Source organism: Oryza sativa, chromosome 3 (genome assembly GCF_034140825.1).
Source record: "Oryza sativa Japonica Group chromosome 3, ASM3414082v1".
Lineage (NCBI taxonomy): Eukaryota > Viridiplantae > Streptophyta > Magnoliopsida > Poales > Poaceae > Oryza > Oryza sativa.
The window spans coordinates 1,252,886-1,384,072 of record NC_089037.1 but is presented as its reverse complement, the minus strand read 5'-3'; the positions used below and the strand labels follow the sequence as shown (position 1 = coordinate 1,384,072).

The following is a 131,187-nucleotide window of genomic DNA, read 5'->3' as shown; positions in this document are numbered from 1 at the left end:
AAAAAGTCAAATCTTAGGTTTCCGTGCCAACGTTTGACTGTCCGTCTTATATGAAATATTTTTATAATTAGTGTTTTCATTGTTGTTAGATGATAAAACATGTTTAATACTTTATGCGTCACTTATTTTTATAATTTTTTCAAATAAAACGGACGGTCAAATGTTGGACATGGAAACCAGGGTTTGTCTTTTTTGGGACGGAGGGAGTACTATACTCTCTCCGTAAAAAAAATCAACCTAAAACCATGTCCAGATATATCGTTATAGGAGAAGTCACATCAATCAACCTATAACCGTGTCTAGATGCATTGTTATAGGAGAAGACACATCTCTTTCTATGTTGATTTTTTTAAAACGGATATAGTATATCCTTAACAAAACAGAGTTGGTGATACTATACGAGAATGAGACAGGGGACAATATATCCATGTCCATCAGGTCATGTACACTAGTACGTGACCATGCGTTCGATCGGAACCAGCCTCACGTTACAAAAGCTCTCACAGGGTACGTACATAGGAGTAGTACGTACAAGAGCGATGTGAGATGTCCGTGTCGGCACCGACATCGATATGAAGAACACACAGCGCTAACAGTGAATCGATCCATCACCGTACAGCGTTATTCCAGGCAAGATCGCAACGCAATTGCTGTTCTCCCGTGCAGAATTAAGAGGAGCCACATAGTTCAACGACCGTGGGGCACGCACGCACGCACAAACTTATTAACATTGTCTCGATCTCTGCCGGTGCGCACGCATATGCAACCATCGATCTCTAACACTGTCGAAACAAGATTTCGGCAATAGTAAAAGGGGTGGCTATCAAGCTAGGAAAGCGGATGGGTTTGGAGACGAAGAATTTTATACAGGTTCAGGCCTTCTTATTCAAGAAGTAATACCCTACTCCTATCCGGGGATTATTCTGCCGAGTGTGTTATTGATTGTATAAACTGGAAAAAAGAATCGTGCCCCGAGAGGCACACGGACCCTCCTTATATAGGGGAAGGAATCCGCTTTACAAAGTACAGTCCATATCCTAACGGAATATGGGATTATAGATAAAATACAATCGTAACCGACTAGGATCCCGGATATTTCCTTGACATATAAGTTTAGAATCTAACCCAAGTCCTCATAGAGATATTCTATCTATATTTGGTACTATATATTCGACTAAATTATAACTGTCATGTAGATATGGGGTATCCATAATCTCCACAGTAGCCCCCGAGACCTTCGCAGTTGACAATAATAGCCTTCTCGAAACAAAAAACAGTAATCCGAGTGCTTCAATTCAACTTGCTCCAGCTTGCCGAGTGCTAAAATCAAAGACTGCGAAGGGCGAAAATAAAACATGGTGCATCGAGTAGATGCACCTAATTAGGTGTAGCCCCCGACTATGTGTTTAGTTGAAAAACTAAACATATAATAAAGAACCGAGTGGTTTTATAGCGAAGCACGCATGGTACTTAGTAAGATACCCAGCCGACTGCTTCTCAACTTGAATATATCAAGGACAAAAAATACAAGAAGGACCGAGTGATAAACACTCAAAAGGTCCAAAAATAGACATATTTGATAGGAATCCGAGTAAGAAACTCTTAAAATGATCCACCAAACATGATAAAAAAATCATGGTAATTAATGAGTCTAATAGCCTAGGCTGTGACCCTTACCATAACCAAAATAAGCATATAACATGCTAAAAGAATGACTATTAATAAACCAGTCATCTCAAATCAACCCAAACAGCTTTTGCAGCCTAATGAAGCTTACAAAAACGGTATAACACCTTTCTGTCGGGCACCTTTTGTTTGCATCGTGTTAATTCTAAAGAATTATCAAACCACATTAAAAAAGATTTTAACAACATTGGGCCACATCATTGTGAGCACAAATTGCCAAAGCAAAAAGTCCCTAAGTCCCTAAGGATCACAACGGGACACGTTGGAAATAAAATTGGGCTGAAGTACTGTGCAGGCCCAGGCCTGTTAGCACTCCCGATACCCTAATATCACCGAAGTGAAAAACGTCTCTTCGTCTTCCCCGCCGAGACTCTCGCCATTTTCCCCATTTCCTGCTACAGTACAAACTGCGCCGGCCAAACTAGGGTTCATCAAACCACTGGGTCTAGTACCAGAGGATACCGCCCTGGGTGGACCACTCGGTTGGGATGATCCGAGCGGTCGAACTTAATTGCTATCTCTGACCACCGAAGGTATTGGGGCGTGTTGGGCTGAACCGCATTGATCTCCCGTTCTGTTAGCTTCTGCTTTCTCTTAGATTCATAAGCCAGGGGTCCGTCGAAGATGTGATTGAGTTCTTTGCGATGATCTTAAAAACCAGTCGGGGCATCGTCTTCATCATCTTTCTTCTTTGATGTGCCTTGATCTCCGTCTGAGGGCTTACGCGCGTTCTTGACATATTGCTCCGCAAACTGTTTGTAGACGAAGCAATCTTTGGCCACGTGGTTGGAGTTGGGATGATGCGGACATTGGGAGTTCATTATCTTGTCGAAGGTGTTGACGCGGGAACGTTGTCGGGAAGACGGAGAGGTTGTCGCCACAAGTTCTTCGGGCTTACGCTTGCGATCCTTGTGGTTGTTACTTCCACTCCCTCCTGTGGTCGGCGTATCCTTCTTTGGCTTCCAAGTGGTGCCCGACTGCTTGGACGCCGTGATAGCATCTTCGGCTTTGGCATACTCATTGGCTTTTTCAAACATCTGCTTGACCGTCTTGGGAGGTTTGCATCCAAACTTGCCGACTAGGTCCTCGTGGCGAATGCCTTTAGTAAAGGCGGCAATGATGACGTCGTCCGTGATGTCGGAGATCTTGTTGCATTGCTCAGAGAAGCGTCGAATGTAATCTTGATGAGACTCTCTAGACTTCTGAATGATGTTGTAGAGATCGAAGTGTGTACCAGGCCGTTCAAAAGTGCCTTGGAAGTTGGCGATGAAGTGGTCGCGTAGCTCTGCCCATGATCCGATCGTGCCGCGTGGTAGCCCGTGGAGCCATGACCGGGCGGAATCCGTTAGGGCCATAGGTAGATAATTCGCCATGGCTTTGTTGTCTCCTCCTGCTGCGCGGATTGCGAGACCATAGACGGTGAGCCAAGACTCGGGGTTGGTGGTGCCGTCATATTTCTCGATTCCAGTTGGCTTAAAGCCGGCTGGCCAATCCACTCGACGCAGATCGCTTGTGAAGGCAGCAACTCCGTCCACATCGTCGTCGTAGCGATCCGGTGAATGATGGCCTCTTGCTGCACGGCGCTGGTTGATGGTGTCGCGAAGATCGATGGGGCGCCTTCGATGTGGGGAGTGTGGTCGTTCAACTCGACGCTCCCTATATCGTTCGGGAGGCGAACAAACAGACCGTTCATCATGTCCCTTGCTCCTGTGACTAGATCCGGCGCCGGCAATGCTGAGGCTTGGCTGGTGATAGTCTTGAGATCGAAGATTAGGGACTCGGCTACCAGTCGGGGTGCGGGTGCTTGCAGAGTTGGCTGGAACCGAGGCAGCGATCATGGTCTTCGTCTGGTTCAAGATGTTGACAACATGATCAGCTTGGTTGAGTGCGTCTTCCTTGGGGAGGGTGTCGAGGAGAGTGATTGCTGCAACCGCGTTCTGCTGGGGGGGTGCGAAAGACCGTTGTTCCATCGACGTCTTGTTGCCCAATGAGCTCTCTCGCTCGCCGCCCAGATTCCAAGGCGCGTTGCCGTCGATCTTCAGCCTCCTTTGCAATCCGTTCGCGATCTTGTTGCTCACGCTGTAGTCGTTCTCGCTCCTATTGCTGTCGCTCTTCCTCCAGTCGGCGACGTTCAGCTTCTTGCCGTTCGCGATCTTGGTTCGCTTCTCGGGCTCGACGCTATTCCTCCGTTTCGTTGTCAGCCATGAATACGCCGAAGAAGAGGGGCGTGTAGTTGTCCTCATAGCCGTCATCGAAGTTGTCGGGGTCGCCGTGGTCGTAGTGGTAGCCGAAGTCGTCGTAGTCGAGGATCTCGGTTGGTCGAGAACTGACGCCGGGGGAGTTGAGGTAGCCATCCAATTCTTCAACAACATTGGGCCACATCATTGTGAGCACAAATTGCCAAAGCAAAAAGTGCCTAAGTCTCTAAGGATCACAACGGGCCACGTCGGAAATAAAATTAGGCTGAAGTACTGTGCAGGCCCAGGCCTGTTAGCACTCCCGATACCCTAATATCACCGAAGTGAAAAACGTCTCTTCGTCTTCCCCACCGAAACTCTCGCCATTTTCCCCATTTCCTGCTACAGTACAAACTGCGCCGGCCAAACTAGGGTTTATCAATCCGCTCCAATCCATCCTCAAAAAGTTCACGGAATTTCTCCCCGCGTCCACCGCTCCGATTCCCCATCCCTTTCCAGCCGTATCTCGGACCAAATCAAACCATCCAGTCCACATTCATGGCGGAAAAAAGAGAAAGCTTCGAGAGTCAGTGGGCGCCCTCTGATGTGACGGAAGATAATCTGAAGGAGATGTTGGCGCACGGCGTTCTTCTAGCAAAGGAGATCATCGGGTGGCGACCGGCATTCGGCGAAGCATTCCCGACCCCTGATACGCATGAAATCGTGGTATTTGCTCATTTCTTCTATGGCGGTTTCTCCCTTCCAACCTCAAGATTTTTTCGGGGAATTTTGAATTTCTACGGAATCAGCCTGCATCATCTGAATCCAAACTCCATAGTGCATATTGCCAATTTTATTCACGTCTGCGAAGCTTTTCTGGGCATTAGGCCTCATTTTGCCTTGTTCCGCCGTATCTTCTTCCTTAAGCCTCAGCCAAACAAGAGCAAACCATGTGTTGTCGGAGGGGCTGGTTTCCAACTCAGGGGAACCTTAAGCCAAAAATACTTCTCTATGCCCTTCAAAACCTCAAACAAAGGCTGGCATGTGAATTGGTTTTATTGTCAAAACCCTGAGCCTGCTCTCCCCGAATACTCCTGTCTTCCTCCAGTTTATCAGGATACTTGGAACTCATTGCCAACGGGAGATGAAGCTGCGCAAGCAGTGGAACTGATGGAGAGGATGATAAAGCTAAAAGAACAAGGCCTTCAAGGAGAACAGATCACCCGGCACTTTATCAAGTGTCGGTTAGCCCCAATCAAAGAGAGGTCCCGCACAGCTTTTGAGTTTGACGGCAAACATGATCCAAATCGTGAAGATCCAGACTCTCTTAACTTTAAGGTTATGAAAGAAAGGATATATAAGATCTTCTCAAATGCTATTGTTGCCAGCTATTCACACTTGTTGCCAGTCTTACCGTTCAATGCATTCAATCCTCCTCCACCGGTATGTATTCAAACGTCCAACCTTCCTCAAAAACATGATTTCATCTCTCGTTAAATTGCTTGACATTTATGCTCAGAAATTCGCATTGATGAAGTCAAATCCTCCAATTTCCCAGCACCAATCACCTCGCCGCCAATCTGGTCAGGGAAGCGGAGGACCAAGAATTCGGTCTGAAACTCAACTAAGTGCTTCTGATCCAATCGGCCAGCCAGATTCTCGCAAGAGGAAGCTGGTTCTAAGTGACGACGAAGGCGACACTGCTAGAAAGCTCAGAGACCGAGAGGCAACCAAGAAACTGCTGAAGCAGGTTACTCCAAGGAAAAAAAACATCCAGTCGTCCTGTGCCAAAGATCAGGAAGTCTTCTAGGTACAACTCATATAACGATCTCCCTTGCATTGATGCACACCCAGTGAGGAAATAATACTGATAATCAAACTTGCAGGAAACCATCTGATATAGATCCTTCTGGAAAAGATTCTGAGCCGACCAGCAGGGAAACGAACTTAAAAGGAACCGAGCCAACTGCCGAGGATCAGCTGAGTGACAACCAGCCAGCAACCGATAATGTAGAGTCTGGTGATCAACCCCCGACCGGAAATGAGTCGGCCGAAGCTGGAGCCGGAATTAATCAGGAGCCCCCGACTGAAAACCAGTCGGACACCAAGCCAAGCCAAGAGATTCCAGAAGTTGGAGCTCAAGCAGATAGTCCTCGCGGTCAAGATGCCAGCCACGACCGAAGGTCTGGATCTCCTTCAAAGGCATCTGAGTCCACTCGTCCTCATCCAGAAATTATCACGGGTAAGCACTTTGTCTGAAACCACGTTGATCTAACTGACTTTATTTGATTGTTTGATCGTTATCCATGGATACATTAGGACCAATGATTGGTGATGAAGAAGAGATCCTCCGGATACAAGCAGCTGAGGATTCGCGCCCTCCCATTCTGGTCAAGTGGTGGGATGACAACATGCAGCCTCAAGGAATCGTAATAAATAAGCAAAAAGAAGATGAAGAGGTATGCTTGCTGAAAAAGGCACTCAGCCAAGCCACCCGCATTGTAAATGTAGGCTCTTTGACGCCTGATCTCAACCGTCTCGTTTGCCATTTAGTCCAGGTGCTAATTAAACTGTCTTGCAGAGGATTCATCTTAGGAACGAAGCTAAAACGGCAACCTTAGAGAGGTTAGTCCCTCATCTCGGGACCCTCGAAGCCACCAGGAATCATCTGCACGAAACAAAAGAGCTTGCCAAGAAGAATGAACATGATCTGAGGGATCGGATTGCTGAGCTCCAGAAATCCAATTTTGAACTGAGCGGCTCATCAAAAGGTACACACAAACTCTGCCCAACTAACTTATGTTATTATCTTTGTAATCTTGATTAACTAGAGTCAATGTAGTGCAAACTGCCAAGATATCTCAACTGGAGAAGCAGATTCAAACTCTGGAAAATGGTAAGGCAGAACTGGCAAGACAGAGGGACTCAGCTTTAAAGGAGGTTGAAGGTACCAATAATCAATACCTTAAAAGCCATTATCTTCTATATGCTGATTCGTTAATGTGAATCTGTTGATGCAGACCGCAAGATCAAGTCCCAGGCACAGTTTGATGTCTTAGTTGACAAGATCAATAGGCTTGAAGGGGCCAGGGATAAAGTCGCTAATGCCGCTACTCCACTCATCCAAGCCATGTTCTTCAATAACGCCGGTCCGAGTACACTTGATGCTGCCGAAATATTTGACAAGCTGAGAGTCACTCCGGATACTTACTTCAAGAATATCAAAGAAGCTGGAAGTATGGGAGCAAGTCTGGCGTTGGCGATGACCAAATCCCTTTATCCAAGAGTGGACATTGATGCCATTGATGGCTTTGCAGACGGGACGAGCGAAGAAGTTGCTCTTGACCTCATCAATGATGCGCAAAAAGCAGCTGACAAGATTGCTGCCGACGTGGTTGAGAGATTTCAAGATGTCGACCTTCGGCCGACTGGGTCTGATAATTCTGATGATGAAAAAACTGATATTGATTGATATAACAATGATTTTGATGATTAATGATGATGGAGGCTCAATTTGTACAATACTGATGAATTTATGCTATGCTTGGAGTTCCATACTTAGCTTCTGATTTCTTAAAAGCCTTTGTCAAGCCTTATTGAGCCTAAAACCCGCAAAAGCTATTAAAAACCTTCAGTCCTCATTGACTAAGCCGAAAGACCAAACAGGGCAATGATAAATCAAGTAAGCAAATTGAATTGATAAAAATCATACTCCATTATTATCATAGTAGCCCCCCGACTGAAAACTTCAAGGAAAAACTTGAAGTTAGCAGTCGGAGAGGAAAGATACAAACGAAATGCCTAAGCATAAAATCGACGAAGGTGTTCAATATTCCAAGAATTGTTGATGAGAGTATCATCTTCGCGCTTGAGTCGATAAGAACCTGGCCGAGTGACTTCAGCAATTATGAACGGTCCTTCCCATAAGGGAGATAATTTATGCCGATCCTGTGTGGTTTGAATTTTCCTCAGAACCAGGTCGCCGACTAAAAAGACTCGTGATCGAACATTCCGATTATGATAACGGCGCAACCCTTGCAAATACCGAGTCGGCTGGATTAAAGCTGCTTCACGGGCTTCTTCTAGTCTATTGATGTCGTCAACTCGGCCCTCTTCATAGCGCTCCTCGTTGAAGTTCTGAAATCGTAGTGATTCAAATTCCACTTCACATGGAAACATAGCTTCTGCACCATAAACCAAAAAGAACGGCGACTGTCCGGTAGCCCGACTGAGAGTAGTGCGTAAAGACCAAAGTACGGATGGCAGCTGATCGACCCACTTGCCAGCATAGGGACGTAGTCGGTCGAAAACTTGTGCTTTTATCCCTTGAAGTACCATGCCATTGGTGCGCTCAACTTGTCCATTACTCATGGGGTGTGCCACGGAGGCATAACAAATTTTAATGCCAAAGTCTTCACAAAAGTCTTTAAATGCTCCGCCAGTGAATTGAGTGCCATTATCAGTGATGATCCGATTAGGTACCCCAAACCGATGCACAATGTCGATGAAAAAATTTCTAGCTTTATCTGCTGTGATCGTGATGACCGGTTTAGCCTCAATCCACTTGGAGAATTTGTCGATAGCCACAAAGAGATGCGTGTAACCGCCGACTGCCCTTTTAAATGGGCCGACCATGTCAAGCCCCCAGACCGCAAACTGCTAGGACAACGGGATGGTTTGCAACTCTTGGGCTGGCAGATGAATTTGTCTGGCAAAAAATTGACAACCTTCGCATGTCCGCACAATCTTGTCACCATCAGACACAGCTGTAGGCCAAAAAAACCCTACCGGTAAGCTTTGCCGACAATAGTCCGTGCAGCAGCATGATTACCACAAATACCAGAATGTATATCCTTCAACAATTGTCTCCCTTCTTCCAAAGACACGCAACGCTGCAGTATTCCTGATGGACTTTTCTTGTACAACTCAGTCTTATGAATAATGTAAAGTCTGCTACGAATGGAAATCCGCTCGGCTTCATTTTTGTCTTGAGGGAGTTCTTGCTTGGTCAAAAATTTTATGAGAGGTTCTCTCCAGTCGGTTTCGATCATGCTTACGCCTTGAGTATCCATGGCTTCAATTATTTCTTTTCTGGGTATGGTTGGTTCGTAAACATCAGAAGGGGCTGCCTCCCGCTTTGAACCAAAATTGGCCAGTCTGTCGGCTGCCTCATTGTTATGTCAGAGGACATGGGTGAGCTCAAGTCCATCGAATTTATCTTCCAATTTGCGTACCTCTTGTCGATAAGCAGTCATATTATCATCTAAACAGGACCACTCTTTCATGACTTGATTAACAACCAACTGAGAGTCTCCACGGACGATTAATCGGCGAATGCCTAGAGAGATGGCAATCCTTAATCCGTGGAGTAGCGCCTCGTATTCCGCCACGTTATGGGACGCAGAAAAATGTATCCACAATACGTAGCTCAATCTTTCTCCAGTCGGGGAGATTAAAACTACCCCAGCTCCAGTGCCTGTAAGCCTCTTCGACCCATCAAAATGCATAGTCCAATATTCCATATTTTCCTCTGGCATATCTTCTTGGCACTCGGTCCACTCGGCAAGGAAATCAGCTAAAGCTTATGACTTGATCGAAGTTTGTGGCTTGAACGATATATCCAAAGACATCAATTCTAAGGCCCACTTCGCAATCCGTCCATTTGCTTCGCGGTTATGAAGTATATCCCCGAGTGGAAACGATGTGACCACCGTGGCCGAGTGACTTTGAAAGTAGTGAGATAATTTCCTGACGGTAATTAAGACACCATATAATAACTTTTGAACTTGAGGATATCTTGTTTTGGAGTCGGCTAAAACCTCGCTAACGAAATAAATTGGTCGTTGGACTTTTTGAACATGGCCTTCCTCTTCACGCTCGACAACCAGGACCGTGCTCACAACCTGGGAGGTCGCCGACACATATAACAGTAGCGGCTCTTGCGGATGTGGCGAGGCCAAAACAGGTGGAGTGGTGATAAGTTTCTTGAAGTCTTCAAAGGCTTTTTGTGCTTCGGGTCCCCACTGGAAATTGTCAGTCTTCTTCAGCAGCTTGAAAAAGGGCATCCCCCGCTCGCCGAGTCGTGAGACGAACCGGCTGAGCGCCGCCATGCAACCAGTCAGCTTTTGAACATCTTTTTGGGAGCTTGGCGGTTTCATGTTGAGGATAGCGTTGATTTTCTCCGGGTTGGCTTGTATGCCTCTTTGAGATATCATAAATCCGAGCAACTTCCCTGACGGTACTCCGAAGATGCACTTTTCAGGGTTTAGTTTCATCCTGAAAGCACAAATGCTTGCAAAAGTTTCTTCTAAATCCGTGATCAGGTTATCCTTCTGCTTGGTCTTGACGACTACATCATCAACATAAGCTTCAACATTGCGACCTATCTGAGTTGAAAAACATCTTTGAATCATGCGTTGATAAGTTGCTCCTGCGTTCTTCAATCCAAAGAGCATGGTGATGTAGCAGTAGGTCCCAAAGGGCGTAATAAAGGAGGTCTTCAAGCAGTCGGATTCTCTTAGTCGGATCTGATGATATCCCGAGTAGCAGTCCAAGAAACTGAGTAACTCGTAGCCGGTTGTTGAGTCAACCACCTGGTCAATGCGAGGTAACCCAAAAGGGTCTTTAGGGCAAGACTTGTTGAGGTCGGTGTAATCGACACACATGCGCCATTGCCCCGTCTTTTTCCGAACCAGGACTGGGTTAGCCAGCCAGTCGGGATGAAGGACCTCCTTGATGAAGCCCGCTGCCAACAGCTTGGTTAATTCCTCCTTGATCGCATCCTTCCTGTCCTGTGCAAAACGGCGGAGTCGTTGCTTGATGGGTTTGGCGTCTTCCTTAACATGTAAAGAGTGCTCAATCACCTCTCTAGGAATACCCGGCTTATCGGATGGTTTCCATGCAAAAATATCTTTATTATTTTGAAGAAAGGTGATGAGCGCGCTTTCCTATTTACAATCTAACTCGGCGCCTATTACAGCAGTTTTGGTAGGATTGGAGGGATCTAGTGAAATCTTCTTAGTCTTGTCGTCGCCTTCTTCGGTCTTTGACAGCTTGGTCGGAGGCACCTCTCCTTCGCTTGCCGTGGTGGCAGCCAGTCGGATCTCTTCGCGAGCGAGAGTGATCTCGTGGGTTTGGGTCATCTCGCAACTTTCTTTGTCACATGTGACGGCTTGCTTGATGTCGCTCCGTAGTGATATGACCCTTCGAGGACCAGGCATCTTCATCATCATGTAGGTGTAGTGTGGGACGGCCATGAATTTGGCCAGAACCGGTCGTCCGAGTATAGCATGGTATGCTGTCTCGAAATCAGCAACTTCGAAACAAACGTTTTCTGTGCGAAAATTCTCCTGAGTGCCGAAGGTAACTGGAAGAGTGATCTAGCCGAGTGGCGTAGCTGACAATCCTGGGATAACACCATGGAAGAGTGCATTACTCGGCTTTAATTCCGTGCGAGGAATCTGCATATCGTCCAGGGTCTTAGCGAAAAGGATGTTGAGTGCACTGCCACCATCGATGAGAGTCCGTCGGAGCTTGACATTGCGAACCACTGGGTCTAGTACCAGAGGGTACCGCCCCGGGTGGACCACTCGGTCGGGATGATCCGAGCGGTCGAACTTAATTGCTATCTCTGACCACCGAAGGTATTGGGGCGTGTTAGGCTGAACCGCATTGATCTCCCGTTCTGTTAGCTTCTTGTAGCGCCCGTTCCGTCGTGGCGCCTAGCGGGAAAATTAACTCTTAAAAACCCTAATTGCGAAATTTGTTTCCTTGCTTGTTGTCTAGTGCCCGTGCCATCTCATGATCTCAATCCCCGATCTATCGTCGAGTTCAAATCCGAATCCAAATCCTTCCAAATCGAATCCCTCCGCAAAGTTTAGTTTGCCTCCCCCGGGGTTCGATGGGCCGAATTCCGCTCGGCCCATCTCTCTCTCCCTCTCTCTCTCTCTCCCTCTCTCTCTCTCCCCCCGGCGCGCTCCCCCCCCCCCCGCTCAGCCTCGCCCGCACGCTGCTCGCGCGTGCGAGAGTCGCCCCGAGCGCCTCTCTCCCTCCGCTCCGCTCCATCCCGCACGCGCGCCGCGCGCGCGTGTGCGCGTGTGCCGCCGCGCCGAGCGCCCCCTCGCTCTCCGTCTCCCCATCCCTCGCTACCGCTCCCCGCGTGCAGTTGCTCGCGCGCGCCCGCGTGGATGCCGCCCGGTCCCGCCAGCCCGCGCCTGTCGCCCGAGCCGCGCCGTTCAAACCACCGCGCCTCCCGTTGTTTTCCCGCGCGCGCGTGCCGAGTGGCCGACCGCCCGGTCGCCGCCGTCGTCAGCGCCTGCCCGCGCCTGTCGCCAGTGTCGCCGCTCCGCTCCAAACCGCCCCGCCGTCATCGCCGTCGTCATCGCCCGGCCCCCGCCACTCCGCGCGCAAGCCGCCAAGGGACGGAGGCCGAGCCCTCCTTTCCCCCTGGCGCGTCGCCCCCGCTCCCTCCTCCTTTTCCCGATCCGGCAAAGGGGCAAGCCCCCTTTCTCCCCCTCCTTTTTCCCTTTTCCTCCCGCCGGCGTCATCCCCCCTGTCACCAATTTGGCCGCTAGCCGGAGCGCCAGCTCGCGCCTTGACCGCGCAAGTCGGTTCTCAAACCGACATTGCCGTCCCCTTTAAACCCCCCCGGCCTCCCCTTACCCCTCCTCTTCCATTCGTCTCCGCGCCGTTGCCGCCGCCCCGTGCTCTGTCTCGCCTCCGCCGTCCTCCGCCGAGCGCCGGGAGAGCCGGTGCATTCGAGGACGCGGAAGGGGACTTCGGCCGCGCCCTCTCCTTCCCCTTCCCCGGCCCGAGGCCGGAGAGATTACTCCCGCGCCGTCGGCCTCTCGTCACAGCGCCCCTCCTCTTCCCGGTGATGTCTCTCTCTGTTCTCCCTCCTCGCTCCGTCTCCTCTCCCTAGCTTTCGGTAGTAGCTCGAGTAGACCCCCCGTAGCTAGCCGGCGCCGCCCCAACCGTCGCCTTCGCTCGCCGTGTGCTCGCCGCCGTCGCCGCCCGAGCTCCGTAGCACCCGCTCGTCGCCGGCCTCGCTCGGCGTAGTTCCGCCCAATCCGACGCTAGCGTCGAGTTCCCGAAGCCGCGTAGATGCTCTCACCGACGGGAATCGACCCCTCGTAGCCTCGTCGCCGTTTCCCTCTTCTCCCGCCGCCGGTTGCCGCCGCCGTAATCCGCCGCCGTCGAGCAACCTCCGGCGAATCCGAGCCGTTGGCTCGCCTCCCCCTGTCGCGAACAACCGCCCGGTGTGCTCGCTTTTGCCCGTATCACCGTGGTTCGCTCCGCCGCTCGCCGCCGCCGCCCGCCGTCCATTCGTGGCCGGGTCGTCGTCTACCTTCCGCCGGCCTGCGTGGCAGCCACGTAGGCGCCACGTCGGCGCCAGCTCAGCCTAGACCGGGTCGAGCCGACCCCGGTCGGTCCCTCCCCGTGCGCGCGTTCCACCGCGAGCCGTGAGGCTGCGCGTGGGCCCGTCGCATCCGCGTCCACCGCAAACCGCGCGCGTACACCGCGTTCCTCCCCGCCCGCGCGCGTGCGCCGCGTGCTCCCTCCGCACGGTGAGCCGAGCCGCTAACAAGCGGGTCCCACCCGGGACCGCGCGTGGTGAGCCCGGTCCACCGGTCTCTCTCTCCTCTCCCCCCCCCCCACGCGCGCGCGCGCTTGGGCCGTCTTGGGCCGGCCGGCCTGTTAAGCTCGGCCGAGCCGCCCCAAATCTTTTGGGCCGCGCCCTAGCCGCCCGAGAAAAGTCTATATTCCCTCCCTCCCTTCTTTCTTTTTCTTTTTCCAAAAAAAAAGGATTTAATTTAATCCTTTTTCCTTTAGACCAAAATCCAATAATCTTAGAAATTCAATATCTTCCCAACCGTAACTCCGTTTGATTCCGTTCAAATTCCAAAATTCATCAAATCTCGAGATCTATCTAGTGGCACGCTTAGAGGTCATTAATAGGGCTTTATTTTCGCTGTTTGTTGAGTTGCCCCGTTTCGCATGTAGTTTCGGAGCCCGAAGACCCGCAGTGCGAGGATTTCGAGGATCAAGCTCCAGATCTCGAGCAAGGCAAGCCACCTTTGAACATCTTGAGCCTATATTTGAAATTTAAGTATGTTGCTTGCAAAATATTATGCATTGATAGGATCACACTTAATCTGTTGTCCCGTCTGCGAAGCAGATTGGCGGACTTACCTAAATTGTCACATTTGATCCTTCCATTGTTAATTGCTATGCCATGTCCCCTTGTAACCACCCAGTTGCGCCTTGATACTCGTGCACTCTGTGCGAGTATCGACGGTCGCCTTCAAACTTAAAATCTGAGTAACAACTTGGGTAAAACTGGAGTTTTACAAAAGACTCGGAAAACCCGACACTTGGGTCGGTGCTTGCGAACTAAATGAATTTCCAAAACCGCGGACCGGGGAACGTACCGGGTGTACGGTTTCCCGCTCTCGCACTTAAGGACCGATTCCTTGGAATTTCATCCAAACATAAGACAAGTACGACCACATGGGTGGAATGGAACACCCCTGGCTGAGTAACTAGCTTATCAGGGGAGCCTTGATGCCGAGAGACATGTGGATTCGCCGGGGTGGTGTCGGGGAGGACCCCTGGGCTTCCTGGCACAGTATGGTCTGGGACCTAACCTGTTGTTGGTCTGGGACCCCTCTCGTCGGCATATGGTAAACCTGCATCGGCTTTCGAAATGCCTTGTCATGAAAGCTTGGAGGTCTCCCGACGTGGCTGATCCCCACGGGCTGGGTGACCCGGGTTAGTAATGTCGTGTGGGTAAAATGTACCCCCTCTGCAGAGGTCATTAAACTGTTCGAACAGCCGTGCCCACGGTCATGGGCGGATGTGAGGTGATTCCTAGCGTAGTTTTGTTTGACTACTGCTTGTGAAATTGCTGTTGTGAAACTGGGTTCGATGTTTGGAAAACCTACAGCTGATGGGATCAGCTAGGCCCGGGTGGCAGTTTAAAAGTTGTTGGCCCGGGTGGCCGTTTGAAAAGAGTTGGCCCGGGTGGCCGTTCAAAAAGCTTTTGGCCGGGTGCCAACCTTGTTTCAAGATCTAAAGACTGACACATTGCACATACTCCGACCGGACGAGACGCACTGTCTCATCCGTGTCGTTTGAGAAGCACTCACTTAGTTGCTTTTAGAAAAGAGTTCCAAATAAAATCAATTGCAAAAAAAAAAAACAACAGCCTTTCCTTGAAGCCTGCATTAAACACTTATTTCCCCTGGCTTGCTGAGTACTCCCGTACTCACCCTTGCTCTATATAAATATTTCCCCCCCCCCCAGTTGCTGAAGAAGATGAAGCGGATCCTGCTGATAAGGAGTTCTTCCAGGAGCAAGCCGGCTACGATGAGTTTTAGGGTTTCAGCCTAGTTCCCAAGTCGCGCCTGTGATTGTTTGGTCCAAGTCCTGGCTTCCGCTTTCCTTTTGTAATGCAGTTGTGAGCTCGGGATCTGTCCGCAGCCCAACATGACTGTACTTCTACTCTATAATGAAGAGACTTCTGTTGCTGTGATATTCTGTCTCCCTGTGATACCAGCACTGTTTCCTGGGACTGGTATCGATTAACAGGTTAATTTGGAGCGTCACGGGTTAGTTCCGGTCGGGACTAATTCGGGGCGTGACACTTCTGCTTTCTCTTAGATTCATAAGCCAGGGGTCCGCTGAAGATGTGATTGAGTTCTTTGCGATGATCTTGAAAACCAGTCGGGGCATCGTCTTCATCATCTTTCTTCTTTGATGTGCCTTGATCTCCGTCCGAGGGCTTACGCGCATTCTTGACATATTGCTCCGCAAACGCACGCATATGCAACCATCGATCTCTAACACTGTCGAAACAAGATTTCAGCAATAGTAAAAGGGGGTGGCTATCAAGTTAGGAAAGCGGATGGGTTTGGAGACGAAGAATTTTATACAGGTTCAGGCCTTCTTATTCAAGAAGTAATACCCTACTCCTGTCCGGGGATTATTCCGCCGAGTGTGTTATTGATTGTATAAACTGGAAAAAAGAATCGTGCCCCGAGAGGCACACGGACCCTCCTTATATAGGGGAAGGAATCCGCTTTACAAAGTACAGTCCATATCCTAACGGAATATGGGATTATAGATAAAATACAATCGTAACCGACTAAGATCCCGGATATTTCCTTGACATACAAGTTTAGAATCTAACCCAAGTCCTCATAGAGATATTCTACCAAGTCCTCATAGAGATATTCTATTTATATTTGGTACCATATATCCGACTAAATTATAACTGTCATGTAGATATAGGGTATCCATAATCTCCACAAACACGAACGTCTTGACCCAAACCCTAAAAATCGATGCACAATTGCACGAAGTCTTGGCAAGCTAGCTTGGTGCATGTACCGATCGAGATAAGACGTCGCCCTCGTCGGAGAGGCCGCGGCGAGGAGATGTATACAGGGGTGGGCCAATTGGATTGGAACGGGGGATGGATCTGTCTCGCACGACGTATGTGCCGCGCCGGGGAACACGCTCCTTTTCGTGCTACAATCTCACCATCTCCTTCGACCACTTCTTCAGTCTTTTCATCTTGTGGACGATGCACACACGCTGTCCATGCATGCACCCGTCTTCCTGCAGCCTCACAATTAACCGTCTGCTTCGGCCACAAGTAGTGTATCCATGTCGGTAATTGTCAGCTGGATTTCGTCGCGTTTCTGCAGGTCGTCGATCTCACACAATCTATGCGTGTATAGCTTGCTTTCTGCCGACGGCTATATACAGCATGCGTGCTTTTGTTAGACTCGATCACTTTGTGGATGCGGAGCATTGTAATTCCAAGCCATCAGCCCATCATTATCATCGTTCGCGCCGGAAAGAACTTCAGATGCCTATGCTTTTTTCAAGCTGCCTCTGTATATCCTCACTGGTAATACGGCTGATACTAGCTGCTAGTGCTGTTTTTTTCCCCTTTCTGCGAGGGTTAACTTAACTACAGGGTAGTCCCCTCTTGTATTTAACTATGTTACCTTTGATTCCGAATTCCCCTTTTTTCCCCCGAAAGACACCTTTGGTTCTGAAATCTGATAACATGTTAGTATTTGACGTTCCATGAAAGAGCGTCTTACACTCTTACGTTAAATTGGTTAATCCTTTTTCTCCATCCAATGATGGACTGCCTACTTCAATTTAGCTCTTTTAAATTTAGACGATCTTTGTTAGTACGAGTGGAATTTCATTTTTGAGTTTGCTTGCCCTGTACCTGTTTCTCTATCCAACCTTGACATCTTGTTGGGCCTAGTACTATGGTATTGGGCCGGTAAACCAAGTCCATTTATTCACAAGGTGTGTACGCTACCCAAGAGTCCAGAAATCCAGCAGATCCTTTTCACATTGTGCATCTTCCATTTTTCCTAATACATTTGACAATTATTAGTAGTAGCCCAGACACAAACTTGTGGTTTCCGTTCAACCGGCCCCTCTAGTGGAAAAGGCTGACTGGGACTTCTAGAAGCTGTATGCAAATCAAAGTCTTCTTTACCCCTTTGGTCAAGGGTCTAGATTGCCAAGCTTATTGGCCGTTTAGAAGACTTGCTAGCATCGATTCAATTGGGCAGTGCTACTTTTAAATTATCATCAGGTGCGTCATTGATCATTGGTCTGAATTTTCTACGGTTAGCAGAATTTTTTTTCCATCAGTTAGGTGAAACATGGAAGAAATCTTCAGCGTCTTTCATATGGAGCTACCTGATAAATTTCGATATATTTGTGTTTGATTTGACCACGGTTAATGACCATTCACATGATCATGTGAGGACCTTGCGAATTCAGAGAATTATACAAAGCAGTTCCTTGTAGTAACTTTTTTTTTTGTCACCGTATATTAGTATTGTATAGTTTTATAATTTTGATGAGATCCGGTGCTGGTCAATTTTTATAGATTTATGAATAGCAAAACGCTGGTCTGAGGACTGAGGTAGGACTGATTGTATTAGGATATCTTCATCTTCCAAACGAAGATACGCTGTTACTCTGTTTAAGCAATAGAGTTTGGAGATGGCTCAAAAATGCTTCAGATAGGAGTACTTTTTTAAAAAATTAAGATAATTAGTACTTATTTTAAACAGAAAACAGTTAAGATTGAGACGCGTTCTTCTGAAACGGACTCAACTCAAACGTGCCACTCTCACAGGGGAGAGATATCGACCTGATAGCCAGATGATTCGAATTGATCCAATCATGTGCATCGTCACCGATGCGCACCTGTGGAAATTCACACGACGAAACCACCCCCTCCGTCTCACAGCTCACAAATGGGAAACCCACCAAAAATGACAAGCATGCATCTGCCGAACGGCTCATCCTATTTTTGCATTGACTGCAGGAGGCCGAAGCACAAATGTTTCGTATTTACATCTTCTTTACACTATTTTTCACTTGAGGTACAGTGAACGGTCGTGTTGTACACATCTACTTGAACCAAAAATTGAGACCGGAGGAACGAACCCTGCAGGGCCCTGCCATGCCGTGGCATTCAGTTTGTGTCCGACTGCAACGGCCAGGCAGCGAGTGTCATACGGCGAACTGCTGCTTCAGGGACTTGGGCGTTTGGCCTCCCTTTAGCCTTACCTGCATGATCCAGCAAAGAGTTCATTAGCAAGATGCTATTGGAAACTGTTTTATTTCCGGCAACTAATACAATTCAATGCAGTTCTTTTGTGGGTAAATAATCGTTAGAAACTTCAAGATAATAGTTGGGGTTTCTCCCTGTTCAATACTGTGACAGTTAAAATTTGACAGGGTCGTGTAGATTCCCTGGCCATGAATATCACGCTAGAAACTGTCACGGATGTGAGGGATAGTGACAGGGTAAACAATTGCAGTTGTGATGTCAATTGAGCTCATTGTACACGGATGGCTGCATTTTCCAGATATTTCTAGAGAACTGTCCTGATCGGTCCACTAGGCTGTGACATCCAACGCATGGAAAATATGCTCAGGCCATTATGTTAGACTAATCTTCTTCATGCGGGTTTTCCTTCAAATTCTAATCGGTTTGGAGTGATTTGACAGTCTATTTTTTAATGATAAATGTGAAAAAAACTGAACCAGTACTAAATCGCTAATTAACAGCATTCCAGAGCAACAGTTACCAGTTAAACCGTGGGAACAATTCAGCTAGTAAACCATTACTGCAGTAATTACTCGTAGCTATCTGAAATTTCAGGTGGAGGTAAGAAGTTTGGTGGGGCTAGTTTGTGCGTGAGGAATCAGGAATCTCCAATGCAGAAATCGCGAGGACCTCCTTCGCACAGTTGCTCACAGGTACTCCGTCCAAAAAAAAAAAGATAAACGCTGGTTTCCGTATCCAATAATTGATAGTCAGTCTTATTTGAAAAAATTATGAAAAAAATTAAAAAAATAAGTCACGCATAAAGTATTAATTATGTTTTATCATCTAACAATAATAAAAATACTAATTATAAAAAAAATTTATATAAGACGGACAGTCAAACGTTGGCACGGAAACCCAAGGTTTGTCTTTTTTTTTTTCTTTTGGACGAAGGGAGTACACGGCTTGGTCGGCAAGGGCTAAAGCAGATTCCATGGCGCTATTTGACTATGTCGACGCGTTACCTATATCACATTTGGCCGAAAGCGTTTGCGCAAATGGGCAATACAGGATACACCCGGCAAGCGTATTGTTCTACAGAATCTCTCTAAAACACGGATTGGAATCTGGAAAGCTTGCATATTTTGGGTTTAATATGTTTCCAATCCACACTACAAGCTACAGCTAGGCGGAATCGTTTGTTTCTCTGTTTTGTGCGGGCGTGACATGGACTCGGTAAAAGAAACAATTGATACGATACGAGCAAAGAAAGGGAATCGATCACTTACAGCTTCGACGTCGATTCTGTAGACGAGCAGGCGGCGTCGCTCGCGGCAGCTGGCGCGGTAGGCCATGGCGATGTGCGCGGCGGCGAGCGCGAGCGACATGAGGAACATGGCCTCCACGGCGACGAGCTGGCCCTTGCCCTGCAGCCCCAGCACGGCCCTGTCGGGCGCCGCGCCGAACACCACGGCCGCCTTGGCGACGACGTAGCACACCGAGCCGACGCTGCACGCCACGGCCACCCACAGGTAGGCCGCGCCTCCCCCGCACGCCGTGTACGCGCCTGCACAACAACGCCCACCAAGTGCTCGTCAGCCAAACCACCATGACGACATGAGATCGATGAACACGCAGAAAAAAAGATTAAGGGGATCGCATCGAATCGCACATACGCTTGATACCGATTGCGTGGTGGGGTTACTCACAGAGGATGAGGAGGGAGCGCGCGGCGGAGACGGCGGGGAGGTCGACGAGCGATGACCGGAAGTGGAAGCCCCTGGCCTGGTCGATGAGCGAGGTGGGGTGGTTCGCGGCGCGGTGGAAGTTGGAGAGGAGCGCGGGCGGGAGTAGCAGGTCGAGGACGACGATGAGCAGCGGCGGCGCGCAGACGAGCAGCAGCGAGGCGAGCATGGAGACGAGGAAGAACACCGTCTTGGCCCACCGCCACGGCCGCGCCCACAGCCGCTCGTTGTGCACCAGCGGCAGCTGCAGCTTCGTCTTCTCCACCATGATCACCAACGTCGAGCGACCAATTCACCTACTAGCAGATATAGCCGCACTAGCAAGATCGATCGATCGAACCCGCTTTCTTCCAGTGGTTTACCGGTTTCGGTAGGGTTGCGGGATTGATGGGGGGGGAGTGGATTCGGTCGGAGGCGGCGAGCTTTTTAAGCGGAGGCGATCGAAGAACGCGAGACGGAAACGGGGGTTTTGGTGCGCCGCAGGGTCAGAGATGAATAGCGAATACCAGGAAGAAGAAGATGACGACGACGACGGGTAGTAAAGGGAGGAAGGAACAAGATTTGACCGGCCAGGTGGGCCCACGCGAGTACCCGACCCCACGGCCACGGGCTCACCTGGTGGGCCCCGTGGCTGCCCTTAGTCGCCACGCCTGCGCTGCGTCAGCATCTGCGTGGGCTTCGTTGAGAACCTTCCCCCGCGCTTGCGGCTTGCGTATTTCTCAACGAGTTTTCATCGCGGTTTCAGGTGTACGAAACTAGAGAATTATGGCGATTGTAGCAGTACATGAACACGTAGATAAATTCAGGGGAGAAAAAGAAACCGGTGGATGGAAATTCCTGGGAACACTTTGTGCTGCCGTGTAGTACGAATTACGGCGGCTATGCCTTTCAGGACTAGTTAACAAAATCTTTTATTACTAACAACTGCCATGCAGGGCCGGCCCTGGCCCTATGCAGCCGAGGCGACCGCCGGAGCCCATGATGGTGGAGGGGCCAACACCTAATACTAGTAGTCTAGTACCTCATCCGATGTTGAGATCAATGTTTTTTTATTCAGAATTAAATGTGTGATTCTTCGATGTTTGCGCCTGAGATTCTTAAGTTCGTTATGGATGCAGATTGCTATCCAAATGTTTTAGTTGCCTATCGAAATCTATTAACTGTACCTATGACGGTAGCTTCAGCTGAAAGAAGTTTCTCAAACTTGAAGTTTTGAAGAACTATTTGAGATTAACTATGTCAAAAAAAGGTTAAATGGCTTGGCTATGTGCTCAATTGAGAAGGATATCTTGAACACTATTGATTTTAATACCGTTATTGATGATTTTGCATCAAGAAATGCCCGAAGAAGTATCTTTTCATGGGAGCAACGGATATGATGGGGTTTTGTTCTTCATTAAGTTAATGAATAATGATATTAGTTCCAAGTTACAAATATATTGTTATTTTTATTTCTTCATAATTACCAGACATGTTAAATTTAATATATGGTGTATTTGTTATCGTTTTGCAAGTAAAATTATTATCTCTATATCATAAAATTTTATATATATAGTTTAGAGGGCCCATCGCGATGAGTTCGCTTAGGGCCCTCAGAATCATAGGACCGGCTGCCATGAGTTGTTCATTGCTTATTCATGAGCCAAATGGAGCGACGTACTACTTCTAGAAGGAAGTGCAATTTGTCAGCGCGATCCCTGTTATCCACCTGTCTCTCGTTTGCAACGTTTATCAGAAAACCGATCGTGTAATGACCAAACGGAAAAAAACGACAGGCTGATAGCAGTACACACGACTAAAAAAACCCGTGCTTTTGGACACAACACATGGCAGCCATGTGACTCAAAACGCGATCGGGGCAGTTCAAAACATCCCAGGTTGAAAACCACATGGCCGCGATCGATTTCGACGCACACCACCACCGGTACTCCCCCTCTCCACATGCCGTGATTTCCGCTACAATTTCGCAGCGGCGCCAACGTCCCGATCCCTTGTGGTGGAGTTGGGAAGCCGCGGGGCGGCGCGCGCATGCGGTAACCGTTAACGGCCGCCCTCGTGATAGCCACGAGTCCAAAGGCCTAAAAAAAAAACTCGGTCCTCCATGGCTAGCCGCCCTGCAGATCGTCGTGGATTATTAAGCGACCGGCCGTCCCGTTCCCCCACATTTTTTACGAGGATTCTCACGGGTTTTGAGTGCTGGGACCTGACCCCTTGGAGAGTCTTGGACGGCTTGTCTGGCTGAGTTGAGTATAGCTGCTGACCAGATCAACACTTCCAAGGCGAGCTTTCTGCCAGGTAGCAGCACTGCTGCCTGCGTCTGAAACTCTGAATTGTTTGGCCCGGGAGCATCTCGGTTAATTGCAATATCAGGGTATTCTTCTCGAATTAACCGTGGGTTTGTTTGTTGCGTGTGCCCTCTGCGTGTTTCTGGCATTCTGGTTTCAGAAATCAGAACGATGGATTTCGATCAGTTGACGACTGAATATTTAAGAGAATCTTGGTGACGGAATCACGAGCAACTGTTGCTTGTTTGACAAAACGCCAAGAAGCTTCTGATGGTGATCTGATCATGTTTCTTGTTTGACAAACCATGGAGAAGTTTCCGCTGATGATCACAACGGGAGTTTTTTTCGTTCTCTCTCCTTCGTTGTTGGTTTGAGTTTGACCGGGAGCTGTCGTTTACTCGTTTAGGGCCTTTCAGTAATCAGAACCTACCCCACTACTAGTATTGCTGGTCTTTCCTTCACGCATTACTTTTCCTCCGGTCAAAATTTGGACTCTATGCAAATATATTCACGTGCAAGAGCTGGAGCTTCTAGGTTGAGCTAATTGCAACACTCGCTGTTAATTGTACAACCTGCTGTTGTTTGTGAGTTCATCATATCTTTGAGCACGGGACAACTGCAAATAGGTGTCAATTGTGGATTGTATGGATGCCACGCTGTCTATAATAAATGCTGCAAACTCTGAACCCAGCTGTTGTAAATTCGTAGAGTACCACTACATACAAACCGGCCGTTCCACGTGCCAATGATGCACTCAAGTTTGTTTTTATATAAGCAAGTTGAAAATACAGGATAGGCTAGCTAAATGCTCAAAAAAAAAAGAAGAGAGGGTTTTTATTTTTACAGGGTAGGCCAGATATTTGCTTTGTATGAGTCCAATTGGAGGGTGATTAGAGGATAAGACAATCCCACGTCACCCCAACTTAAATTCTAAAACCAGTGCGCCTTGTGTCACATCTTTATCTCTTTGCCTTTTGACTTCTCCTGATCTCCTCATCGTCACGGGCTAATCCACTTACCACTCAAATCTCCGGCATGAGTTAACCAGAAGACTCCTTTTCCGTGTAAAGCAGGGCCTTTAATTGTAGCCCTTGAAAGATTGTGATTAGGATTAATCCGAATCTAGCTTCTTATCGTTAATCCCCTTTCTCCTGACAGCACCTCTGTTGCTTGCCTACCCCCAACCAATTCTCACGTGTGCCCCAAACCGAATTAACGGCCAGCAGCTGGTTTGTTCATCACCACTGCAAGCTATTGAGCACATGATCCTGTCAAGCCAAAGATGGCAGCAACATATCAATTTGTGTTATGCATTTGAATTGTCGAGTACACATCTCTCCGATCACGTGTGATTAATTAGATATGACACCAGAAAGACGTACTGTATCCTGCAAGCAAATCATAATATCATATTGTACAGATTTGAATGACGGGATCAGCCATGGGAAAAAAGTTGGCAACAATTCCAAATTATTGCGGTGCGAGCAGCGACGTCACTGCTTTGATATTTCGCGGCATGCAGTGAGTAGAGGCGGAGCTCGGCCGTTTCAGGTGATGAGGTCACATGCCGATGCCGCCATGGCCGCCCGTACGATTTCCTCCCTCGCGTGAGCTCAGCTCGATCATACGACAGCGACCATGGCCGCCATATGGCCGTGTATTTCCCCATCGTTTCTTCCATAGTTCGCACATTCCGTTCGTATGACTACAGTACTGTTATGTACCGCCTTCGATCAGAGTCGATCTCCTTACGAATTGATCTGCCGTATCCCCTATTCCCCTGCGAATCGTCCATACAACGTGCTTGACTATCCGTTCGATCTCTTATGTACGGTCGAGATCGAGAATCCACCTTTGCATCGGAGGCCCCCCTTTTTTATTGCACCATCAAGTATATCCTGGGCTGGATTAAACTCTACATTGCTAGCACTCTGGTGGCTAGGGTTTCCTATTTAGGGGGTGTTTAGATCCAGGGTGTAAAGTTTTGGCGTGTCACATCAGGTATTATATATGGTGTTGCATAAGGTGTTCGGACACTGTAAAAAAACTAATTACAGAATCCGTCGGTAAACCGCGAGACGAATTTATTAAGCCTAATTAATCCATCATTAACACATGTTTACTGTAGCACCATATTATTAAATCATGGAGCAATTAGGCTTAAAAGATTCGTCTTGCAAATCAGTCGTAATATGTGCAATTAGTTATTTTTTAAGCATATATTTAATACTTCTTAAAGTGTTAAACGTTCGATGTGACATGGTGAAAAAAATTTGGGGTGAGAGCTAAACAGGACCTAATGGAGGAAGCACACCATGATCAATTTAAATATGTAAAATAAAACATTTTTATAAATATTTTAATAAAAATAAAATAAAAAAGTTCCTCGTCTTTCCATCCTGTAAGATAAGCCTGGCCCAGGAAATAAAGGATAATCAATTTAAATCCTCACTGGACTGGATCGTGCCTTGTGCTCAGTTTAACAGGACCATCAAATGTTCAGTCCGATGTCAGGAGACGAAGGGAAAGCGGAGGCACATTTGTGGAGTATAGGAAGAAGTTCACTCTGACTCCCTTAACTAATGGCTAAATCTGATTCGCATTCTTAAACCACAATTCCTGATACACTCTCGGCGGTTTCACTGACGTGGCTCCTACGTGACAGTGTCGATCTGTCTTAGTCCCACGTAGCGTTTATGTGGCACTAGAATTAAAAACATATACGTGGGACCCATTTATCATTCACACAAAAAAAACATTTGTGGGACCCACTGATATGTGGGCCCACATCCTTTCTTCCTCATCCCTCTCTCCCTTCTCTCTTTCTCTTTTCTCTTCCCTTTCTCTTTCCTTTTGGCTGGAGCAGCGGCGGTGACAGGCAAGTGAGGGTCGAAGCGGTGAAGGGGAGCCCACAACGGTGATCACGAAGGAAGCGGTAGAGACATGGTCGACGAGGTCGATGCCGACGCCATCTCTCCCCGCTCTTATCCCCCTATGCTCCGTCACATGAAGGGCCTCTCGATGGACGAGTGACAGGGGTGGCGCCGTGGTGGGCAACAACAAGATGAGGGAGAGGGTCGGAGGGGAGATCTCCAGCTCCCCGATGACTTCGCAACCAGGCTGCGCCAACCTTGTCGTGTCATCGCCACCCATGGACTCCATCGTAGGGTAAAGTAGAAGGCATGGACTCCGCCGAGGGAATCAAATTACACTGGTTTTAATAGTTGGGGGGTGGTCGAGATATTCGGTATTATGGTTTAGGGATACAAAACAGATTCGATTGCTAGTTAAGGAAGTTAAAGTGGACTTATTCCGTGGTATATATGTTGCTTGTCGCTACCATTGGTAGACCTTGACGAGGATAGGGTTCTTAGTGAGCGGGGGTGGTGTCGTTGCAGAGGATGGAGAAATGCGTCCGAGGGACCAGCCACCGTCACTGCCAATGCCGTAGGAGAGTAGGGGTGGGGAGGATGAGGAGGGAGAGATAAGAATGGAGACATGTGAGACCCACTTTTGTTTTGTCACGTAAACAGCTAGTCAGCACGAGTAAACCGGGTCAACTTGCCACGTCAGCGAAACCACCCATCAACAGCGCGAGTGAAGGATCTAATTTAATCGGGTTTGCAAGCTGAAAGTTTAATATTTCTGGCATTACGGATAGGGTTTGTAAATTAAACTCAGCGTAAAGGTGAGGGTTGCCATGTGGACTTATTCCGCCTTACGACATACCAACAGCATGGAACCCATCAAGGCCCACTACCATCTAGCCCAGCTGATAGACTATGAGGCCCAGTCTTACATTCCACGTTTTGTCACTTTTGGATCGTTGGGTCGCTCGTCGTGTTCCGTAAACCCCACCCCGTCTCCGCAGATCCGCTCTAGCTGCACGCCTGCACCTTGCTGGCTTGGCGAGTGGCGACGAACCAAATGGACTCGCATCGTTGTCGCCGGGGCCGGTCACCCGCCGTCTGTGCAAGCCGTCGTCGTTCGTGCCGTCCATTACCTCGGTCGATCACGTCCAAAACACTCTACAACCAAGGGAAAAAAAAGAAAAGAAAATTGGGGAAAAACTTTGGACGACTCCGCCTCGTTGACCGGCGGGCCATGGCCATCAGTTAACGAGGCCGCACAAATCGGACCCGATCCAACGGCCGAAACCCCACCGAAACACCGTCGTTTTCCTCCCCTCTTTTCCCCTCCTCCCCCGCGCCCCAAAAAGAGAGAGAGAGAAGGATAGTGGCTTGGTGCAAGTGCGCTCCCCCCCCCCCCCCCCCCCACATCTCCCGCAGAGTCCACGGCCGATCCATCCCCTCGTGCAGGCCGCCGGCGGCGGGGAGGAGGAGGAGGAGGCGATGGCGTCGTCGCAGGCCAACCTCGACAAGATGCAGCTCCGCCAGAGCTACCGCAACCTCTGGCACTCCGATCTCACCAGCACCATCCAGGCCGACTTCCCATGTATGTCAACTTTTCTTTTTCCCCCCTCTCTGCGAATGCTAATACTGCGCCTTCCCATGGCGAGATTTCGTTCTGATGGGTTCTCCCTGTCGTTGTTGCTGCTGCTGATGCAGATTGCTGCCTCGCGCTCTGGTGGTAAGCGATCCTCGTCGATCTCCCCGGCTCCATTTTTTTTTACCCCGACCTGATATATTCGACGCCCCCCTTTTCTTCTAGATCTGGGCGAATCTGTCTTTTTATTTCTGAATTAAACTAGGGTTTAAGGAATTCTAAGTCTGATGAGCATAAGGACAATGTGTGATTCCGCATTGAGTTGTTCAATCACTCGCAGCCGTGGAGATTGCCTAGATTCTTAATGCCTGTTTATTATGCGCTTGTTTGCATTCTTAAATTTGATCGGATTTTAGGTGCGAGGAATACATTGCGACATTAAGGGACGCGTTGCACCTTTGTCAGTTCCTTTTATTCTTTATTACTGAAAGGACCGCGGAATTTAGATTGGCCTCAGGAATCAGATCCAGGATGACACATTACTGTTTCATGTAATATATTTTGTTCAACATTACGCTTCAAAGTTCTCATAATGGCAAAAGTAAAACGGTTCCTGGATAGGAACTAAACTGAAGTTTGTCGTTTTAAAGACAGCTCCATTAGCTTCAAGCATCAGCAGCGTCAATGAGCAGTCACCGCATAGGTTCTTTGATTTTCATGCAATGCTTTCCTGATTTCCCTAGTCACCTCCTCGACCAGCATTACTTTCCTCTGCAGCCGCAAGGCAAAGGCATTTTGTCTCTATCGCAATGACCCATATGGGGTAATACGGGATATTCGATAAGATACTATCAGCGTGATGGATCCACAAAGCCCATTCAGTACCTGCAGGCCCTAAAAGAAAGATATCTTTTGAATCCACATTGGTGCCAGTGTTTGTACATTCCATAAGAATTGCAATAAAATGCGTTGAGAGCATATATGGTAGTCCTTTCATTTGTCTAGTTCTATTTCTTGTTTAAGTTCCCGCCCTCAAGCTCATTCTGGACCATGTCACCTTATCATCAATAGCTATCCACAAAAAAGATTTTAGTCTTCTGGGTACTCTGCTTTTCCACAGGCATTGCATTTAAACGGAGTCGTGTTTCATTAATCTGTACAATGATATTCTGTGGTGTCTTTGAGTAGGCAGAATTAGCATTTAGAAATGTTAATTTTTTACCCAGTATTTGATCTTTTACATTCCCCCCTTTCTGTTCAGTGGACCATGTGTGTCATACATGCTTCGCAAAAGGGCTCTGTATAATGACATGTCAAGGTGGGGTTTCTTCTATTTTCTTCTACTTGCTATGGTTAGATACGAACATTGTGTTAGACCTCCCTGAATCCATTCCCCTGCACCTCTGTCTTGTAGATATGTCTGCTGTGCTGGGTACATGCCATGCAGTGGGAAGTGTGGTGAAAGCCGATGCCCAGAGTTCTGTCTTGCTACTGAGGTACAAGATCCATTCCCTTTTTTGCTGATAACCTTTTGATGACTGATTAGGCTGAATTTATAGGCAGCATGTCACATGTAACAGTTCTCATGTGGCTATGAGTATTGATGGTTTTTATATTTCTTTTCTTTGCTATCTGGCTTTGTAATCAGCCTGTAAAGACTGTTCCATTTCCGGTAATATGATTATTTATTTATTTATTTATTTTTTTTTTTGGGGGGGGGGGGAAAGTGGTGGCCACCCCTTGCTAAAGAAAAGGAGTATTGATGGTTCCTTCTGTAATATTTGATTACCTATATTTTCTACTGATTTCTGGATTTCACATATTTGTTGTGCTCAAAAAGCATGCTTTTCATGGTATTTCTGATAGTCTGAAATACAGTTCAGTATGACAATATTTTTTCTGTTCTTCTTTTTTCAATGAAAGAGCACCAGGGTCAATGATTCTGGGGTAAGGATAATTTGGCTGTATTTTGTTGTTATCTTGTTTGATCAATCGTATATATCTCAGATTAGAACGGGAACATGTAATGCTTGTCTTGAATGGAGTAATCTCCAATACTGTCACTATTCCTTTAATTATGCTATTTTTGTGCTTACCTTAGAACTAACTAGTACTTTATTTTTCAGGTGTTTCTGTGCTTTGGTAATTCAGTTGCTTCAACCCGCTTCTTGCTCCAAGATGAATTCAACATACAGACAACTAAATGCGATAACTGCATCATTGTACTGTCACTGTCCTCTTGTTGTTTGTTTTACTAACTTTTAGGTATAATTCCTATGTTCCCTTTCTATGAGACTATAACACTGCAGAAGATCACTCTTTTCCTGTAGGGCTTCATGTTCTGCCTCCAACAAATTGCTTGTATCTTCTCTATAGTTGCCGCTATTGTTGGTAGTGAAGAGCTTTCAGAGGCTTCCCAAATCCTTTCCTGCTTGTCTGATATGGTCTACTGCTCGTAAGCTCTCATAACTCTGTTATTTTCTCTTCTCCATAGTTAAGTCCCCCAATGTTGATAATCTTGTGACCTGTGCACCATTTTTTTTTTGCAGGGTTTGCGCCTGTATGCAGGTAAACATACATAATATCTTTGGTGATTATTTACTCACTCTTCTTAACCTTTGCGTATCCATCTTATCCACTGAAATGCATGTGCAGACCCAACACAAAATTGAAATGGACAAGAGAGATGGGAAGTTCGGCCCACAGCCCATGGCAGTGCCTCCAATGCAGCAAATGTCGCGCATCGATCAGCCTATTCCACCTCCTGTTGGGTACACACCACAACAGCCAGCATACGGTCAGCCTTATGGTGGCTATCCTCCTGCTCCGCCTGCTCAAGGTTATCCACCAGCTGCTTACCCTCCGGCAGGTTACCCCCAGGGTGGTGCATACCCTCCCCCTGGCTCTTATCCCCCACCTGGTTCCTACCCGCCTCAGGGCTCCTACCCTCCTCCACAAGGTTACTACGGCAAGTAAAGGAAATGCAGAAATTGGAGATATGTCTTTGTGACGAAATCGGTATATTGTGAACAATGTAAACATTAGGGTGGTTGTAGTGTTATTATAGGTGATGTCGATATATTAATCGATCTGTGACTGGTCTGGGTGGTAAACTGCAAACATAATTTGGATTCCTCCGGGTGTGGTATACTGTGAACCCGTTTCGTAGAAATTATCAGCTCCCCGTGTTGATCATTCTTGAATACGTTCTTCTCTGAATAAAGGATCGCCATGAAATGTCAACTTAGATTTGGAACTTTTTATCAGAATTTGGTGATAACATTGCCTGTGTAGATTGTTGCTTGTCTACAACGAACAATCAACAACTGGAGCTTGTATGTGACCCGTGTTATGTCTGAATCTCTGAATATTACGTCTGAGAGCAACACAGATTGACGCATCAGATACTTTTTTTTTTTCACCAGAACTTTGAATTTACGATCAGTATATGTTTGGTTGCTTTATAGATTTTGGACATGAGTAGCTGGATAGCAACCTCTATATGGATTATGGGTGCTGTTTTTCGCTGCCAATCTTCAGGGAACCAACGTGCAGCGTCTTCCGAGACAGTGAGGTCTCAACGGAGTTGTCCGTTCTGGTTGAGACGTAGCTAGCCGTGCACTAGCTCCAGCCTTAATTGATTGGAATATTTGACAATCAGCACAGCGATTATCTGGAAGATGTTAAGCCACATACTAATGAGGAAGACGATGCAAAACTATCACTAACCACACACTAAAAAACAGAAACGTGAATATATATATGGTTGGTCTTGTGTCCCTGCTGGCTTGCTGGAAGGGCTCTCGCATATACGCCGGAAATTTTCGGGATTATCATGAGAGGCTAGTGCCAGCCTTAATTTGTCTTGTGGTGTTGGTTAGGCCTAATTGTCCAATTAATCACCAATAGTCCAACTCCAGTTTGGCATACCTGCTACTACTTGATACAAGGCCCACAAATATAGATAGAGATTCCGTTCCATCCATAAACGCAGTTGAATTAATGCTGGATTGCAATGGCGTGCGCTTTTTGATTATTTGACTAGCAGAAGGTTATAGAATGGTCAATGTATATGCACAGCAAATGAATTAGTCTTGGGGTTATGTATGCATGCAGGTACACCCACGACAACAAAATTAAAAACTATACCAACAAGAAGAATTTGCTTGAGCATATCTGCTCAAAAATTACAACGCATATGCCAGTGGTCAGACTAGTATGTATGTCATGAATTTGTCACCTCTGACTAATTAATAACTAGATATACAATTTAAGATGATCTTATTACTTATGAGTCACCATGTCTTCTTTTGATTTGATTAGCGAGTACGTCAGGTATACATTTTTTTCTGCCCTTTACCTGTATTACATATAGAAAAAAGAAGTTTGTGTTATAATTCAGTTGTTAATTACTGAAACATCAACATTGTATTACTGTGGATAAAATACTTGGATAACGGTTTGTTTACCTTTTACGCTTTGATTTAAGGGTTGATGTCTGTGAGTTGTTGTGCCAGTTACGCTTTCTCTGATTGATGAACCAGTTGTTGATTTGCTTGAGCTGCAGGCCAGTCTCTTCAACAAGCTTTGCCTTATCATCCTCCTGTACCAAGAAAATATATATGCCACTCAACCAACTGTATTATATCCATGCAATTCTTCGTGCATATCTGATTAGCTAATTAATAAATATTATTGCTTCTTGCTATATTATATATAAATATTAATTGTAAAGTTAGCACATCAAGATATATTGATCAACAAGTTGGAGAACAGCTAAGAAGGGCTATCTCGACTAGTAGCTAGTTAGTTGCACTCTTGCAAGCATGCTTGATAGGTACAATGTACTCACCGTGGGGTATGGCCACTTGGAGTGTTGCTGCCACCATTGCTTGAGTATGGTGGTGGTGTCCCCAGGCAACTTTCCTGCCCTCCTCTTCCTCAATATTTCTTCTCTCACATCCTCAATCCTTGACTTGAAGCCCTGTAACGAATTTAATAATTTAATCAGAGATAAGATTGCAAAAGTACGTATCACCCTCTAGTTAATTACATAATCCAATATAATTAATTTAGGAACTGATTGAAGAACTAGCAATAGCATGCATGCATCCAGAAGTAGCTAGTCTTAGTCAGTTATTGTCAGTCACATATATAGCTGAGGCGCCGCATCAAACATGACACCAATTAATATGATATGCAATGATCTAGGCTCAGTCTTCAGTCAAAGTATTCTATGACACAGTACAAGGAACTTAAGAAGGAGATTTTCATGCTAGTAACTAGCTCATTTAAGCTGATCATGCACTGTTTTTGCCCTAAAAAGCAGCTAGCTAGCAGCAGTAGTACTATTTTAGCTAGCTCGGCATGATCCTTGCATGAACAGTCTCTTATCAATGTTTAAGCATGTTAAATGAACACGCTTAAACATTGATAAGATATATGCATGCATGAGTTGAAGAGACGAATGTAGGTGCATGCAAGACGTAAGAAGAAATTAATAACAATGCATGCATGTACCTGCTTGAGCTCAATCTTGAGCTCTTGCCTGACCCGCTCCATGAGGGATCGCTCGGAGTCGGTGGGCATGAGCGGGCCGAAGCCCATGAGGTCGTGCCCGTCCGAGCCCATATCCATCGGGCCCTCCAGCATCGGCGCCGTCTCATCCTCGTCCTCCGACATGGTCGCCCCTGTCCCTTCCTCCAAAGTTGCACCTGATGATCAATTGCATATGCATCCAGGTAAGTGTAAATCAACTACTGTAGTTAATTAATTGATGATCACATCTCTTGTAACTGTCCTATTTCTTTAATTTATTTGATTAGTTATTCCTATATCTAATAACATGAAAAATTAAAGATTAGCTTGAAGCAAGTATAATAACATGAAAAAGAAGAGCTAGTAGCTAGCAAAGTTTGTCGGTTATATTCAATCTAGATTGTGCTACACAGTGAGTTAGAGCTAATTAGCTAGGGCATGCATGCAGTACGGAGGCATGCATGAGGGCTTTGTCGACGTCGGCGATCGATCGAGCTGCATGAACTGGAACGTGTGAGATCGAGCAGAGATAGACAGTTGTACGAGCTATGCGCATGGCCACTTGAAACAGCTTGAAAGCTACCCAATCGAAAAGATGTCTCTGATTTGGAGTTTTGCATATGCAGCTCTCGCCAGCTGCATTGCCTGCATGAAACAGCTCGCAGGAACTACTAGCTAGCTACCAGTGTACTTTGAACTGCCTAGCTAGATAAGTTAGCATATTATAGCTCCAATTCGATCTTCGTCTTTATTTCTTCTTCTTCTTCTTCTTCTTCTTCTTCTTATTATTATTATTATTATTATTATTATTATTATTATTATTATTATTATTATTATTATTATTATTATTATTATTATTATTATTATTATTATTATTATTATTATTATTATTATTATTATTATTATTATTATTATTATTATTATTATTATTATTATTATTATTATAGTTTTTTTAAAGTAGCATGGCTTTGATGTTATGCTCTAAAGCAACCAAAACCAACTGAAGCGCGCGCGCGCACACACACCAAAATAAAAAATAAAAATAAAAATTCAACCTATAAAGAACCTTAGAATCCAGGTCAAAAGAGTGGACTAGTAATTTAACAACTTCCCAGTGTCCTAATTTACAGGTGAAATGTAATTTTTCTCTACCTACAATTGAAGTTTACGTATGTATGCGCATGCTAAGTTTTCAACATCTATTTCGCCAATCATCATGGGTGTTTTTCTTCAGTTACATTACATCAACCCTGATGCTTTTTGAATATGCAATGACTACTATAGTTGAATCCCAATCGATGCATCATGATTATGACGATGCCCCTCATGATAAGAGGACGATCGCCAAGAGCTCGATCGGCCGGTCATATCATGTCATGTGACACACCTTCCACTTTCCATGGTCGTGTGTGATATATATTATTCGACAGAAGCGAAGCACCTGAATCATTTAATTAGCTAGTCGATTAGACGAGAGGCATGGACTTTCAACTCCGAGCCAGGATTAGCATGGAACCTAGATGACTTTCATGTAACCTAGATTCTGTTTGAGGGAGCTTTTGATAGTCGTAGCTTCTTTTATATAACCTTTTTTTTCAAACAGTTTAAATTTTCATCTAGATTCTAAGAAATTATAGTTATTGAATTTAAAAAATGAACTAGAAGTTTAAAGTTAGAAAACCTATTTTTTTCCATATTCTCACCAATTGAGTGATTGACTACTAACTAGCTATGCTTCCTAAAATCTCAAAGCTCTCCAAATAAGGCTTAGGTAGCTGTTACACTACCTACTAGCTTTTCAATATCCTCTCAGCGATTTCTCGCTAGCTAGCAACCAACCAACCAATCGGCCATGACCGAATGGCAGCGCTTGATCTGCGCCGGAGATGGCTAAATGCATTTTATAAGTTCATGGATTGTTTTCTTAGATAACAGATTAATATCCAGCCTCTACACTAATAAGGATGTATATATCCAACCCATGGTTCTCTTAGCAAAGGATAGTTTCATTAGATTTATGCCAAATAGTTGGTTCAAATTTTGTTGTTGGAATTTTTTTTATTTCAACTGATCATAAACCTCCAATTGAGACTTTGTGAGAAAAGAAGAAAAATAGCTAGCTAGTCACCTCATATCAGTATATATATGAACTGATTAAGTTAATTTTACCAAGGGTATCACGTCTAACTACGTACACATATATATATATATAGGCCTTAGAAACCTTGACTATGCTATTCTCTGTTAATAACACAAAATGATTATAAAAAAAAATTGGTGCCCTTGTTTTTGAACTGGAAGGATTTTATGCTAAAAAGGAATATCTGAAATTGTTTTCGTGACATCTACCGTTGGGCTTCTGGGCTTTCCCTAGTATACGGGCTGCCATCTATGTGGGCCTTGGTAATTCCGTGTTATTTATCATTCCATTGATTCGAGTATAAACATCAGCAATAAAGTCGCTGTTAGGTACGTGTGTTAGAGTTTTCATATTTAACTAATCTCCTCTGAATACACCTGTAGAAACCGGAACCTTAGAAGTCAAGGCATGCAAATCTGTTGAGAGGGAATCAAGAGACCATATATATGTTTGAACAAGACGCTGCAACTAATATATCACTGCAAGAGCTAGCGGCAACGAACTAAAAAAAAACAATTTCACCATCTAATCTAACTAACGAGAAGAGCAAAAAGGTGAACAAAAATCATAAAGACGACACCATGGAAATCGAAAAAAAAATACAGAAAAGAAGGCGGCGAGAAGGAGAGGGAAAGTAATGAAATATGTAATATATAGTGGAAAATATGTAATGCATGTATGATACTGTAGTAGTTAATTACCGGTTAGGTCCTGCAAGGATTGCTCGATCTCGCGGCACGCCATGACGGCCTCCACGGCGTGCACCCGGACGTGCTGCTGCAGCTGCTCCCTGAACGAGCACAGCAGCATCATGTACTGCGCCTGCATCGATCATTTCAGTATGCATATATACAGTTAGCTTGGCTGGATAGCTTCTAGTTAATCATGTAGCTAGTGCGTACGGTATGATACTTGCATGTAATGTATGCATGCATGCACAAATGCAAAGATTAAATTCAACCTAGTGAAATTAATCAAGCATGGCGCATCGAACTCAGGAAGAAATTAAATAGATGCGTACGAGGAAGGAGTCGAGCTCCTGCTTGTCGTGGGGGGAGAGGAAGGGGCGGTGGTGCGCGGCGTAGGAGTGGAGGAGGCCGCTGGACTGCGCGAGCTGCGCGTCGATCAGCGGGAGGTGGTCGATGGGCGTCGCCACGCGCAGGCAGCCCACGTGCGCCGCCACCAGCTGCTCGCACAGCGGGTGCACCGCGATCTCCCCCTTGAGCAGCTGCCGCTCCTCCGCCTCCGCCGCCGCCGCCGCCGCCGCAGCCGCCGCAGCAGCCGCCGCCGTCGCCGACGACGACGAGCACTCCCCGCCTCCTCCGCCGCCGGTGAACGACCCCACGCCCATCTCCATGCCTCCGTGATCACCGCCTTGCATACACAACACGATACGCGTATACACCGATCGATCGAACTCGCCGCGCGCGCGCGCACCAAGAGCGAGCGAGCTTGTTGGGCTCGATCGGTTGGTGCGCGTGCTCGCTCGCGCGGGTGACCGTGGCCGTTGGGTACACGTATGTATAGCTGTAGCTAGAGCTCTCGCTAGCTAGCTCTAATGGCCAGCGAGAAGGCGCGCGGAGAGGGATTTAATGGGGAGTTGGTTAGCAAGGACACAAAGGAGATGGTGAGGGGTCTTTTCGAGGGTTCCTAAGGTGGGAGGTAACTGGAAAAGAAAGCACCCAAGAACCTTCAATTCAATTCCCTTCCCCCTACCTTAGCTCGGTGAAACTGGAGCTTGGATGCTAAAGCATGGAGAAGAATATATTAATCCAGCACGATGAGAGAGAAGGTGTGTCCACGAGAGGATAGAGCTGGGAAAAAGCTAGCTCGCTCGCTCTAACTTAACTCTTCCGATTTCATAATTCTTAATGTTTTGAACAAGATTAGGATTAAATATTTAGAAGTGCGATTATCAGTAACTTTAAAAATATTAAAAATAAAGACACTAAGAGAACATATATAATTTTGTCTAACAAAATATTAATAATAAAAGCAAAAAATATATTTATTTATTATATACAATATAGATAAAAGAAATTAATCAAAGATGTATTTTGGAGATCATGTCATTGGAACCGAAACAGTAGGTTGTAATAAGCTAGCTAGGATAGGTGGAAGAAGAAGGTGGACGAGGAGGGTGAGGTGGTTTTGGAATCTAATTAAGCATGTCCAAACCTAAGAAAAGGTGCCTACCGAATTGCACTATATGCATGCTGTGCTCCAAAGGCGGTAGAATCGATCGTACATAGGAGCTTTCATCTTAGCTTTTGCATGGATCATTCTTTCCTTTCTTTCTTTCTTTTTTCAATATTTTAGATCAAACTTAACAACAGTCGGTTTGAAGCTGATTGAGAAACGAGAATCGCATGCACGAATTATATATATGTGTATGTTGCTGTCGTTAACAATTCCTCATGTTTCGGTCAGCGATGGTTCAGGATTATACATATTACATACCATATATATAGTATCTGGAGTTCAATTAATTGTTGAATACAACCGATGAAGTGTCAATGATCATGTACAGGAATAGGCCGGGGAGTTTGTTCTTCCTGTAAACTAACCTAGATAGCTAACCTAATCCTGGCTTAGCTTGTTGTTCTCCTTGTAATTTGGTGCGTGAATAATTAGGAGTTGGTTTCAAGAAAGGAAATACCTTTGGTGGTGTTTGGGAGTTTCGGTTGCCTCTACCAACTTTGCGGTTGGCGTCGGGAATGGGCTTCTGCTGGCTAGCTAGCTTAGCTGCTCCTGCTTCTGCTGCTGTTGGTCGTCGTCTCCATTATTGGCTTTCCCCTGCTATAGCTGCAGGGTGAGTGCATGCTTTGTTAGTATTAGTAGTACGTAATCAATCAGCGTATTAGTAGGGAGATCAACGCCTTTAATCGATCGTACGTACTGCTCAGCAGTATAATAATGGTATTGGTTAGGCATACTTTTGACAGCTGTTGTATATATAATCGCCCATGGTATGACGGGCCCGTCTTCTGTAGCCTTGTCTTTATCATATCTTAACAAAAGGATAATGACATGCATGCTGCCTGCTGTTTAGGGTTACTGCAACTTTAATATATTCGCTATGTTTTATTTTCTCTTATGAGGACGCGTAGTCATACTGAATCATATATATATATACTAATTAACTTAGTTTGTTTGGGCAAAAATAAACATGAATAGTACTACGAATATATCATACGATTGCTGGTTTGTTTGGGAATTAAGCGTCCAGCAACGACTCTTATTGGTCAGAGATCGATCAACTCTAGCTTAGGCTGCACTGCACTACATGATCATGCTCAAGAGATCATCAGTTAATTAATTAATCCGTACCGTACATACACCTCTCAGAACAGCATTAACGTAGATCATGCTACCTAGCTTGTCCATTATGTTTCAAGTTAGATTGCCTCTCTCCAGCCATTAACTAGCTAGCTAGCTTCATTCAGTCGTACGTACTCCCATCGCGTATCAGCTGCAGCCGGCCTGCAGGCGTATCAGATCAAGAGATGCTTGCATTGTCAGCAGTAGCAGCTGGTAGTAGTTGTTATAGTTGTTCGCTCTGGTAGTCTCTTGTGCCTCTTGATTTGCCAACTGCCGTCTTCCATTAATTAATCCTGAAGAAAATTTTCCAAATTAATTCCACGTTTGGTCTTTGTACTCCCTATCAGTGGTGATTTCCTCGAGTTTAACAATGAAAAAAAATAGCATTGTATACAACCTGCCAATTTAAGAGAAACTATTTTAATCCATCGAGAGGATGTTCTCTCGTTGTTTGATATCACTTAAATAGTTATTAAATTTTTTTTTAAAAATAAGAAGATATATTAATAGCATGTGATATATCACAGGCCATAAACGTGCAAGTTCAAATTCATCTTATACATCTCGCAACGAAAAAACAAATTAAACTATAAGTAGTTAACGTATATTCATAATCAAATTTGGTTTTTTTACAAGATATAGAAGTTGAATATGAACTTGCATGTTTGTGGAGTGATATATTATATGCAAATAATGAGAGAACATCCCCATGAGGGATCAAACCCAATTTAATTCTAAATCGAGGGGTGGGTGGAAGCTAATCAGATTTTTATCAAGCTTTCTTCGAAAACAAAATCATGATTTACTTTTTTTTTACTATTTTGTTTCATAACGAGCTGAGGCAGGGTGAAAACACCTTCCATACAAAATTAAATATTTTTAATTTTAAAAGAAAAAAATAGATCAATCAGAGCAAGTTTGAACCGAGCCACCGAGCCAGCTAAATGATGTAAGGTAAGTACATTAACATTAGTAGTTCGCAGCTGAGAGCAAGTACGATAACAGAATATTAAGCCAGCTATAAACATAGTTTAAAGAGATAAAAAAAAGAGAGAATAGCAGCGGGCTATAGAATCTGTAGTCAGCTGTAGCACGAACTTCAAAACGTAGCGTGTGTATAATAGGTGGGACTAAATATTAATAGTATAGTAAGCAATTATTGTATGAATTTATTATTATATTGGCTCTAGATGATTTGGAGTTAGTAGTTGACTAGAGATGTTAATAAGTTACCATGGGCTAGGCGCGGTTAATTAATCACGGCAGCGGCGGCCGGACGGCGGAGCCGGCAGGGGTAGCTTTGCAGCCTGATCATGCATGCAGGTCAGTCAAAGACTCGGATTTGATCGGGTTTGTACGTGTACTTTTGGTCACCCTTGACGATGATTATGCCCACACGTTTTGCACAAGATTACTATAGATCGCTGGTTGTTGGGCATGTTGGTATATTAATGCTTAAGAGCAGTACCAACTACTAGTTCTAAACTATATATAGTCAATTTCATAGTTAATTAATATATTTATATTATACTTACCTATAAATATATACTCTACTCCACTAGTAATATTTGGTCCTACCTGTGTCTTTGTGCTGTAGTTCGCTGCTTTTCTCTTTCATTATTTATTTTTTCGATATGTGTTTATAGCTAGCTTATAGTTTGCTATTGTACCTGCTCTTAGCCCTGATGGCCTCCTTGCCCCGCCCGTCCAATTAACGAACCTCTCCCTTGCCGGTCTCTACCTCTCTGACTAAATCCATGCATATATGACTCCATTTCTTTTGCTTGCATCGGTTATTATTAACTCTTTTTCCTTACCAATTCGTGCACAAAATCGATCTTTTTAATGAGAAGCAGAGGAAGAAGTAGTACTTAATAGCTAGCAGCAACACAACCACCTTGTCCACTTTTAAGTTTTCTTTAGTGGACAGACATGACAAATGAACAAAACACATGTGCCTTTCTAAGCAGCTTTTAGCTATATAATACATTTCTTTATTTAAGATTGGTGTAACAAGATATATAGAGCCATAAAATTAATTCATCCTCTTTCGTTATTTCCCATTAAAAACTGTGGGCTCAGGGAGCAGGAGATTAGCTCGACCGGCCTGGATTAGCGACTTGAGTTTGTTACTTAACTACCAGTATCCCGATTCGTATCCTAATATCTTATAGTGGTGTGATCCTACCAAATCGAAACGATATCGATCCCATATAGTATTTTAATTTTGATAGTATCTCGATCTTACTATTCATTACTATACGATCATACGAAATCTTACGTGGTTTTCCAATTTTACAATCCCTACGATAATATAAAATAATATTTAAAATAACATGGTTTAAAAATAATGCAAATAAATATGTTCAAATTTAATCAGTTAAATATATCAAAACCAACGTGGTTTCTCTTGATAAGTGTCTATATTTGCATGACATACATCATTACTATATTTTTTTATATAGAATGGCTATATAGAATTAATATAAATATTAATTAAACTTAAAAAAATCTCATGGTATCCCAATACTACGATATGATTCTATGATACGATATTACTTTAAGCAAAACAATACTAACTATTATCCCGATCCTAACAACAGTTTGTAGTGTCCATCTTCTTTAGCCAAGTTTTGCCAAAAATCAAATGGAATAGGTAGCAGAATCTTGGACTAAGTCCGGGAAACAAAAGCACGCAGATGCAGTCCGGTCCCAGCCGACGTACTCTACCAGTAGTAGCATACAGGAAAAGGCACCGTACGTCTTTGGAAAGTGCTACAGGAAAGGAGCGTATCGCTGGCACGACTGTACAAAACTACATACTACTGCGTACTACGTAGTACTCGTATCCACAAGATGCAGAGACGGAGTAATGATAATCATGGATATGATATGTTATTGAGATGCAGGATTATTAGATTGGGGGAGAGAGAAGTGGTGGGATATCGTACAGGGCCCAAGTCGCGGAAGCGGATCGGGAAAGTACAAAATATTCCGTCGGCTGGGGGGGACGCGCGCGACACGGTGGGGGAGTGGGGGCGGTGGGAGAAGGGCCGCGCAGCCGCCGCGCCGGTGGTTGGGCGAGCTGCCCGCGTGCGCGACCCAGCGCGAGCCTGCTGCTGCTGGTCCACGCACGCACGGCACGACCGCGCGATACGGAGAGAAGGCATTGCTTCCGCCGTTGCGGTCGGCCGCGCGGCACGGCAACGCACGATACGAACGATACGGCGCGAGACCACGAGACGAGGCGGGAATGGGATTACGCGGAACGCCGCGCGGGGCTTGGCTGCTTGGGGAGTTGGATCCGCGACAGCGACGCGGCGCCCACGGCCTACGGCCTAGCTGTCGCGCGGGCTTAAACCTGTCGGTGCGCTGCTCTCCCACACGCGCCTCTCTCCACGCCCGCTGCCGCCTGCCCGCAATGCAAATCTTGCCGTTGCACGCGGACCAGTTTTTCAACACACTGATTATGTACTACTCCTTCCATTGTTCCGTCATGGGAACCATAAATAGTGCTCGTATTTTCGACTAAAAACCGATCAATAACTGTGAAATTTTTTAGGTTCTCATGCGGGATGAATGGCCTGTTTGAGAAGCTTAAGATTATAAGAAGCAACGGGTTGGAGATAGCTTTTGAAAATTTAAAAATGCTAGGTTTATTAGTTTCTAGCTTTTCATTTTTTTTATTATACAACTGCAACTTCTCAAAAATCAAAATGGACTGTTTGGAGGAGCTTCTGATTTTAGGAAAAGCTGCTGAAGCTAGAAGCTCTCTCAAACAGGGGCTGAAAGTAGATTCCGAGCGAAATTTTGAATGTTTTTCGAGAATTCAAATTTAAAACAGTAAATTTGATCGAAACCGTCGTTGCGCTCAATCGGGGAGGTGCTATACTGTAGGGAATAGAGTAGTGCATCTTGCTTTGGCTGTAGAGAGACTGCCACGAGTAACAGAGGGGAGCACGTACAAGACATTCTCGACCCCGGCTGACTATTATTTATTCTACGATGAGTCCTGTATACTTCTGGGACGTACATGCTGATAGCTACACCAAGCTTTTCCCTGTATTTTCCAGGCCGAGTCACTGTCGACGAGCAATCGAATCTTGCGGGGAAACGTTCGCGTCCACGTCGCTCCGTCGTACGAAATGCAATCCTCCCGTGCGGGGGCCTCCCCTCCCTCGTTGCAAAATACATATCCACTCTGATTGGCCCCAACGGTGATGCTTCTTGATAAGAGTTACTCCTAGCTTCTGCTTCAGGCCGGACAGTTTTGCTTCTTTCTGGCTCATAAGCTCATCGTTTGTTTCCAATTTCACTAGTAGCTCTGCATTGTGATAAGCCATTTCGGCAGATTTCAACAGTATGGAGTATGTGCTTTTAGTTAATAAAATGCTGAACTGATTAGTTAGTGCTGGTGCTAACATTTGAGGCAGACAAATGGCACAAAACGGTGGCCGCAACAGATTAGTTAGTGTGTACGCTTCTACACACTCCAAAGGAGTCAGAAAGGCACCAAAAGAGAGGACAAGACACGAGGGAAAGAAGAAGAGAAAAAAAAACAAGAATAAAGCAGTAGACTTTGGTTGCATGGGAAAATTTGTGTGCAAGACGAAAGGAGCATTACAGGCTTCTTTTAATACAGTCTTCCAGATTTGGATAGTAGGACCTGAAGCTTTACGGAAAGCAAAGTTTTTAAAGCGAAAGCTCAAAGGAAAAAAATAAAAACTCCTAGCAGGGAAGAGACGGCCGGAGAGGGATGTGACACGAAGTATTTCTTGGTGTGCTGAAATTTCACCTCCATTTGGTAGAACAACTGTTTTGATGTAGTACAACAAGGTTACTTCCAAGTTCATCAATCGTAGTTTTTGGATATAAAAAACGAGCCATGACATTCAGAGATCGATCGCTTTACTTGCTTTGACAATTACACCATCCAATGGACTTCCACACACCTGATGAAAACTTCACTGAAAACGATCATTTGCTAGACAAAAGGGTATCCAGCACTGTACCATGTTTTGCAACAGTTAATCTGACTTTGTTTCATCTGTATAAAAATTGGCACCATCTGTATGGAAGCGTATGCTTGTTAGAGTAGAGGAGGGTATTTTGATTGGGAGGAGAGGATCGAGCACCAAAAATGGTGGAGAAATAATAATTTCGGTTGGTGAGAGAGGCGTCGGTTGGAGAGGGCGTAGAAGGGTCCCAATCGGTTGGTTGGTCCACCTACAGGCATTATCTATCCCATTTTTCTTTCTTTCTTTCTCTAATCTTCTTCTCTTGTCTCTTTGATCATCTTCTTGCCGGGCTTTCACGCTACTTCTTCTGGGCCTCAACTCGACCATGCATTGTCCCATCGGCCCAGAGAAGAAAAAAAAAAACTGCATTCGTTTCTGCGTCTTCTTGCTCTTCGCCTGAAACTGTCTGCCCGTTCATGGCGATTGCCTGCAGCATCATTGCAGTTGCAGCCTCCTGTGTTAGTTCGACGTACGACAAGACGATTCGTGCCCTGGTTGTTGCTTGCGTCTTCGTCTCTAAAAGAAGAAGAAGTTGCGATATCACACATGCTAATTTCGATGATATGATCGCTTCGCGCACTGTTTGCTGAAAAACGTGTTTTTCTAGCTTTCTTTCTTTCGGTCACATATGCAGATATGATGGGCTTGCCACTGTTTGCTGAAAAACATGTTTCATGGAGAAGGAATCACGATAGGCTGCTTATCTTTCTAAGATAAGAGGTCACACGTTCGATGGAGGACCACTTCGACAAGAGAGGGTTGCAGTTAAAATGAAAAGGAAAGGAACAAGGTCCCTGTCGCCAAGGGCAAATTACACGGTTTCTGAACAATCGCGCACATCTTGAACATGCATGATTGTTCACATTAACCACTTCTCTGAGTGAGACCATCCGAAAAGGAAAAAAAAATATATTCATGTTAATGCACTGCAAGTACATAAGGATCCCATAACCTTATTTATTTTTCTAGTTCTAAGATTATTGGCTGTGTCCAACGGCAGAAACCGGAGATACCGAAGATGTGATACATTTTCAATTATCCAAAAAAAAAAAAGTAAGTACATAAGAAGCTCTTGGACGTTTCATGGAGCAAGAGAGACTGAGAGAGTAGGCCTACAATACAATAGAATACAAGGAGAAAAGGGAGAGAAATCAAAGAGTAGTTGGTGATTGAAACTTGCTGGAGTGGTTCTCTGTTGGCCCAATCCAACGCACCTTCAAAAGGTGGCGGAATATAGTTAGTTGTATACTGTGTTCCAACTTGCAAGTACATTTTGCTAACCTCAGATATGGGTGTTCATCAGGACCTACTAGCAGCTAATCAGATAATCCCATCTTCGTTATGCCTTTCCAAGAGGCTGTACTGCCCTGATTACGACATTGAACCAGAACCAATTAGACTCCAACGAATCACAATATGGAGAGGATAATGATTGCATCGAGCTACTTCAGGTGCCCTGTTCTGTAATTCGGTTGATTTACAACTAACTGATTAGCTTCTATAGTTCTAGTAACTAGTCCTAGTGAATTTGCACGCATCTGCTTTTCAGGCATGAATAGCCTATGTGGCTATGTCAATGCAAGGGAGACAAGTTTTGTGTCGTTTCTTTAGGGCCGAGTTTAGATCCAAAATTTTTATTCAAACTTACAACTTTTTCATCACATCAAAACTTTTCTACACACACAAACTTTCAACTTTTCCGTCACATCATTCCAATTTCAATCAAACTTCCAATTTTGACATGAACTAAACATACCCTAGATATGGTATGACTGAAGTCTGAACTCCAGGATTGAATAGCCTCTGTCAATATAAAGGAGACAAGTTTTATCTTGTCTGTGTGTTTTTTAAATATAAGTATGACTGAAGTCTGAACTTAACTTCAGGATACGTTTTCAGCAAGCCTCAACATTATGTCTGTAATGAATGATGGAGAGTTGGAAACTAATTGCGATAGGATCATCATAAGCGAGTTGACATAGTCCACAAAAGAGAAGTGGAGCCCATACATACGAATGAATTACGTCAACCTGAAGCATGGCACCAGTGGAATAAACAGTATAGCAATGAAGCTCCATGACGATAACTCAACTCAATACATTGGCGTCATAAATCTTGCATGAACAGTTGACATAGATCAGTACAAAGTTGCCGCGTTGGCATAGACGCATAGTAGCAAGACTGGCTCGATTCTGAGCCTAGTCTACCAGAACTATCAGAGAAGTGCAACAGTGCAAGAAACAACACCAGCTGGAATAGGACATTGCACCAGAAATTCTCCAGCTTCCTTAGCATATTCCAACTTGGATGCAATGAGCATCATGAGTTGGCCAATGTTGTTAAGCCCTAGCATGGTATACATAAGAGCTCCAGCTCCAAGTTGACTCAGCAAAAACAAAAACAGGAGGCCGTGAACTTATCAATGGTACATTGCGGATGGTCAGTGTTTGCCATCTTCGCTCCTACAAAGCCAATGAATAAATATATACAGCATTCAGCAAATGAGCCACTCCGAGGTCTGCGAGCCAGTTTCACCATTCTGCATCCTACTATCTCTAAAATTTGGCTAGGTTTGATGGTTCATGAACTGGTGATGCAAGTGGTACAAATGGAATGATATTGATGATCATCAACACTCTGCTGCAGTAGTGTTATGACTTATGAGCCAAGTGTTATTAGATTACCACATCTCAGTGTCACCGGATGTAGCTCCTAACAAATGATGTGGCCCCGATGCTACTTAGGCTGTCAGAACTCTGTAATTGAAGGACCAATTATTATTTAGAAGCTATATATGAAAGTGAAATTTCATTCAAATTGAAATAAGGACCAATTATACTATTTTTAAAAAAGGTACCTGGGACTTGGGAGATGGAAACACGTTCCAAAACCGAAGCGTTTCATCACCAGCGCCAGTTACTATAGTCTGTTGACATAAAATGTCAAAAACACAGCTATGCCAAAATATTCTAGATACAATAAACAGAATTCAGTAGATTCAAAGACTCAAGAGATAACTTCACCTGTCCATCTGGGGAGATGGCTAAATATAATACCCTATATGTATGGCCTGTCAATGTGGCGAGCTACAAAGGAGAAATCGAGCACAATTAATACAAGAAAAAGGTAAAGCGTACTGAGTTAAGAATAAGCTTGCAAGCATACCTTTGACATTGTTGGGTATCGCCAAACAATTATCTGATTTTGAGAATATCCATGAGTGCTAACAAGCTCATTAACATTCTTTGACCATACAAGATTACAGACCTATTCAAGATTCACTCAGCGTCCTCAGTACATACCAAAAAACAATATGCTTAACTCTACAGTCTTAATGACATGGCATTTCTGTGAAGGTTTCAGATATGAAAACAAGAAATAGAACTTCACTATTGAAAATAGAGCTCAGCCTACATTTCTTACTTTTCGGAACTGACATGACTAAAGAAATGTTCAATTTTTTAAGTGCGTCCAAAGATTGAGAGTTATCATGCTTATTTCACATACCATATACCACGGTATTTAATATGGTACTATAAATAGAATAAACAAGAGTTCATTAAAGTTCAGAACTATAAACATGGGCTGCACAATCACTAAAGAAATTAGATGTGTAGCAAAATACCTGACTGCCTGTGTCGACGCAATTTAAGTGCATATTCGTGGTGGTATTCCAAAATCGTATGCATCTATCTGCAGTTCCTCCACCAGATGCAAGCAGCCCATGAAGATGAGGTGACCACGCAATAGCTTTGACAGCTGCTGTATGCTCAGTATACTTCAGTACCGGGTGCGCCGAGTGTTGATTCCATACATAAAGCTGGAAAAGAGACATTGATATGGACATAAGAAATTGCAACCTTGAATTCCATGTAATACCAATGATCCAATCAAGAAACAATTCATGGATGCATTCTTACTCTGTTGTCATTACCACCAGATGCAAGCTGACGGTTATCATAAGACCACTTGAGCCCACAGACCTGAAAGGTGTTTGGAAACAGAATATGCATATTATAAGAATATATCAAAAGGGAGCACAATAGGATAATCCAAGAATCTGACATGTCGGAAAATTCATAATGATGTATAAAATAGATCACCTCCGATTTATGCCCAGCAAGTCTACTAATATAATCATCCTGGGCACGGATATCATGGTGAAGGATGCTCTTGTCACGACTGCCTGACGAAAGCAATGATGAATTCCATGCAAGAGCACCTACTCGCATCCGATGGCTTTCCATGGTTCTTATTCTCTTACAACGAGTGGCATCCCATACCTAAATAAGATAAAATCCAAGGTGACAGTCAGACACCAAATTGAAATTGTAGCATTGCATACCAATTTCAGAGCTCAACAGGATTAATCGATAATCATCAAATACTACAGCACATTTGTAAACAGAGATTACAATGGACCAAATTCATTCTTTGGAGTAAAAATGAAAGTCATTCAGTTTAGTCATAAAACTCTACTGCGTCTATCATATATTATTTGTGCGAAAAATTAGGTCCACTGTTAATAGTATTGCAATTTTTCTGATCTTTCCATAAGTGAGTTGTATACTTCTCAATGTTTCCATTGACACTCTAGATAAAGATTAAGCTAAGGCATCGTTCCAAATTTTGGTGGATCATGACTATGTTATCTGATCATTTCAGAAAGGGGCATACGTCTAACCTGAACTTTGCCTTGGTTTGTCCCTACAGCAAGGTGAGTGCCACGCTGTGCCCAACCCACTGAACAGACATTGTCATCCACCCCCAAATCACATAGCTTGGTGACCTGCACAGCAATAAACTTCTTTACAAACCCTCTTCAAGTACCCAAACAAGAATGCGCATGGATGGCCGCAGTTGGCTCACCTTGCTGCTGCATGCATTCCATAAGTAGACACAATTCCCCAATCCAACTGCAAGGATATTATGCGAAGACCAATCCACAAGGTTCAGGTAGAAGTCATCCTGCAATGCGGGAGCATCCAGCACCTAAGAGCAACAGAAGGAAAATTCATGTGAGATTTTGAGTAATAAGCTTTCATATCAGTCTCTTTATGCATGACAAATAACACAGGATTCTTGGTACAGAGCAGATGAATAATAAAGACCATGTTTTTCTCAATTCAAAGAAACATCAATCAAGAAACAGACCATATCAATTGAAAGAAACTATGAAATCGAAGGCGAACACTTCTCACCTTATAAGGTGACCTAGGGATCTTCCTGGGGCCAGTGCCCCTCGTCGTGAACACCCCGGGGAAGAGCACGCCCTCGTCGTCCCCGTCGGAGAAAAGGGCGCGCTTAGCATTCCGGGGCACCTCCGCCTTGAACCTGAATATGTTGCCGGTGGCGGGTGAGCCCACGGGCGACGCCCCGGCGGAGGAGGAGGAGGAGCACGCGGACGCCGACGACGCCACCCGGTCGGGCGTGGTGGGGCCGAAGAGCGCGGCGCGGAGGAGCGCGCAGTAGGGCGACGAGGCCGGGGTAGATCCGGAGGGGGGCGGCGCGCCGGGGGAGGCGGCGGCGGCGGCGGCGTCGTGGTGGGACGGCGACGGGGCGAGGTCGAAGAGCGCGAGGTTGGATCCGGCGCGGCTGGGGATGAAGCGGTCGCTGTAGACCGTCCGCGAGGCCGGCGTGGGCGCGGAGGAGGACGGGGAGGGGTGCGGCGCCGCGGAGGAGACGCGGGAGGACGGCGCGGCGGCGAGGCGCGACGACGGGGTGGACGCCGGGGTGGGCGGCTTGGAGGACGCGGAGTTCTCCATCGGCGACCGCGGCGGCGGCGGCGGCAGGTGGTGGTGGTGGTGATCCATGGGTGGGGGCGAGAGATTTGGGGATCGGGAGTTGGAGGGGAGGAGAGGAGAGGAAGGTGGGTGATGCAGTTGCTGTCGTTCGCGCCCCCGCGCTTTCTCTCTCTCTATCCCTTCGCGGGCTTTTTTTTTCTCTCTCTCTCTTTTGCCTATTTTACTGCCTTTTTTTACTCGACTTTTTGCTTCGTCTTGTTGGTGTTGCCGCTCTTTTTTTGTTCGCTTCTTCCGGTTTGGGCCATATACATACATAAATAAATAAATAAATAAATGAGTAAATTGTCATTTGGTCCACCTTTTATTATCTAAATTTTATTTTGGACCACCTTTAAATCTATCTTTTCAATTTGGACCGGGTAAATTTACCATTGTTGCGGTTTAGACTACCGTGACAACTTTTCTCGTCATATTTAACTTCTCTTTCAGCAAACATATGAACCATATATAGAGGAGATCGACTGTATACTAGAGCTGATGTGTTTAAGGTTGTTGATTGTATGAGAAAAAAATCATTCGTGGTGGTCCAAATCGCAACAATGGTAAATTTATCCAATCCAAAGTGAAAAGATACGTTTAAGGATAGTCCAAAGTGAAATATAGATAATAAAATATGGCCCAAAGCGTAATTCACTCTAAATGAGTAAATGCTCACGCTCAGCCGCTCAGGATGATGTAAACCGAAACCGATCCCGTCTTTTAGTACTAATCCGACGCTAAGCATATACATGTCTCTCTCGAATCTCGATCAGGTTGTGTTTAGGACACCACCTGTGACGTGTGTGATCAACATAAAATCGATGTTATATGAATTTGATATGTTTTTTTCTTCAAACATTTCAAGTGAAGGAAATAATGTACTGGACTACCTCGCAAAAGCAAATTAGACGGCAGATCCTTGGACCAGCACGGCTGATTTTATGTCATCGTTTGGGGGAAAAAAAAACTTACTACTCCAGATGGTGTTTAAAGTGTACGACGATGTGTATCGTAATAGTCGCCCAGTGACAGGGATCGCGGCATCCAGCTACGACGATGCTGCCAGCAACAGCAGAAGATACCTTCAAGATTTTCTTTCTCGCTCGGGCCGTCCGAAGCCGGCCAAATTGTGAAGATTAACATGATAGAGCTGGAAAACGAACAAGCAACGACATGGTTGCTGCACGCTGCAAGTCTCAGGATTGATTGCCGTGGATGGCGATGGAGAGGGGAGGACAGGTTCAAATCATTTTAAGATACATGTGTTAACGTGTGAGGCAATATATAGAAGAGTAAGATTCATGTACCAGTGATTGTAATGGTGAAATTATCTCAAATCGAGCATCTAGCGGGGGAGTTAAAATCGGGCGCCCCCACGCCGTGCCTCCCGCGCGCGCCGCCCCCGCCACGTGTCCTGCACCGCTCCCGCTATGTGTCCCCACCACGCACGCCGTTGCAACAAATCACCTACATATTACGGAAACCCCCTATTAAGGGAATTTGTTTCATTTTTTGTTCCACTAAAATGTTTCACCTAATGTACTCATAATATTTCACTATGTATGAATCAAATGTTGCAGTGAGTTGAAATATTCTTTTGCAATAAATCACCAGTATACTATGTAAACTCTCTGCTAAGGAAATCCATTTCATTTTTTTTCCACAAAAAAGTTTCACCTAGTGTACTCATAATGTTTTACTATGTATAGATCAAATGTTACAGTGAATTGAAATATTTTGTCGCTATTTGCTGAAACATTGTTTTTATATAGGGTGAAACAACGCTCGATTTTTTAGAAATCGTTGTTTCATACGTTGTATCAAAATGTTTAATGAGGTGATTTAGTTGTGTTACAGCTTTTTAAAAGACTGAAATATTTTCGATCTATTTAGTTAAACATATTCGATCTACTTGATGAAACAGAGCCTGATTAAAAAAAAAATCGGACACCCGATTTATAGGCGCCTCGTTGTAATGTTAGTGCTCGGGGAGGGCACGAGTCCGACCTGGATTAGTGTGGCTGGACGTGGACGCGATGCTGCTTGAGAACCTGGGCCCAAACCGATGCTCTTATCTCAATCCTACTATTATAAGGAGCACCTCGTTTTAATTTGAGCTGGTCGATTCCTTCCCGTGCTGAAATGATCGAGAAAAGGACGTTCCCGATCCGTGTCCTCCCAGCTTGTCGAGTTCATCGTTTCCATTCGGGACAGAGAGAGAAAACTCGAATCATCATCCAGCGGTTAGCCAGCTATCTCCGAGAAATGAACAAATGGCAATCAATCAATCATGCTCCTCCAGCAAGCCGTTCCACGGATGCCAATTGCACACCTGACAGGCAAGCTACGTACGTACAGGAAAACGACGTTCCTTTGCGTAATCTGATCAATATCCAGGAACAGATCACACACAGATCTCCGATTTTAATCTGATCAGGCGCGTTTCAGCTGTTCAGATTGGGCCAAAGCTCAGTTGCAACTATCAACTAGTGGTAGGAGCAAGTAGTAGTTGGGTTAACCAAACACAGGAGAATCATTCCAGTTAATTAGAAGCACCAAGCACGGCACAAAGCCAACAGGGTCTGAAATCTGAACTTCACAACCGGGCAATGTCTCCTCCATTGCAAGAACACAGGGCCCCGCAGCGGCCAGAAAATCAGAGACATGTTCTTGTCATAATGAGATATCACGGGCATCTTATTTACTGACCACATGTTCTTGCCAGGACGGGAAGTGAATGAATGCGTCGACAAACAAGACCTGAAACAAACAAAATCCTTGTCCATGTAGTGATGAGCTCAGCGACTGCCTTTTTTCTATATCATGAGATGGACAGTATTATGAGCATAGTTACCCCTCCCAGGGCACCACAAAAGATGCATAAAACCAACCAGAAAACATCAGGCAGTGGACAGCAGACAGCATCAAGCATTGACAGCAGGCGTGCGTGCCTCAGGGAGACGTTAAAATGCATTGGAGAAGGCATTCCCTGCAAACAAGTACTGTGAAAAGCATATACTCTAGTTAAAGAACGTCTATTCAGATGGGATATAATACTCTAAAAGATTAGGTTTAGTTCTGAGCTCAACAATTACTAACTTTAGGCCCTCGACATCAAACTCAATGAGACAACATTCCAACATCAGTCGCCACTGCTATGACCAGATAGTTATATTTGACAGAGATTTCTGAGAAGTGTTTATAAGGTCGATATTAAGTAGCACCAAGTATTTGTCACACGGTGAATTACATTCTACATAGAGATTGATGCAAGAAACAACACTTTCAGTAGAAACTTAATACGGATATATAACCGTAACAAAACTGAGGGAGCAAAAGCATAACACTGAGGCTCGCTCATGCTCAAAGTTTACTATCTAGTAGCCTTCAGCCCCTGTTACTGACAGCATATGATATCTTGATAGGTCGGCCGCGCAGTTCAGATTGATTCATTCCTACAGCCTTCTCAAGCGACTCGTCGTCCTCAAAATCAACATGACAAAAACCACGAGAATCACCTGTTCTCTTGTTGATAGCAAACCTTATCGATGAAATCTTCAGTGACTTGAAGAAGTCCCTTAAGTCTGTTTCTGTAACATCCCATTTGAGATTGCCAACATATGCTGACAGACACCCATCAGCCTTCTTAGGATCAGTTTGGAACTCCACAGTCCTTTTCCTCTTCGAGCCAGCAGCCAACCTGCATCTTTCAACTCTCATAAACCTGTTGCCACTGTAAACACAATGCATATATCAGTATAGAGCAAATGCTCCATGGCGTGCTTCCATGAGTTGAAGAGAAATAGCCACTCCTCATCCTTACATTTTGAATCCGTCAAGCTCAAGAGACTTCATTACCACCTCGTTTGACTGAAATGGCACAGTAGAACAAAATCAGTCTATCAAATCAAACTAAAAGTAACCAACTTTGGCAAGTATGTTCCATGACAAATGAAAATTACAAATATAGTATGAAAAGGAATTCCACTGTTAAAAATTTTATTTCTTTATCAGCTTTCCATCGATCCAACAAAGTCATGACATACAGTATTGTTCCATGCACAGACATCCAAGGATTGTAGTATAAGATTAGGAATACAACTATACAAGGCTTTTAATATGATACATACACCAGTAGAACGACATTTCTCAATACCAGTGAAACGACAATCAGAGCAATGTAACAATAATCGGATAGGTGCAGACCATAAGACTATAACAGCAACTTCCTCTGTAGCAACTAGCAAGTCATAACACCAAGTTGATTCAGAATTTCAGGTAGAGGATGAAGCGGCCATGGCTGCAAATGAGCATTCGGCCAACCATTTGTTACCTCCAAAGTCCAGGACAACTTAAGACAAATAGTAGTACAATCATACGGATGCTGAAATTATTTGGTGCAACATCAAGATGGAAATAAAATGGAGCATAATAGAAGTGTTAATTCGACAGTTACCTCGAAGGAGACGAACGCGAGGCCGCGGAAGTTGCCGGAGTCCGGGAAGCGAGAGAGCTGGAGCGACCGGAGGGGACCGAACCGCTCGAAGAGCTCCCGGATCTCCGCCTCGGTGGTGGTGTACGGCAGGCCGCTGGCCACCACCTTGCCGGTTTCATAGATCCCCGCCTCCTCCTCCTCCTCCGCCGCCGCCGCCGCTGCGGGCGCTGGGACAGGCTCCGGCTCTGGCTCAGGCTCCGGCTCAACCGCCGGGCGATCGCCGGCGTCGATGATAGGCTGGCCCCACTTGTCCTTCCTGGGCTTCTTCCTCTTCTTGCTGTTCCCGGTGCTGGGTTTGGTTCGCGGAGTCTGCTCCTCAGCTGCCATGGCCGCCGCCTAAACCCTAATCCTTCCTCCCGGCTTTGCCTACGCGCCGCCGCCGTGGGTTATGCGGCAACACCAGCAGAACAGCACGGCAGAAGATCAGGACCGTCTATCCACTTGGGACATGGCCACCATAACAAATGTGTTGCAATTGCCTTTTTTTTTTAAAGAAAAAGAAACATAGTATAAACACGAACGCTAATGACCTACACGCATTTAAGAAAATCTTACTCTATAAAACTGAACAATCTTATTATAAAACTCTTTACGATAAAGTTTTCAACCGCTTGATTTAACTGGATGAGAGTCGTAAACAATTTAGATTTTTTAGAGTTCAGTAAGAAAATTTGTGTATAGCCTTTTCCTCTATTTTTTTGAGCGGACAATCGTCCCATTCTACTTAAATCCTTGTGCAAAGAAAAATCAAACGTATAGTCAATGTATACACAAAATTAGTGTATATGCTGCATAATAAATATTACATCCGTCCCGCAATATAGCAACCAAGATCGGATGGGATGAAGTGTATATGCTGCATAATAAATACTACATCCGTCCTAGAATATAGCAACCAAGAATCGGATGAGACGTATCCAGATTCGTAGTATTAAGATACGTCCCATCCAATTTTAGATTGCTATATTCTGGGACGAAGAGAGTAAGAGTAAACGGCAGCTCTTTACAAAACATAAACCTTGCTATTGTGCAAGGCACTAGCAGTACCAAACTAAAGATATCATCATTGTGCTGAATCATCTGGTAATTGTACAAGTCACTGGTCTGATCACAATTTCACATCGTAATTGACTAGGAACAAAAGATTAGCTTCCCAGCTTTGTAGTTGTACAAGGTAATTATGCGTCGTCCGTAGTTGAAGTCCATCGTTATTGTCTGAAAACCCAGCGCTAGTACGTATCGGTAACTTAACGCTATTGCTGCCAGAGATATACCGGCGATAGCATAACTGCCAGAGAATGTTCAGGTTACAGAAAATCCCAGCAGAGCAAGTCAATATTAAGGTTAGAGAAATTCTGAGCAAAGCAGGTGCACTGTGTACTTACGCCTCCGACGTTTACATTATTTTCACCTCTGTATAGCCGACAGATCCGGATCAAAACAGAAAAAAATGCAGAAAATATGGAAGTTGCCACATCTTTTTGCAAACTAATATGTTTCGTCGAATTTAATCTGGGTTTTCATATAGACTAGCACAGAAATAGCAATACTCTTGAGATTGCCTGCCAAACCAATGTTTGACATTATCCCATAAAGCAAGCACTCAAACGGTTGAAAAATCACAGTTAAGAAAACCGTTTACATCCAAGACGGATCTCACAAGACATTAGTCCACAACGATGATAATACTTCTCAAACTCCGAAAGCACCCTTTTTCCAGGTCATATTTTGGTCTAATCCATATTTGCAGAGGCACTCATTTTAGATCTAGCAAGAACTAAGCGAATGTGCAGCATGGGTCCCTATGCCAATATTCTCAGACAATCGGAGGATACTGCTTGGCCTGCAGCCGAACACGCCTCTTGTATTCCGTAGGATCCTGCAAACCCAAAGAGCACATTAAAACTACAAAGCTTGAATATCTTAGCATTATTGATTTATAGTAAAAATTAGCAGAACCCTGATTGGTCACTTTTTACTGATGGCTAACCTGGATAAAAAGATGGTAACCATCGGTCTGAGCAGGATCAGCAGGATTAGGCTGATCAAGCAAGTCCTGGATTCCAACAAGAATTTGCTTGACGGTAATAGCAGGTCTCCAACCCTGAAAGCAGAAAATCAGAACAGTTATAAATGATATCTAAATTGGGATTGCTAAAAACCTAATAAATGCTTGTAAAGCTTACGCTGTCTTCATTAAGAATTGAAAGGCAGACTGTCCCTGAAGGATAGACATTTGGGTGGAAGAAACCCTGTGGGAACTTGCACTTGGGAGGTTTGCTAGGGTAATCCTCACTGAAATGAAGAGTGAGAGGAAAGTATCCACCTTCCCAATCAGTCTGCCAAAAGAGAGAGAGAGAGAGAGAGAGAGAGAGATGTGCATTAGTTATAGGCTTCTAGCTGCAATGCCTTTTTACAAACACTTCTCTACATGAACAGAGAAGCAATATAAGAATGTAGTTTTGTAAAGTATGACAAGCTTGAGAAAGTAACATATAAGCTGACCATGTGCAAGAATTCAAAGCATAACATCAATCAACACGTTAGAAATATAGAAGACTGATGAAGTAAAAGCAAACAATTTTGTTTGTTAACAGAAAAAATAAGTCTTTTCAGGAAAAAAATATATATTACTGTGTTACACCACCAAGGACATGTTTCAAAGGATTCTGAGTATTAAAAAAAGCTGTAACACGTAAATATGGACATGTTTCAAAGTCTTAATTTATATTTGCTTCAGATAGAAGGAACATTAATATATCCTAAATCACACCAAAGCACCTACAAATGGCAGGACAGCCTAGGTTGCCAGGAACTTACTGGGTTTCATATATTTTCTAAAACACTAAGATAATGTTACCAGACAGTGGTAATACATGTAAAGATATGAAAATCTCTGGATGGTGATGTTTTGTAAGAGATCGTGTTAGCTTGAATAATGTGAAACTTGGCTCACATCACAACTAATGTGCAGAGCAAGGCCTGAGGGTGTGCTAACAAGTTCAAAATGTTATTACCCCTGCCCTTTTATGTGATGTTTTAGGATTTTGATTTTGTTCTTCAGTAGATGATGTTTTAGATTTTTTAGGCAACATTTTTCCAATATCACCGGTCACCGCTACCCTAAAAAGGGGAGCTATAAGGCCAAACTTTGGATTAATTCAAGAGAGCGTTTGGTGTATCTAATTGAAATCTAAGGAAGCCATAATATTTTGATCGGAGATTCGCATGGCCTAGCGTTCGCTCACATCCACTCGTGGCAAACTGGTGCTTGCACTAATCAATGCCAATGCACTCTTGTGGGTCATTGGATTAGAATGCATGAACATTTATTATTATCATTATTTATGGAGCATGAGCTATTAGTAATACTAATGAAGGGGCAATTTTTTTCTATTTTCCTCAGCAGTTAAACTGTGCTGTTCTCTGTGCCCAACATTAAAGCGTCATCCTTTAGTGTACGGAGGTAGTACTACGCATGCCACTTTTAAAAGGCTAGATAAATGTCAGCAATTCCTGCTCAAATGCTCTCTAGTTTGTTCAAACTTCTTCTAGACCAAACTGAGCCAACAAGAAATCGAGCTATTCTATCTCAAGGACTCCTAACTTGGTCAAACTCCTGAAGGAGAGACTGCACATGGTCCCTCATGCACGCACATGACACACGCAATCACTATTCCTCTTTGTTGTCTTTTGTCAAAGCTGAATCTGACCATAAAAGAGAACCCGCAACAAATATGAAATAGTGTTAATCCAGACCTACTGAGTAGTATTATCTTTTTCATGACATTCTACTCGCTTATTTGGCCTAGTAAATGATAAGAACTTGCAGAAGCCCACGTGTATAATTCAACCGAATTTATGTGTGCACTTGATTTTAATGCCCAGTCCATCTTTTTATATATCATTCGGGGCAATACTCCCTTCATCCTATGGTAGTTGCTGTCTTGCTGAAATGAAGACTGGTTTCACCCTTTGATATATCATTTGAGGCAATACTCCCTTCTACCTACGGTTTGCAGTAGTTGCTGAAATGAAGACTGGTTTTAAAGCATGTAAGCACATCATGCAAAAGCTTGGTGACTGACAGTGAACCAGAACTCAACTTCGATCTATGGTGAAAACAGTTTGGCTAGCCCAAAAAAAAGACAGTCTTTTCGCGGCACAAAAGCACCACACCTCAAACCCAGGCCATGGCAACAAATGTACTACAGCACAATCCCTAATTCCGATCTCCCAAAACAAGAGGGAGATGGCACTGAAATAATCTCCGCCTGAAGAGATCCATCTGATAACACAGTGGATAGCTAACGGGATAACCATCGAAACCATCCTGGTTCAGAATCGGACGAGAACCAGAGAGGCCTCTCGAATTTCAAGTTGTACTCTTACTATTAAATTCAGTGTAGCATTCAGGGCGATGCTTACCCCTTGCTTGCCGGGGATTGTGCAGTGCCAGATCATGAGGTTGACCGTCCCGTCGGCCAACGTCTCCGGCTTGGCGACGAAACCCTACGGAACCAAATCAGAACACAGATCAGGGGGATCAAGCCCCGCGGCGCGACATGTAAAAGGGATTAAAAAAAAAAAGAGGGGAGGCGTTGAGATCGAGAGGCACCGACGTGTGGGTGGTTCTTCCGCCACGCCTTCCGCTCCTCCGCGAGGCGGCCGCGCGCGATTCCCCCCGACATGGCTGCGGCGGCGGCGGCGGCGTCTCCTCCTTCCTCCGGCGGTGGGGGTTTGGGTGGGGTGGGGTGGCGCAAGTCAAGAAGAGGGAGGGCCGGTCGCTCACTTTAACTCCGCCTTGCGGGCCCACCTGTCAGCCACCGTGGGCCCCACGACGTGCCATCACACTGCGGGGTGGGGACCGCAAAAGGCTCGGGGTCGGGGGGGTCGCTCCCTTCCTTCGCGGGTAAGGTTGGGCGCGCCGGGCCCACTCGGCAGTGACACAGCGAGCTGCTTTTAGTGGTGGTAGTAGTAGCGGAATTGTTTTTTTTCTTTCGTCGTTTGGGGCATCTGATTCGTAGCGTGAGCCGTCGTCCGATGGGCGGTCGCTGTCGCGCGGGTCAACGTTGGAGTAGTGTGGTACAGCTGGATGGATGACCCGACCGAAAGGGGCCAAAGGGGGCCGGGCCAGAATCCGGTTCGCCTTCCGCGTCCTTTTCTAGGCTTGCAAATGGCCCGGGAATGGAATGGGATGCTCCTCCTCGATCAACTTCAACTTTGGTCTGGCCCAGAAAGCGATCCAAAGGCCCAGCAAAATCTGGTGGGTTAGAAAAAGGCCGTGTTGGGTGGGCTGCGCTGCACAGTGGCTGCCGTACCAGCAGCTCTGCACCATAGTACAATTGCGTCTCCTCCTATTGGCTGATTGGTGGTGACCAATCAGAACTCTTCTGCCTCTGCCTCTCTGGGCTGGCATTGATGACGCTGTTTATGAATGCGCTCGATGTTCTCTCTTTCTGGCTATAAACTGCAGGACACAGTTTTGTTCTGATCCAGTAACATCTCTGCTCCTTGGCATTGATGTACTACAGTGGAGTATATATGTGTATACTTCTACCGACTGGCCATGAATAGCTGGAGAGACCCTGAAAGGAAATGGAGAGGTATCCTTTAAACGCACCACCTGCCCCGGTTTCTGGAGTACTCCCACGCTCCAAGGACTGTCACTGTTATTGGACCATTCACTTAAAGTGCTCTCCCCTTTGGCTCTTCCACACAGCTATCAAAACCTACGAGACCAGCTAGGAGGAGTCTAGGAGTATGCTCCACCTTTAGACCGCAGTTGATTCAAAGAAAATTTATAAGAATTTTAGAGCACCTTCGAATCGCAAGAATGGAAAAATAGAGAAATAGAAAAAACGCAGGATTCTGACAAGAATGCAAGTGTAAAATAGAGTAATAGAAAATACAGAAAAAAACACAGGAATGACCGTTTGATTAGACCACAGGAAAAACACGAGAATCAAATGAGAGAAATAGACTCAAAGGAATTTTTCCAAGAGGTTAGACCTCTTGCTAATTTTTCTCCAAAATCTATATAGGATTGTCCATTTCATAGGAATTTTAAAGGATTGTATAGGATTCAATCCTTTGTTTCAAAGACTTTCATAAAAAAAATTCCATAGGATTGAAACCCTTCAAATTTCCTACACTTTTCCTACAAATCAAAGGGACCTTAGAGGATTTTGTTCCTATAGGAATTCTTCCTATATAGACCTTTGAATTAAAAGAATGAATCCTATGGAATCCTACGAAATTCTTACGTAATGCCTAATACCATGCAAGTTTTGGAGGAAATCTAACATGAGATTCTACCTCGTGGAAACTTTCCTTTGAATCGTTATCTCTCCTCTATTCCTGTGTTTTTCCTGCGGTCCAATCAAACGATCATTTGTAAGTTGTTACTGTGTTTTACACTTACATTCATATCAAAATCCTGCGTTTTTCCTATTCCTATGTTTTCTCAATATTGCGATTCAAAGGGGCCCTTACTTCCTCCCTCTTGAAATAAATTTATTTTTCACTAATCGCACATCCCAATACAAAACAAAAGGACTAGAATACATCTACGTCATCAAATTCAAATGCAACTATTTCTCAATTTCTTTATCCTTTCAATATAAATATTTTCTACTTTCACAAACTCTAGCGCAACGATTATTCTAAAAGTAAACTTATTTTAAGACAAGTGAAAAGAGCTATCCACAATTATCATTTTAAATGTGACTTTTATCATTTTACTGCCCACACTATCCGCACTACCCATTGGTTTGTTACAACTCTAAGGTCCCCTTTGAATCAAAGGATTTATGTAGAAATTTCATAGGATTCAAATCCTATAGGAAAATTTCCTATTTAGCCTTTTGATTCAAAGGATTGAAGTTTTCCAAATACTATGAAATTCCTATGGAATGGCATATTGCATGTGGATTTTGGAGGAAATTTAGCAAGAGCTCCAACCTCTTGGAAAATTTCTTTGAGTCTATCTCTCTCATCCGATTCCTGCGTTTTCTTGTGCTCCAATCAAACGACCATTCCTGTGTTTTTCCTGTGTTTTGCAATCCTCTGTTTTACACTTCAATTCCTGTCAGAATCCTGTGTTTTTCCTATTCCTCCGTTTTTTTCTACCCTTCGATTCAAAGGGGCCCTAACTAGTTCAGACCTATATCTTACCCACATTAAGAAGGCAACTACTTAACACATGTGTCAAAGGCTAAAACTTTACTCCCTCTGTCCCATAAAAAATAAACCTAGTATAGGGCATGGCACATCTTTTTGACTAAAAAAACTAATTTACTCAGGTAGGGCTCATATGAATTACTCTCTTTGTTGTACTGAGTAGGTATATAGCAAGGAAGATAGGGAAACTATTCTAATTTCTCGAGGGGATGTTTCCTCGTTTGCTCAAAAACCATCTAAACGGTCATGAAAAATTCTGGAAAAATTTGACAACATTCATACAACACATATATACAACTTCACAAAATCTTAAGTCCAAACTCAACTCACACGTCAAGATATAAAAAAGACAAATTCAGCATATGAATAGTAGCGTACTGTTTATATCTAAATTTGTCTTTTTTGTTTCTCGATGTGTAGATCGAATTTGAACATGAATTTTGGTGGACTAGTAGGAATCATTATACTCTACATTGTCAATTTTTTTTTAGAATTTTTCACAACTATTTGCATCGAATTTAGAAGAAAAAGGTATATAAGGGGATATCCCCTCGAGGGATTAGAATCCACTCCCAAGAAGATATCGTTCTTCTTTGGGTTAATTAGACACATGCCATTACTAATTTGAAGGTTTGGAAAAATACCATTACTATTTGACAAATTGTAAAGATGCCATTACAAATCGCACGATACTGGAAACATGCCATGTTCTACGCCTGATCAGCGATTGTTGACCACGTGTGACTAAAATTTGTTCTTAATGACCAAAATGCCCCCGTTTGACCGGCTATACCGACTGGAGTCGGGTCAGCAGGAGTAGCACACATTTTATCCCCTTTCTCGTTCTCTTAGACCTAACCCTAGCAGGAGTAGCGACGACGGCGGCGACGTCATCTACGGCGGCCGCGGCAACGACAACGTCTACGGCGGCGGCGGCGGTGGTGGCGACGGCGCGGGCTACGACGGCTGCGGCGGCATCTTCGGCGGCGGTGACGACGGCGTCTACGGTGGCAGCAGCGGCGTATTCGGCGGCGGCGGCGACGGCGTCTACGGCGTCAGCGGCGACGACTCTTTCTTTCCATGGAGGGGTAGGAAACGTACTGCAAGGGATGGAGCCCAAATCAAGGTAAGGTAGTCGATTCCTTCGATTCGATGTGCTGTGAGCTGGATGTGTAGGTTTTTTTTTCTGTGCATTCCATGTGTGGTTGACTTGATTTCATTCCAATGTCAATACACTGTTGTTCTCGATAGAGTTAAAGGTTCATGGTTTTACCACCATAGATTCGGATGGTAGACGGAGGTATACTAAGGGTTGTGTGCTGAAATGGGATGTTGAGTATGGTAGCTTCTCTTTGGATTTGTTGATGCTAAGCTTAAGCTCAGAGGTTAGATGGGGTGAGCAGCAGACTGCAACCGTGTGGTTTTTGGACAAGGGCAGTAATGAGGACGTTAGAATTGTCCATGAATCTCAACTGGTTGACATGTTTGAAATGTACAAGTCAGAAATGCATGCTGAATTAATGGTCTTAGTTGTTGAGAGTGTACTCTGCGATGCTAGTGCTAATAACATAGAGCCAACATCAATGCCATTGTGTGTTCTTCCACTTACTCAGACAGGGCAGGGAGCATCTGCATCTAAAGTGGCAGTTTCAAGTGAACCTGCAACTCAAGAAGCGGATGAAACATTGCCTAATGTGTTTGACATGGAGGAGGAGTATGTGGGTGTTGATGATGAGGGAATTTATATTCAACCTATTCACACCATTCCACCTACAGATCATGCTGAAACCTCTGGTCAACCTAGTGCTGAAAATGCTGAACCATGTGCTGAAAATGCTGAACCTGGTGGACCTTCTGGGACTGCTCAACCTCATGGTGAGGTTGAGGTCACTGATGATGACCCAGCAGAGTTTAATGTTCTTCATAACCCTGAGATGCCAATGATTAAGGAGGAAGCTGTTTTTCCTGACATGATAACATTCAGAAAAGCTATTAGGCACTTTGCGGTTGTTACAGGATTTGAACTCTCTAATTTGCAAACAGATCCAACAAGACTCATTGCCCACTGCAAGCATGAGGGGTGTAAATGGCGCATTCATGCATCAAGGTTGTCTGATGGCAAAACTATTCAGGTTTGTATGTCAATTTGCACATTTGTATCCATTTTGCTTGAAAGTTGTGACTTATAGCACTATTTAAAATGTGTGTGCAGATAAAGAAGCTACCATTTGCACATGAGTGTCCCACAACCAAGCTCATGGAAGGGAAGATGGCCACTCAAGACTGGATTGCAGATAGACTGAAGGATTGGTTAAAGAAAAACCCTGACAAGTGAGCTAAGGCAGCAAAAGAGAAACTTGAAGAGCGATATGAGATCAAGCTGAAGTATTCAAAGGCTTGGGTAGGAAGGAGGCTTGCTGAGAACCAGATTCATGGCACTTATGAAGATAGTTTTCAGCTGTTGTTCAACTGGAAGGCAGAGATTGAGAAGAGGTCTCTAGGTACAATTGTTACAATTGATTTGCAGAAGTTAGGGAAAAATATGTGTTTCAAAAGGATGTTTGTTGCTTTCAAAACATGTGTAGATGGATTTGTTAATGGTTGTAGGCCATATATAGGTGTAGATTCAACTAGACTAACTGGTAAATACACTGGTCAGCTAGCCTCAGCCACATCTGTTGATGGACACAATTGGTTGTTTTATGTTGCATTTGCAATTTTTGACTCAGAGACAGATGACAACTGGTTGTGGTTTATGAAACAGTTGCATGGAGCTATAGGTGCTCCTGAAAGGTTAGTCATATCAACAGATGCATGCAAAGGGCTAGAGAAAGCTGTAGGTGCTGCATTTGAGAAAGCTGAACATAGGGAGTGCATGAGACACCTTTATGGTAATTTTATGAAGAAGTTTAGGGGTCCTATTTTCACACTACACTTGTATCCTGCTGCAAGATGCTTCACAGAGGATGGTTTTAGAGATCATATGCAGCAGATTTATAATTTCTGTCCTGAAGCCATTGATTACCTAGACAAACATCATTCAAGGATATGGTATAGGTCTGGTTTCAAGGAAACTTGCAACTGTGATTACTTGACCAACAATGCATCTGAAAGTTTCAATAATCAGATTAAATCTCTGAAGGGTCTACATCTCCATGAGCTAGTTGATTCTCTTAGAGAGTTATTCATGGAGAAGATGTATTTGAGGAGACAAGTTGGTGAGAAGTTGACTGATGGAATCCTGCCCAGTGTGATTAAACAGCTCAATGCAGCAACAACCAACCTGAAAGTTGTAAAGGTTGCTAGGAGTGATGATGACATGGCTGAGATCACATTGGTTGAGAGTGACAACAATACCAGAAGGCACACTGTGCATTTGATCAACCAAACATGTTCATGCAGAAAGTGGCAGGTTTCAGGAAAACCTTGCAACCATGCCTTGGCATGGATATGTTCCAACAGAGGAGTTGAGATTAAAGATTTTGTTTTAGAGTACTTTTCTGTTGGCATGTTCAGAGCAGCTTATGCAGGGAGAGTGCCAACTATGCCAGACAGATCACAATGGCCTGTGGTGAATTTAGGCTTCAAAGTCTGTCCACCTAGACTCAAGAGGGGTGCAGGGAGGCCTAGAGTCACTAGGATCAGGGGTGCACTTGAACCAGGGGCAAGAAGAGTGCGATGCAGGAGATGCCATGGTTTTGGGCACTTTGCCAAGACTTGCAAAGAGGCTGAAGCACCAGAAGACACTGATGAAGTGCCTACTGCTTCCCCCAAGAAGAGGTAATATGCTGCATGGTTGACTATTTATTTTGAATTCTTTTACATATGTTGCATTTGCTAACTAACATATCCATATCACTGTTTGCAGGAAGAAAACTCAAGATGAAAGTTCATCAAGGCCTGCTAAGAAGAAGAAGACACCCAAGAAAAAGAAGACGCCTAAGAAAAAGAAGACACCCCAGAAGAAGAAGGATGCTCGAGCTGCCTCAGAAGGCCCAGCTAAAGTTGTTAGAAGCCTGTCACAATATCTACAATCCTGAAGCTTGTGTGTTTTGAGGCCTTGCTGACATGCCACTGTGATATGCACTATATATTGTATTTTGATGCCTTCCTGACTTGCTGTAGTGATATGCACTCTATATTGTATTTTGAGGCCTTCATGTTACCTGCCACTGTCTTGAACCTGTATTTTGAGGCCTATGTTGCCTGGCACTGTGATATGCACTGTGTGCAACATGTGAACATGCAGTGTGCTGAAATTAGTCCAAACTTGTGAACATGCAGTCCATATTGTGAAATATTGCTGATCATCTGAACACATGCCATGTGAAATATTTGTTGCTGATCATCTCAACTTATACCATGTGAAATATTTGTTGCCGAAATATTTGTTGCTGATCATCTCAACTAATACCATCTGAATGCACAAATTTCCTGTGAACTCATTTTCCTGTACTTCTTTTTCATCTGTCTCAATGATGGGCAGTCTTTTCAAAGAGGAAATAAAAACACAGAACTTTCAGTTCTTTATATACTTCACACCAAAAGATATTTCGATGTCCTATACCTTCCTTTTTTTTACACCAAGTGAACATATATTAGCATAGCTTTAGTGTAGGAGTCAGCAGTTAGCTCTTGCTGCAAACACACAATATCAGCTTGTACCTTGAGCTGCCAGACTTATCCTTAACAGAGCACCCAGAGTGGGAAATTAAATCCACATAATTAACACACCTATGTCATTACTCAGAAATTGAATCCACATAATTCATAGACAGTGATTAACATTACACAGAATGGCACTGATTTACCTACTTGCACCAAATATGGCCACAAAATTTACAGAACATACATAGAAATACATAATTATGGCCAACAAGAACAACATCACATAAAGTTGTCTACTACGACTACACTTCTCTTCTTTCAACATCTTCTTTAGCTGCTCACACTTTTTCTTAGAATCATTCAGCTGCTGATATATGGATTGCATCTGCCTATGGTTTGCCTCAACCAAACCCTGCATCCTCGACCTCTCTTCCTTATGCTCTTCTGCAAGCTGTCGCAACATGTCTCTTAGACCATCGTCCTCGCCAGCATGGGAATAAGCAACCATTTCCTCCACATATTCGTTCAACAGATCCTCCCATATCCACAACGAGCAACACTTTGGCTGCACAACACATCTCAAATCAATGGCATCAATCAAGAAAACGAAACAAAAAAGAAAGGAATTTCAACAAAAGAAAATGAAAAACAATGGGGTTTACCTCTTTCCCGCACTGAATCCACCGCCGCCTTGGATTCCTCGGGGTGTTGGATTTGTTCACTACAGCGGCTTTGCCGCAAGCACATCTCAACCATGGTGCCGACGACGCTGCGGCCCGTGTGCGCTGAAAGCTGCAACCGCTCAAGCCCGTCGAATGAATCGGGCTGCCTCTCCCCGCCATTGCCGCCAAAGCCCGCCGCTGCCGCCGACGCTGCCGCCACCGCCACCGACGCCGCCAAAGCCCGATGCCATCGCCAACGCCGCCTCCAAATCCCGCCGCCGCCGGAGAAGCCTAGTGTTAGGTTTACGGTTCACTGTGAATGCACTTGGTCAAACTGATTCCACTCGGTCCCTACATACTCATACATAAGGGCATTATGGTCCATACGTAAATACGGTACGCATAAAAACGAGTACAATCGCGGATCAGGCGTAGAACGTGGCATGTTTCCAGTATCGTGCGATTTGTAATGGCATCTTTACAATTTGTCAAATAGTAATGGCATTTTTCCAAACCTTCAAATTAGTAATGGCATGTGTCTAATTAACCCTTCTTTTTAAGTGGTCTCACTTTCCTAGAATAGTAAGTGGTACTGAAGTTGATATGCATGTATTCTATGAGATGGGTTTCTCTGATTTTCATGAGATTATTATCCATATCCATATGGGCTTATAGCGCACACATAATTCCAACAAATCCGGCCTGTCAACTCGTCACACAGCTTACTCGACAGGTTCGTTAACGATGATTATATTAGTCTAAGTGACAGGTTTGTTAATGATGATTATTAATTAGTCGAGCATACAGAATGTAGCCTGTAGGTTGCAGATATCAAGCGGCCAGTGATCGTGGTCCCGGATGGACGTACGAAGCTACAGAACGTACCAGTAGAAAGCTCCCCGGGGCCTCGTGGCGGCATCGCGTCCACAACAAAGAGAGGCAACGAGCCAAAAACTAATAGTGTTATGTTGGTTTCTTTCATGTCGTCGTCGGTGAAGGGCAAAAAAGTCCATAGACCCAGTGGGTCGATAAATAAATACTGTCATGTTGATTAATTACTACTAGTACTTGTACTCGTATAGGAGTAGCTAGCATATATGCTCTTCCATTCCATATGATATAGTCAAATTAAAGCACCCGTGTGCACTTTATATGCACGACTATTGCTTTCCAGAATACAAAGACGTGCACTTGCGTCCAACAATTCACATATATACCTCAGATTAGTGTAACACAGATAATTCAGTGTATAGCACAACCATTCAAGTTACCTATGTATGAGCATTTGTCAACTAATTAAATTCGACAAGATCGAGCCCTAAAAGTCAGTTGACACCAACATCAAATCCACAATTTAAAATCTGCCTAGTGCATACTCCCTCTTCCCCTAAATATATATGGAACCGACTCCTCTGACTTTAGCATTTAAAGTCAGGGAAGCACAGTAATTTGAGTCTTATGCTACAGTACAAAACAAGAACGTGCGGTTTATTACGGCAGCAATAGTGAAAAACAGTGGATTTGACTGCACGAGGTACTGTCCACCGATTTATTGTACCGATCGATCTCGTTCGTACATTGTGGATCGGACAGTTAAAAATACCTCCAAAATCATGGCAATGTAGCTCTCTGATCTCATTCCCCTAAATATAAGGTTTTAGGTTGGATGTGACACATCCTAATACAATAAGGGGTCACATCCCCACCTAAGTTGAGTTTTTTTAGGACTAAATAAGTATCTAAGTGTAAAACATCATATATCAACTCCTACACGAAAACAAAACTCTGAAATAAAGATGTAGTCCGGAGTAGATAAATGAGTTCTTGATAAGAATGGAAGACCTAGCCCTACCGACCAAAACTACTCGGAACTATACCCTAACTTGTCTCCTGAGTTCTTTTGGAACAAATAAACACCCTAATTAATAAGGCCTTTAAGGAAGGGAGATGATCGAAATATCAAACCAATGCAAGTTGACACAAGCCAATACAAGTCACATCCGGTCCCATCAATTGAAATCCACTGCTCTATAAAGTTGCTTCATATATATGAGCAGTGTGTTGGCCGCGGTTATGTAATGGGTGTGTCCTCGATAATGGCTTTAGCGCACGTGACACACTTTTTCCCCCCGAGGTCACACCATTTTGCATGGTAAATTCCCTAAGATGATATTTGTACAAAATATGTTGATTATGTAAACCAAACAAAATACATGCATTTTGTTGATTTTGTCTTCGCCTTGCACCTATGCTCCCAAGGACCTCATGTGCTTGTTTGGTGGTCACTCTGCTTAGCTCTCTCGCATGTTACTATAGTACCCTTATTGCTTGCTTTCTCTCATTGATAATCCGAATAAGGATTAATAAAATTGAACGGTTTTCGTGAAAACAACTTGATTTTGATGAAACTGTCAATGGTCAGTTTGTGGAAACTGAACGGTTTTGGTTGTGTTTTTCGTACGATATAGATATAAAATGGTTAATGTTTTTTCAGTTTCCAATAAACCGGTGAGAAGTGGTTTTTACATTCAAACGAAAAGCTAAACCCTGATCCGAATGGTCCAGCTGTCCGATTGTCCAAACCTGCGCAGGCTATTCATCATAATCGTCATACTCCCAACCGGTCAAGAGTTGAAGGAGCAGCAGGCAGTAGTTTGGCCTGGTAGTAACAACTTAGTACTACAGTGTCTGCCGCGGTAGAGTTATGGCTGGCTATCCGTACAACGCCGGCTCACTGGCTACCACAAACACTCTACTGCAGTCTCCAGCCAGCAGGCTGCATGCAGGTGCCCTCTGCCGCTACAAGCAAAGCACATGCCTCCCTGCCTCCGCCAAATCGGTGAGAAAACCCGCGAGCCGACCGGCTGCTGCTTGGGGCCCTGACCACACGTGACCAGTGACCACGGTGCGTCATGGATGCCGGCCTGCAGCCTATGACGACGTGCTGTACGTATACGGTGTGCCGGGTTGTAGCTGTAGCCATTCCGGCCTTGCTTCCCTTTTTTTTTCCTTCTTTTTTTAAGAGGATTCCTTGCTTCCATTTGGGGCCTGTTTAGTTGGAAAAAAAATTCTTGCCATTGCATGTCACATCGGATATATAGATACATATTTGAAGTATTAAACGTAGTCTAATAACAAAACAAATTATAGATTCCACTAGAAAACCGCGAGACGAATTTATTAAGCCTAATTTATCCATCATTAGCGAATATTTACTGTAGCATCACATTGTCAAATCATGGCGAAATTACTCTGTGTAATTGGTTTTCTTTCTGTCTACATTTAATACTTCATACATGTGTCCAAAGATTTGATGTGATAGCGCGAAAAATTTTATCGGGACTAAACAGACCCTTGATTGGTGGCAACTTGCATTGCGAACCCCGGGACACTGCCCTTTTCCCTACGTTTAGCTTCCACTGGTTGCTTTTAAGCTTTGATCTTTTCTTCAGGTTTTGCTTTTGCAAACCAAAAAACAGTGGTGGGAATGGGATATCACCATCAAAGTAGTACTATTACTTATTAGTGACTACTACTATAGTACTCCATTTGTAGCTATATCTACTTGTACTGCGTGTTTTCCATATATGCACACATGAGATCTTAAGATATGATTCGCCTTGTATAAGGAGCACAAAGAAAAAAAAATCAAACTTTTTAAATCACTAGTATTGCATAGAGAGAAGCAAGTGTGTCTATAATGGTCGTGGACCATGGAGTACGTAGCAGTGCCACACTGTCACCATGGTCTTGGGGCCATGAACTGATGAACGTACCAACTTGCAACCATGAACTGCAAATGCTGCATCGTACTAGTAATATTTTATCATCTCATAGTACAAACATCAAAAGAAGTGAATGAGGCGATGGTGGGTGTTCTCGTGTAGAGCAGCAACATCGGCTTGTACATCACCGCCAATTTTACAAATATAATTAATGCAAGTTGCGATATTTTGGCAGCCGAACCCTTGTGCCAAGACAACATATGAGAAGATCAGTTTTATTGTATTAGATTACGTCACATTTCTTTCCATGTTATCTTTTTTTTTGGCGGAGGAAATACTACCAACACTCCATCATTTGTCATTGCACAGGAACAATATGCTTACAAGTCTGATTTGGAGGAGTAGTAAATTATTGGCCACGCCGCCCTCCGTTTCCCTTCGTCTCTCTAGCATCCTCATGGTGGCTGGGGGAAGAGGACCGCTCTCTTATCGCATCACATAAATTTGAGTTTTTTTCAAAAAGTAATAGATATATACATTTATCAAGTAGTCTAGTGTTTGTATTTCATTTATTCGCCGTTGTCCTAGCGGAAAAAAAAATCTATAGTCCTTTTTGCCTTTAAATCTCTGTTGTTATATCTACTTTATCTATGAGGTTCTCGATGGAGACTTTCAGAAAGTCTTTTGTTTTAATTATACCTGCTTTATTCATGAGATTCTTGACTGAGACTTTGGAAAAATCTTGTTTGTAGGGCTGCTGACGATACAGTTGATGGTGTTGTGGTATTATGACTATTATTACAAAGTTGTTCGCATATTTCTGTGTATGTTAAATTTGATCAGTTGTGAGATTACATCCGTCTGCTTATATTCTTGCAGTTACGAACAATCTACGAACGATTTGGAGTCTCTTTTATCATGGTTATGTGGTCCATTATAATCACACAAAATAAAGGATACAAACATGGACGGATATAATGGGAAGATGTACCCACTCAGAGGCACACCTCATATTCGAGATCGCAACCAGACCATGTTGCTAATTGGAGCAGGGGCAGAGATATAGAAGTTGGTCAACTAGAGCTGTAGTTATACTAATAAACCTAAATATATATCCATTGAAATCGTATTAAAATTTCAACAACTAGAAGATAAAGGCAAAATTATGTAAATTACACTAAGTGTGTTCTTGAGCCTGTCGAAATCATAGTAAATGAACAGAGATAGAGAGGACGAAGAAGAGGAGGTAATATATGAATGCACCACTGGGACGCACGTTAATATCAAGTTAACGCATATCATCCTCATTGTATACTTTCAAGAAAATGGTGCAATGAGAAATTAATGGATCGGTGTTTCAAATAAAACATCGTGCAAGTTTTGCCACTTTCTGAACATATAAGATGAATGCTTTGATTATTTGAGTTATACTCTCTCTGTTCCAAAAAGAACCCAATTCTATATTTAAATCCGGACAAACACTATATCAAAATTTAAATCCAGAATTGGGTTTTTTAGATAGGGAGTAGTAGAAAAACGAACAAAGCAATCCTATATGTTTTATCAACGGTTCTAGAAAGCCTATGATAAAATATAAACTATGTTGACAAAAAATCTAAAATTAAGTTTTATTTTTTCCATGACTAATAAGCCAGATAGAAGCAAATAAACAACCACTTGACGAGGAGAGAGAAATATAGAAATGAAGTTGTAAATAGTAGTACTTAAAAATACTATGATAACTTTACAGTTGAGTCGTTCTGAATTATTTTAACATAGCAGTATAATATATAAATAATGATGAATAGTGATCTATACGATGCGTACGGGATACAAGTGGGTGCACCACGGCTTCCACTTGCACTGATTTAAATAGGAGAGGTTGTCCCTCCGTCGTCCTTTGGGGGGGCGTTGGCACGTGAAAGTCTCGTCCGCAGACGATCCACCCAGCTACGAGACGGCAGTGGGCATGAACAGCGTTGGTGTGGGCTGGCCTGTCCACGTGGCGCTCTCGGAATGGGCATTCCGTACGGACGCTGGTCCTAGGACACCGACCTGTTTGCTCCACCCTCGGACTCGCTCGGGATTGGCTAATGCCTCTCCATCAAAAAGATGTGGTCCCAGGCAAGGAGTAGTGTTGTTTTGTCCATCAAAAGTTTACTCCAAGACTGACATGTGGCCCTATAGATGCATGGGACCACGATGTCATTGAGCTTGCCTAGCTGGTTGCACACTTTCATGTGGTAATGTTTGATGAAAAGTAATGGAGAGAATAAGCTGACGGTGTAGGGCCATGCCGTTTAGGAGAAGCTGATGGCGTTGTCAAAAGAATAATTTGGACCTGCCGTTCTAACATTGGCCTCGTTTAGTTGGGGAAATTTTTTTTAGTTTGTTCGTCACATCAGATATACATACACATATTTAAAGTATTAAATGTAGTCTAATAATAAAAAAAATTACATATTCCGCCAGAAAACTGCTAGATGAATTTATTAAGCATAATTAATCTACCATTAGCAAATGTTTACCGTAGCACAATATTATCAAATCATGGCATAATTAGGCTTAAAAGATTCGTCTCGCAATTTACACACAATCTGTGTAATTAGTTTTTATTTTTTTCTACATTTAATACTCCATGCATGTGTCAAACATTCGATGTGACACCGTGAAAATTTTTGTTTTGGAAACTAAATAGGGCCATTGTAGATCACCTTTTTCTTGCATCCTCCACCTTGTAAAACAATGAAATTCTACTTTTTTCATCATACAATTAAGAGGTTTGGTTTGAAAATTCAAAGATGCCATTTAAGCATCCACCAAAAAGACACGAACCGGCGTGTGAGGCTAGTATCAAAGCAGACCGGGAGTGGAAAGTGACATGCTAGAATCTGGAAGGAATGGAAAATGGTATCCGCTGTAACCCCTTTCTATTCCATTTTTAATTGCTCCCGATACTTTAGGTCCACGAAAAATATCCCATGTAGAGCATCTTCAATGTGTTTGCTATTTTTAACTCCCTATCTAAGCAGCAAGTAGCACTCCAGAGGGCTACCTAAGGCTGAGTTTTTAGTGAGTTTGGTCTGAAAAATCCTTATTAATTATGAGGACGGTTCTTAAATCGATAAACAGTACATTATATCTAACACTTTTCTATATATAAGTTCTTTAATAAATAAATAAATCTATTTTTTAAGTTTGTAATAATTAATACTAGATTAATCATGCAGTAATAGCGTGTTGCAAATTAGCTCATGCAAATCGCTCGGTCCAAGGGAGCCTAAATCTCACTTCCTATTTTCATCCACATTTTTCTACAAGTATCTTGTAACTACCATCAACAATTTATTCGCACCAAACATTCCACTCGATTTATAGTTCACTAAAAATTCAACACCAATTCTCTAGTATATTTAACTATTTAAGTACAAATCCAGAAAAAAGAATGAAGCAATTCCTTAGTACAGATTTACTATCTTCCCATGTTCTGTACACGTTCATCAGTATCAAATTCGGTACAATTTCATCGTTATAAAATAAAGATCAGCTTAGCTCTCTCGAGCTCAGAGCTCCCCTCCTGAACGCCAGTTCCCTACCTCAACACTTCTCCTCTTTCTCGGCTAGAGCTATAGAAGGTCCCTAAAGCCTACCCGATGTTCGAAGTGGAGGAGATGCGGCTCATACCTAGTCCACTTGAGCTTTGTTTTTGGGCAAATCAAGCTGGAGTTTGGTATGAGCTTCATGACAAGACTTGTATGTAGATACTACCCACTTACAATAGTATAGTTGACACAAGAAAGAGCCAGACCATTAATCCACGGGAATAATTCCTTTTTATTATTCTTCACTCCTCTTCAAAACCTTCTAAAACTAGCAAAATATTCGTATGCCATTATATATGGGTTTTTTTTTAAAAAAAATATCATGGACATATTGCAAATAAGAAAAAAATAATTTATTTCTAAATTTAGTCATGGTTTTATGTTTCTTTACCTTTTAATCATTGCTTTTGGACCATTAAAGGTAGATGTTAAAGGTGTAAAATATGTAGGATCGAATCACAAGAACTAAGCCAACCATAGGGGGGGTGAATGGTTGGTATACCCAAAAACCGAAAAATTTTAGCGGAAATAAAAGTTACCCTCGAAATCGATGGAAGTCGGTCTGACCGAGATTGATCTGCCGGTCTGACCGAGTCGATGTCGCCGGTCTAACCGGTGATGAATCTCCGGTCTGACCGCCGAGATCGCCTGCCGCGCCTGTCGCCGCTGTCGGTCTGACCGCCGTGCTCCCGCCGGTCTGACCGCCGCAATGCCGCCAGTCTGACCGCCGGTGAGTTGCCGGTTAGACCTCCGAAACCCGGTGAAACACAAATCGAAGAATTCTTAAAGTAGATGACGACTTTATTGATTCTCTCTGTGTTTACAAAGTGCACCAACAGCACTCCTTACAAAAATTTCGACTAAACTCGAAACCCTAACTCAAAACTCAACTCAATTGCTCTCAAAAGCAATACCGGGAAGCCTCACGCTCCCCCTCTATTTATACATGAGGTAGGCAGCCTAAAGCCACGAACCAAACTCATACTAAGAGTCCTAAACACCTTAGGAAACCCTCTAGTACAAGAAAGAAACTTTACATAACCAATTGTACCAAATTTGGACTCCTTCCAAATTCGACTCCGCATCCCATACGCACACAATAACTCCATCGTATGCCATATGGAATCTCCATCAACCACGTGCATCAACTCTAGCCTAAGTATCCCGCATGATCTTTGACCACCACGGATGTCGTCTTATCCCCAAGCCGACTCCCGGTCCATCACCGCAAATACTCTCCCGAGACATCGAGTCACCTACACATGGAACAAACAAAGAAACCATATTCCGAGACCAAGCTATCTCCAACTTGACTCATCAGCAGCAAACAATAGTATTACATACGTATAGTATCCATCTAGAAGTTATAATCATGAAATAAATTCGGACATCTAAATAAACAACCCGAAACCGAAACCGACACAGACCGCGGGCTGCGCCGGTCTGACCGCGCATTACACGCCGGTCTAACCGGCTACCAGAGCTCGGTCTGACCGGTCACATAAAATGACGAATCCTGCGATCACGTGTGAAATCCAATCATATCCAAAACCACTTCGTGAATAAATTCCAAATAACAAAACCAATAATCTCCAATGCCCAATTGTTCATCACAAAATAATAATAAAAAACACCTTTGATTTTACAAAATATTTAAATGCAAAAACGACTTTCACGTAGGTTCCATGTGTCAGTTTAGGGGACTTGGTGGTGGGAGTGGCAGACTCACCATATCCACCACTCTTTTTTTTCTTTTAAAGTAGTATAGATCTTCTCTGAAAGTCCACTAGGAGTCGATGTTAAGCTTAATATAACATCGGCTTTTATCTCATCTCTTGATCCAAAAGGAAATAGGAGCACATGTGATTTGAAATGTCACAGTAAATCCCAGTGAAAAAAGCCTAAGGAAGTGAGCTATGCTCATGCTGCTTTTACTACTACTCCATCCGTCCCATAATATAAGGGATTTTGAGTTTTTGCTTGCAACGTTTGACCACTCGTCTTATTCAAAAATTTTTGAAATTATTATTTATTTTATTTGTGACTTACTTTATTATCTACAGTACTTTAAGCACAACTTTTCGTTTTTTATATTTGCAAAAAAAATTTAAATAAGACGAGTGGTCAAACGTTGCAAGCAAAAACTTAAAATCCCTTATATTGTGGGACGGAGGGAGTAGTACTTACTAGTGCTAGGCTGCTAGCTAGTACTAGGATTTTTGATGTGAAATAGTAGTGGAGATTCTCTCGGAACAGTAATTTTGGAACAATCACGAGTAAAGCACCTGTTAGGATGGAACTTTTCGTAATACTAATACGTTGTGAATCGAGTGAGCATGATCTTTTTATAATCCTCGTCGAGCGCGAGATCTGATTGTCCGGTACAGTATTTTATTCAACCGAACATGACAAAGTGTTTTAACGTCGAAAAGTCACTAGTTTACCTCGGGGTGAGGTGAGCAGCCAATCGGGTGGGGTGTCAAAGACAGAAACCAAAAGGCAGCCAGTCATCAGAGCGGTCACTGCGGCACACGTCGTGGGGCGTGGTTGGAGGTTCGCTCAAGTCGTGGTCGTCCTCGTCCCGGTTGGATGGACTAGGGGGTGCAATGCAAATAGCGTATGGTTACGGGCGGGTAATTGCAAAAAATGCGGCGCACCCGTGTTGTGGCACCAATAATGTTGGGCTTCTCTCCCCGAGAAGAGACAGCCAATGGGGGGGGGGGGGGGGGGCGGAAGCGGAACCAACTTTTTCGCCGGATGGGAAATTTCGGCCTCGCTTTCCTTGTTTGTTCGGCCCGGATGCATTACCACTTCTGCCCCTGGGTGCGGTGGCCATGATGACGATAAAAAACGGAAACGCAACCGCACGCACTCCTCCTGTTGCCGTTTGCCTCTGTCTCCCCCTACCGCGCGGTGGGGTGGCCACTACGCGAACAAAGGGAAACGGCAACACCCGCAGGGACCAAAAAGGAAAGCCGAGGAGGAGAGGGAGGGGAGAGAAGGGAGAGGGGGTCGGGGAGAAAGAAGAGCGAGCGAGCAGCTTTGGCTACGGCCAAACCCTACAGCGCCTCCACCACCACTCCTTGCCTTTTTTGGTGAGTCGCCCTTTGCCGACTCTCAGATCCCCTTGCGTTTTACCACTTTTGCCTTGTCCGCCGCCCCTCCAATTGGGATAAAAAAGAAAAGAGCTGCATCTCTCGCTGCTCCTCCTCCTCCTCCTCCGCCGTGCAGGCCGCAGCCGCTCGTGTGGTTGGTTGGTTCATCGGCGATCGAAGATGGTGCGGGGGAAGACGCAGATGAAGCGGATAGAGAACCCCACGAGCCGCCAGGTCACCTTCTCCAAGCGCCGCAACGGCCTGCTCAAGAAGGCCTTCGAGCTCTCCGTCCTCTGCGACGCCGAGGTCGCGCTCATCGTCTTCTCCCCGCGCGGCAAGCTCTACGAATTCGCCAGCGCCAGGTACGCACCCCCCCTCCCCCCTCCTCCTCCTGCCCAATCTGCTCTTCTTCTTGTCCCCATCCCCCAATCTTCTCTTGTTTTGTTGCTTAGTGGTGGGGAACGGGGGTCTCATATTAGTTTATTACTAGTCTTTTCCTGAAATCCCTAAGAAGAAAACCTGCGAGGACCGATGGATCTTCTCGCTGCCTGTGCCAAACTCCTGTAGCAACTGCCCCCCGCCCGGCTTGATGGCCCTTCGTGATGCGTCCGCAGATTTTTTCTTGCAAATTTTTTTGTGGGTGTGATGAATTACTAGTATAACATCTGCACTATGCAGATGCCATGCTGCCCTCTCTCTCTCCTCCCCCAAGAATCTGCTTATCTTGATTATTTCTTCGAGCTCTTTGCCTCTTTCCCCCAACCGCACGTCTCCGCCCGAGAGATTCTCGCCTGGATTTTGCCGACGAGTGCGTTTCTGATCTCCTTCCTCCAATCCTCATGCTTGCTTGCTGCAATCTGGGCTCAACTTTAAAGTGTCCACTGCCGTCTGGCTATAAGGACAGTTGCTACTACATGTAGGGGATTCACTATTATACCCGATAAATTTAATGACGACGGCCAATAGGAAAATTCGGCCTGAAAAGACGGCAAAAACTATATTTCCCCGTGTGGCGATTGAGGTCAGTCTAGAAATTTGTCGAGAACGAACGCACTTAATGCTTTGTCTGAACGAACGCACTTAATGCTTTGTCTGAAGAAATATTTCAGAATCCCTAGAGCAAGTTTAATAGCAGAGCTCACTGCTTATTATAAGTCAATGTTGGAGCTAACTTGTATAACAGGTTAGCTATAAGGTTAACTTTATTTTTTCCATTCTCTCTCTTTCTCACTCTATGAATTTAATGCAAATTTTTTGGAGCTTGTGTGGAGCTGGCTCTTGTATGAGAGCCAACACTACCCACTTTTTTTTATCTCTCTCTTTTACATAAGCATATAGCTTGCTTATAGCCCATTACTATTCTTGCTCTTACTGTATTTTTTGGGGGTCCGGGCTGCTTAGACGTACGGCTAGTTAATCAGTGATTTGTTTTGCAATACATGTTCTTTCTTGGGCTACTTGCTGTTGCTATCATTTGGGCTGACATGACGTGCAGAAACAAAACCAATGCATGTGATAGTGTACTGCTGCTGTATGCACGCACTGTGGTGGATTTTATTTCCTGGCCACGTACTGTATTAACTAGATAGAATTATCGGTTCCACATCTAGGGGTGGTCTATTGCTTCATTAGAGAGTACTACTATGTTGTATTCAGTGGTACATAACCACCGGTTCTTTACATCTCACCGGCTAATCTTATCAATTTCCAATTACACATGACTTAATTAGTATACGCTAGTTAACTAGTGTATTAGAAAAGCTATGCTAAGCTACTGAATTGCCAAACTTCACTTTGCTTTGTTCAGTTGCCGTCTAAACAGTCACACTACTTCCATAAAGAAATTAGTTGTGAGACTGGCAAGGTTAGAAATTCTGAAAACATAGGCAACTTAGTACTGGCATTCCGGAGGGCAATATGATATGAGCACTAATTAGTTAATGATAATGTACGTTGCAGTAATCTTGCCGTGCATATGAATTTCTATGCGTAACATGCATGAAAGCACACTAACGGGAGTTTCCAGGGAGCCTCCAATCTTATTAATGCTGTACAACTAAAACAACATGTAGCTTATTGCCAAAACTGCATACATCTAAAATAATAATGGATAAAAGAAAACCATGAAATTCTATGTCTCTGATCTTTCTCGTCGTCTGAGGTCATTACCTGAAGATAATATGTAATGCACCCATGTGATTGAATACAAGGTAATAATAATATATACATGAACATAGGGTGGGCACTGACTAATATGAATTAAACCAAGATAATACTTGGGGTGGAACCTGAGAACCACGTTATTATTTAGATATGGCAGCCGACCATAATAATCCAGAATGGTAGAATGAAACAAACATATTTGCTTACCCTACGATTGTCTATTAGTCAATATGGATATTTGCCATAATAGACATAAATAAGTTAATGTGGTTCATTGGTCTTCTTGAATAGTTAGTACAACTAGCATGTATTCAGGTTTGTGCAGAAATTAAAACAGGACACACATATTTTATCTGTCAGTTATTGTTTTGAGTTAACCTTACTGAAATATATGTGTAAAATTGTGTACTGCAAGATTATTTTCAGCTGATTTTATTGATGCATGTTTTGAATTAGAAAAGGCAGCATTATCTCCTAAAATGTGTCGTATAAATAAATATGCATTGGATCTGTTTTCAACAAAAACATAGACTATGGCAATTGTAGGTGTTGATTGAAAGCATGCAATAACAAAATTTTCCTGTCCCTTAGGATAGAAAAGGCTCCTCTTACCTTGAATGCAATAGAGCTCTTTGTCATTATGGTTTCTTTGAGAAGAACTTTTGGGTTGTTGGTTTCAATTCTCTAATGGAATTAGTAAGATTATTGTGTGATCATAATTTGGAGTAACATTTCCCATTACCCCTATGTACGCAATACCCTTTCGTTTGTTACATATTCCCTTAACTTGCTTACTTATCATAATGCCACTTGTTAGTTTCCCTTTATAACAATTGTCATAGAATAGTTCTTTGTCGCATACTCCATAGAGCAACAAATAACAATTTTAGTTAGTTTGAATAAAAATTCTGTATTTAAATTTCAAGATTTCATACCTATAGGTGTATGTATCTTTTGGCATGTTTGCAACCTTTTATTTTGGATATAGACATTTTAGTTTTTAGCATATACATCAAAGGATGTTATAGCTTCCTTATCCAAACTAATAGAATAAACCAAAGAATCTATGATAGAGAAGACATTACATTTGGATCGCTAGCTTATATTTCTTTTATCATGCATAGCAAAGAGAAGCAAATAAAATTATTTGGATGCAAAGTCTGCTAAATGACGATATGCGTGTGTGAGTTCGTCATTGTTTCTACGTTTTCTTGCTCTTGTGGGTGTAGGCCCAATTTGGTTCTCTACCAGCGCAAGGTCTTTGATGTCATTATTAGCCTTTTCTTTTCTAGCGGAGCGAGAATCTTCTAGCATTACCAAATGGCATGCCTTTCCCATCAAGGATAGGATTTTTCCTTTCTAGATATCCAAGCGTACCCTACATTATCTCACCCAATGATACTTCTCTATCATTGATTATTCTTACTTAAATTTCAAAGGATTGTAATAAACTTTCGTTTTGTGCATGAACCTTCATACTAAAAGGGTAAATAACACATAGTTTGTTAATATTAATTTTATAGATAATATATAATGTTTGGGGCTTTGCATAACATTTGGGTATAACATGATATCATCTGATAAAAGTTGGTAACCAAAAGAATATATCAGCATGCATGCTTTCAGCATAAAAAAGGAACGCATGAGTTTCGTACCAAATTTAGTGAACCGTTACATGTAGAGAAATGTGGTCTCAAACTCAACTTCAAGATCATAAACAGTGCACGTATCACTTAAAAAAATGAGAGACAAAACATTAAAAAAATTATGAACACAAGTTACAATATATTATCTTGAAATACCATCTCATTTAGAGGATGAGTTCCTTAACTCAATATCCAAGTCTTCATGATCATTTGTTGATGAGGATTGAGACCACACTTCCTTCTCTTTTCCTAATTGGATCAGGAATATGCCCCAAATCTGAAAAAAAAAATCATTGAAAAAAATCACCGATATGCCAATACATCATTGGTAAAGTCTATAAATTTATCAACAAATTTTCAACGCCATGATATTACTAATACACGTTGACATTGGGCCTTTGTTGATGCTATGTTCCACATCACCAATCTATTGCTGATATATACAAGCTTGGAAATGATAATGACCAAGCCATATAGTATCCTCTTCCTAAGAGAGTATCTAATATAAGATACGACATCACCTTACTTTTTGGTACTTATAATCATACATTGATGTGTCAAGTATTTAGATACTAGTGATATGCACTTTTGGATATATTCATTTAAACTATATCCACATTTTCACCATGAATCATACAAGATTTAGCATAAGGTTCATTTTGGCTGAAAATTATAACTTAATTCTAAAGTTTTTAGAGAACCTAACATAATTGTGGACATCATCATGGTCTTGTGACTTTGATTCAAGTTGGTTGGGTGATGCACATCAATTGATATCTATGATAGTCTTATAGTATTAGAAAAAGTCATGTTCATCCTAGACATTTGCATCATGCTCCAATGTATTTTTAGGTGTTCAGTCAAAGATCATGAAAAGATAGAACAAACACATATGGTGGCTTCCATGGATGCCCCTATGCTACTTTTAGTATTAGAAGGAAAAATATTTCTGGGGCCTTTTGAGGTGTAGATGATTTGGTAATTCCAATATTAAAAAAAAATTAAATAGTTGTATCCAAGCTAATTCAACATTCATAAATAAGAACATGGAAAAACTAGAGTTGGGGCAAATCCATCTTGTACCTCATTTTGTGCCATTGCCATACAATATTCCCGCGGAAAACGTGTGTAGTTTCATCTAGTTTTATTTAGATTGGGAGAACGAAGTACTACAAAGACAACATCAAGTCTGATGTCGATATATCTAAGCTAGCGTTGCTACTTTGACAAATAATGAGCTAGGCACTAGTTTGAAACTGCCAGGCACTATTGCCATATGTTGGTGATTGGTCCCACTAGCCTTGTCACATGCAAAGTCCACGAATCCTCGTTTTCGCTCCGTGCTACCTCTGGTGAACGACACATCCCCTAAAAGACGAGCATTTATCTCTTTCTAGAGAAACCAAGAATAGTGTATCGTTGCGTTATCCAGAACCTATCGCCCTATTTTATCCAAATGATAATGTTGGCTAGTGCCATTGCACCATTACTCTAGCATGATCTAGCCTCCTAAACACGGAGCAAGATGGTCAGTAATCCTTTAAAAAAATCTCGGACCACATATAAATGTAATAGTTATAGCTACCACTCTTTGATGTTCGAAAGGAAAAATTCAACACTTTATAAAGTTCAATACCTACTTTACGTACATAAAATAATTAACACTATCTTTTGTATGGTAGGTATTTCATTCTTTTTCAATGAATTGCTTTTGGATTTCTCATCTAACCATTACTCTTTAATGGCCACACAAGAAACTTGTCACACCCTGCCCTTTCACCACCTAGCAGTGACACCTGAGAGGGTACGCCGTAGGAAATCAACGCAAGCTGACTCCCCTGGAACCACGATAACGGTACTAGTCTCAGGATACAATTGCTGGTACCGCGGTCAATCGAGATGCACCATGTCAACTAAACGCGGTACATATATATTATACCTTTAAGAGTTCACACTTTCGGAGCAACTTCTGGAGTGTAATAGGCAATCAGGGTAGCAACAGCGAAACCTTGTGTAGGTAGACCCAATCCACAAACAACGGTTTGGGATTTGTAAGGAAACCCTAACCATCAAGTTCACTTCTCTTCTCGAGAAGGAAAAAACGGCGGTTGAGTACATACGTACTCAGTAAGTCATGGGTAACTGAGAATGCAGGCTGGAAAGGAGGGTTGGGTTTGTTTCGCAAATTTTGAAAACATTTTTCCAAAACACTAAGTGTGGCATTGTTTACCAAGTGGTCGGAAAGAAGCATATGCCTTGATCTTGTCCGCGAATTGCTTTGCAACAACTCAAGCGGACAAAACAAATATTAGTTGGTTAAAATTATTCTGCCGGTTGACCTTATCATGACATTGGTGGAACACCATCAGCCCTCAGGCAGCTTCCAACTCCTTATCATGACATTAGACAAATATTAGTTCCTTTTCACTTTCAAACCATCAAACGTTAGCCCATCTCATCAACTCATCTCTTTGGGTCCTAAAGCCTTCCATAGTCTCCAACACACAATGCTTTCCTTCGGGAAACCTAATATATGACGCTAATTGACATCCTGATCTACACAAGATTGTTTCAGACCACGTAATGGTCCTCCATCAGTCACCACGACTGATTCTGGTAATGATTTCCAAACCCACAAACCACTTTCGCAAAGCATAGGCAAACAAATCTACGTGAGAGGAATCGCCACACATTCGCCCATTACCATTTGTAAGACTCTTCGAATTAGTAGACCTTTACAGAGGTTGTAAACTTCACCCACAAGATGCGATCTTACTCCTTCACTGGCCAAGCTGGGAAGGTTTGTGACAAGGCCTTTCCAAATCCAACTAGGGGTACCTCATGTCACATAGAAGGATTCTCTTTGAACTGAGCATCAGGGAAACTTCGGCCCTCGTCTACTAAAGAATACGGGATGCCGCTACTCAATCGTGCATAACACGTTAAACTTTGTTTTGTGCCTAGCGCAACAAATCAACTCACATCTCCTCATCCGGGGCATTCCCCAACTATTGGAAACAAGGCATACTTGGCCAACTATTTACTTAGCCAGAGGTGCCCCATACCACCCATATAGTCGCACTATGAGAAGCTCGGATAAAATTACCAAGGAATAAGTCCTTATATGCAAAATATAAACCACCGCGTGTCAGTTTTTAAAAGGATTCACAACATATTTTTCCACATCAACAAACAAGGGTGATGTGAGCTCATGAGCACGGTTTACCGAGGTACCACGGGGTGGAGCGACAAGGGATTGGGGGTCATCAGCGTCCTATTGGAGTAATGCAACTACTGGGTAGGTCTGTTGGTTCGTCGTGCGAACTGAGACCAGTCAAATTTAACGTGCTCACTAGCAATACAATTCGCAAACAAAACATTTCTAAAACAAGGAGCAATATGATGAAAAAGTGCCTTGCCACTGTCTTCGTCTTCGAAGTCTTAAAAAATCTTCGTCCGAAATAAATTTTGTCGTCGTCGACTACGTGCATCAAAGAGAAAAATAAACAAAATCCTAAAATAAAATACCATTGTTAATAATTATAAGTGTCATTTGGTAGATTTCAATCTTAGAAAAAAAAATGGAGACTTGAATGGGATCGATCGGAGTTACGAATAGGGATATATGATTTTTTGAACATTTAAATGATTTTCTGGAAATAGAAAAGGAATTATTTGAAATTTGGAAAAGAATATTCTTTGGATCACAAGTAGGGATGCAAGCGGGCTGACCGGTGAACCTACTTATCTGTCAAATAAGTAGTAACCCACGGGTTCACGCATTGTGGTCCGGTTTGTCGCACCTAGAGATACAAGTGGATTGATCCATAAACCCATATATAGATCAAATTAATAGGTAACCCGCGGGTCAATCCGCGGGTTATCCACTAATTTTGCTTATAAGCGGGTTCATGGGTTGGCCCGCTTGCATCCCTAATCACAAGTGGGTCCACAAGTCATTGAGTGGGTGAAGAAGGAGATAAACTGGATTTTTTTAAGGAAACTGGGGGCACGGACTTGGTCTTTAGCCCAAAGAGGAAGAAGGGTGACGAGGGTCATAAGGACTTGGAAATGCAGTGGGTTGAAGTCGACCTATGCACACGTGTCCTAGGTGGTGAGAGGCTGGCGAGTGGGAGTGTAGGGGTGGTGGCCCGCAGCGGCCGACGTGGTAGGCCATGCAGGCTTTGACCAAGGAAGGAGGAGACTAGCTAGAAATATCGATGACAGGTGGCACTCACTAGCGCATCACTAATTTACGGTGGTTTCAAGCCGACGGAGACCATTGGCACATTGAGTGGGCAGGTGAAGAAGGGTGAATGGCTCGGATGGGGTAGATGATGCATGATAGGGGCTAGTAGCGTGGAGCCAAGTGTGGCGGCGAGCGGCCCTCGCTGTGCGGCGACCAATAGAGCGGTGACTTGGGTGTGTGATGGTTCGGGTGAGGTGTGACTCTTCACCAATTGAAGATAGAGGGGAGAAAGAGGGCTCATCAGAGGAGAAGAGGAGAATGGTGGCGACAAAACATCGACGGATGAGATTTGGGGAAAATAGCTCCATCGATGAATAGGGCTCGGGGGATGGCTGGAGCGTGGTCGCTTAGTGGTGATGAGTGTGGTGGTGGCGTTGAGTTGGTTGTTTTGAGGTTGGTGGTGGTGGAACCGCAGTGGGCAGAGTGATAGCGACTGACATGGAGCGGCATCGTGAAAAGGTAATGGTGTCGGTTTAGGGGCTCGATATGGAGGGATGGACGCGCGTAAGACGTTGAGCGGGAAGGATGGAAAAGAAAAGAATCGAGAGAAGAGAGGGAAGGAAAGGGATCATAAAAGAGAGTAAGATGGGAGGAGAGAGTGGGCTTGACAGGTGGTTCTGTGGGGAGCACGGTCGCTAACATATGGACCCGCGCGAGAGGTGGTGCATGCATGCATGTTGGGCGTGTGCCGACGGCCTTGCGTGAGTTAAGGAGAGGGGATCGGGCCGTTGCTGATCTGGGTTGAGGGGAGAGAGAGGAGGCTAGTGTTGGGCTAGGCTTGTGGTGCGCGGGAGACTTGAGGAAGAGGGAAGGGGAGGAGGGAGAGGAAATTTTTAGGGAAGCTTTTGAAAATTTCTAGGGAAGCTTTCTAGACCATGTGCATAGTAACAAGTGAAAATTTCTAGGGAAGCTTTTGAAAGGCTATTTGAGGATTTCGAGTTCGGATTTGAATACAAATTTGATATTTGAACTCAACAAATTAAGGGGATTCGAAGGAAAGGAACTCAAGGAATTTGTTAGAATTTGATAATGAGAAATTCAAGAGGATTTGAAATACAGAAAGTAATTTTGGATCGGGGTTTTTGTGGTCGAGGGAGAGATTCAATTGAGACCTTTGGCACCTATGTCCTTAATCACACACAATATTTCACTAATGTGGTAATGGGCAATTGCATCCATTCCCCCACTTTCAATCCCAACTGTTGTTTTACCCCCACTTTTTAGGGTTTGCAAATTTGCCCCCACTTTTTTGAAAACAAACCTGACGGTTGCCCTCACTTTTGACGGTGTTAGTTCCAGGGGCGAAAGGACATTTATATCTTTAGTGGTTGTTGCATTTTTGCCCCCTTTTTTTCATCGTGTGATTTTACCCTATTATGTAATGATATAAGATTGTGATAAATAATTCAAATATGAGCACATCTCGTGTGATGTTTTTGTACTTTAACAAAAAAAATGACAAATACTAGTCAAGTATAGAATTTGAACATAATTCTAGCAGCATTTCAACAGAATTTCGACACAAATAGCACAAGTAACATATATATAGCAAACATTACAAATTGTCCAACACAAATAAGCCACAATACATAGATGTCATAGACCACAAACATTACTTAGTGTTACATAGTCATAACAACACACATTACATGTGCACAACATAGAAGGCACAATACCACATATTACAAGTCCAGATCATATTGCAAGTCCATATTAGCACAAAAGTGCACAAAATTATTTAAAAGGGGCATATAGATGTCCAAATCATGCAAACCATGAAGCTAGCCTCCCTCCTCTTCATTGCCTTCCCCTTCCACCTGCATCGCCACTGCCACTTCCCCTTCCACCTACATCGCCACTGTCACTTACCCTTTCCCTTGCACTTGCACTTGATGGTTAAGAGAGATCAACAATAACAAAATAAGCATAAGCAAAATCTGAAATAAGCAAAAATTGAAGATAAATATAAGGAAAGAGCAATACATGACTCACTTTGATGTGCAACACTTGGTTCGTTGTTCCCCTCTCTACTGTTCCAATTTCTAAAGATGAGTGCCTCCTCTTTTGACTTGCTGTGGGACCTCCTTGGCAAGTCTTGGCCGTGTGGCCTAGCTCATTACATTCAGTGCATTATTTTCTCTTACTAGTGCCAGCCTCATCACTTGCCTTTATCCTAGCCATTCTTGGTCTCCCAGGGTTCCGTAACAATTTAGGCTTCTTGATTTTATATCCTATATCAACATGTCCATCTATCCTTCAATGTCACTGGACTGAAAGTCCCTACATATGCCTTCTTGAACTTCTCAATGGAGAACCAGTCATCCACAAAATCATCGATATGGACATCCCTACTAAGCTTCGCAATGAAAGCTAAAGCATGACCGAAAGGCTTTCCAGTCACTTGCCAAACCCTACAGGAACATGTTTGTTACTCTCCAAATGTACTGCATGCCTAAAGGTGCCCACAGTTACTTCAGCTGTTCCAGCTTCACATATCAATAACTCATGTTCCTGGATATTCTTGCTTTTAGCATTCAGAGACTTTGTAATAGCTGGAATTATTCTTTCCTCCATGTTACCAACAATATTCCATCTTACAACAAACTTGTTTGTGATGATCTGTCTTATTGCATCATGCATGTCCACAATCCGTCGATCCTTGGTTGTTGAGACCCAACTATTGAAGCATTCAGAAAGATTATTATTGATGTAATCTACCTTGCACTCTTCAGAAAATTTGGTTATGCTCTAAATGTATGAATGATTGTTATCCAACCAGGAAAGTGCATCGGAACACTTCTCCTCTATCTCACTCATGAAGCTGTTGGTAGCCGCTCACATATTTTGGGCAAATAGAGGGCCATGGAACTTCTTTTTCATGTTCTTCCACAAGTGCCTCATGCATTCTCTATGTTCCACTCCTGGATAAACATCATCTACAACACTCTATATTCCTTTGCCTGCATCTATACTAATGACCAAACCTACAATAGGACTATAGTTCTTGGTTATTCAGTTGAAATTGAATAGATGGAGCATGCAAGAAACAACTTAAAGAATAGACAACTTTTGGAGTACCAATAGCTTTGTTCATGTTCTGAACAAACCAAGTCCAATTTTCCTTAGATTCGGTCTCAATCACCCCATATGCACTGGAAAAAGTCAGTTATGACCATCAATTGCAACAGCTGATGCCAACTGGCCTCTAGACCTTCCAGTCAAGTGAGTGGAGTATATATCTATGTAACGCCTACATCCTTTCAAAAACCCATTGATATAGGGTTTGAGAGCAACAGAGAACCTCGTGAAGCAGACATCACCATTGCACTCTTTACTGTCCAACTCATCTAAGCTGCTTGGCACTGATCTTAATAGCTCTTCACGATAGGTAGGCAGAAGATCGTAGCTGTCATCCCACTTTCCATTTATCCTCTGAAGACCCTAAATTATAGGATATTAATATGGTGCTTGCAGATCCTTTGCTCCCCTTGAGGGGTTATCCCGCAACAAGTCCACCACTCGATCAACTACCCACTTAGTTGAGGCCATCATTTCACCATACTTGTTGAAAGATAAACAAGTGTGCTTTGGTCCACTTGTCTTAACCTACAAAAAAATAATGAATAGCTTTCAACTTATTGAAAGTACCTTGCATCCAATGTACTTGGGGGCTGTAGATGCAAAAAAAAGGACACTCGCAACCCTATTCCGCTCTTTTACAAATGGCTCTAAACATTTTTCTTGTCTTTCTTGATGGTTTCAAAAGCATGATCATTCAAGATAGTATGATGGGTAACTGCGAACTTGCATTGATCCCAATCAGGGAACACCACATCAACATCAATACAAGCATCATGAACATGATATGCAAAGACATTACTTGTCTTTCTTGTTGGTTTCAAAAGCATGATCATTCAAGATAATATGATGGGTAACTGCTAACTTGCATTGATCCAATCAGGGAACACCACATCAACATCAATACAAGGATCATGAATATCATATGCATAGATAGGTAAATCGTCGTCGTCGTCATCCTCGTCAACTATTTCTTGATCAGGATCAAACTTAGGGTCAGAGCAATTAGAGTCAGTAGATTCGGCCAAATCTGAATCATAGCTACTATCACTATGTGCCACAAGTGATTCAGTGTCAGAGTATATGCCCTCATCATCAATTCCTACCGCATCGTTATCATTTGAACCCTTTTTTTTTATTTCTTGGCTCTCTTTTGTGTGTCTCTCATTTGTGGCTCCCTAATTTGTAGCAATCTCACTTATCCATGCTCTAGGCCTTACTGAAGGATGACACCTACATTTTGTGGGTGAAAATTGCAATGGACCATTGAAATTATTGGCTTGGGCATCGACGCACACAACCCCCTTATCTACATTGAGTCTAAACCACTCTAGCATATGCTTATGTGATTTTATCTCAACAATACCATCATCTAAAGAACGCCGCAAAATCAAGTACTGTTTAGAACCCCAAATGTAGTGTTCAGCTATAAAATTAACAACTTGCAGGAGATCATAGTTATGCATATCAATATTTTGGGTTGGCAAGGTTTTACATTGGAGGTTTTTCTTTGGCCCTCCATCCGGCAAACTAAAAAACGACTTAACTCTAACAACTAATTCCAAGCGCAGTTTTCAGTGAAAAATTGAATGGCACAGCCAGCGACTTGATTGAAAATCTAAGAAAGAAAGGATGAAAAGGAAAGAAATTGGTAGACGTGAATAAAAAAATTGAAAAAAATAGTCTTAGCAATATATTGGGAAATTGCGCGGGGAAAAAGAGTAATTGATGTTTTCATGATATATCATGCCCCGTTAAACTTTTTCATGTAAAAACTTATAGTTGAGAAAAAAATGTCAAAGAAAAGAGTACAACCTACAGATCAATACTCAAAAATAAAAAATTAGCTACTCTATTTTTTCCTGATCTAAATGAAGGTTTTGAACTGAGTGGCCAATTCCTGGTTGTCAGCAGTGTATTGTGTATGTTCTGCAGCTAGCTCCTATCCTTTTATGCTTAGTAGTATTTCTTCGTCCTCGTTGCTCAAACATGTTCTTCGGTCCTCAATAATTTGTCCGTAGAGGTTTGAAGGCCGATTTGGAGGATATCGTAGATACAGGTACCATCAATACATCTCGTGCTAGTTTTGAAGAGGATATGACATCCTGTGATTATTCCACAACCTGTGTACATTGAAGTGCGACGATTCATGTCTGATGGCGATGCTATCCAAATAGTTGGACAACTCTATCGTCAACACTTGGTTGAACTACCATTGCCACCATGGCTGGAAGATGAGCCTCCACAAATTCTGCTACACTATGATTTTTCTTACCTGTTGCAAGGGCGGGTGTGGGTATTTGCAATGTGACTCCCTAAAACTTTAATTCATACTTTTGGAACACCTAAAATGATTTAGTATTAACATCAGAATAATAGTTGGAATAATCAACATATTTAGTTTCTCCAATAAGTGAACAAAGATTGAGGAATCGATGTATTTCCCTCTAGGATCAAGAATAAATGCAAAAGCATACAACATGGGGAGGTTTTTCCAATATTTAAGATAATTTTGTTTCACACTAAAGACTGCTGGTCCTATAAGTTCATCACTATCATACTCTTTGAACAAAGTGGCAATTTCAAGAATCTTATGCAAATTTAAATTAGCTGTTGGATAATATACTTTAGAAGTTCAGATAAAAAGAAATTGAAAGAACCTCTCAACAACATACTAAGTATATGTCTATCAATAGCAGTTGCCCATCACTTGTCAAAACATCACGTGTTTGAAGAAAAATAATAAGCAAATCCTTATAATGTAATACACTTTAACATTAGATAAGTGGCATTCCACCGATGTTTTGTACTGGTGATAAACTTACGTGCACGCTCATCCGATGCCACACAGTACCTTTTCCATTGGTGCGATGGTTAGAACGTGATTGCTTAACGAATGGCCTCAATGTGTACATTTAATAACTTAAACCCTTTTTTAACAATTAGATTAATAATATGGCATGCAAAGTGTTGATGCAGAAGAATTTGTAGATGCATTATCCAATGTCGTGCCCCATGTGTCGTGCAGACACTGCTTGTTGTGTCCGGCCGTGACAATCCGCAAAGTAGCCGTGCCATGTCGTGCAGGCCCATGGGCTATGGCGTCGGTCCATCCATGGCATGGTCGGACGGGCTGTGTGTTGATGAGAAAGCATGGCGGCCTGGGAGATCAACTTAGCTTCAATGCAGGTCCAAAATATTTATAAGATGTGGGTGTGCCAACTAGTTTTATCCTGCAACTAACAAGATGTATAAATTGAAGATCAAAGAGCCAATTGGCCAATAAGCCGATATACCAATGCTAGCCAATGTCGATACCAACCTATATCTATAGGGTTTTGATCAATCAGCTATATGTTCAATGTATATTTTGACACTTGAGTAAATAATGGTATATAGACAATCAACTGATAATGTAATTAAACAATGATATAATCCAATAGAAACCAATCGGTCAATAATGATATGATAGAATAATTGTTTGATCCAAAGGTTAAGCATACACCGGCTGGTGTTCTGATGTCAGTGAAACCTTTGTAGCAATCAGCTAAAACCAACTTGTATTTAATCCTTGTAAACTTATCCTGAAAAGACCGAGTTCAAGGAAGAATCGTAAAGACCACGGCATGATAGTTTAATTCTATTTATTAATTAGGCAAGATTTAGTAACTTTCCTTTTAACTTTAGGAAGTATTTATCTAGTGTTCGATTGTTAACATCAAAATTTTGTAAGCCCCGAAGTCATCATCAATCTAGAGTCAGTATCGGCTTCAGAGTCCTGAAATCGACCGATGCGAATTATCTGGTGGCCAATAGTTGGATTCTTGGTAGATTCGGTTAAGGAAATTAATCGATTAAAGGAAGTTTATCTAGTGGAGACCGAGTTCAAGGAGGATGTGGTATGGCAGTTTATCTATTACTCCCTCCGGGCTGATAATACTTGTCGTTTTAGACAAGGGTAAGGTCAAACTTTAGAATCTTTGATTATGAATCATTTTTTTAGGGAAGATTATGAATTATTTTTAAAATATTTGTCTTTCAAATATGGTGACTACATGTATAGATTAGTCTTAAAAAGTACTTTAATAAAATCATATATTTGTTAACACTTTTATACATATTATAATAGAAAATAATAGTTAAAGTTGTTTTTTTGGAGATCGTGCCCTTGTCCAAAACGACAAGTATTATCAACCCGGAGGGAGTAATTAGGAGAGTTTGTTAGTTTTTTTTTTTATCCTTGGTAAAATGTGTTTATTGTTTGATAAGTATTTTTATGTTTTTCTTTTATCTTTAGGAAAGTTTCTTTCTTTTCCAAGAAGGATTAGTATCTACCCTTAGGTATAAATATGTACACCCGTAGTCGTTGTAAACTATCTCACAGATCAATATAACTACTCTTTCTCGAGGTTTTATTTATCACTGGCGAAACTTGGCACCTGACGCGGGGCTGTATCGATTTTCGGTCTTCGGCGAAGGGGTAAGTCCTACGTTTCGCCGGTCATGGCAATTGTATCGACTATATTGGTATTGTCCAAGGTTGCATCGCTGCGATCTCTTGGATCGCTCTGGTTCGGATGATATATTTTCCTACCTATTTATCATATATCTCTGTTAATCTAGTTTGGCAGCGCAATTTCCTTGTATCGGCTTGAGATCTGCTTCAGGATTTTTGCCGATATTGGCTAAATTGCTTTGTCAGATTAGATTAGCTAAGGTATCCACCGCTCTTAAAATCAGTCAAAGGCTCGATTGTTTAGACTTTATGTTTCTTTGCATACTTCTAGTTGCGTCGACCTTAGTCGTGCTTAGAACCATAAAAACTAACCTACCTTTGATTGTCAACAAGGGTTTCATCAGGGTTTCAGCTGATGAGTTATCTGGACGTTGTATCGGCTTATAAGGATTACACACAAGTTGGATTTAGCCAATTGCAACAAAGGTTTCACTATTTATCTAATCGTTTGGATTTTATGATGTCGGTCCTTCAGCCGATGTATGCTTTAGCCTTCGGATCAACATTTGTTTTATCATATCATTATTAGCCGATTGGTTTCTATTAGATTATATTATTATTATATAACATTATTATCAGTGGATTGTCTATATATCATTATTTACTCAAGTATCAGAATATACATGGGATATATAGCCGATTGCTCAAAACCCCATCGACATCGACTGGTATAAGCATCGGCTAGTATCGGCATCAGCTGGAACTATTCCATCGACTTCGATCGGCTATTTGATCTGTTGTTTGCATATTTTGTCAGCTGCAGGATCAAACTAACTGGCACGCCCGCATCTTATCAATTTTTGGACCTTCACTAGCGCTAAGCAGATCTCCCAGGCTGTTGCTGTTTTCAACTTAGTTCGTGCTAACATAGATCTGGCACTATCGGCCGAGCCTGAATTTTTCGTCAATAGAATCTTACCAAATTTTGGTGTTAACACGGTGCTGGCACGACCTAGTAGCTCGTGGGCCTATGCCGAGTTAGGGCGGGTACTGTAGCAACGTGCCTGGCTCAGCCCGATAGAGCATGACCCATTTTGCCAGCTTTAGGTGGGGGTGAGCTTGGGGCCCTCCCTCTGGACAAAGGTCAAGACACAAGCTTAGGGTCTTGCCTTGGGTCATCGGATGGGATCAAAGCTCAGGATACGGTCATCCCTACCTTGGGGTTAGAATCCATGGACTGGTTGTGACAACAGCAATGCATTAACTACTGAACGTGACTTGTTGGTACTGTCATTTGCAAGGCAAGCTTTGCATTAAATGCTAAGTGACGCATATCTACACGGTGTGTGATGGGAGTTACGTGGTAGCGGTTGTGCGGCTATCATGCGCACCATCATCACCCCTACGAATAGAGCAAGGCTTTCAGATGGCATGGTTGACTGTCTTGCCGCTTAGACGGTCTCAGTGCATGTCCACACTTTCTTCCACCTTAGGCTGACAGTCGGATCCAGAAAGCGTCAATAGTGCTCTAGGTAGGACATGCGGCAAAGCGAGAAGTTGTCTTTCCAACGAGCACCGAGAGGGCCACACAAGGTCCCGACGACCTGGTCCACTTGTCAACAAGCGACCATATTTCATATACCTAATCCCTGTGCGCTGCCAGGACCTAGCCGTTAGAGTTTAGCCATTGTGGTATTCCTCGACTAACTGTATGGCAAGGTCTAAGGCCACCGGGTTAGGGGATCGAACCTTAGAGATCTTTCCTCTTAGAGATCTTTCCTCTGTTAGTCTCTGCATCGAAGAGCATGAGAAGAACCCCACGATATTATGCTAAGCGTGGCTTGAACCTGTATAACCGACTTTTCCTCATATACTCCCGCAACAACTCATGTTCTGCATTCCCTTGGGTTGAACTCACAAAGGGGCGGTCAATTGATTCCCCGCTTGAGAGCTCATTCCGAGTATCATTTTGGGTCAATAATGATGTCACCATCACATGGTTAGAGGATGTTACAAACATATTTATCAAACATGATACATTTGATATGTATATAGGAGCCATCAACATCAAATATACATATTACCGCAAACATATAGTTAGGGGTGAAAACGGTATGGAAATATCCTGATCGCCCGATACTGTTTCTGAGAAACTAATATAATAATAATAATAATAATAATAATAATAATAATAATAATAATAATAATAATAATAATAATAATAATAATAATAATAATAATAATAATAATAATTGTACCGACTACTACCATTTCTAAAACGAAGTTTTTCCAATTTCTACCAGCGTTACATTGAACTTGACACTGAATAGTTGAAAAAATATGGAAATTTCCTGACTGTTTTTGTCTGTTTTCGTAAAAATAATAAAATAATGGTATCGTTTCCAACCGTTTTCCCCTACCCTTAATTACAACATCCTATATACACTTTTCCTATAACCATCGGTTGATTTTCGGAACATCGAGAATCTCAATATACGTAACTTTATCCCAATTTCTGTTGTAAAAACTATTCCTTGAGCCCATTATGTATATCCAATCTTTATATTTGAGAAGATTTGGTTGGGATGGTTGTTCTTGTAAGGAATTGAATATGTCCACATTAATAAAGAAAAACAAAAGAAGAATTAAAAATTAATATGATCTAGCCATGAAACTTTAGACATTGTAACCATATTTTTACAAGGCCGACGTCGCTGCAACACATACACGACCGATGTCATATATTCTGGACAATCGTGGGTGGGACCAAAACTTTCTGAAAGTACTCATTGCACCCGGGTAACCTGTTGAATTAGCGGCTAGGTCCATTTGACATGAGGGTTGAATCCGTCTCCAGAAAATGTTACATTACCTTCGATGGCTTGATTGTTATGCGGCGCCATGAGAGAAGACTTTTTTTTCTGCCGGGGGGGGGGGGAGGGGGGGGGGCCTTCACATGGTCCCGTATCATCTTCATTAATAATCCATTCCTTCTATGCTCATGCTTGTCTTTGCTTGATCCATGCAGGTACTAATGTTAAAAAGAAATTTGAGATGTAGTATCTTTGGTTAAATATATAGAACGCATGTGCCTTTAGTTAATTAATATGTAAACATAGGCATGGTCATATCTAAGACGATTATGCCCTCATAAGACATCTTAAATACGTAGTTCAAATACATGAAAATCCTACACGTGGATTGTCTCGAAAGGTATTTTATAATAGTATTATTTTAGTAGGTTTTATGTATATATATTGTTCAATCTTCAAAAGAAGAGTTTCACAAAACAACAACTATTTAGTCAAAATTAGAATTTTGCTACAACTTTAGACAGACATTTCACCAAACAACATCGTAGTGGACGATTTTACTAGAATTTTCACTATTATGAGTGTCTTGCATGTGGACCTTGGAAATAGTTAGCTAAAGTTGCATCAAACTGATAATTTTGACAAAATGGTTATGATATTCTGAGATGTACTCAAAAGAAACTAGTGTCAAAGCCTAGAGTGAAGAGATCCCAAATCAAAACCCTACCACATGAAAATTATAGATTGGTAGTCCTTAGAAAGGAATTGAATGAGGCACATTGCATTTGAGCATATCTTTGTAGTTGTGAAAAAATGCATTAATTGATTGTGGTCATTTGCTTGCAAAATATATTTCATTCTCTTTTTGTTGCTTCTCTTGTATATATTTTCTTTAATATATATATTTACAGTGGGGGTCTCCCTCACTGTTTTTGGGTCAATATATATATATATATATATATATATATATATATATATATATATATATATATATATATATATATATATATATATATATATATATATATATATATATATATATATATTTATTTATTTATTTATTTATTTATTTATTTATTTCATTCTCTTGTACTAGTTGAACCCCGACTATTATCCTTTTCGTGCATAGTCTTTTTCCCATCAACGTATTGCTACCGTTTAATTGTTGCCCCTTTTTTTTTAGAATTGTGACCACAATTGTGAGAACTATTTAATTCATGTAAGAAAACTACTTAGCATGCTAAATATGTTAACAATTGTGACCACAATTGTAATAAAACTACTTAATTCATGTTCTTTTGCATGTCTTGATGTAGTCTCATCTTTATTGGGCATGGTAATTGAAGATAAATTGCTTGATAACATATTTATCGTTTTCTATGGCATTTGTCCTTGGTCTTTTTGATATACCAACAATAGTTGTTTTATCATCATAAAAGAATACAGTGTAATTAAGAATAGTCATTCTTTTTTTAAAAAAAAAACATATTAGTGCTAAGATAAATCTAGAATTGAAAATCTTTGTTATTTTGTCTCCAGTTTGGCTGCCGTTGTGGTTATTTGTGGACATATCTTTGTAAAATGGGTGTATTTTGGCAATGGTACTTTTAGATGCTTTAATTATACTATTATGTCTATCTTCTCTATTTTCTCATATGGAGTGCACTTATTTTGACAGCATCACTACTTAGCTCAAAATGGAGATCTTGGGTCAATGAGAGAACATGCTCGATACACAAAATAGCTACCACATTTTTGCTATTTTATTGATATGTAGCATGTGATGTTTGTCTTAAGCACTTAGCAAAAAAAAAATGTAACTATCGATGTAAATTGTTTTTTTTTTCTCTATAAAATATTTGCCTCATTATTTTTAGTTGTTATGTTAATTACACAGTATTTGCATTAAAAAAGTTAAAATTCGCTATTGTGGTGCATGCTTATTAATTTAAAATTATAAAATTTGCTTTATTTCCATAGTTATTTGAGTTAGCTTCACCCATATGAGGCCATACCCTCCCAAAGACAGTAAAGTTGTACTCTTGTTTTTCATAGACCTTGGCTAGGTTGAGTTATTTATTTGTACTTGAACCTATGCAGTCAACCTCCTTTGAGATTCATATTAGATTATATATGGTACCTAGTATTAGATAGAAAATATGACAATTATTATATATAATTAACTGCCATTTAGGAAGAGGAAAGGTGCACATTAGCTTCCAAGATCTATCTAGCCCATTTGTAGGTGCATTGTCTTTCAACCAAAGTCCGGCTATTGTCTGACTTTGTGAATATGAATTAACCCACAATTGGCTATAATGCAAGAGTTTTTATGCTTGGCTCAATACCAACACACCATACCCTTGCTAGAACCTTACTTTATGTCGTATATTGCTCAAGGATAACTAATTATTGATCAAAAAAATTATGTTATTTAATACCCATAAACCAAGAGATGTGCAAAAAAAATATTCTAATGGCTATTACTCCAACACTAATGTGATCAAGGATAAAATAGAAATCAAGGTAAAAAAAACAAATCCTTTAGTTTCTTACTTCAGATATGTTACACCCAAAAGCATATATATCATCAAGGTAAATTGGTTAGTATAGATCGTTGCTAATTTATGGTAAAATCATTTGAGCGATTCTGAGTAAGGAAAATTGAGAATTTGCATAACATAATATGTGCATAGGTTGATTAAAGAATTTAATATTAGAATGAAAGATGTGTTAGCATTGATGCATAAGAAATAGTTTGAAATTGTTGTTTTTCTAGTAATATGTTATGTTCTTTTGCATGTAATTTGAATCTCAAAAGATAATCTTCTCATCTTTTCTAATCCAAACTACACTAGTCCCAAAGTCCGACAAATTTTTGTGTTGATCTTTCCTTTCTTATCTCTTCCCCCAAAATCATGCATGTTAAATATTGTCTCCCTTCACCACTATCTACAACTCTACTCTCGCGCGTTTCATGGTCTTTCTGTGTTACTAGTTGCCTGGTGCAACTCCCATCATAGCCAGGTATAGATGGCCATGTGGGCCGCCCGGCACGGCACGGCCCAAGCCCGGCCGTGCCTGGGCCGAGGCTTGTCGGGCCGGCACGGCCCGACCGACGCACCGGGCCGTGCCGTGCCAGCCCACGTGCCGCACTCACAGCCCAGGCACGGCCCAACACGCCTCGGGTCGTGCCGGGCCGGCCCGAAGGCACGATGGGCCATCGTGCTTTTCCTCAGAATAAGTCTAAATTTTCTCCCTCCTATTGGGCTGTGACATTGTATAGCTAAAAAAAGTCTATTTTACCTCCCTCTTCTTTGTGATGTGGTATATAAATAGCTAAAATAAGTCTATTTAAGGTCCCTATTCTTTAGACATTGACATTTATATGTCTATTTTTAGTCCCTATACTTTGTGTACCGGGTCTGGCCTGCCAGCCCATCGTGCCGGGCCGGCCCAACCGTGCCGGGCCAGCCCAGCGTGCTGGTGGGGAGGCCCAGGCACGGCCCGACGGTCGGGCCGGGCCGGCACGGGCCCGACGGTCGGGCCGGGCCGGCATGGGCCCGACCCAAGTCGGGCCGTGCCGTGCTTGGGCCGGGCCAAAAAGGCGTGCCGTGGGCCGGGCCTTCAGGCCTCGGGCCTTATGGCCAACTATATAGCCAGGTTATGCTTAGATTCATCATTGATGTTAATTCCTACTTAGTTGAAATATATATTTCTCATACTAATCCCTTGTTATAGTTCTCTACTGAAGGTTATAAAACTTGGTTGCTAAATCACCTATCATCAAAATTATCATGTAACTAGCTATTCTGTTTAAAATATAGGTTTATATACATATATCTTATATCATTCAGACAAAAACAAGCAAATGTATTTCTTTTTATGTATATAGGCTTAAACAGTAGAACAATCAACCTAGAGAAAAATTAAGTTCTGATTTCGTCATATAATTGTAATTTGTATGTAAAAAAAACATACTTATAAATTGGTGAAAGAGAAGGATTCAAACACACAAAAAAAAAACTAATTCATCTTTACCATGTACCTATAAATTGGAAATCTAGATGTAAAATTAGTATATATTGTTCCAACTTGATCACATCAAAGTTCCAACCATACCTTAATTCATTATACAACATCAATCAGTGCATGATGCGGATTTCTTAAAACATAAGATTTGTGGATATGAAAAAACCCATATATCCATAACTACTAAGTTTCTATGCAAGGAATCAATAATAGACGTCATACGCTATGGTGTAATTGTGGCTTTGAGCCTTGGACCACAATGAATGACGGAAGTTTAGTTGAACTAACCTTGTGTGATCACCATGTAAATTGGTAGCTAGCTAATTATCTACTCGGTTTGGTATATTTGTGACAGGATTTGGATCCTATAACGAGAAGTTAGCTTCATAGACCTGGTTTTAGAATATTCCCCCACCGTTCTTTTGATCTCACATAGATAAAGGGGGAAGGACAAAAACACAACATGGTCAATGCATGGTTTAATGGGTTACGATGCATTTTACATTGATTCATAAAAAGCCAAGTATTTATAATGTTTGTATCAACAAAAGACATTTATAACATGGAAGTGGTAAGCTCATACCATTAGGAAGTTTAACTATTTGTGCTCTTATAACCCGTCGTCCTGTGTTTGCCGTTGGAGAGAAGATTTCTAAATACTATGCCACTATGTGTAACACATTGGCATCATATGGATTGTTGATGTGAGATCCCAATTTTGCCCCGATCAAAAGGAAGAAACGATTAAGGATGTCCATGGCTGTCCTTGGCCTTAGATCTGCATTTGCATGTAGCGGAGCTGACCACCGTGGCCGTTGATGTAGTCCTCGTCGACAAACTCCACCCTCATGAAATTAGATGCTTGTAGTTGGATGTAGAGGAGCTCACCACTATGCTGTTGATGTAAGTCCTTGTCGATGAACTCTATCTCGGGTGAGCCACCATGTTATCCATTTGCTTATTGGTCGCTATGCACCTCACCATCCACCTATGCCACCTCGCAACCCCCGTAACATCGGGCAAGCACGCGCGGCCTCCTCCTTCCTTTTGATGCAACACCCCACAACCACTGCCCACTATCATAGCCCCTCGCCACACGGCAACAAATCGAATTACAAAAGATAGTCGTGCCTAAGAACTCAATGGCTAGCAACAGTATCCTCCCACGTGAAACCATGCTACGAGTTGTGGAAGCAAAGGAGGCGAAAGAAGAGGAAGAGAAGGAGGGTTGTTGCCTCCCGCCGCCACAACTAGTCTACTCTTCTTCAAGGCCCTCTCACCATCTGTTGCTGACGTCCCTGGCAAGGACGATGATCCCCATCGACCTTCTTGGTGGAAGCTTTCGCCACATGCCCTTCTCTATCCAATTGACCCTCCAAGTCCACCATCGGCCCCAACATCATCAATGGTTCTACTGAGCTCCCGCCACCTTCACTGTCGTCGCAAAGAACCATGGCTCACATAGGGTCCCCAGCGACAGCTCCATAGCATCTGGTGGTTGCGGCAGTGACTTCCACGGGTACCAGACCTTGGGGGAAGGGGCTGGAGCAAAATGAACTTTTAATGTCAATCTTCCATGTTGGAATACCCATAGTGGGAAAAGTGGCACAAGGTTAAGAACTATTCTCATTAGAAGCAAACATATAGGAACAATTGCAAAAGTGGCAAGTAATTAAATTTTTCCATACCACTTGGAATGCTTAGTGATAAATGTTTTGTTTCAATGTTTTCCAAGATGCAATAAATGTCTTCACAAGCTAACAACCCCACACTACACGACTTTGCCGCTACTACAATACCATTGTACAAGTCATAAAATAATAGCCTTTACCACTCGTATGTATATCTATTTTTCACCCTTGACCCAAGAAGGATGAATTGAACTCACAGTTGATATACATGTGCATCAGTTGAACCATTGTGAGAGTAGACCCACCAATGTAAGATATAAACCCAAGTACGTGTCAAATATGTTGTAGTTCTTTGGTTGGCCCTTTGACTCAAAGTGAGAAAAAGGTGTAATTTGACTTAGCATGCTTCTTGTGTATATTCAAAATGTAATTTGCAATAAGCCTATTTTAGTGGTCGAAAAATGTGTATACATTAGACTCAAGTCAAATATACCATTTATCTCGTTAAGATGATGCTTCGAGACGAGAATAAATACTATATCATAATGACAATGGGTATATAAATGGTGGTTATCCTACAATTAAAGTCCAAATTTAGCCCTTCAACTATTGCGTTGATCTAATTTTTGTCCTTTTAACTATAAAGCAATTAATTACTGATCCCGCAACTTTAAAAATGGTTCATCAACATGGTTCCATTGATGTGGTGAGATGGATCCAACATGGCAACGGGGTTGGGTCGGTTCGTGTTGGACAAAAACTCCCATCCCTGTTCGCTTGCAGGTTCACCCGGTCCCGACCCCGAAAGAAAGAACAGGTTGAAATTAGTCCCTGGCCGAAACCCCGGCCCCTATAGGGCCTCGCACTTCAGCCAAGTCCCAACATCCCCTAAGCAAGCGGAAGTTGCCGACGGTTGGAAGGAGGGAAGAACGACAAGTGCCACCTTCAACCAAATAAAGCAATCGTATGGAGAGAAGAGACAACGTCGGGAGGCGACCGAAGAGGGAGAGGAATGGAGTGGGCGCCGGTGGCCGACCACAAGATGAGGAAGAAGGTGTGGGGCACCTGTGGACAAGATGGTGTGGGACTCCGGTGATAGCGGCGGGCGGGATAAAGTCGACGCATGGGCGACGTGCGTGACTCGTTGCATGCGCAGAGCATTGAAGCGATCGCACAAATCATGCAGCCGATGGGAGCATCGAATTGTGCAGGTGGATTATTGTTTTTTTGTCCTTTTATATTCTATTTTTGGCCTTATGGGCTTTTGATGGCTAGAAATACATACATGAGGTGACTATTTCTTAAACTTCAGGGCTCCACGAGTGAAGATGTCACCTCGGCCCTAACACCGCTCAAAGTCAGGGCCCTACTCAGTAACACCCACGGGTGAAGATTTGGCCCTGTCCCCGGCCCTGTAGGGGTGGGGACCCACCGAGGCCCTGTTTCCAATGGGGAAAATGCCACCCCTACCTACTTGTGAAAAGAGTTGTTCACCACACAAATCAACAATAAACAACAAAGAAATGTAGAAAATATTGGGACCCACTTGTCATGCTCACCACCTTTCTCTCTTATGTATCTTATTTATTTTAGTTTGATAGCTACTACTTAATTCTATGTTATCAGTCATTTTAGTTTTGTCCTATGTTAAACTTCTTTTAACTTTGACCAAATTCATAAAAAATGTAACAACTTCTATAACATCAAATCACATTCATTAAATCCACCATGAAATATTATGGATGTTGGTGCATCCTTCTATAAACCTGGTTAAAATTTGATTTTGGACAAACTAAAATGGCTTACAATATGGAAAGGATGGAGTAGATGCTTTGTGGCATCCAAATCATACCACCAATTACTTCACCGTGTCATAAAAAAAACCTGGTTTGGGCTTAGGGATAGCTTTATTACGAGGTACAAAACTGAGCAATTTTATAGTCGAAGGTCAAAATTCAGATCAAGGCCATAGTTGAGTGGTTGAATATGGACGTTTTCCTTGACCTTCTCATAGAGGATGGATACATGGGAGAAAATTCCTACAACTTATTTATGTTTACCAATGATTCTAACCTCCAAGAGTGACTTGCCTCTACAAAGCTTTTCTGAAATGACGTTTTTACCATGTTTTCTAGATTCTTTATATACTTAAGCCACATCATTTTTGGTAAAATCAACCATTTCCATCTGAAGAAATTTTCATAAGACGTTCATCAATACACACGAGCCCTTTGGAAAACAACTTATAAGTGAAGCTACTTAGACAAATAGCAAGTTCGATACACTAGAATTGTGAGAAGCCTTCTTTGGCTTCATAAAGAATTTTAGTAGCGGGAGGCTGCCATCATGGGTCACAGTTGATATACTATAATTTACTCTATATTTATTTCTTTACTCTTACTAAAGAAGTTGTTAGGTGTTGGTGTATTCTACTTCCATCCAGCCAAAGGATTTCATAGATTATTTATTTTAAATGGGTCCCGACAAGTGCATATGCATGTGGCTAATTGATCTTATGTTACCGTGCATCAGGTTTTAGATGAATGGAGAATTTCTTTCTGCAATTTATTTTGTTGATAAAGTATACTCCCTCCGGATTGATAATACTTATTGTTTTGGACAAGAGCACGGTCTCCAAAAAGTAACTTTGACAACTATTTTCTATTATAATATATATAGAAATATCAGCAAACATATGATTTTATTGAAGTACTTTTTAAGACTAATCTATACATATGATTTCCATATTTTTAAGATAAATATTTTATAATTTATTTATAGTAAAAGATTTTAAAGTTTGATTTTACCCTTATTCAAAACAACTAATATTATTAGTCCGGAGGGAGTATTAATTAGCACATCTTATGGCGAAGTTGACTTGTTATTTTAATAACTCTTTATATTGGCATCGCCTGGGAAGAATACGGTGCCACAGAAAAGCACCCCAGTTTTAACTGGTTACATGACTTTAACAGCAGCAGCAAATACACTTAGTTAACCATAACTCCTTTTCATTTTCAAGACTCCATTACCAAGTTCTAAAAAGGCAACTGTTGAAAATGTCTGATGATTAGTTCAAATCAAATAAACGCAAGTTTCTGTCTTGAATTTTGTATCATATGTCTGTTAATTTTAGTTATTATTTCATGGTTTTCCTCAAATTTTATCAAAATGTTCTCCTAGGTTTATCAAAAAAATGAGCAACAATGTGATATTGTTTTGTTCAGCAGCTGTATATATGATTATTTCATTCGCACGATTCCATTTGTACCAGTTACCACATTAATTTGATTATTAGGCTGTGGATAATAAAGACCATTCAATGATAAGCTTGGGCAAAGTTTGAGACCGCAGAATGAAACTACTAGAAGTTCTGGAACAGTTATACCTTTTATAAATTCTTCTGGTGTTTTTAGCAGATAAGCCCTAAATTTTATTCTGCATTTAAGTCAGGAAGATGTTGGAGGACTACCTTTATCTGTAGCTAGTATATCTATTTTTTTTTCTTTTGAACAATATCTACCTATCTATATATGTCTGTAGTTTATCATCCGGCAATTTATATTGGATATAGGTCACACAGTGACTCGAAAAGTATGCAACAATCCAACAAACACTCCTATGTTTTCTTGATAGTACTAGTGTAAATGCCCTTCCAACTTCATGAGTTTTCTTGATACATATGTGGGGTGTTCTGGCTTAAGATATCAATATGACAGAGATCAAACATGTATAGTTAGATTGATCTTTTCATGATCTAAAAGATTGATCTTTTCTCCTTATGTAGCATCAGAAGATCGAAAGGCGAAAAACCTCTCTAGTTGCAGAAAGAAGTCAACCTTTGACCGCGTTCTTTTTCTTAATTAACAATTTATGAAGCTAATTGGATATTTAATTGAGATATATCTAACGTTTTGTGCTTTTGTAATTGAAACAGAATTCTAACACTATTCTGACATAATCTTGCTGCTTTTCTCTTTACTTCAGTACGCAGAAAACAATTGAACGCTATAGGACGTATACAAAGGAAAATATCGGCAACAAGACAGTACAGCAAGATATAGAGGTATATAATTCTTGTTGACAAACTTGGTCATCCTTGTACCATAGTGTTATTGCTGATAGACTGATTTTAGTATAATTTATGTCATATGTGTGCGTATAATTTCCGTTGGCAGTGTCAATGCTGCTCCATCAATAGATTTCGTTGTATATTGAGGTAAAACGAAATGTATATTAAGTTAGTTATTTTGGGGAACTCTGTTTTCAAATTTTATTTGAAGATGCCCTATATCTGATAGATTGTATTTTTTTTAATAAAAAAACAGTAGATTATGGTTATGTATAAATAAGCATATATAAGATCCCTGCACTGAAGCAGGGACAGTACTATTTTTAAGACAAAGAAAATCAGATGTATTCTAGACTTTTAAGAATCAGTTTTCAATTCACCAAGGATGTGCATAGTCTTCGAGATTATGGTAGGAATGTTTTGGTTGAGAAATAAATAAAGAACATGAGCACTAAACAAGCAATGAAAAAATGTGTTCTGAAATAAAATGTGCTTCTAGTCGTTTTATTGTAGCTGGACAATTTTCAATAGATTGTTTGGTTGTCTGAATTGTAGCAAGTAAAAGCTGACGCTGATGGTTTGGCAAAGAAACTTGAAGCTCTTGAAACTTACAAAAGGTACCCCCTTCAGCTTAATTACAGAAGTGCCGTCCTTGTAGCTGTCAAAAAATAGGCTGTTATCATCGTGTTTAATTTGTTGATATGCAGAAAACTGCTGGGTGAAAAGTTGGATGAATGTTCTATTGAAGAACTGCATAGCCTGGAGGTCAAGCTGGAGAGAAGCCTCATTAGCATCAGGGGAAGGAAGGTTGGCTAATAAATTTTCCATTTCAGTCTACGTTATCAGCAATTAATTTATCTATATATATGATGTGCACAAACTTACAACCAATTCTCTGCATACTAGACAAAGCTGCTTGAGGAGCAGGTTGCCAAACTGAGAGAGAAGGTACCTCACCAACTTCGTACTTACTATAAATAAATAAATATATATATAACCTGAAACGCAGGACCAATCATCTGTTCCTAATGTCGTGTTTGTCTCTTTTTTGCATTAACATCGACCAGGAGATGAAGCTGCGCAAGGACAATGAAGAGTTACGCGAAAAGGTAAGACGAGTGAAACTTTTACTGCCGAGAAGACACCAGCAGCCAGCTTAAGTCGATCGCCCAGCCTAGCATATGATTATTTGAGCTAATTCGTGCGATATCTTATGTGCACACCAATATAAATGCCGAGAATTTTCTGCGACACTGAAAGATCAACTCACCTGATTTGCTTCCCTTGATCATGAACTTTGTGCAGTGTAAGAATCAGCCTCCCTTGTCTGCTCCTTTGACTGTCCGGGCCGAAGATGAGAACCCGGACCGTAACATCAACACCACCAACGACAACATGGATGTCGAAACTGAGCTATTCATAGGGCTGCCTGGCAGAAGTCGCTCCAGCGGCGGTGCTGCAGAAGATAGCCAAGCGATGCCCCATTCTTAAGTAACAGGCCAGGAATAAGCTGGATCTCTGCGTTGAGAAAGGAGATGATGCTAGGCATGCAATGACACCAAACCATCCTAAAAACAGACCACGCTGTATATTTTACTTACCCGTATTGTCGTCCATGGATGCGAAATGCTAGACGCATATGCACCCACCCATTCAGCACCACCAGGCAGAAACCCTTCGATCGGCAGACTCCACTACCCATCTAAATCTAAATCGAGAGATCTCAAGTGCATACTTGTACTCCTGCTTGATTGTGGCTTGGTATTTGATGTGATGTTGGAGCAAACATATGCTGAACATATCTCAGTTGAGATTCTCTGCACAAGGCCGGAACGGGAGGAAGACGAAAGGAGGAGTTTTAAAGAGGGAGGGAGTACATTCAGGTGACAGATCGCTTTGACCTGTACCCCTGTTGTATATGACGCGCTATGCTGGTATTGGTCGACGTTTCGATCTCTTGAATGCTACCTGTGGTCGACGTGTCGATTGGGCAGTGGAAGCCGAGGAGACTTATGGACCCTTATCCCCATCGCTTCTAGTAGTATCCCTCGATTCGGTGCGTGATAACGGTTTTTGCTTGCAAAGCCGCGATGTGATTTTTCCAACTCTGGAGTCTGAAGTAGTAGTAGTATATTTCTCTTTACAGCGAGTATATATGGAATTTTTTTGAGAATTAATATTATTTTTATGGAAAATCGCAAAAGTAGTGGCCAACCGGGGAAAATCGCGAAAGTAGGTCCCTGTCGAACGGGTGCAATTCGATAGGACACCTATCGAACAACGGGCAGTCGACAAACACCTGTCGAACGGCTGGCGTTCGACACACTCACCTGTCGAACGGAGGGAGTTCGAAAGGGCCCACCACCGGCGCCGCGAGGCCTGTCGAACCGGGGGCGTTCGACAGCGCTCACCTGTCGAACGGAGGGAGTTCGACAGGGCCCACCACCCGGCGCCGCGAGGCCTGTCGAACCGGGGGCGTTCGACAGGGCCCTCCACCGACCCTGTCGAACAATCGGCGTTTGACAGGCCGGTTTAAAAGCCCCGTCCGCGAGTTCGATTTGTTTCGAGGACCACATCGCCAGCCGCCGCCGAGAGTCGCCAGTTCGTCGCCGTGAGCGCCGGAGGGAGCGAGGGGAGGGGATAGCAGGCCGGAGAGGAGGCCGAGGAGGCGCCGGCCGGGAGGAAAGGGTTGGCGACGCCCTCCAGCAGTGAAGTTAAGGTATACATTAGTAATCCCTAAGTACAATGCATATGAAAGTTTAATAAAAAATTGGTTTAAGAGTTGTTAATTGTTTCGCATTGTTCGATGTTAGTATGTATGGTTAGCACATATTTGTTATTGCTAAATGTTGGTAGAGGTATTTAAGTAATTGTACGGTTAAATTAGTTCTTAGTTAGTACATATTATTGATATGTTGTGTGTTAAAATATGTACAAAGGTGTTATATTTTATTTGGATTATTAAACTAGTTGTTTGTTACTAATAGTTGTAAATTAGTACACGGCAATGTAGTATAAGTTGTAATAGGGTAATTATCGAATGATTAAATGATTAAACGTGAGACTATTTGTCATGTTTTATCAGGATGTCAGGTGATATGCCCATTCGTCTGTATTATGGCGATGCTCCTATACAAATATGTGATAGCGGGGTGGATTTGACTGTATATGCCTTCCATGATACTAGTCTGAATGCACCGGAGCATATGGGTTTGAACGACGTGTTAGGGTGGTTGTATAATATGTTTGGGGTAGATCCAGTACACGATAAATTTGTCATAAATGCCGTGTGGCCAGTGAGGGGTCAACATGGATGGCAGTGGAGAGTAGTGGAGGTTGCGTCAACTGGGAGTTGGAGGAAGTTTGTTAGTAAAGTAAGGGAGAAAGGCTATAGCCCGGCAATAGTGGTGCAGAAGACAAAATGTGTTGATCGATCGGGGGAGTCAAGTCATGCCGTGGTGGAAGAAACTCCGTTGGAAGGTGGACAAGCTAAAAATGTTTGGCGGACTGAGCAAGGTCGAGGGGAAGAAGTAGTAGAGGGTAATACACAAGGAGAGGTCATTGTTCGTGGTACTAATCGTGAGGCCAACGACTCGGACGATGAAGAACCGGATTCGCCTATGCGTGTTGATGCAGCGGAGGAGAATGAGGCGGTAGTGGATCAGATGGAAGTGGAAAACGAGGAATACATTGCGCTTGTAGTGGAAGGAGAAGATACAACACTGTGGGACAACGAAACTTACATACCCGATAATTGGACGACCATATCAATGAGTCGTATGAAGGTAAACGATGGTTTAGATGCCCACTGGTGTTATGATAGTAAGCAGATGAAAGTTGGACAGATGTTTCATGACAAAGGTCACTTACAAGATGCGGTGAAGAGGTGGGCATTTGTCCAGAAGCGTGAGTTCAAGGTGAAGGTTTCAAATAGGACGACGTATGACGTGAAGTGCATACAGGGTGGATGTCCTTGGAGAGTGCATGGTTACAAGCCACAACATGACACTTTATGGGTAGCTTCGAGGGTTGAGCAACATACGTGTTTGTTGGAGAATACCCGTCTGGTGCACAGAAACCTGACAGCGGCATTTGTGGCACAAATGGTATATTCAAAGGTGGTTAGAAAAACATCTTTGTCCCCTTTTACCATAATGCATGACGTTGAGAAAGAGTACGGATATGAGATATCGTACGACAAGGCTTGGAGGGCAAAACAGAAAGCATTGGAGATGAGGTTTGGAACTTATGAGGATTCTTATCACAATCTTCCCCCACTATTGGAGGTGATGCAGGCAAGAAACCCGGGCACACACATGGCTATTCTCGATGAGGTGAATGAATATGGGGAGAATGTTCTTCGTCGGGCTTTCTGGTCATTTGGGTGCATGATAGAGGCCTTTAAAAATTGCATTCCTTTGCTCTGTGTTGATGGCACTTTCATGACAGGCAAGTACAGAGGAACAATTCTAACCGCGATCGGAGTCGACGCGGATAGCCATGTCGTTCCTGTTGCTTTTGCATTTGTTGAAAGCGAGAACACATCAAGCTGGCTATGGTTTTTGCGGCACATTAAAATGTGTGTTGTTGAAAACAGACCAAATGTGTGTGTTCTGCATGACCGACACGCCGGTTTGCTATCAGCGATACAGAAGCTTCAAGAAGATGTCACACAGTCCGTGCCATGGCCAGATTTACATAGCAGATGGTGCATGCGACATTTTGGGGCTAATTTTTATAGACAATTCAGGAGTAAGAGATTGATGGACCTGTTCAAGAAGTTATGCAAGCAGAATCAACAAAGAAAGTTTGATGCCATATGGGAGCAACTGGATCGTTTGACCACTACACACATGGAAGAGGTTAGGAAAAAACCCATAGTTGCCAGACAGGAGGAGCCGGAGGGACTTGAACCCATTCCTAATGAAGCACCAAGTATTACTCGGCGCAGGAAGCGTGGAAGGGCCACGAAGTGCTTCACGGAGTGGGTAGAATTTGAGCCAAGGGAGAAATGGTCGTTGTTGTACGATACAGATGGATCGAGGTATGGTGTGATGACAACAAATCTTGCTGAAGTGTATAATTGGGTTATGAAGAATACACGACCTCTACCACTTGTTGCTATCCTGGAGGGCATCACGAGGGGTACACAGAAGTATCTCTGTAAAAGGTATTCCATGGCTAGTCTGAACCTCAGCAAACCCAGTGTTAAGTATAGCCCCGCTATTACACAGTACATGGATGAGAAAAGTAAGAAGGGAGGAACCCACAGAGTGTGGCCTGCTGGGAATAGAGAGTTGTTATTTGAGATACGACTTCGTGACAAGAGTGGTGTCGGCATTGGGACTACTGACATCACATTGGAATGCACGTTGTGGCCAGAGTATCACGCTTGCAAATGCAATTGCAACAAGCCTTACCTGTTACATCGGCCATGTTCCCATGTTCTTGCTGCTTCCGCAAAAGGGGGTGTTGATGGAAACATTTTTGTTTCTCCCTACTTTAGAAAGGAATCGTGGGAGGCAACTTGGCGTGGTGAATTGCGTGGTTGGCGTGCCGTGTGTGATTTCACTCGTCCTCCTCCAGGACAAGCCAATTGGGTTCCTGACTCAAATTTATTAGTTGATACTAAGGGTCGTCGCCAGTCACGCAGGATCAAGAACCTTATGGATGAAGCTAAAGTGAAAGATCGTTCTCGTCGTAAGAAAGCTTGCATTCTTTGCGGGGAGAACCATTCCCGTAAAGATTGCAGCATGTACAATGTAGGGCATGATGCCACAGGCGCTGATGTTCGTCGCGTTCCAAAGGGGAAGTCGAAGAAGAAAAATAATCCTTAGTTCGCTACTATCCTTGGTGGACTCCCTACTTTGAAGATCGTTATCGTTCAATTTATGTTTAGTGCGTCTGTAATTTTAATTTGAACTTTCTTGCACTTTTATTACCCGAATCTATTTGTAATGGCCTTGTAATTTTCATTTTGAACTGCACTGCACTTTTAATATCGTCATGTATTTGTATTGGAATTGTAATTTAAATTTCGAACTGCACTGCACTTGTAATATCGTAATATATGTGTCGTGGGCTTGTAATTTTAAATTGAAATGTACTGAACTATTCTTATCTGTATCTATGTGTGCTGGTACTGTAATTTTAAATTGAAATGGCATGCAAATTTGTTAATTGAATTATGTTGCATACATTTATTGCACTGTTACCATACGTGCAATGTACTAATGTGGTTTTCGATCTGTAGGTATGGCTGATCAAAATGATGGGCAGCTGATAGACAAGGAGATCGATAGGAACCATCGATCGCGACGTCTTACTACAGGAACTTTCTGCAATGTGCTAAAGATGCGAGGACCGGATCAATATTGGCGTATTGATCCTCGTTGGGTTCCAAGGTGTGTGAAAATATATTGTTTTTACTAATACAAGGTGTTTATATTTTCATGTATTAATAACTTGCGCTCTGTCATGTTGTAGGCTGAGAGCAGCTGGGTTGTTGACGTTTGCACGGTTGGTCGAGCCTTCACGTGCAAGGTCCGAACGAATCCACATTGACGCGGCGCTTATGAGTGCTCTTGTCGATAGATGGAGGCCTGAGACCCACACTTTCCACCTCACAGTTGGAGAGATGGTGCCCACTCTGCAGGATGTGTCTTATTTGTTGGGGCTGCCGATAGCTGGGCCAGCAGTTGGCCCAACAATGGTGAATGCTGGATGGGCGGATGACCTTCTGGCCAGTTTTGGTGGTGTGCTGCCTGTTGCACTGGAGGATCTCACAGATGGGCACGGGCCTACGAAAAGTTGGTTGAATCAGTTTCGACAGGATGTCTTCCCTGATGACCAGGAGGAGTGGATCGTGCAGCGGCACTTAGTCGCTTACCTGTTGTGGTTGTTTGGATGGGTGATGTTCACGGGAACTCACGCTGACTCCGTGGACAAGCACTTCATCCACTTTGCGGAGCAGATTGCAGAGTTACCTATCGCGGAGATTCCACAGTACAGTTGGGGGTCGGCGGTACTTGCGGCGACATATGCCGGACTGTGTGATGCTTGCGTGAGGAACAGCAAGCAAAGTTCACTCCCTGGATGCCCGTTGCTACTTATGTTGTGGGCGCACGAGCGCTTCGACATTGGGAGGCCTCAGCTTGACTCGTACGCAAACTACGGTTTGCGAGAGATGTACAGGTCTGGTGTTGATGACATCGACGATCGTCCCACTATGGGATCCTTGTGGACACACCGTGAGGTAATTTTTGTTAAATTCGTTTATGTTATCATTATGAATACTAGTTCACAAACTTTCCTTATATGACTAATGAAAACTACTACTTGTTACAGCCGCAGTGGGTTAGCGGGACGACACGTCGTGTCTACACTCAGTTTGTAGCTGACTTTGATCAGCTTACGCCTGACCGTGTTCGGTGGACTCCCTACACTCAGCACGATGTCAATGATCGTGCACCGCACGGTCTCGCGGATCTTTGCACGCGAGATATGCAACTCTGGAGGACGACTTGTCACCTCGTGCTGGACGTGCACGTCGAGCCACACAATGTCCACAGGGTTCTCAAACAGTTGGGCATGTATCAGGACTTCCCTCCGAGAGATGGTCGTCCTTTGGCAGATAGTCTTCATAGGTTAGTTCACATCACAGTTGTTTAATCCTACATTTTTTAAAATAAATCACTGCACAACATTTTTTCTGATGTGTGAATTTGTTGTTGTGCAGGTACTTCAGAAAGGGGCTCGGGCTTTCCTACGAGCTAGTTATTGTGACCACGGTTCAGCCGACGGTACAAGAGTGGGAGCACGCAGCTGATAACTTGGCACTTCAGACACCTCCAGACGATGGGAGTTATTATGGAGCTTACCTTCGTTGGTACCGCAGTGTTACACGATGGAGGTGTTTTCCTCCACAAAGAGATAGCACCGTCCCCCACCAGGCAGCGATTACTGACACGTTTGCCCCTCAGCCTAGATCAGCTTACAAGTCAATGGTACGTGTTTATTTGTGGAATTTGAGCAACTAGTTCAATATTTTTAAAAAGTTAGCAAGTAGTTCAGTATGTCTAATAAATGTGCAATTGGTTCACCTAGTTCCTTTTCTTACATAAATGTGGAACTAGTTCAGTATTTATAAATGATGTGCAACTGGTTCATTATTTCTAACAAATGTGCATCTTGTTAAATACTCTTAATAAATGTGCAACTGGTTAAATAATTTTAATTGCCTTGATTATTTGTGGAACAGGCGGAATTTGTTGAGCACGTTCACGTGGAGTCCGACACCCTGCTGCAAAGACTAGAGGCGAGACCTCCAGTCGTCAGGTCTGACGACGTGGCGAGTGTCCTTCGCAACTTCCGTGCACGTGCTGCCGCACTACTACGTCGTGTCTCCTGTCGGAGCGCGGCAGATGTGGTGCAGACGTCGGGCCGACGGCTGTCGCGCCCAGAAATTTAGCCCAAATTTCCAGACTATTTTGTGTATTAAATCCCTGTCCAGGACCAGCCAGGGTACACAAAACGACAAGTAATAAACAGTTCCAAACGTAAATAAAGCGTAAAATACTTACAGAAGAGGCACTTAGTCCTCACACCGAAACAAAAGCAGCAGCAGCGGAAAAAGGCGATCCTAGCGGGGCTTCAGCTCCACTCCACAGGCAAAACTCAACTGGGGTCTGAGCCTTGGTCCTCTAACTCCATCTTCAGCTCAGAAGCACTACACTTCTGAAAAGGGGGAATAATAGCAAGACTGAGTACAACCACCGTACTCAGCAAGCCACACCAACGATGCAGACGTGCAAGGGGAACACAAGGACGGTTTGTGGCTATTTGCATAAAGGCGGTTGTAAAACATTTTATTGAGCAAAACAGTAAAACTGTTGAGTAATTAAAGTAACATTAAAATCTCCACTGATCAACGCTACACCACGTTGAACAGGCCCAACCAACCCACCTGTACTACAGTGCATTGGGTCGATTTATTAAGTGTGAGACTAATCACGGTGAATCTGGTCGATCGCCCATAACCGCGGGCACGGCTATTCGAATAGTTTTACTCTGGCCAGAGGTGCACAACTGTACCCACAAGACACAACCCACCGACATGTCACCGCGTCATCATGTGCCCATGATGCACACGTCACCATGTCGAGTGATTGTGACGAGACCCTTCGCATAACCCTCCCCTAACCATCCACACCACGCTAAGGTTTCACCCCCACCCCTCAAAAGGCAGTGGGCGGTCCCCTCTTGCGCCGCGGTGAATCCGGCAGCTGGACAACCGGACACCCCAGCCGACCCAACTCCATCACGCCCACCCTCGCCACCGGTGCCTAGGAAAGGGTCGAGCTATACTTCAGATCAAGCAGTTACCCATTCCCGCTTGTGGCAAGCGCTGTAAGTCTTCCAGGGTTTCCCGTGAACCGGTCCTTAATTGCCATGGGTGCGACTCACAAAACCATGCACCCACAGCCCACCATTCAGTCGCATTTTAGTTGGATAATTACGACCATAAAACATGGCCAGATGTCTCGAGCACGCGGCTCAACAAGATACTAGAATGTCTAATACTGCAATTATCCCATCGACTGAGCTAGTGGTAATTAAGCATGGCTAAGCATATAGTTCTAGCTAGGTCACATAAGTAACATGAGCTAGTCAATTTATTACCCAAGGTTGACAAAGAACAGATATCAAGTAAACATGGCACAAGCGAGCAGATAGGTAAACCCTATTCCCATGTAATTAGCAAGACATGCATGTTTATTTGCAAACGGTAAAACATTTATAAATTGGGATCAACATGCTCAAGGGGAATGTGTGACTTGCCTTGCTTCTTCACTTGGATTTTCCGAACTCTTTTCCTCGCGACCGCGATCTTCCGAAACGACGGAAACTACACGCTGGCACGCAAAACGAGGAAAAACTCTAATAAAAACCAAGGAAACAGTACATAAAAACTAAACAAACATGTAGAGCTCAATTTTAGATGAATTTTGCAAGTTGAATGGCTCAATTCGGAGTTCGAATGAATTAGATATGAATTTTAGAAGTTTTGAGCCATTTTAATGAATTTCTAGAATTAAACTCGATTTATTGCGCAATTATTATTTATTTTTACAAAGGAAATGGACCTCGCTGACGTCATCAAGGGGGAGGGGCGGCGCCGGCAAGCGGGCCCCACCGGTCAGCGGCACAAGGGCGCCGGTCCACCGTGGACCGGGACCACCGAGGCGGTCCACCGCCGGTCCACGGGAACCGACGGCCCGGATCGGCCCAAAGCCGATCGGACGGCCACGAGGCGGCGCGGCTGGGGCACGGGCACGGCATGAAGCCGGCTCGGCCGAGACATGACGCGGCGGCGGCAAGGGGAAGGCGGCAAGGGGGAGGCGGCAACCGGCTGCAGCAGCTGGCGACGTGGAACGGCGGCGGGCGGCCGGAGGACAGCGGCGCGCACGGGGACGGCGACGCACCCCAAGAGGCGGCGGTCGGCAAGAAAGGGGGACGAGAAAAAAAGGAAGGAAGGAGAGATCCTCACCGGAAGCGGCGGCCGACGCGGAGGAAGAGGACGGCGACGACGATTGCCCAATGGCGGCTTGCGAGGACGGAGGGCGGACGGGGTCGCCCTTGACCTTCCGAAGGAGAAGAGGGAGTTCGGGAGAGGAGGACCGATGCGGGGTGACTGGAAACGAAGGCCGATGGCGATGACAAGAGGTAGAGCTCACCGGCGACCGAGGAAGGAGGAGCTCCGGCGGATTTCCGGCGAAGAGGGGCGGCGGCCGAGGTCCTCCTCGTCCTTGCGGAGCTGAGGGAGGCAACGGCGCGGCAACCCCTAGGGCGGCAGTAGCAGGCGGCTGGAGGCGGTGAATGGCGGTGGTTTCGGCTTGCACGGTGGGAATGGTGCTGCGGGGGTGGAAGGAGAGGACGGAGCGGTGGACGAGGTGCGCACGGCGGCTGCGGTGCTGGGGAGGGCGACGGCGCAGTGCGGGGTGGACGGGAGCGGCGGCGCGGCGCTGCTGGAGTTCGCCGGAGAGCGGCGGTGCGTGGGCTCGGCGCGGGGAGAGCGAGGGAGGGCGCGGCGGCTTGGGGAAAATGGGGGAAATGGAGGAGGGGAGGCCGGGGATTGTTTTTATAGGGGAGGGGAGGCGGGATCGAGCCCGGGAGAGGCGGAGTCGGGGCGGCAACCGCCGGTGGCGTGGGCGGCATCGTGGGGTGTGGGTGGCGGTTTTGGAGGGGAGAGGTGGGGGAAAACGGCGGCGTCGTGGGGCGGCTCGGGCGGCCATGGCGGCAGTTGGAGCTGGAGGAAGGGGATGACAGGTGGGGTCCACGGGTCCCACCTGTCGGGGAGAGAGGGAGGGAGAGCTGGATGGGGGACGTAAAACAGACTTCACGAGGGAGAGAGGAAACGGGCCGACGGCCCAAGAGATGGGGAGGGAGGCCGGCCGGGAGAGGGAGAGAGAGGGCGCGGGCCGCGGGAGGGGAAGGATTCTTGGGCCGAAAATGGCCCAAGGAGGAAGGGGAGTTTTTATTTTGTTTTCTTTTTTTATTTAATTGATTCGATGAACTTTGTGCCATTAAAATTACTTCTTGAGCTCCGAAAATTCACGGAAAATTCCGGAGAGTATTTTAGGGCACAAAGAATATTGCAAAATATTCCCGGCCAATGATTTTTAAGGGAAAATTTTAATTCTCCCATTATTTCACTTGATTAAATTGATTTAACTTTTATTTAATTTCTAGAAAATGTATTATTAATTGATTTTTATTCCCGAACGAAAATCGGGGCGTTACAACGGCCATCACCACCACTACCCCGACGTTCCAGCGTGGATCGGAGTGGTCCATCCTCTTCACGTCGCGGGTACGAAGCGGCCCACACATCTCACGGTCGTCCTTCCTTTCAGCACACCCCAGCACCGGAGTACACCAGGGGGTCAGCCGGATCAGGGGTACCCACGTCGAGCACGGCACCACCACGTCCGCAGGTATTCCAAACTCCGCCTTATGTTCACCCCTCGCAGGGAGCTTCTGGGTCGGCACACTTCCCTTACATGCCAACGGGGGACAACGTGTTGAACACACCAGTATGGGGACTTCATATCACTCCGCGTGCGCCAGAGCAGGGCCACACACAGCATACATGTAAGTCATTTTAAACAATAACACGCTTTAGTTTCTAATTATATGTATCGTTACTAACTACGCCATATTTTTTGGTTTCTCCCTCTTGTACAAACAGACGATGAGTACGGTTCGGCGTCGACGCATCACGGAGTGCCTGCTTACTCCCCTCGCACAGCATTCATTGAGGACTTCTTTTTCACTGATCCTCCCCAGGGGGAAGTAGGGATGGATTACTGGCACGCAGCACCTCAGGTCACACAGCCGACGCAGGAGACGGAGGCCGGTCAGGGGCCAGACGTGACACCACAGCAGGCAGCTAGAGATAGGCACCCCCCTGATAATTTGACATATCCCACTGAGCAGATTAGGCGTAGGAAGAAGGGAGGACCTAGCAAGCGTGCGAAGGGCACTGATCGTCCTTGACTTATCTATTTGTATTAAACTTTTAGTCATTTATGTTCTGTCCGTACTATTTGAGAAACACTTTACGATTAACTTAGTACTATCAGGACTATTTCATAAACTTCTTCGGATAATTACTCAGTAGCATACCCTTCGAATGAATCATGACAAATTATCATTCAAATATACAAATAATGAAACTAAATAATTCAAATATTTTAACCAACAAATAAATACTACAATTTCTGACCAAACATTATCAAAACCCTAAATCACATACATATAACATTACAAAAATATTTTCCTTTCTTACACACTAAAATAAATTACATATTATTAAAAAAAATAACTTATTACAAATAAATGGAGAACGCGACCCTGTCGAACTGCGGCAGTTCGACGGACATCCTGTCGAACTGCGGCAGTTCGACAGCCCAGCCTGTCGAACGGGGGCTGTTCGACAGCCCTGCCTGTCGAACGGGGGCTGTTCGACAGGTCCTGTCGAACGGCAGCCTTCCGATCTCGTCGCCAGTCGCGCTCTGGCCGTTCGATAGGCGGCCTATCGAACTGCACCCGTTCGACAGGGACCTATTTTCGCGATTTTCCCCGGTTGACCACTACTTTTGCGATTTTCCATAAAAATAATATTAATTCTCAAAAAAATTCAGTATATATGGTAGTAATAAATCATTACTCCCTCCGTTTCACATACACACATATATATATATATATATATATAATCAATATGAATGTGAAAAATGCTAGAATAACTTATATTATGAAACGGATGAAGTAGTATTTATTCGATGTTCAGTTGATATACACTGCTGCTCAAACAGCTCGTGTCACGCGGAGGCACGGAAGGGAACATAGGCGAAAAGCTAGTGGTCACACGCAATTAGAGGCAAAAAGGATGCAGGAAACCGCAGGAATCGGTAGAATTTTGACAGGGAAACATACGTTGAAGACTGCCTCACATGCAAGTACGCCACGTGGAGGTGTTGTATTCGCGTTGGAGACGTACGTACACGTCGCTGTCGCGTATACTAGCATGGACTAGCGGGCCCAAACGCGATCGAGGCGATGTAGGGCAAAAGCCGTGATGGGCTTGGGGACGATACGGCCCAACGCGCCACCGTCCTGGGTAGTATGCGGCCCACGGGAGTGTGGGGGAACAAACGGCGCCGCGTGCATCCCATGCGCCGTGAGCGGACGTGCTGGTGGAGCCTGAGCCCACGAAGATGGCCCAACATCTACGTAGCATATGGCCCACAAACTCCCGTGGCGAGAGATAAACTAGCACATGGCCGTCATGCAGAGTACTAGCTCCATCTTAAGGGGGTGTTTGATAACTAGAGACTAAATTTAGTCCCTCTCACAAAAATATAACTAGGGACTTATGTTTTTGTGAGAGGGACTAAAGTTTAGCCCCACTTTAGTCCCTCCATCCAAACACCACCTAAATACCTTCATCTTAAATAAGTTTGTTTTTAACCCTTTTACGATTTGTTCTAAAATAAGTTCTTTCTCAAACAATTATTATATCGAAGTTTGTGAAATTTGGATATAAATGCATTGGAAGTATACAAAGAAAAGAATAACTGTATCGAAATTTCATAAAGTTGAGTATTTTAATTATTACTCCCTCTGTTTTAAAATATAACAACTTTTAACTCTCAGGATTTGTCCCAAAATATAACAACTTCTCCACTAACATTCTCTTCACAACCAATCACAACCCTCCACCATTCATTTTTCCACCTACCTCCACTACTCATCCAATCACAACCCTCCACCACTCACTTCTACTTACTTTCTTAATAAGCATGTCCAACACTAAAACTTCTTATATTCTGGGACGGAGGGAGTAGTTTTTATTGGTATGTTTGGGATAAATAAAATAAATAAAACTACTTTAGAACGGAGGGAATTTTTATTGCTATTGTTATGATCAATGGTTAGCTGCCGGCTGCCAAAAATCACCATGAGTATTGAGATTAAAATTAAGGAGAAAAGTCATTTTTCTACATTTATTTGACCTGCCTAACGCACATACACAGATCAACGAGGGTTACTTCCAAGCCGCAAATCTATTATAAGCTTTTTTTTCAAAATTTTCTCCTTTGTTTTTCGTGCGTAATATTGATTTTGATAAATTTAATTGATTTTTATGTAAACTTGAGCATATTTATTTATATTATTTTCAATTCATTTAATTTTAAATAACATATAGTGTGATCGTAGGGATCGTAGTATCAAAATACTATCTAAGATTTCATATGATCGTGTGAAAATGAATAGTAAGATCGGGTTACTATAAAAATTAAGATACTAGGTGGATCAATATTGTTTCGGTTTGGTAGGATCATAGTATCGTACATATGATATTAGAATACGAATCGGGATACTAACAACTTTGACAGTGAGACGCAAGTACGCAGCGTAGTGATTTTGCTAATCTTAAAATATGCTGGTGCAATTTTTTCGAATGTGCACATATGCGTAAAGATAGGGATGTTTAGTACAAATACGTTGGTTCGAAAAATAAATATGGAGCATTCCCGGTCTAATTCTCGAACGTGCATAGTTATGAGAATGTGTTTTCGTGCAGATAAGTGTGCTAGTATGTCACTATGTCGTCCGTAGTGTTTTGGGGAAAAAAAAAATCAAGGTGCACATCCTTTCAAAGAAAACAATCAAGGAGCTGTAGGACTGGACTGGATCAGATGAGCAGATCGATCACTCGGCAGATCCCAACCGCAGTACAGTAGCGTACACGGTACACACAGTACATAGAGTAGTTTCTCTCTCTAAAAAAAAGTACGAAGTAGTATGTACTCCCTCTGTAATTAAAAAAAGGCAAACTCTGGATTTCTATGTTCAACTTTGATTGTCTGTCTTATATAATTTTTTTTTATAATTCGTATTTTCATTGTTGTTAGATGATAAAACATGATTAATATTTTATACGTGACTTGTCTTTTTAATATTTTTTATAATTTTTTTAAATAAGACAGACGATCATACGTTGGACACGGAAAACAGGTTTTTTTTTTTTGACGGAGGGAGTATACGGCACGGGTGACGCAATCGGTGTTACGTAAGACCACGTATATCTAGCTTCTCTCTCTTCAGGGAATCAGCTAATTAATCAAATCAATGATGCAAGACAGCGATTGTAGCGGTGATTATTTGAGTAGTACTATACAGACGGCGAGGAAGCAATTAGTGTGTGTTTAGTTGGGGAAAAGAAAAGTTTTGGGTGTCACATCGAACGTTTGACCGGATGTCGGAAGGAGTTTTCGGACACGAATGAAAAAACTAATTTCAGAACTCGTCTGGAAACCACGAGACGAATCTTCTGAGACTAATTAAGCCGTCATTAGCACATGTGGGTTACTATAGCATTTATGGTTAATCACGGACTAATTAGGCTTAAAAGATTCGTCTCGCGATTTCCCCTATAACTGTGCAATTAGTTTTTCTTTTTTATCTATATTTAATGCTTCATGCATATGTCTAAAGATTCGATGTGCTGTTTCTGGGAAAAAATTTTGGGGGACTAAACGGGCCCTTACTCCATACTAATATTAATATGGAGCATGATCATGCATATCTTAATCAAGAAGCAATCATATACAATCATATACAAGTATAACATTGTTTCGTACTATTAACATTATTTTGTAATCAGCTTACAGGTCCAAAAAATAGAACACCGCGATTATACTCCAGGCATCCGATCGACACAACATCGGACGTTGATTTCGGAGGTTCTATATTCAGGTTTAACTGAAGAGAACCATATATACGACTTATAGCCCGCTGTTAAAAACAATCATTATATGAATTTTCGTAAATGTGGTCTTTTGGGATTGTAGCCCGGCTCCGTAACGACCTTCCCGTTTTATTGGAGCAGAGTTTTGTAGTAGTCTTTTCTCCTAACAGATTTTTTTCTATTTTCTTCTCGTCTCGAGGCATAGATCTGTTGGGCTGATTGTGTTAGTATATCAAAAATTATGTTTTCTTCTAATATAATTGATATGTAATTCTTTTACATGTTCGTATCTTTTTTTAAAGGAAAAAAATAATCCGGAGTATTCTGCATAAGTATACCGGTTGAGTTTATTTTGTGGTGAGAATAGCCGATTGCAATATGCGTGGTATTGCGTACAGTGCAGCAGTGATCAAACTACTCCACAGTCCCCATCAGTGTTAGTAACTTGCTCCGTCTGCGTGCGTAGCTCAAGAGAATCGAGATAATGAAAATATTATAAACACCTGTAGCTTGGAGTTTCATGGCGTGCGATCACCAGAAGGTTCTCAAACAAGCAACACTACAATAGTTTTGCTTACACTCTCGAATGGCGTACGCACCCGTCACCCGATGAATTTTCGCTAATTGCGGCTAATAACAAGTTATTCAATTCATCAAGAAGATCCCTTTTGCGCTTCCTCTGCCTAGGAGTGACGAGCAGGACGACGAGGAGCATGACGAGCAGGTGTTTTTTTTATTTTTTCTTTTTTTTTTGAACATGACGAGCAGGGTTATGGCAGCTGACACCGACAAACGAGCATGGCGACGGTGATAAATTAACTGAGGGATACCCTTTTTTTTGTGTTCTTTTCTTTTTTTTTTGATTTTCTCTATCTGTAAATGTTGATAATTTGTTGACCAATATAGAGCTTAACGTTATTTGTCACGAGCCTCATCAGTACTGGGTCTTCACCTGTTATATATAGATAAGCTTCCACATTAGTAAGCATTAATCTATAACGGTGATCATATTTGTTATAGATGAGGGTTATTACAAGTTAACGATAAGGATTTCTGTAGCACCACTAGTAGTGTTAATTTACTTGTCCAGATGCCAATAGTGTTAGCCAATAGTCAAGAGTAAGGGTTTTAATGGCTTCGAAATTTTAGCTTGAAAAATTTAAGAGCTGGTCTAAAATAGGGTAAACTAATTGTTTATATATTCTTGACTTAAAATATATGAGGGAAATATGAAGTATAAATAAGATTAAGAAAACCTATAGTCCTTGGTCTATTATCATCCCTAATCAAGAGGCAAGCGGTCAAAGCTCATTGAGCTGTGTATGGGGGTGGTTTAGCATATAATTGATTACGTGTTAGTTAAAACAAACTAAAAATGAATTAGTATATTTTTAAAATCATTTTTATATATTTTAGAATGCGTAAAGCATAATTAATTAAATATTAACCAAAATCTTTAAAATGAATTACTATTTTTTAAAATCAACTTTTTTAAGAAAATTTTTATAAAAAACACAATGTTTAATATTTTAGAATGCGTGTGCGTAGAAAACGAAAGGAGAGGGTGGGAAAGTTGAGAAGAACGACCTAGCCTTAACACCGTTGGCAAGTACAGACAGTCATAGTCTGATCGATGAAAAAGGACGATCCTGCAAGAATCAAGATTGCAATCCTGACGTGTTGAAATTAGGGATGAAAACGGTCGGAAACGATCGGAAAACAGCCTCAACCATTTCCGTAACCATATTTTTCTCGGAAACGAAATCGGAAACGGTAAAGTCGGAAACGAAAACGATATCGGAAATATCGGAAAACCGGAAACGGAACAATACGGACGGAAACATGTCGGTACAGATCGGAAACCGGTAACAAATACGGAAACATTAAACTATAAAAACATATATTTAACTTTACATAAGTATGTTATATATATACATAAATTCAAGCTTATACTATATAAATTATAAATTAACTTCATTTTAGCCATGTACAAAAGTTAGAGATTTTATTGAAGAGTCATTCAATCTATAAGCTGTGGGTCAAGTATAAACATGTCCTATAATATCGACATATTTAGAATACGGTAATTACCATATTATAAGAAACGGTAATTTCCGCAAGAATACGGTAAATACGGAAACGATCGGTATAACAGCAAAATCATTTCCATTTTCATTTCCATATTTTTTACCATTTTCATTTTTGTTTCGGTCGATTACCATTTCCATATGGCTCGGCCGGTAGAAAGTCGAAAACGAACGCCGGTCGGCCGGTAATTACCGTTACCGTTTTCACCCCTAGTTGAAATGCTGCAAGGATTAGCGACATTATCTTTTCGCTTATACTTATGCTTATTAGCTAAAATTTAAATTTTTCAACTATAAATTTGAAGCTTATTCTGGAGTTTTTTTTTAACGGAGATTTTGGAGTTTTTTCATCAAAGTTTATTTTCAGCCTTTATTTTAGGTCGCTAACAACACAACGTGTATATAAAAGTTTTATTTATAAATTACTTCTCGTTTACAAATATATCGTTTAGCTTATTTCACAAATAAGCCAAACAATGGGGCCGGTCTAGTAGGCATCAACGACACGATGCATGAATTTCCACACGGTCCTGCCGACATGTAATACTAGATGTTATGCTTAATTATGAACACGCGGATTGCAGGAGATCGTGCCTGTCCATCTCATGTAGGAGAATTATTCACCTAATTTCTCCAGCTAATTTTACTCTCCATTTGATCATCATTAGTTACCTTCTACTATCTCCGTTCCAAAATAAGTATAGTCATAAGTTTTCATGTCCAACTTGATCGTCCGTCTTTTCCAAAAAATTTTATGGTTAGTATTTTTATTGTTACTAATATAAAACATAAAACATGAATAATAATTTATGCGTGACTTATATTTTTTTTAATTTTTTTTTAAAAAAATCAAATAAGACGGTCCGAATCAATACTATATGGCTAGCTGCACAGCCCACTATTATTATTCAGCATTCTGATTGACATTGTACTTGACTACTGTCTTCATTTAAAATGTAACAAGTCAGTACAACGTTAGACACATTCTAATACTATCGATTTAAATATATAATATTTTAGACGGATGAAACAAGTAGTAGTATTTTAGAATGGATGAGTACTTAATATAGCCCTAGGGACACTTATAAGCATCACCGCATCACGGTAGTCTGTAGGAGTAGCTTCCTGGAAACTGGCAGAAGAAACATCGCATTTAAACATCCTGGAAAGAGATATCAGTGGGAGCATTAGTTGGGAATCGACACGATTTCATCATCATTTCTCGTCAGCTCCATACTGGCCTTATGGGCAAAAGGAGCATAATCCAGTATGGCATCGTTATAGTTCACTCCGACGTCTTTTCAAGATTCTGAAGAATCTCTGCTGATGTCGTGGATACGGGAGGGACATTACGGGCGCACAAAAGTTTTCCATGGCGGTGCCGCCTCAACTATAATCTATAGCAATGCAGCAGATTGATACAGACTTGAAGAAAGTAATGATCGCTACTTAATTGTTATCGCACGTTTTCCGCCTGTGCTTCTTTTACATTGGCATTATATAGCCGTTGTTTGTACAGTAATTGTACCAGACACGGATCAGTAGGAGTACTTCGCATCGAGTGGCATCAAAGAACGATAAAGACTCATCAGGTAGGCAGTCTAGTGATTAAAATCTATTTTTAGTGTTTAAAATATGTCCATTTCTAAAGTACTACTCCCTCCTTTAGGTTATAAGACTTTCTTGCTAGAAAGTCTTATATTATAAAATGGGGAAAGTATCTTCTAATCATACGTTGAGTGTGATATTTTCCAGTCAAGTAAACTCTGATGGTATCAAAGTAATTTCATCTCAACCATAGTATCCACCAATATTGCTAGAAATATGGAAGCTGAAAAGATTTCACAACAAATTCTGATGGGACTCTAGCTTACATGAGAGTTTTAAGGACAGGACCACCTAATTAAAACCATATCTACCAAAAAGCTCACATATAACACCAAAACAATTAGCAGAACTTAACTTCACTGCTCATGAAACAATAGCCAATAAAAGAGAACCAAAAGGGGTTATTTGATTGAGTACTTCAATTCAACTAAGCTCGTCATAATTTTTTTAGTTGATTTGTCTAAGACTTGGTGAGCGGAATTCTAAGTTTCTAACCACAATTTAGCTAAAATGGGCCAGTTTTGCCACTCTTCTATGCCATCGGTATATAAAGCAAAAGTGGTCGAGAAGAAATCTTATCATTAACACATTTATCTAATCATATATTTTATGATCAAGTTACAACTCACTAAATTCTAAAACTTAACATGCGAAGGAACCATATCATCATCCACTAACAAGATATTACATCATCATTCACTAACAATTATTACACTTAAATACAAACAAGCATATATAATATTATATTATCTATAATTTTATAATTTATTAAATTTTAGAGTTTTTAAAATGCAAGCATGTTAAATCATCATCCCACATAATTCACATAATATTTCAATATACTTTTCACATTTTTTATAATATCCTACTAGTTATTGTGATTAGTTCAATACTACACCAATTGTTTCTAGTCCATAAATGATTATCTATGGTTCAAATTATCTCCCTAATTTTCTTCTCTCATTAAACCATATGCTCACCTTAATTATTTTTAACCCTAGATGATTAATCGATGGTCCAAACTATTTCCTTCTTTTTATTCTCTCATAAACCACATCACCTTACTTTTACATTTGAATCATCATTCTATATATTACTTAAATTTAAATTATCATAAACCACATCGACGTACATAAGTTTTTGTTTTCTAGCTATTTTACACATTATTTTTATTTATTGTAATCATACTATAAACTCCAGTAGTAACGCGTGGGGTTTCACCTAATTAAAGTATTATAAGTTTAAACCAGTTGTGTCTGTCCACTAAGGTTCTGTTTGACACAGCTCTAGCTTTAGCTCCACCTCTCATGAAGCTAGAGCCCAGCCAAATAGTTTCAACTCCACCTAAAATAGAAGCGGAGCTGAATGAAACAGTCTTATAAAATGAATTAGAAAGGTGGAGCTGGGTTTAGATTGCTCAACAACTTCACTCAAAAAAGCGACGGCTTAACCGTTTAAAGCTAGGTGAGACATATAGAAACAAGACCTTATAGAACATAACGTTAACACCGTCGTTCACCCGTTCAGGGAAACTAGACACAGTTCCTACCTGGAGTGTCACTCGAAAATGTCAGAGGAGATAGCGTCGACACCCGCGCTCCCTTGGCATGGTCTTGCTGTCGTTAACCTCCACGAGCCGCGTCCGCGCTTCTCCGCAACGACGGCCGTCATCACTCGGCCAATCCGTCGTACACTCCCCCCCCCCCCCCCCCCCCCTGGCTAAGCATGAGGAGATCGAGAAAGGGGCAGCTACGAACACCACCGCACCTGGTCACCGCGCTGCAGCCATTTCCTTCTCGTCCCCACACAGCACACAGCAGCGTTTGCTGCTATCCCATCGCAGGTGGATGAGGAGGAGTTGCTGTCGTTGTCCCCGCATCCGGCCGGCAAAAATCTCAGCCGTTCCCACCACCATCCGCCACCGTCCTATCGGGCATGAGAACTTGCAAACTTTCGCATGCAGTGCAGGACCTCGATCGGGTTTGCGTGCATGTTCATGCAAATGATCATCCAATTCTCTCATTGAACACGTATATAAAACATAAGAATCGAATAGAGAGGCTTTGCTTGGGAGTCAAATACGTAGGTCGAATCTACAAAAGCTCAAAAATAATTTTACGTAAAAGGAATATGGATGGAGGGAGTTTATCAAGTTGTCACGGCTAGCTGTGATGCGTTGTCTTCACGAAATCCCAAACGAGTAGATGCACATCACTTGTTCCGGGATAAGGTTATATATCTCGGAGTCAAATTGGCTTGCCAGCCATGCATGAAAAAGACATCACGATCAACCTTGATCCATACCTATCTATTTACTACATCTGTCACATAATTATATAAAAAAAATTATATTATATAACGGAGGTAGTATTTGTAAATATGTACTAGAATGTACACGACACACTACAAGAAAATCCCTGTGTTAATATGTAAGTGAATAAAACTGTCCATTTATCTAGATGGAGCCGACATAAGCACAGCCAATAGATTTGAGTCATAAGCAAGCAATTAAATCAACTTTCTTGCAGTCAAACCTTCTCATGTTGAAAGCAGCTTTGGTGACCTTGAACGTCGGTGAAAATGCAAGTTTTTCATCTGATTTGCCTTCCACGCGCGGCCGATGCTGGACAGCGGACCAGCTTACTGACAGAGACATGGATGCCACTCAACGTGTCCGTTGTGTGACTCGGGAGTCGGAGATGACAAACCACATCTTGCTTTCCTGTGCATATTTGTGGCATCTCTAGCGGCGGAAATTGCTGCTTGCCACCAGTCTTCAGGTTGCAGTCCCAACTAGCCAGTAAGTCTCGTAGAGTAGTGGCCAAATATAAGGGCATCTATGATGTGAGCCACTACTAAAGTGTTCTTATTAACTGAGAACACTAGTAGAGAAACTCAGTTCGCAATGAAAGATACCATCAAACCTTTGATAGGTTCCTCAAAATCTAAAGCAATCCGGTGAGGGTACTACAGCCCACAATAGGTGTTTTAGCCTAAAGTAGCCCCAGATGAAAAATCCCCAAATACCCCTCTTTTCTTCCGCCTCTCTTCTCGCTTCTTCTTTTCGCCCTCCTCATCGCCCATCTTGTCGCTGCCGACTCCCAGCCTGCCGCCGCCACCTCCCTCCTCTCTCCCCGTTGCCGCTCGCCTCTCTCTCTCATCGCCAGCGGCCACGAGGCAATGAGAAGGGCCGCCTCCCTCCATCTCTCTCGTCGCTGCTCCCTCCGCTGCCCTTCGGCTACCGCCCGTCTCTGCGCGCCGGCGGTGGTGGGCACGGCGCGCAGATCTAGTAGTCGCCGTCGCGGACCCATCGTCGCCGCCGGAGGTCGCGTGCCACGCCTCCACCCCTCTTCCTCTGCCGTCGCTGTCGCGGGGTCGTCGCCGGTCGTTGCCTACTCCCAATGACGAGGGTGAGGGGTGGAACGACAAAATGTGGGGCGGGAGCGGTGTTCATGGGACACTCACCTAGCCACGCCCTCTGCAATGCGTCTTCCGGCTCGGTGTCTCAGAAAAAAAGCTTGTGAGGAACGCGACCCCAGCGAGGAGGCGCGCGTCTGGCAGAGAAGACGGTCCGGCTGAAAAAGCTAACGGGAGGGGAACGGTCGTTCCCAGGGCTACGCCCCAGGGACACCCATTGCGGATGGTCTAAGAACATTCTACCCAAGGTGCGGAGACGTGTCTTTGACTTGCTCATCATCCTGGTGGCGTGGCATCTCTATAAGGGCACCCACAATGGTTATCTATAGCCTCTATACAAGAGATCCATGTCAGCATATTTTTCTACTTAGAAAAGATTAAATGAAGAGAGAGAGCAAAGCTATTTACTAACCTGGAGATAATCTATAGAGAAAAACGAGGCAATGCATTAGAGAGCTATAGATACTCATATAGACATACTATTGAGGTGGTTTACTATTAATCTAATCTATTGCTGAGATGTACATGTTTTATAAAAAGCACATTACTTTACTATTACGGGTGCTGGAACACTAGAGTGTTCGACGAAGTCTTGACCTCCGTGCTGACATTACTGCAGTCTGTCTTGCAAAGAAGGCCGCCTCTAGATAGATGTAGGGGTGCAGCAAGGGGACAGCAGCAGCTCGGCTTCCTGTTGGTCACCCTCGTCTCTTCGTGATTCAGCCTCTCTTCCCGACCCTTTGAGCTGGAGCCCGTTTGCTTAGTAGCGTCTTTTAAGCTTTACCGTAATCTTTTAAGCTGGAGTAGAACTTTTGGCCCTGCTTCTAGTAGATGGTCAGTTGTAACTTGTTTGTTTTCGTTTAATATATCGATGCGCGGGTCTGTTGTGTGTTCAAAAAAAACAACCTTCTTAAGTTGAATTGAACCAGACTATTCTGGTAAACGCTATAATTAATTAGTAGTGTTAAAGTGCAACTAAATTCACAAAAATGACTATGCGGATAAGATATATGTGGCCTTTGATCCAAGTTCTAAGCACAGCCACTATAATTAATTCGTTTTAGTCCGATCGACGACTGTTCAAAAAATAGATGACGAAGGTGAGTCGACTATAAATTTGAACGCCGCCGCTTTGACGTACAGAAGAAAAAAACGCTCCCGACGGCGTCAAGAGGAGGAACTGGTACACGCTGAGCAGGGATTAATTTCATCTGCACACGCCGCTACGTGACGGCAGTCACGGCACTGCCGCCTGACTTTAAGCTGAACCTACGGCTTGTATTCAGTCACAATCTCACCGGGAAATGCAACCGAACCATGAACCGCGCTCTGTTTTCTGCGCGAGAAACGCTTGAATGCTGCGCCCACAGAAAAAAGAAGGGGCCAAACAAAACAAACAAATAAGAGCAAAGATAATAATATAGCCCACTTCCTCCTATTAGCCCATCCTAAAATCAATACATATAAGGGCACCCACAATGATTATCTATAGGCTCTCTACAAGAGATCCATGTCAGCATATTTTCCTACTTGGAATGTATTAAATGAAGAGAGAGAGCAAAGCTATCTACTAACTTAGAGATAGTCTATAGAGAAAAACGAGACAATGCATGAGAGAGCTATAGATACCAATGTAGACATACTATTAAGGTGGTTTACTATTAATCGAGTCTATTGCTGAGATGTACATGTTTTATAGATAGCACCTTACTTTACCATTGCGGGTGCTATAATAGATTAGCTATAATTTTCTTCTTCTATCTCTATCTCTCACTTATGCATTTAATGTATTTGTCTTGGAGCTTGTGTTAAACTAGCTCTTGCATGAGAGCCAATACCCTTCTCTTTTGTTTACCTCTCTCCTCCATATAATCTTAAAGTAGGCTTATAACTCACTTCTAATGCGCCGCCCAGTACGCCCAATATCCAGCGAAGATAAGATTAGTCGTTCAATACGTACTGTATAGTACTCGTATTTGACTTGTTTCAGTAATCAGTATCAGTGCTACTCTACTTATATGTTTGACTTGGTTCATTGCTCAGCCATTAATATCAGTAGACAACGTACAATGCCCCAAGCGAGCTCAGGCCCTGTTTAGTTGGAAAAAAAATTAGTCTTACGTGTCACGTCGAATATACGGACACACACTTAAAATATTAAACATTATTTAATAACAAAACAAATTATAAATTTCGTTTGAAAACTGCGAGACGAATTTATTAAACCTAATTAATTTGTCACTAGCAAATGTTTACTGTAGCATTACATTGTCAAATCATGACGCAATTAGGCTTAAAAGATTCGTCTCGCACACAATTTGTGTAATTGTTTTTTTCTACATTTAACACTACATGTATGTGTCCAAACATTTAATGTGACAGTGTAAAAAGTTTTTACGTGGGAACTAAACAGGGCCTCAACTGGATGCATTGACGCCGCCTCGAGAGACTAGCTGGCTCCTCTAGAACAAAAGAAGAGAGAGAGAAGTGAAATGCTTTCTTATGGAGTCTATTATAGGCATGTTTAGTTTCCACCCTAAAATTTTACACTATGTCACATCGAACGTTTGAACTCCTACATAAAGTATTAAATATAGGCTAAAAAAATACTCCAACTAACAGATTGTGACTAATTTGCGAGACGAATCTTTTAAGCCTAATTGCTCTATAATTTGACAATGTGGTGCTCCAGTAAACATTTGCTAATGACATATTAATTAGACTTAATAAATTCGTCTCGCGGTTTACCGACGGATTCTGTAATTAGTTTTTTAATTAGTACCCGAACACTCTATGCGACATCCTATATAGTATATAATATCTGATGTGACACGCCAAAACTTTACACCATTTGATCTAAACAACCCCTATATAATAATCTAGGAATAGATTGGTTATTCAAATTCGTAATCGTTAATAAGATGTGTCTAATCCGATTTTACGTTGCTGATAGAATTAACAATATTTCTCCATTCAAACTGGATCTAAATTTTAAATTTCAATCGTGGTTAATAGAACAACAAGGAGACAATAAGAGGCTGACGGTGCCTACCAAAGCTCAGGTTATACTTTTATTTTTTATCTTTTGCAGGCTCGATGTGGAGGGAGACTGATGTGAGTGGGTGACAGAGATCGAACCACACGGATTCCGAACCACACACTGCGTCGCTCCCACTCTCGCACGCGGCAAAAAGAAAATAAAAAACAAACACCGCAACACGAGTACACAACTCGTGCTAGCATTGGCTGTCGCCGTAGCGTTGGAGTAAGGTGGTGTTTAGATCAGGGACTTAACTGTCTTTAGACACTAATTTAGAGTATTAAATATAGACTACTTACAAAACTAATTACATAAATAAAAGCTAATTCACGAGACAAATTTTTTAAGCCTAATTAATCTATAATTAGAGAATGCTTACTGTAGCATCACATAGGCTAATCATGGATTAATTAGGCTCATTAGATTCATCTCGCAAATTAGTCCAAGATTATGGATGGGTTTTATTAATAGTC

At 42.9% G+C, this 131,187-nt stretch overlaps 8 protein-coding genes and 2 long non-coding RNA genes across 18 annotated transcripts; 3 read left to right on the top strand and 7 right to left on the bottom strand.

Moving 5' to 3' along the window:
• Positions 1 to 18,195: 18,195 nt before the first annotated feature.
• On the bottom strand, positions 18,196 to 20,669 carry LOC4331451 (uncharacterized). Its single transcript, XM_015772732.3, has 3 exons — positions 20,172 to 20,669; positions 19,752 to 20,029; positions 18,196 to 18,479 (listed from the first exon to the last, which is right to left on the bottom strand). Exons 1-3 carry the CDS (start codon positions 20,473 to 20,475, stop codon positions 18,423 to 18,425), a joined length of 639 nt encoding a protein of 212 aa, XP_015628218.1. The 5' UTR covers positions 20,476 to 20,669; the 3' UTR covers positions 18,196 to 18,422.
• Positions 20,670 to 26,770: 6,101 nt separating this feature from the next.
• On the top strand, positions 26,771 to 30,185 carry LOC4331450 (uncharacterized). Its single transcript, XM_015777608.3, has 8 exons — positions 26,771 to 26,947; positions 27,061 to 27,082; positions 28,200 to 28,256; positions 28,353 to 28,434; positions 29,065 to 29,160; positions 29,269 to 29,393; positions 29,488 to 29,506; positions 29,594 to 30,185. The coding sequence occupies exons 1-8, from the start codon at positions 26,845 to 26,847 to the stop codon at positions 29,912 to 29,914; spliced, it is 825 nt and encodes a 274-aa protein (XP_015633094.1). The 5' UTR covers positions 26,771 to 26,844; the 3' UTR covers positions 29,915 to 30,185.
• A 779-nt stretch (positions 30,186 to 30,964) lies between these two features.
• Positions 30,965 to 36,191, bottom strand: LOC4331449 (homeobox protein knotted-1-like 3). Of its 2 annotated transcripts, XM_015773433.3 has the most exons (6): positions 35,638 to 36,108; positions 35,318 to 35,438; positions 32,459 to 32,652; positions 31,791 to 31,922; positions 31,408 to 31,541; positions 31,075 to 31,298 (listed from the first exon to the last, which is right to left on the bottom strand). In XM_015773433.3, exons 1-6 carry the CDS (start codon positions 35,995 to 35,997, stop codon positions 31,295 to 31,297), a joined length of 945 nt encoding a protein of 314 aa, XP_015628919.1. In that variant the 5' UTR covers positions 35,998 to 36,108; the 3' UTR covers positions 31,075 to 31,294. The 2 variants fall into 2 exon arrangements, with proteins under 2 accessions (NP_001388957.1, XP_015628919.1); NM_001402028.1 differs by having other exon boundaries at positions 30,965 to 31,541; positions 35,638 to 36,191.
• An 8,841-nt stretch (positions 36,192 to 45,032) lies between these two features.
• Positions 45,033 to 48,845, bottom strand: LOC4331448 (protein FIZZY-RELATED 2). 2 transcript variants are annotated; one of them, XM_015772453.3, is made up of 11 exons: positions 48,157 to 48,845; positions 47,825 to 47,947; positions 47,640 to 47,744; positions 47,059 to 47,238; positions 46,876 to 46,938; positions 46,581 to 46,775; positions 46,121 to 46,222; positions 45,979 to 46,041; positions 45,813 to 45,881; positions 45,640 to 45,711; positions 45,033 to 45,417 (listed from the first exon to the last, which is right to left on the bottom strand). In XM_015772453.3, exons 1-10 carry the CDS (start codon positions 48,766 to 48,768, stop codon positions 45,652 to 45,654), a joined length of 1,572 nt encoding a protein of 523 aa, XP_015627939.1. In that variant the 5' UTR covers positions 48,769 to 48,845; the 3' UTR covers positions 45,033 to 45,417; positions 45,640 to 45,651. The 2 variants fall into 2 exon arrangements, with proteins under 2 accessions (XP_015627939.1, XP_015627938.1); XM_015772452.3 differs by having other exon boundaries at positions 45,033 to 45,711.
• A 3,078-nt stretch (positions 48,846 to 51,923) lies between these two features.
• Positions 51,924 to 53,591, bottom strand: LOC4331447 (phragmoplastin interacting protein 1). The gene is made up of 3 exons (XM_015776713.3): positions 53,195 to 53,591; positions 52,562 to 52,608; positions 51,924 to 52,471 (listed from the first exon to the last, which is right to left on the bottom strand). The coding sequence occupies exons 1-3, from the start codon at positions 53,558 to 53,560 to the stop codon at positions 52,126 to 52,128; spliced, it is 759 nt and encodes a 252-aa protein (XP_015632199.1). The 5' UTR covers positions 53,561 to 53,591; the 3' UTR covers positions 51,924 to 52,125.
• Positions 53,592 to 54,711: 1,120 nt separating this feature from the next.
• LOC4331446 (SUMO-conjugating enzyme SCE1) lies at positions 54,712 to 57,967 on the bottom strand. Its single transcript, XM_015776714.3, has 5 exons — positions 57,856 to 57,967; positions 57,662 to 57,745; positions 55,420 to 55,572; positions 55,224 to 55,337; positions 54,712 to 55,112 (listed from the first exon to the last, which is right to left on the bottom strand). Exons 1-5 carry the CDS (start codon positions 57,922 to 57,924, stop codon positions 55,050 to 55,052), a joined length of 483 nt encoding a protein of 160 aa, XP_015632200.1. The 5' UTR covers positions 57,925 to 57,967; the 3' UTR covers positions 54,712 to 55,049.
• Positions 57,968 to 75,890: 17,923 nt separating this feature from the next.
• Positions 75,891 to 106,442, top strand: LOC4331445 (MADS-box transcription factor 50-like). 2 transcript variants are annotated; one of them, NM_001402027.1, is made up of 8 exons: positions 75,891 to 76,107; positions 76,244 to 76,469; positions 104,163 to 104,241; positions 104,803 to 104,864; positions 104,955 to 105,054; positions 105,154 to 105,195; positions 105,315 to 105,356; positions 105,553 to 106,442. In NM_001402027.1, exons 2-8 carry the CDS (start codon positions 76,288 to 76,290, stop codon positions 105,736 to 105,738), a joined length of 693 nt encoding a protein of 230 aa, NP_001388956.1. In that variant the 5' UTR covers positions 75,891 to 76,107; positions 76,244 to 76,287; the 3' UTR covers positions 105,739 to 106,442. The 2 variants fall into 2 exon arrangements, with proteins under 2 accessions (NP_001388956.1, NP_001388955.1); NM_001402026.1 differs by having other exon boundaries at positions 76,045 to 76,469.
• On the bottom strand, positions 76,243 to 105,659 carry LOC9270432 (uncharacterized). Of its 6 annotated transcripts, XR_010739990.1 has the most exons (5): positions 105,518 to 105,659; positions 105,246 to 105,421; positions 104,860 to 104,905; positions 86,158 to 87,771; positions 76,243 to 86,053 (listed from the first exon to the last, which is right to left on the bottom strand). It is a non-coding gene; the product is annotated as an uncharacterized lncRNA (long non-coding RNA). The 6 variants fall into 6 exon arrangements; XR_010739992.1 differs by lacking the exon at positions 105,246 to 105,421; XR_001544581.2 differs by lacking the exons at positions 76,243 to 86,053; positions 86,158 to 87,771 and adding an exon at positions 99,590 to 100,086 and having other exon boundaries at positions 105,246 to 105,323.
• Positions 106,443 to 110,482: 4,040 nt separating the features above from the next.
• LOC107280441 (protein MAIN-LIKE 1-like) lies at positions 110,483 to 115,000 on the top strand. The gene is made up of 5 exons (XM_015775492.3): positions 110,483 to 110,651; positions 110,734 to 111,502; positions 111,595 to 111,893; positions 111,986 to 112,253; positions 112,508 to 115,000. The coding sequence occupies exons 1-5, from the start codon at positions 110,503 to 110,505 to the stop codon at positions 112,715 to 112,717; spliced, it is 1,695 nt and encodes a 564-aa protein (XP_015630978.2). The 5' UTR covers positions 110,483 to 110,502; the 3' UTR covers positions 112,718 to 115,000.
• A 12,072-nt stretch (positions 115,001 to 127,072) lies between these two features.
• Positions 127,073 to 127,910, bottom strand: LOC136355574 (uncharacterized). Its single transcript, XR_010739855.1, has 2 exons — positions 127,723 to 127,910; positions 127,073 to 127,649 (listed from the first exon to the last, which is right to left on the bottom strand). It is a non-coding gene; the product is annotated as an uncharacterized lncRNA (long non-coding RNA).
• Positions 127,911 to 131,187: the final 3,277 nt, after the last annotated feature.

Coding starts and splice junctions, on each gene's coding strand:
- LOC4331451 (XM_015772732.3), bottom strand. CDS start 20,475: ATGGTGGAGAAGACGAAGCTGCAGCTGCCGCTGGTGCACAACGAGCGG. Junction 20,030..20,171: donor GCGCTCCCTCCTCATCCTCT/GTGAGTAACCCC, acceptor GTTGTTGTGCAG/GCGCGTACACGGCGTGCGGG. Junction 18,480..19,751: donor ACAGAATCGACGTCGAAGCT/GTAAGTGATCGA, acceptor TGGATCATGCAG/GTAAGGCTAAAGGGAGGCCA.
- LOC4331450 (XM_015777608.3), top strand. CDS start 26,845: ATGGCGTCGTCGCAGGCCAACCTCGACAAGATGCAGCTCCGCCAGAGC. Junction 26,948..27,060: donor CATCCAGGCCGACTTCCCAT/GTATGTCAACTT, acceptor CTGCTGATGCAG/ATTGCTGCCTCGCGCTCTGG. Junction 28,257..28,352: donor CTGTATAATGACATGTCAAG/GTGGGGTTTCTT, acceptor TCTGTCTTGTAG/ATATGTCTGCTGTGCTGGGT.
- LOC4331449 (NM_001402028.1), bottom strand. CDS start 35,997: ATGCAAGGCGGTGATCACGGAGGCATGGAGATGGGCGTGGGGTCGTTC. Junction 31,923..32,458: donor TCAAGATTGAGCTCAAGCAG/GTACATGCATGC, acceptor AATTCGTTACAG/GGCTTCAAGTCAAGGATTGA. Junction 31,542..31,790: donor CCAAGTGGCCATACCCCACG/GTGAGTACATTG, acceptor TTCTTGGTACAG/GAGGATGATAAGGCAAAGCT.
- LOC4331448 (XM_015772452.3), bottom strand. CDS start 48,768: ATGGATCACCACCACCACCACCTGCCGCCGCCGCCGCCGCGGTCGCCG. Junction 47,948..48,156: donor TCCCTAGGTCACCTTATAAG/GTGAGAAGTGTT, acceptor TGTTGCTCTTAG/GTGCTGGATGCTCCCGCATT. Junction 46,939..47,058: donor TTGCTGGGCATAAATCGGAG/GTGATCTATTTT, acceptor AACACCTTTCAG/GTCTGTGGGCTCAAGTGGTC.
- LOC4331447 (XM_015776713.3), bottom strand. CDS start 53,560: ATGGCAGCTGAGGAGCAGACTCCGCGAACCAAACCCAGCACCGGGAAC. Junction 52,609..53,194: donor TCGCGTTCGTCTCCTTCGAG/GTAACTGTCGAA, acceptor GTGCCATTTCAG/TCAAACGAGGTGGTAATGAA. Junction 52,472..52,561: donor GAGCTTGACGGATTCAAAAT/GTAAGGATGAGG, acceptor TTGTGTTTACAG/TGGCAACAGGTTTATGAGAG.
- LOC4331446 (XM_015776714.3), bottom strand. CDS start 57,924: ATGTCGGGGGGAATCGCGCGCGGCCGCCTCGCGGAGGAGCGGAAGGCG. Junction 55,573..57,661: donor CAATCCCCGGCAAGCAAGGG/GTAAGCATCGCC, acceptor CTCTTTTGGCAG/ACTGATTGGGAAGGTGGATA. Junction 55,338..55,419: donor CAATTCTTAATGAAGACAGC/GTAAGCTTTACA, acceptor TTCTGCTTTCAG/GGTTGGAGACCTGCTATTAC.
- LOC4331445 (NM_001402027.1), top strand. CDS start 76,288: ATGGTGCGGGGGAAGACGCAGATGAAGCGGATAGAGAACCCCACGAGC. Junction 105,055..105,153: donor TTAGCATCAGGGGAAGGAAG/GTTGGCTAATAA, acceptor TCTGCATACTAG/ACAAAGCTGCTTGAGGAGCA. Junction 105,357..105,552: donor ATGAAGAGTTACGCGAAAAG/GTAAGACGAGTG, acceptor AACTTTGTGCAG/TGTAAGAATCAGCCTCCCTT.
- LOC107280441 (XM_015775492.3), top strand. CDS start 110,503: ATGGCTGATCAAAATGATGGGCAGCTGATAGACAAGGAGATCGATAGG. Junction 111,503..111,594: donor CCTTGTGGACACACCGTGAG/GTAATTTTTGTT, acceptor TACTTGTTACAG/CCGCAGTGGGTTAGCGGGAC. Junction 111,894..111,985: donor TTGGCAGATAGTCTTCATAG/GTTAGTTCACAT, acceptor GTTGTTGTGCAG/GTACTTCAGAAAGGGGCTCG.